Source organism: Camarhynchus parvulus, chromosome 2, assembly GCF_901933205.1.
Source record: "Camarhynchus parvulus chromosome 2, STF_HiC, whole genome shotgun sequence".
In the NCBI taxonomy this organism is placed as follows: Eukaryota; Metazoa; Chordata; class Aves; order Passeriformes; family Thraupidae; genus Camarhynchus; species Camarhynchus parvulus.
Window position 1 is genome coordinate 24,610,675 of NC_044572.1, and position 104,205 is coordinate 24,714,879.

The window sequence follows — 104,205 nt, forward strand, 5'->3', positions numbered from 1 at the left end:
ACCACCACGAGAAGCAAAGTCTCTCTTCTCTGAGACCATTTAGAAGACTGCTGAAAACCTTAAATACACTGCAATTCCAACAGCCATGTTTTTGTAGTTGGGAAGGTGCATGAGAGAACCCACAGAGGACCATGAAGACAACAGCAAAAGCATGTAATGCAAGAGGTGAGATGGCCAGACAGAACCCCCAAAGAGTGGCATGAAGAAAATATCCAGAATAAAGTCCCTGTAACCTGAAGAAAGCACCACTCCAAAGATTAGCAGCTGAGAGTCTGAAGGCAGCTCCAAATAGTGCAAAGGGGAATAAGCACTAAAATCTGTTTCTAAAGATTCTTTTTTTGTTCCTGCTTGCAATGAACTGATTAAGGAAAATAGGGCAAATAGCAAAACATGATCTTGGGTGCAGCTGCTATGTGCCTGCAGCTGTGTGCTGAATTAGTAAAAATTTCATAATTTCCATTATGAAATTTAACCCATTTTTTCTTCACTGAGTAAAACATACTGTAGGTAAATACCTGCATTTACTCATTGGACCATGATGATTCTTAAAATATTATTATTATAAGCACTTTTTTTACCATTTCAAAATAAGTTTGTTGTTGTAAAACCAGTAATTCAATATTTGAAAACAGTAAAGGCTTTCTTTCTTTGTATAGATTAACTACAAGACAGGAAGTTCCTACAAGGACTGAAAAGCTAAAATTTCACCCCTCAGGTTATGCAATTCACTAGAAGGATGCAAAGGTTATTGCTAGGATAGGGAAGTGGAACTTTGTTGCCTGGGGAGAAAAAAAACCCAAAGTACAACTAAAAGAGCACTTGAGTTTAGAAAGGAAACTACGCTTAGCAAACACTGTCTCCTTTTGTTGTCTTCTGATTCCTCCTTTGCTCACTGTGATCTATTCCATGGCATGTCCTTCTAGGCACAGAACACCTTCTTTCTATCAGCTCACTGATAACATCCAAATTACGTGTTTTCAGATCTTTGCTCCCAAAACAGCCTCATTTGGAAATTAAACCTGAAAAAATACATAGTGTTTACCTCACAAATTCCAACCTCATTAGCTGTGGACAGATATTCAGTCTGCTTTGCAGGTTTTCAACTTATCAGAACGTATTGCATGATCAAGTATTTTGCTTATGCTACGTACAATATTGAAGAAACTGTCTTTCAAAGATCATAGCTGCAAAGAAGAGATAAAGGGCAGACAGGGCAGAGAGCCTTAATATTGTCTAGTTTTGGGAATATAAGATGTTGAAAAAACTTCTGGTAAACTGATCTTAATTATTTTTCAGAATACTCTGCCTCCCTATAAGCATTATCTTTGGAGAATTTCATTATCAGCAGCAATACATGTAGAGCATTAGCATAAATTAGCTGCAATAATAGATTAATGTTTACATTTGTAACAAGAAAGAATCTTGCAAGGAAAGGAAAACAACTGAAGTAACTAAGTGAAAGGCAAAATTTGCAGCAAGCCCTAGCTGTACTGAGTCAGAACAGAATTGCTGGGGAAGCTCTGTAGAGCATGGTGGAGAGAAAACTGACGTGTAGTGCTTGGTTGTGACACAACTGTGCAAACCAAAGTACTGCAGCATCCAGACCATTTTCCTCCCTGGCATCTGCAGGACTGATGACCCTCACTTCTTATCAGCTTCTCTTACACCATCCCCCCAGGAAATGGACAGAGATTAAAAGGCTCCTATCAGCTTCAAATTGTATCTCACTTCTGATGTCTCCAGTGCAAATATTCCTTTTTGTATCCATGCAGTTTCCTGTTACAGCAGGCTCAGCTGGCAGCACACTGGGTTCTCTGTAGCATGTGCTTTTGCATTAATATGGCCTAAGTAAGTAAAAACTAGAGGCAAGGAGAACACCATCAAAGGGACCAACACTGAGCAAAAAGAAAATCAAACACTATAGCATGGTTCTAGAAGGGGCAGTTGTAACAGCACAGCCCTGCAGGGAGAAACACTAGCCACTGGCAATTATCTTCAGTATCTGAGTTTATCAGTCTAAAATGTGAATTCTGTGCTACAGACAAATATCCTTTAATACAGGTGAGTGACAAAACAACATTAACAGACAACATATCTACACTACGACCACTCAGGTTTAAGTTGAAGCTTTTGACATGACTTTTGATTCATCTTCTTGTAGGGGTTTCAGAGAGGATCTCCTAGAATCTGCCTTCCTACCACCCTCTTGATGCAGTGTTTTACAGTATTAGAATCATGTATCCAATTGCAATGAGATATTAGCAAGCTTAAATAAAGCTATTAGACATGAAAACAGAAGTAACCCCTAATTCATTTAGCTTTACTTGTGCCTCATTCTGAGCTCATTGGAAATCCACCATTTTACTATAGGGCTCCTCCATGAATCTCAGATGTGTAATGAAGGCAATCTACAGTGCATAAACAAAGAAATTACTGCATGTCTATATTCTAAGGCTGGAATACATTTGTCCTTTCCTGGAAAACATGTGGTTGGATATTACATGAGCAAAATTTCCTACACATGAATCCATGCTTACGTATACACTCCAACTACTTAGGAAATGATGATTCTCATTAAGGCAAATATAACTATCAAAACAAACAAATAGATCATTTGAATATTATTTTGAACACAAGCATTTGAAATACATAAAATAAAGTCCGATAATTATTATCAATATCTTAATGTGTTCAAGCTACAGAAACTGGACCTTCAGGTGAAATGAAACTTTTCCCAAATGCCAATTCTGAAGACACAGTCAAACAGCAGAGCAGTTCTCCAGCATTTTCCCAGGCATTGTGCACCACCTACTGCCTCACATACTAACTACCAGCCCCTGAAGACTGTTTTTCTAGGGCTTTTATTCCCAAATTCACTGTCATTCACAGAATCACAAAATATTCTGAGTTGGAAGGGATCTTCAAGGACCACCTAGTCCAACTCTTATGTAAATGGCCCATAGAGGTAGCAAACCCACAACCACGGTGTTATTGGGACCATGCTCTAAGCAACTGAGCTAATCTCAGGGTTGTATCTGTCAGAATCTTCTGTGCCAAGACTATCCTACAGGCTATTTCTTCAAAACATCAGTATCAGAACTCACCTTACATATGCACTAACATATGAGAAGAACACTCATCCAAACAGGAAAGATCTTGGAGCAAACTCCAGGCTCACTCAGGGAACAAAAATAGAAAATAATGAAATTTACTCTTTTAGTTGTTAGGTTTTGTCAATTTGAAATTATCTTCTCTATATAGCAGTATAAAGGACAGGGTTTTTTCTTCATGAAATCTTTCCTCCATTATGACTGTCAGTTTTTCTGTTTTTCAATTTTATCCAAAGGGATTTACCACTACTTTTTGGTTAAGGTATTTAACATCTCAAGGCGTAAGTCTCTGCTCCCAGTATATCCCAGTACAGTCTCTACAACAGTGTGACAAGAGGAGTCACCCAAAAACAGTCTGATGTAATTTGGAGAAAATGCTTTTCATTACTCTTTCTAGTTAATAATGAGCTACCTTCTCATTTATTTAAATTTTCAGCGTTTAACAGGGAATAAGACTAATTCCTCAGTTTGAAAGAACATCCATTTCTATTATGGCTGTCTGTACCTGCCTCTATACCACATTTGCTTTGCTACAGTCATCTAAAACCTCAGTTCCTACAGAAGCTGCCCATAGCCAAAATTATTTGTTCCCCAGATTCTGCAATGAGATCCAAAGGACCTCTGCTTATTCTTCTCACACCCATGAAGAGCATCTGTCTTACAGTAGACAAAAAGTAGAATTACATTTTACTTCATTTCTCTCACCTACTTTAACTCTCATATGGATACAAGAGACACATTAGGTACAATAGATACAGACAGATACAAGAGGTCCTTTGAACTTTTTCAGTTCCCTATGTGATTGTGGAGTACAGTTTCAAATACTTTATGTCATATTTTTCCTATAACTCTCAGTTAGTACTCTCCAATTTTCTGGAGAGATTAAGAGCTAAGGTTAAGAATTAACCCTGTGCAGGATGAGCTGGTGGTTTGTGCCTACAGTTGACAGTGTCCTTGTCTGGCTCCAGGTGAGAGGACCAAGCCTTTCAACTCCCTCCTCCAGTGGAGGGATGCCCTCAGCCACTTTGGGAGGATGAGCACTTTGATTCTCCTGGAGATTCAGGATCTACAGTCCTACCCCCCACTCACCCCCCTCCCAAGTTAACCATTAAATATGTATTTTGACAAGCACATCCAAGAGTAAACAATATCGCTTCTTATCGCTTTAAGGCAGCATTTCTCTTGCCCTATATACAATATTATCATCTCTACAGCTTTTACTGTTGTCTGTACATCAGGGTCTTATACATCTCTTTGTAATAATAAGACTTGGGTATCCATTCCAGGTATGACACCCTGATAATAAAATTATGGGCCAAGGACACACCTGTGGATTAACTGAGTTTCTCTCACACCTTCTTTCTTGGTCCATAGTAATGTTCTTACATTCTACTTATTCTCTGCTGCAGAAGCTTAGTCTAAAAATCTATTCTCTATGTTAACTCTACATAAATACTGTGGAAATTTCATATGTAACAACTCAGTAGCTGTTTTCTGTGGGCTTTGTGTGAAAACTCCTTTACCTCTTTTCCTCTCACTTGAAAATGCACTGCCCAGACACACTATAGAGACTACTTGAATTGATTTCTACTGACTCCTTCATCTGTTTCTTACTATACTTATGAAGTTTAATAGATTTTTTTTTAAACTCACAGCCTTTTACAACCTGAAACTCTGAAATTTAGGACAGCATGGCTCCTAAAAAAATAAAAGTTTTAAATTAATATTTTATATGATCTGGATCTACTGTGTTGAAAACCAACTGGGATTTGTATTCCATTTCCAAGTTGCTTTGCATGTACCAAGAAAACAGGTCTGTGGAAACAGAGGTCTGTGAGACAAGCGTAGGCTCATAAAACAGAATCATAGAATCATTGAATTTTAAAGGGTGGGAGTGGACCTGAAAGTTCATCTAGTCTTGACCATGCCTGGCAGGAGCTCCTCCCTCTTCACCAGATTGCTCAAGGCCTTATCCAACTTGGCTTTGAACATGGCCAGAGTTGGAGTACCACAATCTTCCTAAGCAATATGTTCCAGTGTGTAACTACCTTCACAGTAGAAAATTTCTTCCTAATATCTAACCTGAATTCTCCCACTTTCAATTTGTACCCATTACTCCTCGTCCTATCACTACGGCTCCTGAAAAAGAGTCCACAAGAAAGATGCTGAAGGATAAGGGGCTCCAGTGGATTCACTGCATATGGATTTGTTCTGGTTTTGGGCTTTAGAGAAAGCCATACACTGTTAGTTAAACCTTTCAGTTCAAGTATTTTTAAAGCATAAGAAAAAACAACACAACAAAGATTTAGATCTACCTGCCAGTCATCTAGCAATTATTAAAGTGTGCTATGCACAGGAGATATAAATCTAGGGGCAAAAAACAACAGCTCTCCTGTAGATTCCAACTCACCAGTTACACAAAATTGCTGGAAATAGCACAACTTTTCAGTTATCTGTTAATTCCTAAATGACAAATCTTTGCTAAGCCTGAGGTGCACAGTCCACAGTCCACGTTGATATTTTGTATATATGTGTTTACATTTCAACATCATAAAATAATACAGATCCTTTACAGCTCACAAACAACACAACAGAGCTCCATACAGACAAACAGATTTGAGAGGATAGGGAACATTGCAATGTTCACATAAAATGAAACTATTTCTATGCAATTTCATTTTGAAATAATGATGCATGGAAATATTTTAGTCTGTTAATCCATTGCTTCATACTTCAGCAAACAAGGGTTTCAGTGAACCTGAGGCTTAAGAGAGAATTCCAAATTTCTAAAATTTCACTGAATGGCTAGGTTTGGAAAGCGCATTAAGATCATCTGGTTCCAAACCCCTGCCATGGCAGAGGAAAAGCAGAAACACGTCCCTGGGTGGGCTTGAACCACCAACCTTTCGGTTAACAGCCGAACGCGCTTACCTATTGCGCCACAGAGACTTCCATGGCACTGAAATCTTCATAAGAAAAAATAATTTCCCTACCCAAAATAAATTTTTGTTCCTAAAATCATCAATTTCAAGTAGCAGGGATTTGGTGCAGAGATGCTAAAAGAGAACATGGTCATCACAGTGCATCTGTATTGCTGGCAGCCAGAAGGAAAGGCTTATAATGCTGCACAAATACAGCAAAGCTTGCACTGTGACTGTGTAGGCTTCCAAAGGCTGCCCTATAAATATAAAGAATTCTGAATTTTAAGAAGGCACAACTGGGAGCACAAGGGAGAACCATGAAAAAGGAAACAATATGAAACAAAGTCTTCATGGAAAGAGAATAACTCAATTTGAAAGCAACCAACAGTGACTGCCATTTTTCCTCAACCAGGAGTCAAGTAAAGAGAGGGGGAGAAATAGAAAAACTTACACCTGCATACCAAAAAAATCATCAAAACCAAACATTCTTAACCCATTACTTTGATGGATACAAAGCTTTGAGGATAAAAATGCAAGCAGCTGAAAGAAACATAATTTGTATTAGTGAGCTGAGCTGGGTCCCAGCCCCTTTCTCAGGACTGTGTAGCTGCACAGCAATGACACTCCCCATGAGGCAAAAAGGTGTGGCCCCCTGACTGTCCTTAATTAAAGGGGACAGATGACTAAAATATTTGCTTTCTGCCCATTTCCCTTCCCTGTCTTCATCTGATCCATCTTTGTTTCAGACCCACAGAAGCCTGAAAGGAAAACACTATTAAGCCTCATGTTATACAACAGCAGATGTATTTATCTCTTAGTGATAAAGCGAAATATGGCCTTTGTACATGTGATTTCAAAATTACTTCACTTAATATCAGTCTGATTTTAGTAAAGACTATTGAGAAACCATTTTTATAACCGTTACAAAATTAGAATTCTCTAAAAGCAGTAATTGCTGATAGAATTTCCAGGATCTTACAGGTTTGAGGGCATATTTCTTTCAGCATTTAGCTACAAATTCAGTACTCAGGCTACACTGGGTGATTGAACAAGTTCACTGAGAAAAAGATTTCTTACACTTTGTTCTCCCTCTTCATTAATGCAATCAAATATTTGCAATAGGTGACTACCATGCATACATATGCCACATGGAAACTTGATTCTTAGGGAAAAATTGATTATCACTATGAGGCTGAAAACCCAGCAATTAAAATGTCTGATGCCATCATTTGGCAGGTACCCAAAAGCTGCCCAGGCAAAAGCTGTATAACTGAAAATACTACACCCCCCAGGAATCCATTTGAAACATAGCTTTGTTTCTGAAATAACAATTTGACCAGAGCAATCTGGCAATGCTGCACCATTTAAATTAAGAAGTGATATGGTTTGGGGTATGGCAGATCCTACTAAAAAAATTAATTAGTCAACACTTAATATGTAAGTTAATGTAGGGAATATTTTACTTATTATATAACAAAGAGAATGTTTCTTATGAACATGTGATCATTTCCCTTACGAATCTTCAAGATTAGAGGTAAGTGAGAATTTTTTTCTGGCTCTGGCGTTTATATTCCTTGCTACATTATCCTCTTATACACAAACTCAGAGGGGAAAATATCACATGAGAATGCCCTACTATTCCTCTGAGAATACTTAAATGTCAGGTCTCTGTTACATCTGATTTTATACTACAGTAGCCACTTCATCTTCTTACATGCTCCCAGTCCTTGTGATTACATTGTGCCTTTGCCTGAGGACAGTAGCTCCAACTTGAGAAGCTACAGATGGCTGTAATACTGAATACAGGAAAAAAGGACATCTCCTGCCAAGTCCGTTTATCAGCAAACTCATATGTGCATGCCAGGTTTGACCCATGCCTCAAAGTTCTCCTTCCATTTATGCTGAACCTGCCAAGAAAGGTCAGGAAGCATTAAAAGAAGAATTACCTCATCTAAATTATATCTGTGTAAATGACATCTGTCCAATTTAAATTTGTTTTCTAAATTGAACAGAAAGTCACCATTCTTCATGGTAAATCATTCACCTTGTTCTAACTTACAAGTAAATTACCACCTTACTTGCTCTCTCAATTCTGCAGAGGGAGGGCATTAGTTTAAAATAGATTGGTTCTCTGTGAGTGAGTGGAATTAGGTGGGATGAACCCCTTCATTCCTGACTGTTATTAGATTGATTCATAGAGGAAATAGAGCAGCCAAAAACCCCAGTAATGACAGCATCAGTCATTAGTGACCATAGAAAACACCACAGCTTCTTATGAAAATAATTAAACCAGTTAACCCAAAGCTACCCCTGTAGAAAAAGCATATTTGAAATTCTTCCAGAGGCATTTTACTTTTAATATTCATACACATTATCCCACATGCACAGCAGTGTCATATCTCCTCTGCCTCTCAAAGGAAACACTTTTCTGTTCTCTGGGTCTTCTCTCTGTGGCTGCTCTAAATGCTCCCCTCCCACTGATGGTCCTTGATGCTTCCAGCAGAGCAAGCAGAAAGCCAATAGGAAGCTGTAGCATTTGCAAACCAAAAGCTGAGGTTTGACTGATCAGAAGGGCTAGCAGCCTTCTGGTTTACTTTCAGCACACTAAGTTGATCAGCCAACAGGAAAATAAAGATGGTGCACAATTTACAAAGCTGCTTCTAGCTAATAATAGTTCATGTCTAGAGTTAGTTTTATAGGGTACTTTGCAATCCCTAATTAGCCTTTTCTATCAAGCCTTTTATACACAGTGGTTTTGGTGTGAATTACTTAGATATATGTCAGGATGCCAAATTCGATTAGCTTATGAAAAACAGGAAGGAACGTGTTAGAAGAGAGACCACATGCATGCAAACCACTTCCTAACTCACAGCACTTAAGCCAAAAGCTTCTGAACGAATGAAGGGGATCTCAATTATCAAACTCCTAAGCAATGTCTCCAAAGAAGCATGGAAGCAAAAGCAGATGTCTTGCTCACACCCATATAAATATTTAATGTACACAGGGGGATTATCTTAATTAAGATACTCAACCTGCAACAGTATCAGCATGTATTGATACAGTCCTAAAATAACACAGTTGAAATCCACACATGGAGTTGTCAGGAATTACTAAAGATCAGTATTAGGTCTTCATGGCAAGTGAGGAATGCCCAGGGACTCCCAGCAGCAGGCAGCAGATCTGAAAGAACCCTCCAAAGGCTGCAGGACAGAATTACTATTTCTAAGGGTTGTAATTTTCTGAGAGATATATAAACAGAAGTATGGTGGTTTGATAGCATTTTAGTTCCTGCTGCTCTTTTAGAGAAAGATTATTTAGCTGAAAATCCCTGAAATTCTCCAGGGACAACCTTGTTGTGGAGACTTGCATCCATTTTTTGCTTTTGAGAATAAAATAATAAATTAAATTTCCCTGCATAAGAATTGTACCCACTCTAACTGAGAAGCTGAGTCAACATCCCAAGAGCTCTGGCAGAACCCCATGCTTTCTGCATCTACACTGCTTATAGTAACAGCAGCAATCTGGGTAAGTTTTGAGGAGCTGCACTCATGGTCATAAATGGACCTTGCAGACTTGCCCCATAGCCCTCAAACTTAACATACTTACATTGCAGAATGAGACAGGCTGAAGTAAATATGTTTTGGTTGGATGAAGTTACTTGTTCATGAACAAATGTTATATAAACAGATGAACAAGAGTATCTGTGGTCCTCAATGACTGCAGGAAAGATATAATTCATAAGACTGTAAAGAATCATTAATGAGCAACAATGCAAAAAGCTACAAAATATTCTAGCTAGAGAATATGTTTAAAAGTGTTTAAGTTGCTTCTTAAAGTGTAAAATGCATGTGAAATTAAGACAAAGAAACTCGAGCACTAACAGGAATATTTTAACAATTTAAACAAACTTTAACAATAAAGTTTGTTCACAGTAAGAAGGCTTTGAAAATTCCTGGCTTTTTGAATGAGGCATGAGAAAAAAATAATGCATCAATGAGAATTTTTCATTCATGGAGTAAAAGAATCCCTACTACAACCAAAACTGGGGAGTTGGTTAGTCCAGATTTTTGTTGTTGTCATTGTTTTAGTTTGGTTTTGCTGATGTTTTTCTGGAAAAACATAACCAAGAAACTACCTGTCTGTATAATTGGTATCATTTTTCTCTCTCTTTCCTTGAGAGAATAAACTTGAGCGCTTTAAAATAGTGAAGTGCTTTTATTATTTAAAAAGAATACTGAAAAAGTTAATGAATCAACAGACAGACTTGAATAGAAAAGAAGTATAGTCTATACATGTTGGCAGATAGTAAAGACATTGGTTGGATAGAAATGGGACATATGGTAACAGCACACATCAGAATAATACTTAGAACTCAAATTTTGTACGTACATAACATTATGTGACAACATACTGTACACATTTCCTAAGTTTTAAATTTGTTTATACAGTTTATATATGGTCACTTTATTTTGTGGAAATATCTTTTCTGTGACGGCCTGCCCTGCTCTGGCCTGCAGGGTTTAGTGGCAGCTTCCCAGCGCCACCACTGAGGAGGGACTGCATTCGGAGCCCAGATTTCCTGCCCAACTCAGGTAGCTAGCTGTGGAGGAGCAGAATTTTCCTCTTGTACATCTTAGCAAGGTTTGATTTCAGCAGTCATTTCATGCGTCCCCCAAACCCAGGTAAATCTGTGGGGGTCAGCCTCTTCTCCCAGGCAAATAGCCATAGGATGAGAGGACAGTGTTAAGATGCACCACAGGAGATTTAGGTTGAATATTGGGAAGAATTTCTGCAGAGAAAAGGGGATTATGGGCTGCCCGGGAGGTGGTGGAGTCACCATCCCTGGAGGTGTTTAGGAACCCTGGAGGTGTTCCTCACCATCCCTGGAGGTGTTTAGGTGTTTCTGCGTGTCTTTCCTTAAACTGCGTGTCTTTCCTTAAACTCAGTGACATGGCCCAGTTGGCAAGGTGGTGCTCGGTCACAGGTTGGACTCGATGATCCCAGAGGTCTTTTCCAACCTATCTGATTGTGGGATTCTGGGATTCTGTGTGTCAGCTTGCTTGTACAGTTACCCGCGTTCAGAGGGAGTGAGCGTCTCCCAGCCTGGAATGGCCATTTCGTTGTCAACAGAAGAGTGACAAGTGTTTAAAAATCGCATTATTTGGAACGAAGCCGTTACTGTCCAGTGCCCGATAGGGACCATGTGGGGCACAGACCCTCGCCCAGCTCCTCATTCACGGAGCACAGTCGCCAGGGGGTCTCCGCCTCGCCGCCGCCCCTCAGCTGCGGGGCGCGGGCCGAGCGCGGGGCGATCCCGTGGAATCCACCGGGAGCCACCGCATCCTCACGGCGCCGCGGGGCGGGGAGGCGAACGCTGGGGCCGCCCGCTGGCGGCTGAGGGGAAGCGGCGGCGCCTCGAGAGGGGCGCCGGCTCCGCCCCGTGGGCCGGGGGGCGTGGGGCTGCTTCGGCCGTGGCGGCAGGGACGGCGGCGGCGGCAGCGGCGGGGTCCGCGTCGGCCGCCGGTGGGGACCCAGTGCTGCCCCGCCGCGCCCGTCCGCCCCATCGCACGCTGTTGTCATGGCGGAGGCCAAGATGGCGGCGCTGGCCTACACCGGGGGCAAGCGGGAGATCAACTACTACTTCAGCGTGAGGAGCGCCAAGGCGCTGGCGCTGGGCGCCGTCCTGCTCCTCACCGCCTGCCACGCCGCCTCCCGCCGCTACCGAGGTGAGGGGGCGGCCGCGGGCGCTCCGCGGGGGGCCGCGGCTGCCGGGCAGGGGAGGCGGAGCCCCGGCCGAGCTCGGGAACCGCGGCCGTGCAGGGAGGGCGGGGGGGTCCTTCCGCCCGGGGCAGCCGCGGCGGGCCGGGGCGGTCTGGGCAGCGTGGCGCGGCGGGTCGCTGGCTGCCGAGGGACGCGACCCTGGGGGACAGCGGGGACCCGGCCTGCGGGGCCCTGCGGGCCCGGCCTGGGGGTCGCCGCAGGCCCCGGCGGTCGGGCGAGGCCCCGCGGAGTGAGGCGGGCGAGCGGGGCCGGCGGGACTGTGGCTATGCGGTGTTTGCCCTGAGAGCTCGCCGCAGCTCCCGGGGCCCGGCCTGCGGCAGGTGAAGCTGCAGGGGTAGAGGGTGACTTCTTCCCTGTCACTTGTTTCCTTACAGTGTGAATAATGGCCAGTTACCTGGCAATTAGCGGTTAAAGTCTTAATTGGTACCAGATCTGGTATATATTGTTTCACTCTTTGAACCATCGCCTCAAACAACGAAACCGGCCGCTTTGGTGGATGGAGCGCAGTAAAGGCTTCACGTGTTGCCGGTGGCCGTGGCCAAGCTCTGGGCACGGAGCGAGCTTGTGTCACTGCGGCCGTGACCGCCGCGCACGGGCGCGCCTCGGGTACGGGGCGCCGGGAGCTCGGCTCGCTCCTCCTCGCTAGGCTTGTTTCGGCCCTGAAGCAGAGAAACTTGGCACGATCCATAAATGCAAATGCAGCCGCTGAAGGATATATTTATTTGTTTCTGTGTCACGCTGAAAAATGCGGTATGTTTTTTGTGGGTAAATGAAAAAGTTGATCTGTAGGGAGATGACCGCGGCTCTGTTTGCTGTAGCACAGCTGGTCTCGTGTTCTAACACTTGGCTGCCAGCATTCATAGGAGACAAGGCTGAGCGAGGCAGTTCATTGTGGAAATGGAAAAATGGGGTAGGGATCTCTGTGTTTACAGTTCCCTAGATTCACCCTCTAGCTGGCATGTCGGTAAGCCTGATAAACTGACTAGTATTATATTGGAAGACTTGGAAGCATTTACTGAATTCTATAGTAGATCAAGGTAATTGAACTTGCCTCTTGTGCTGTGTTCCTTAAGGCACAAAAGAGTCACAAAACTGCACAAAAGGAGGGTGGGAAATTTTTTAAGAGGGATTGCGAGACTAAGCAAATGGGCTGACATATCAAGCAGGTTACAAGGAAAATAAAATATGCATAATTTCAGTATATTCTGTGAGAGTTAATGGGGGGGGGTGAGTCTTAGATTGCAAAATGGTGATAATCTGCTGGCCTTTATGTGAATTGATACAGTCAGTATGAATTTTTACAAATCTTTCAAGTTTCTTCACCGAAGGCTTTTAGTTTCTTGAAGCAATTAAAGGGTAAGGGAAGGGTTTTCCCATAAGTGTTTAAAAGGTAGGAGGACATGGAGTCATAGTGAAAAGAGACTTACCAATTTGGGCTTGTATGAACATTAAATGTTCAAATGAGAAGTTTAGAAAAGGAAGGTGGAAAATTTACAGCAGATGAATTTTTAGGATAGATAAAATCAGAGGTGCTTTAATCAAAGAGATCATTCTGCAAAGCTGCAGCGATATCAAACAGTTGAAATTCAGCAAATGTCACAATACTTTTGACAAGTAATGAAAAAAGTGGAGGTTTTCACTGATAGTGAGCAGCTAAAGCTCGCTGGCACCTCACTCATTCTCAGTGGTGTTGGTCACCCACTCTTAGTAGTGGTATGATCGAACTTGGAAAGTGTGTACAAAAGAGCAACGTAAGGCAAAAGAAAAAAACATCTTCTCCATGACAAATCATAAACTAAAATTCTGTAGCCTGGACAGAAACCAAGTAACTTCTTCATGTTCTCAAATGTCAGGAATTATGGGGGAAGGTAAATGGATTTTTGTTGTGCCAAAACACAAAAAGTATCAACTGACAAATGAAATTGCGTAACACATTTTAAATGATCGTAAGAAAGCACTTTCTTTTACACGTAAGACATTTTGCACCAAGATTTTTATATCAAAATATCCCAGGAAGGGTCATTATGATTTCCAGAGGGTGTTTGATGTAGGGCTGCAAACAGGTGCGAAGTAGCCAGGCTGTGAAAGCCAGGCCATGTCACATAAGTGATTCCTGTGTTTGTTGTGCTTTTATACTTCCCCTTTTGTCTGATTGTCATTTCATGGAAAGGTTTTAGCTAATTTTGACCACAGCCATGCAAGTACATATTATAGATAGGAGTAGCCCAGTGTACTTCCAGTCAAACTTGCCTGTATAAAATTTACTTGTATGGAAAAATGCTGAACTGGGTTTGTGGAAGGTCATTTTTATGTTTAGGAAGACTGTTGTATTTAGGGGTCACCTACATTTTTTACAAAAGAATGTGAATAAAGAGAAAGTACAGGCTGTCTTTAATTTGTGGAGAGTTAAGTGGGTTCAATGTTTACATACTATCCAGTGAAGTTAATGCCTTGTGGTTTTCAGTTATTATATTTCAAAGGTACAGTCCTAAACTGTTTTGGAAATAAGAATTTTTTTTAAATTTCGCATTCTTAAAATCAACAATAGTAGACCCTGTTTAAAACTGCATTTTTTACTTTGAATAATAGAGAACAATTGAATTTCCAGCTCCTTAAGAGTATGTATTTTAGAGAAAGCTTTGTGAAACAGTCTGCTGTGGTCCTGAATGAAGACTTTGAGGTTTCACAATTTCAATTGAATTCCATGATTTTGAGGAATGATAAATTAGAATAATAAACATTAAAAAATTTAGAAAAATTATACACTTTGTATAACTATAATGTTGTGTATCTAAGTGAGCATAAAACTTAATGTGTTGAAAGGATAATTTACACAAAGAGTTTAAAAAGAATGGTCTGTGTTTTGTGTATACAATGACACTTGGAATTCTTTTTCTTTTGGGTTGGTTTTTTGGTTGGGTTTTTTGTTGTTTATTATATTATTTTTGTTGTTTCATTTTTTCTTTTAAGATCTCATTGATGGTTGAGAAGAAGTTGTGGTGTGTTAAAATGAGCATAGTTCTTTGACTGCTATTTCACTTGCTAAATCCAGAGTTGAGCTTTTCTGGAGGCACTGTCTGGTTTGTAACCTCCTCTTTACTTTCTTGGCTGCTGTTTCAGTTTTTTTTTTATTCCCCTGCCTCATCTTCTCTCCTTATTTTCTACAGTTATGTTTAAAGGAAGATATCAAACTTCAGTGATAGCCTGAATGAGTTTCAGGAGTTTTCTAATATTGCTCAGGGCAATAGTAAGATAACCAATACCTGAAGTTGGGAAAGAAGGCATAACCCCCCTTGACATGCAGTATTGTCTCTATGTTTGAAATGTATACAGTGTGTGATGTTTGGAATGTTACTTCAGTGAATGTACTGTAGGATGAAGGATTGATGTCTTTATGGGCAATTATTGTGGTGGGAGTGCCATGGAGTACAGAGGTACTGAGCTTGGACCATGACCTCTATGTAAGGACATCTTGAAAACTTGATTGAGAAAGGAGTGATAGTGGTCTACAAATCATGGCAGATATAAGTCCAGACTGCCTTGTCTCATTGAAGAACCAGGGAGTGCCCCAAGGAAATCTAGTAGAAATCATATTTCAGATAAAGGCAGATGATTCTTCAAGCATCAGCTCTGGATATAGAAAACTCTAGAAGGATTCTGTGGGTGCTAAGAAATTGAAGACTGCATGTCCATTTCAGCAAATCCTTGGATTGAGCATATTTGGGAGAATATTAGGCACGAATATAATGTTTATTTGCCCTCTTCTTATTAATCTCTGAGCATCTGCGTTTTGCCCCTGTTGATGATGGAATACTAGGCTAGACTGACCACTGGTCTGACCATTAATAACTTTCCTGATTTTCTTACACATCTTTCTCAGCAAGTTAATGGATGTCAGAGGGAGTCTGATTAGTGGTGGATATTTTTTTACAAAGTTCACTCTTACATCACTTTCATACATCTAGCTGTCATCATCTACAAAGTGGAGGACTTCATATCAGTAATAACTCTAAACCACCTCATTATCAAACTCATGTTGCTTTTCATTAGATAGTTTTTTTATTATTCCTGACAGTTTCATTTTTTATGCAACTTACTTGAAATAATAGTTTTCAAGTTTGAGAATGAGGGAAATTGTGTTGCTTGAAAACCAAATTATGAGTTGAGCTTAATGAAGTGAAGGTTTCAGAGAAAGTGTTATGTATGGGCAGTGGTACATTGTTACTGCCCAAGCTAGAACTAGTCCCTACCACTTCATTCACAACCATTTCTCTCTTTGTCAGTGCTTGGAAATGCCAAGTATGACAAAAATGTTGGAGAGCAACTTCTCTTGCAGTGAATGGGTTCAGTTGTGTTCAGTTATAAAGCAGCAGAATCTGACACGGAGTTGGGAAGACAACAGTCACTGATTTCATAACTGAGATATTTGAAATTTAACATGACCTGAAACATCAACACCTGTAAAATGATTAATCTTAATTAGCATAAAGTTTATTGACTGGAAGAGATAAGTGCAGTTCAGAATCATCAGCAAATTGATGTGTAAATGTTTGGTTTTTTTTTTTGTGTATTAACCCATATCACCTGTTCTAAGATGACCACATGACCATATGTCTTGCAAACCTTGTAATGAGTTTTATGTTCTATACAAGATGCTGTGCATGGTGATTCTGTGTAGAAGGTTACTTTATTCAACAGTTCTATTCTTTATTTCATATTAATGTATTTGGGATAGTAGATAGCAAAGTGGATTGGCGTCTCTTAAAGGAATGCCATTCTAAGTCACAACTTTTTTCTGACAGCAGAAGTGGGATCACTAACATTTTGTGGCTAGGGGTGGGATTTACAGAACAATATTGTATAATGAGTGAGAAGGCAACTTGCAGAAGCTTGTGTAAGATGTATTTACAATCAGTTAAATTTGTTTACTGCTGTTGATTATTTCAATTTCTGTTTTTCAGATGTTGTCAAAGTATTTTTTATAATGGCAACAGGGCTATGTTTTATATTTCATGTGTTTGAATTCTAATCTTAATATAACATTTCAAAGGTGGTGATACATGTGAGTATCTTCTGTCCAGTGGGAGATTTCTTGGAGAAAAAGTATGGCAACCTCACAGTTGTATGATGCATAAGTATAAAAATAGGTAAGGAAACTCATGTCTTCTGTTCATCTGTAAATAAGCATCATTGTTGTTTGACTGCAGCTGTAGTAATTACTGCAAATGTAGTAATAGTGTAATCTATTGTTCATTTTATATCTGAATCTCTAGGCTTTCAAATATGTACATTTATGAGGAAGAAGTCTTTTCCAAGTACTTTATCTGTGTCTACAGTGTTTACCATGGTTGTATTTCTGTATAAATATACAAATAAATATTGGTGATGGAGGTACTGGCACAAGTTATGGAAAGCCACATGAAGCTGCATATGTCACTCTCAGATTGCTGACCTTACATGTCAAGTTGAAAATAAAACTATCCCAAATAAAATTACCTATGACTTTTTTCACTTCCTAGTAAGAGAACCCTTTTTTTTTTAGAGTTATGCTGTATATTACCCTTTGGAAACAACTGTATTTGTAGCACACATAATAGGAAAACCTGCTTAGTTTTTTGCCTAATCACATTAGCAGGAGAGTTCATTTTCAATTCTAAGTAAATTGCAATAAATTGTTTATTAATTCAGCATGTTAAAAAAAATTATCATGCCTTAGAGCTGGATATAATGTTTAGAATTATCTATATAACTCTGTAGATTTTGAGAATACTTCTTTCTAAGGTATGTATTTTCTGTAATGTTGCTGTTTTGTTTTACAGTGAAGCAAAAAATTGCCTCATAGACAAACACGTTGTATTTATAGGAGATTCTAGAATTCGACAGCTGTTCTATTCATTCATAAAACTGATAAATCCTCAAGTCAAAGAAGAGGGAATTAAGGTGAGATAGCTTGTTTTGGTGATTGATTTTTTGTTTCTTTCTTCCCAATTTACCTCATAATTCTTGTCTGAACTTCAAAAAATCAAATGATACTGTTTGCTGGCCTTGACATATGAAAAGAGAAGCACAGAAAGGTCTTTTGAAGAAGAACAAAATTAGACCAAAATAGTTGTTTGGGTACACATGAGATAATTGCGAATCTGAGTAGAGAACTGGAACTCAGGAGAAAGCTTGCAGCAGCCTGGGAATACATTAATGAAGCTGACTTGTCCCATAGCAATTTATGCTTCGTATTTGGTTTCTGGATGAGCAAAATGATTGCTCCTTTGTGTGTTTTTAAATAGTAGTAATTCATGCCTTCTAATTTGTCATTTAAAATGTCAGTTAAATTGCTGATCTAATCTGTTCATAAAAATCCTTGGGGCAATGACAGATTTCCAGGTCTAACTTGAAGCTGAAACTAAAAATATCTTCAGGTCTTGCCTTCTTTTTGATCACTGATGAAGAGCTGTCTGAATTTTATAATGTTAAGTATGTAAACTGCAGCCAGGTGGAAGGAGGAAGAAAGGATTTAGGTGTATAATTTGTTGAACAAAATGCTGATTTCTTGTGCTCTGTGATACTTCTTGAGCACGTCTTCATAGATGTATGTACATGTGTGATGGAAAAGATGCCTTTCAACAGTACATCAGATTTGTCAATTATTTAGTAATTCTGTCACTTAGAAGTGCAGGGTGGCAGCTTGTCCAGCATGCAGCATGCAATCACTTCCACCTGTCAAAACAAGATGTTTGATTGATCCAAGAACTCTGGTTTTCTTAGTCAATTGGTTAGGTCACTCTTGCTGCCCAAAAGTAATGGTGGGATGATAGAGTGCTGTAATGGATCTTGAGTTGAGAGTATTTTTTGTCAAGTGTTATTGAAATCAAGATCTCAGTTTGAAGAAGAGAAGTACACTTGTTCTTATGGATCAGTACCAAAATTAATATTGTATTTTATAATTTTAAAGGAGTATTGTGAATGCATATCTGACTCCTTCCTTTCTGATTTACAGTTTTCACTCAGAAAATTTAATAATGCATTATAGATTTTATTTCTGCCTCAGACTATTTTCTTTTATTCTTTAATTAAAACTGTATTGGTTGTTTTGTGTAAAGGAGATGGGCAGATGAAAAGGAAGGCTGGAATAAGGCAGTGCAAGGAAAAAAAGAGGAAAAGTCATAAGTTTTTCTTATGTTGGGAGGCTAAATTTAGGAAAACATTTGATACCTTTGTAACAGAGTGAGCAGAAAGCATTTCAGACTTTGTTGGCTAGATTGCTTCCAGGAAAAATAACTGTTTATTTTAGTAGCTTGTTTTATCAAGAAAGCAACATAAATATTTTGTGTGAATACACTGACAAGTTTATACAAGAAAAATCCTCTCCACTGAAGATAAATATTGGGTGAGAGCAAGTTAGCATAGGTATGTAAATATTTTGTTTTCAGTATGAAAGTTTCTCTTACTTTGTTTTTATTGTTTTGGGGTTTTTTGACAGCATGGAAATATCCCGTTTGAAGATAAATCTGCTTCAATTAAAGTGGTAAGTTTTTATCTAGTGTTAAATTGCAAACCATAATCATGTTATTATTTCATACAATATAATTGAAAATGCCATCAGAGCTGAAAAGTTAAAAGAAGGTTAAGACCATCAACATTCTTTATAAATATTTCACAGATGTTTCACAGTGCATCTTAACATACTATATTTTAAGAGAATTTGGCATGGAGTACTTATATTGTGGCTTAGTTTTGGGCATAAGTTCTGGAACCATGTATGATTTTTGTCAGATCTTCCAATTTGGCTTTTCCAAGCATACCTTTTGCCAGGAAGTTTACTCTTTTCATGCTGTAAAAATACATATCTGGGTCTCCCTGGATTGGTAATTGTAATTGCCACTGAGTTTTCTATGCTATTCCAACAAGTATTCCTTCCACTGTTTTTACGTGGAGAAATAAGCACAATGTTTATTACAATGTGGATATTTTTTAAAAGTAAACAAAGTACTTGAGGCTAGTTTTTCTGGGGGGCTTTGTTCTCCTCTGCCCTGGCAATGGAGATGCTGTCGTCAATAGCTTTCTTTGCTTCCCATGACAGCTGTCAGCAGTGCTGGCATTGTGCTAGTCATGTATTTATTTATGCCCTGAAGAAAACTCATTCTCTATTCACCAAAACCAAAGAAGTAGTGTGTTTGCAGAGTTCTCTGAATACGGGTTTTCAATACTTGTTTGTGTACATGGTTAAGGTTTAGGGTACAAAATAACATTTTAGGGTGGTAAGCCTATGGCAATTTAAGCATGTGCTGACCTACTCTGTTGGCCTTCACAGTATGTTCCTGTGTTTGTGCTGTTGCTAGCGCTGGTAAGCTGTGGAGTGGGTTGTTTCAGGAGTCAATTCAGCCAAAAAGTTGCTTTGTAGGATTCCTTTTCAGTCAGGTCTGTTGTGGTTCACCATGTGGTTATCTGAATGCTGGAAAAGATAGGACAGAGCACAAGGCAGGAGGAAAGTGCTGATGCAGCATGATTTGCATTGGGCTAGCCTGGCAGGGTCACATCTTCAAAACTCCTTAACCACAAAGATTTGAGATGGCAGGTCTGGGCTTCTGGGAGATGTCTCATAGTTAATATATTTCCAGTCTGCTGCTTCCTTGTTTTGATGCAGTGTTGCCCTTTGACATTATTGGCATGGTAGCTGAATTTCCATATTCAGACTGGCTGTGACCCAATCATCCAAATGTAGAAAATACTTGACCATCAAAACAGAAAATTACTAGGAACAAGTGGAGAGTTTAATTTTGCCCTTTCTAGTCATCAGGGTAACTCTTCTGACCTTCAGCCACTGTAGAGGACTGCATGATTGTTCACAGGTTCCACAGCCAAATAATGAATTGACAGTGCTCTAGTGAACTACAAAATGTAACAATCCAGAGGAGTGGAAGATGGAAATTTCCTCTCTGCTGATAGTGTTTCAGCATTCTGTTACAAAGTTTCCTCACAATAGTTTCTGCATGTGAAGTCCCTGCGTTTTTCCTTCGATGTGTATTTTTAGACTATTCAGTAGTGCTGTCCTGAGGAGTTACTAAATGCTAGGAAGTCATGGCTTTCCCTGGGAGACATAAAAGCACTAGTCTAGACTGTCCTTCTAGATGAAAGCTGAGCACTGCTCCTGGCATCTAAAAGAATTGTTAGGTTTTGATTTTGTTTGAAAATTATGATTTCATGCTATCAATTATTTTAAGCTTTGAAACAAAGAAAATCTGCTGGTAAGGATGTGGAAAACTGAGCAAAAAGCAAGTTCTAATAAGTTATAGATGTGACCTTATGTGGATTTATTCCTGATTGCAGTAGAAACCCAAGGACATCTCATTTGGCAGACATTAAAAAATACCACTTGGTGAAATTCTGACTCCTGAACTACAAATAAAAATTTGGTTTTTATGAGGGAAAAGTTTTGTGGATTTGTTGGCTTCTTCTCCTCTTTTTTTCTCCTTTGCTTTCTGTTTTCCATGCTGGAGTAAGATATCAGGCTTTTCATGCTAATTATAAAGAAATCACACTCTGAGCCGAATGTTTTTCCTTTAGAATTGAATTGATGGCAATTAGTTTGGTTTTTTGCATTTTTTGGTTTTAGTCTATCTATTGTCTTTTAAGCTTACAGAGTAACTGCCTTTTTTTGACAGGATTTTCTGTGGTATCCAGAAGTTAATGGCTCTATGAGGCAACGTATCAAATCTTGGGCTGAGGTTTGTTTTAAGAGATCTATAATTTGACTTCAGAGTGGTGAAAGGGGGATGTTTACTGATGTATCTGTTTCTGTTTATCTCCTGGTCTTCCAAGGATGGTGTCGCTTAGACCTTAAAAACCCCTAAGAAAACTAGAAAAACCCTACTTCTTAGGAGCAGGTCAATTAATCCTATTAAGAGCTAAAAGAATTTCAGTCTGGTTTGGCATTTTACTTCCTCTGTGGCAGCAATGACTCCACTTTAATGTGACCAAATATTTTGATCCTTATGAGTCCATTTCAACTTGAGATATTCTATGGTTCTATGATTTTGTATATATGTTAATCTGAGCATTTCAGAGTGAAGGGCAAAGGAAATTTGCAAAGTCAAGAATTCTTTGATTTGATTTGTTTTCAATATCTCCCTCAATTAGCATGCTAATTATTTTATGTGTTTCAGTTATGATGCAGGCTGTCATGTTATTCTGTAACTCTGATGACAAGTAATACATTTACAGATTGGCAGCTAATTTTTTCTTGTTTCTTCCTTTGTTGACCTTTCAATAGCCTGGAGTTATTTAGTAGTAGCTCACAGCGATTATTTTGCTATCCTGTTGATCATTCTTGCACAACACTTTCCATCAGGATAGCTGAAGTTATCATTTGGTTTTCTTTTTCTGTGGTTTCTACAAAAATTGAGAGCAGCTGGTTTTCCTTGCTCTACTGGGATAAAACTGGTTCTGAGGTGGTTAGGACTGTTTGCTTCCTTGTGCTCTTCTGTTTGAGTACACTGGCCCTTGTCCTTGTCTTACACAGAACTGTCACATGCCCCTGAGGTGATAATGGTCAGTGCAGCAGCTCCAACAGATGTTTGACAGTGCTGAGACTGAGATAAAAAGTTCAGTAGTGTGATCTACAGTTTGCTTGACCTTAGGAGAAGATGTTTTAAAGAGAGCTTATGCTGCTCAATTGATCAGGATTATAGGTGCTTATTGATACTTCATGCTTTTGTAGATTCTGTAATTCTGTTATGTATCTTGCATGTATCAGGTGTATGTTCTCTGCAATATGTCTGCAATCTACTCTTTTGTAGCCATTAGCTGATGGACAAGTGAGTCACAGTTAATGAAGATATGAGTCTTAATATAATTTAAGAATATTTTAAAACTAATTCCTTTTTTTGTTTGTTTCTTAGGGTTCTGTGGCAAAACCTCATATAATTGTAGTAGGAGCTGCCACGGTAAGTTATACATATATAGAGGATTTTAGTGAAGAAGGAAGTTCTTGTAGGATAACTTTTAATGTTTTCAAGCTGGTTACATGAGCAAGTTGTTAAACACAGTTTGGAGTAAAATATTTATTCTCAGTGAATTTGTTGTTACTAAAAGTACTTTTAAAATATCAGGTATGCTTTATTATACCTGTGTGATGTACAGTACTTGGTTTTTGTCAGCAATACTGGTTAATAAGCATTAATTTGCTTTAACCTAGCTAATAAAGTGGATTTAGTTAAAAGCAGATTATTAATTTTAAAAGTTAAAGTATTTGCATACTAACTGAAGTGTATTCTTAATACACCTTTTTCAGTCACAAAATTCGACTTTTGAGCATGGCCCAATCTGGGATGGTCTCTTTCACCACATATATTTCTTTTATATATATGTATATATATATATGTGTGTGTGTGTGTATGTATGTATATATAGGTAAAAATCATAATTTTACATGGATAATTCAGCAGTTTAAGAGATTGGAGTTCAGGAATCTTGTTGCACTGGAAGATTCCACCACTGATATGCATTGCAGCATCACAGAAAACAGGGCTGACAAGTACCAGAAGAGGTGTCCTGACCCATCAGTTTGCCACCAGGCAGGATGTTTCTACCTATGTTGCACTTGGCAAGAGTCAACCAATTCTTTAAAACTTCCAGGGATGGAATTCAGCAGGCCCCCTTAATTAGTCTGTTCTAGTAACAAAGTCAAATCAAACAAACACTTATCTCATTATTTCCACATTTAATGTCCCTTGCTTCCAAATATTTGGGAATTGGAATTTGGAAAGAATTAGCTAATTTATTTTCATAGGAGCTGAAATGTAAAGGGGGGGAAATATGTTGCATTTAAAACAAAATCCTTCAAAAGCACTTTGTTTTAGAGACAGTTGAGGCACTCTACCAATCTGGAAACTTGTGGGCATGCCCATCTAAGAACGAACTCCCTCACTTGTAAGAGGAGGTCATGTGTGTTTGTAGCCCTCCACACATTTCCTGAGGCATCAAAAATTCTCCTTTTCCTTTAGGTGAACCCCTAAGTTCCCTTCCTCTATAGGATCCACATAAATATTTGAGCTTTAGGAATTGTAGTAAGCCTAGAATATAATTTCTCAGTCTGAGACTGTAGCATTTATTACTAGGATGAGTCATTGTACTCCATATAGAAAATGACATTATATATGGATAATGTTCTGGCATGCAGAAGGTCAGGTTGCAAAGCTGCAGGACTCTTAGCTAAATAATTCCCTTTACTTGTATGTATATATTAGCCCTAGCTTGTTGCCTTTTGTGGACAGCAGGAGATAGAAACTAACAATATGCAGGGCAGGCTCTGCTCTTTTTAACACTAGTATATTTATGCAAAACATTTAATATGATATCTAGAGTTGAGCAAAGATAAACATCCTCTATTTTAAGGGGCTTCCAAAAAAATAAAAGCTTCAAAAATCAAACATATCAGCGACCTCACCATAGCTGACAGTGGTGTGGTATCCTGCCACTAGATTAAACTGGTGCGTGCTCTTGGTGTGTGCTCTTGGACTTTGTTGCATTTTGAAATTTACCTATATCTTTAACTTAGCTCTTGGGTTGGCCATGCTACTTCAGCCTGGACATGTCTGTCTTAAGATGGCAACTGCATAACAGTTTATAAATAGAAGTCCTATAAGCTGGAGGAGCTCCAGCTCATCCAAAAGTCACTTGCTTTCGTATTTTGGGAAAAGGAGCTTCTCTGAGAGTGTTATTACCATGCCCTGCTTCTTAATTCCTCACTTCCTGTTGCATGGAACATGCTCCTTTAACTGTCTGTTAAATACTGTTGGTGTTTCAAATTAAGTATTTAGCTGCTGGGAGAAACTGGTTCTTTTTTTCCGTTGGGAGTTCTCAGAGCAGCTGTATGTTATTTGGCTTCACAAAGTATTAATTTATATTGAATAATATTTTCAGGAAGTGCATTAATCAGTGTACTTGTCTTATGATGAAATTTTTATGTGGCTGTTTAGAGATAAATAGGGTTTGCTACATTTAGGCTAATTGTTATGGTTTTGCTTTTTTTAGTTTTTACTCGGTCAGTAGAGATACAGTAACACTTTAAAAAGAAGCTGCCTCCATTTTTCATACAGTGTGGGAAATAATTGTCAAAAGTTAGGAGGAATTAATGAGTGGCTACAGCATTCTCCCAGGGATTTCTTATAGAAGATTAAACCAGAAATTAAAATGGCTCTTGTTTTTGAGGTTTTTTCCCCTTTGTGGATATCTGCAAAACAGATGGAAATATTGGAACTTGATACCACCATCAAGTTTTGTTTGCATGCATCTCTTGCTGTAGTCAGTCTAGAGGGGAATTGATTGAACTGGCCAAGATTTTTCAATAACAAGAGTGGCTTTGCTACTTCATTGTTGGATAAAGCCAGGAGACTTTGAATTAAAATTAATTTATGAAAAGTCAAATATACACATAAGTTGAATGTTAAATACTCTGTATTTGGATGATGTGATTGAATGTAATTATCTGTCTGGATAGCTGCTTGGTCCAAAAGAATTTTTTTAGCACTTTTGAAAAGAAAACTGAAGAAATCTAGCTGTATTGAAATAATGAAAAATAGCTACAAATGGAGCAAGGGAATCAATTAATTAGGGGTCCTCAGACATACATGTTCTGAATTTATTTCTTTTTTCTCCAGTGGTCTATCAAGATTCACAATGGCAGCAACGAAGCTCTTGCACAATATAAAATCAATATCACTTCAATTGCACCTCTTTTGGAAAAATTAGCAATAAGTAGTGATGTTTACTGGGTCTTACAAGGTAAAGTAATGAACAGTAGGTAACAATTTTTATCCTCACTGTCTGTTAAATCATTATGTTGGAGGCTATGGAAAACATAATCCATACTGCTTACTTGCAGATTGAAAAAGGTGTTGGTTGAGCTTCAGTCTCTCCTTTCTTGCAATCATAACTAAGCTGATACCTAAATAACTCCTGGTAGAGATTTCAAAGCTCTAGCAGGAAAAACCTTTGCCTCATGAACTCTTAATTCTTGGTTAGCTTACTCTCAGACTCAACATGCCAGGTCTGTTCCCCCTGTGCTGTGCTCTGTGCATACCTCCTGGGAGTCCAGAGCACAGGTGCATGCAACAGCAGTATTCCTGTGTTTTTTGTTCAATTGAATTTTCAGGTTATATTAATAATAGAAGAAGTTGAACAAGTGCATCCTCTGTGTGTGTCTAGAATGAATAGACACTCTTGAGAATAGAGAGAATTTAAGTCCCTAGAATGAAACTTGTTTCCCTACGCTGTGATGAGAAATCATGGCTCACAATGAGTTAGTGACATTTTTATTATGGCACCAAGCTTACATTGTTTTGCTTTTCTTTAATAAAACTAAAATATTTCCCTGAAAGTGAGCAATGAGCTCATAGGTGGAATGTTCTCCTGGTTTCTTTGCCACAGGACACAGCATTTTAGATTGTCATCACCTTAGTTACACACACAGGCAGATTTTGAGCCCTGTTAGCAATATACCCAGCTGTACCCTTACAGTCACATCCAAGTTCCTATCAAAGATGGTTCCAGAGGTAAATCTGAATCAGCAGATCAGTTTCCCATTCCTTTCAAAGCCATGGTTATTTATACCAGAAGCAGTTAGCTGTCAGACTTGTCCCACCATGGTACTGCTAAGGACCTTGTCCATTCACATAATCTCTGAGCTCTTTAGTAGCCCAAGTGGGAGGAAAAGCGATCTGTACAGAGTTGTCTAGACATTGGTTATCCAAATATAGGGGTACCTATAGGTACCAAAAGTAAATCAATCTGCATCTCACAGAGTGTGTCACAGCAGGAGCTTTTCACAGGAGCTTAAAGACCTCTGGCTGACCTTTTGATCTAAAACCCCATATCACTTTCTTTTAAGCTTTACATAATTTCTGAAGCCTGTAGGCAATTAAGTCAACCTTTTTCTCTGTAAAACTGAGATTCTGCCATAAGTTAAACTGGAATCAAGAAGAGCAAGTGGAGTACGTTTATGACTTATGAGAAGTGAGGAGCTGTTTTTTTTCCACAGAAGAAAAGAGGGTTTGAGAAAGTTTGGTTTGTTGTTTTTTTCATATGTCTATTCTGCTGTCTGTCTTCTGCCCTTTTTCCTTTGGAGTCTTTTCTTGGGTGATTCCATTGCTGAGAGAAAGCATAAGCAGCTCTGCACTTTAGCATTATCTGCTTTTCCTGGATTCAGAGAAATTAAACAAGCATTCATGTTTGGCCAGAGCTTTCTAACCTACAACTACATATGCATTAATAGGGAATGGTGATAAGAACATTTAGTGATAAACAGCTCTGGTAACTGTAGCAGTCATTTATTCCTTGCTGTACATTTTTTCTGTACAATTAAACAATTGTGACCTGTTAAATGAAAGCAGCCTGTGCAACTTGAGCTAAGGAAACTCGTTGATAAGTCTAAGATTAATGCATTCATTCTTTGTCCTTTGAAATTCAGATCCTGTTTACGAAGATATGCTGAGTGAAAGTCGGAAAATGATCACTAATGAGAAAATAGATGCTTATAATGAAGCAGCTGTTCGTATTCTGAACAGCAGCTCCCGAAATTCCAAAGCTAAAGTTAAAGTGTTCAGTGTATCAAAATTGATAGCACAAGAAACTATCATGAAGTCTGCAGATGGCCTGCATCTCCCTGAATCAAGCAGAGATACAGTAAGTGTTTTTATCACTGGTCAACATTGACAGTATTAATAGTAAAACAAGATCTGAAGTGAATGTTCTGAAACTGCAAACAGTATGGATGTAATGAGGACTGCATTTGTCAGGGAATTTTGTTCAAAAAATTCCAGTGGTTTGGAGTGCAGTCAGTTTTATAGGCATTTTAAAAAATATAATTGCAGAAACATTAGTGCATAACTGTTTTAAAATAGCTGTTAATCCACTAGATCTTTTAGATCCTGAGTGCAAACTTCATGCTTTCATGTATATGAATGAGTTAAGGTGGTAATGACTTGTAAAGCAGTGCTAAGAAGTTAAGTCTTAAATTTCCCCCTATGTGTCCAGAAAATTTGGTTTGGTGAGGAGCATGAAGAAGCTAATAAACACACAGTATGGATCTCCCTGGTTGCATGGAGTGCCTCTGGCTTTATTTCTTCTCTTTTACTAATCAATATGTATATGCATGCAGTGAGCCCCTCTGAGCTTTTCTGCCTGCCCTTTTTGTGAAGGAACTTTCCCATTATGTCACTTTTAGTTCCATTCCTTCGCAGGTTTAAGTTGCTTTAAAGTCCTGGGTGAACTAAATGTCATCTTACCACATGTTTCAGTCTCACTGTCATGTTTTAGAGACTTGCATTATTGTGCCTCTTTAGAACCCAAGCTTGTGAGCTGTTTTTCATTTACAGAAATAATGAGAGAACCCTCCTGTTCTAAGATTAGCCATTTTTGCTTACCTCTAGAAGTTCAAGTATTTTTTGTTTGGAAGAAGTGTTTTGACTGGACTGTTAGATGCAACTGGCTATATGGTGGGACTGGAGGATTTTATTTTTGTAATGATAAGGGAGAATTGCATGTCTGATGTCAGCGCATGATGCAAAAAAATTTCTTTTGATGAAAATGTTAACTTTCTTATTAGAAATTAATTACCAAAACTGCTTATTTTTTTTACAGAATGCAATGATTCTTATGAATGTCTACTGCAATAAAATAATGAAGCCCATTGATGGCTCCTGCTGCCAGCCTCAGCCTCCTCTCACTCTGATACAGAAGATAGCATTCTGTTTCTTTACTTTGTCCATTTTTGGATATTTAATTATCAGCTTAATTCATCGGAATAATTATCGGAAGAACAAATCATGCACTGATTTGGAAAGTGGAGAGGAGAAGAAACCTGCCATCAGCACACCTAACGTTTCTACTTTAGAGATGCTCTTACACTGCTTTTGCAAACTTGGTCTAATCATGACCTATTTTTATCTGTGTGACAGAGCAAACCTTTTCATGAAGGAAAATAAATTTTACACACATTCATCTTTCTTCATACCAATCGTCTATATCTTGGTTTTGGGGGTATTTTATACTGAAAATACCAAAGAGGTAATGATCACCTTGACATCCCACTTAAAATGTTGTTTCCCACTTTGTGTGTAAAATAGCCCATTTCTGAGTATTCAAGGTTAGTGTTTCAAAGTCAGTGTAACTCACCTGCAAAAAATGCTGTCTCAAGCAGTATAATGTCTGCATAGAATTAGATGCAAAGGCTTTTTGAAGCCATATGGATGTCACCACTTCAGTCATTCTCACTCTTCCAAACTGGAATCAGAGCTCAGCTAAAAGAGAATTTAAATCATGTTAAATCTGTGCCCACTAGACAAGACTTTTGCAGTTGAGAGAGACCCATTTACCCGTAAAGTGGTTTATTGTTTGAACTTTTTCTCCTCATTTTGTAGATGTTCCTTGTTCTGTTTGGAATAGCAACACTCTTGTTTTGTTTTGCATTAGACTAAAGTGTTAAATAGAGAACAGACTGATGAATGGAAGGGCTGGATGCAACTTGTTATTTTGATTTACCATATCTCTGGAGCAAGCACTGTAAGTGATTTGAATTTCTTTTGCTTTTAGGGGGAATGCAATTTGGGTATGTTATTTCAAAAGAAAGATAGTGTAAATGGACATTAGAACTGAATAGAATGAGTCAATAATGCTATTGTTTCTGTTGTTTTAAACATGGTATTAGCAGAGTTAGTTTTTCTCTCTAAGTGTAGATTTGACTGATAAAAACATTATATATGTTACTTGACCAGTAAAAAAAATGTGTCCTCTGTGTAGAATATTGCATTAATTTATTTTTAATTGCTAGCAACTTGAAACTGTTGAAGGTGAACTTTCAAAGAGCCCTTCTTAAGTCTCTCATAACTAGTAATAGAATATGGCAAGTGTAGAGCAATAAATAGAAAAAATTGATTTTAACATCAGACATTAGGACACTGAAAGAACTTAGTAAGAAACAGGGCAATGTACCACAGTGTTTCTTTTCTTAGTTAAATCTGATTTAGTGCAATGCAGAAATAGCATAAAAGAGATTGGGCAAAAGGAAAGCCAAAAATATTTACCTGGACATTTATAAAAGGTACTTTATTTTTCTCAACAGTTTTTGCCTGTGTACATGCACATTCGAGTTCTCGTTGCTGCGTATCTGTTTCAAACAGGTTATGGGCACTTCTCATATTTTTGGATAAAAGGGGACTTTGGTGTATACAGAGTGTGTCAGGTAAGAATATCTGCCTACTATTTTTATAAATAAATTTTTCAGATAGCAAAATATCTATAATATATCTGTACTCTCTAAATAATGTGATATCAGATCACTTAACCAAGGTTTAAACTATAAAAATGGCTGTTGTGTCTATGTAATCTGAGCTGTTTAATTGGTAGTGTTTATCTAATACAAACTTAAACCATATAAATGATACTTAAAATGTAAAAAATGGAATTATGTACACTCTAAAATTACAAGACAAGTATTTTCTAGTAAATAGCAATGGAGATTCCATTGCAGGAGCAATTTACAGTATATAGCAATATGTAAGTAATGAGCCAGGTGGGCTTCCAAAGACAGTGTATTGGAGCCTACATTTATTAATAAAGAAAAATATTTTTCACACCATAACAACACTGGACGACATAGTTTTGTGGCTTTCCTCCTAGGTTTTGTAGCGTGTGGCTTTCCTCCTAGGTTTTGCAGCATATGCTGTAGTACTTGAATTTTTTTTCTAATGCATATCTTTTATTGCTATTAGGTCTTACATTGTCCTGTAACACTGGTCATTGTGCTTATTAAATGTACATTTACAGCCTGGTGATGCCATTACCCTGGCTTTAAATTAGCTACCCTAGATAGCTTTTTGGGGGGAGGGGTGAAAGAGACATTAACAGCATCCAGCAACTAGAGCACTTGCTCCCCAGCCTGGGAAATAGTCAGATAGGGTTAACCTTATTTTCATCACAATCTCTACCCAAGCAGGTCAGGGTAGGACAGGTCCAGAACCGCATAATCAGCCTGCAGTCCTGCATTGCCCTGCTGATGTTCCCTGTGCTACTTTATCCGTGTTTCAATGTAAAGTACATAGATATTTTTGTACAGTGCTAAAGGAACATGTCCTTATCTTTCTCAGCTTTGCCTCCCAGTTTACATATCCTCTGTCTTCTCTCCTCTGACACCCCTCAGGTTTTATTTCGTCTCAATTTCTTGGTTGTGGTACTATGCATAGTGATGGACCGACCTTACCAATTCTACTATTTTGTGCCATTAGTCACTGTCTGGTTTATGATCATTTATGCCACCTTAGCTGTATGGCCTCAGATTGTCCAGAAGAAAGCAAATGGTAGGATTTCTTTTTTTCTTTCTGCTATAAAACATGTATGTTATTACAATGATAATCATACAGAAATGACATTGTTAGTAGATCTCAGTCTCTTTGTTAGTCAAAATATGCTAAACAGCTGCTCACAGAAATACAGTTTGTCATAGGTGAACTAGGTCAGTTGAAAAATATAACAGCTGATGACTAAACTCTGCCTCTGGTTACAGTCAGATTAGAATACTTTTTAATAGGTTTTGATCATCAGGAATGTGTTTTACAAGAATTGTGACTTTACTGGATGGAAATGAAAACCATAGGTTGCGCTGTCTGTGCTCACTGGGGCTGGGGCAGTGTCTGTTGGGCACTCAGGGTGCAATGTGAACAGGGAGTGTTTATACTATCTCGTTCTGTGCTGCCAAGGTGTCTGTCCAGCTTGAGCACCAATTCTGCCTTAGCTGGCCAAATAAGAACATGGGGCTTGCTTTCCTAGTATCTTAGATTAAATGAGCTATCAGAAGTATGTCTTGTGGTACAAATATTTTAAATAAAAATGGAAGTGAAATCCCAATTTATGTGTTGTAATTCATTAAAAAGCTGTAAAGCATGTGGTAAATGCTTATTATTTAATTTGCCTAAATTAGAACTAAAACCTTAAGAGCCTTAAATCCTCATTCCCTTTTGATGGAGGAGTATCCCCATTTTATAGCCTGAAGATATGACCATGAAATATACCAAATACATACGAGGAATAGATGCTGCAAAAATACACTTGAGTAGTTTTACAAGCTATCTCAAAGGCAAATATCTTCCTTTTTTTGTTTTTTTTTTTCTACAATGGCACTTCTCTTCCAGAAACAGAGAAATTACTCTCATGTACTTTGGAGCAATAGTGTACTGTGAAACCAGAAAATCTTTCAATGATAGCTTTCAGTTGTTTGTGATCCTCTTTACAGCTGCCAATATGTATGGTTGGAGGGGGAGATGATCTCTGTTGCAATGCTGAGGTTTGGGTAGAGCTTAGTTGACAGCTTTGAGGAGTAGATTCTCAGGCTTGTTTCAACAAGATGCTTATCCTTAATGACCTGCAGTTGAACTTTGGAGTAAAACTGATATCTCAAAGTTTAATAATATTTACTCATTTCACATGACAAAAGGAAGGCATTTTTATGTATATATTTATTTATACTCACCTGGAATAAGGACTGCCTGTGCGGAGTGTTTGGGAAAGCAGAGGTTTTAAAACAGTGTTTCTGTTTGAACACCTAAATTATCTTCTTTATGTATTTTGTCCCAGTCTAAGAAATGAGGCTTAGTTTAGGCTTAAAACTTCATAGATTTTAGGCTGCTGTGAATGTTTATTTTAATGGCTTAAAGTAAAATTTAAATGTAGATAGTGATAAAATATTGCTGGCAATATTTGAACATTTATTTATGAATGGATCTATTACAAAGCATAGCTACACTAAATAATTGGCAGTTATTACTTAATGTGTCCTGGGGTTTGCTGTTGAAAAATTAATGGCAGTATAATGATTAATTTATTTCTTCTTCAGGGAGCTGCATGTGGCACTTTGGTTTACTGCTGAAACTGATTTGCTTACTGACATGTATATATTTTCTGTCATATTCTCAGGTTTGTAAATCTTGGCTATATTTATCCTTAATGACCTAGGAGTATATTATTACCTGTCTCTACTTTTTGATGTGCTCATAACTTGTGTATTTGCTCCAGTATCATAAATGCAGAAGAAAAAAAATGAATCTTTTGATTTCTTCTCATATTTGAATTGGTTTGGGTGCTGGAAAAACCCACAACTGTCTGTCTTACTCATTGGTTTGTTATGTTTGACATATTCTCAATGTACTACTGTGAATGCAGTAGATACAAGGGCCTGTGCTTTGGGTTTGGGGTGGGGTTTTTTCATGTGCTTAGAGTTACTGGGTTTTGCCAGCATGTGGGGATGCATATGGTGATATGGTGATAACAAAGTTCTGTGTCCCTTAGAGACCTAGTGTTGGCTTTGATATCACATCAAAAGATTGGTTCTCAGGCTAAATTAGCAACTCCCTGCACGCTGTAAGTACAGCTGACAGAAGTCAGGGTAGAGTTTGTCTCTCCAGGATCTTACAGGAGGGTTGTGTGGTTTTAATCCCTCACTGGTTTTCAGCCTGTTGAACTGTAGTCTTGGAGTGCATATTCCTTATCACAACCTTAGTGAATCTACTAGTTCATCTTAGTGTACCTATTAGTGGATCTCTCCCTGTGAGGAGCAGTACAAAATGGAAGGTGTGCAAATACCTCAAGGGGAGGCAAAACTCAAACTCTCTCTCCTGTGAAGTTTTTTTCTTTCCTTTTCCTTTATCTTTTCCTTTTCCTTTTCCTAGCTTTTACTAAGGAATCCTGGTTTTTTTTTCTAGTGCCATGTAGCTTGTGAAATAAGGGTAGAATAATATTAAACATGTTATTGGTTTAAATTTAGTAAATACAGTTGACGTCAGTGTTAATGCTTTTTCCATGTTTGTCTTTTACAGGGTGCATTTGAGAAGATATTTTCATTTTGGCCATTGTCCAAGTGTTTTGAACTGAATGGGAATGTCTATGAATGGTGGTTTAGGTGGAAGCTGGATCGCTACGTATGTAACATTTGCATAAATTTTTATTTGTCTTTTAAATTTATGTTTTAATTTGTGGGAAGAGGGTTGTTTTCCTGCCCTCTGGAGAAAACAGGAGTTTGCCCCAGTGTTTAATAAAAGACAAAGCTGCACCCTCTTTAGTATTGCAAATGTCTATCTAAGCCTTGCTTAAAAGATGGAGGTTCATTTATTTGCTTCTGGATTTAAAAAAAAATAAGTATCAAGTATCCTAGATCTGTCTTTTCTCAAAAATTTTACTGTGAAAATTTAACATCTGTAGCACTTCAGGCTGTTGAAAGACAAGGAAAATTACTGCTTTCTTAATAATACTTTTTGGAAGTTGTATCAATTAAGGATATATTTCTTTTAAGGTAACATGGAACATTAAAATCAGCATCTTGGTGCCCAAACCAGACTACTCTTGTACCTGTTTTTAAATTATTTTTCATTGGGAAAGTGCTTTCCTTCCTTCAGTTATTGACTCTGCAATGTGGGGGAATAGAACAGGGAGACATTGGTCTTTTTTCCTTTTCTTCTTGGCAAAGGTGAGTGGAGTTTCTAAGATGGAAGCCTTTAAGTGCTGGACTTACCCTTAATGGGATCAGTGCCACATGTGTCCCCCTGGGGCAGTCTGGGTGGCAGAGCACTGTCACACCCGCGGCTGCCTGGCAGCAGCACACCCTGCCTGGCAGCCCGTGCTCCCTGCTGGCTCCTGTGAGCACTGTGGGCTGGGTGGTGCTGCTGAAGAGCAGAACTCAAAATAAGTACAGAGGACAAGCACTGTGTGGGCCTGAAACGGCCTCATGTTGCCAGCTGATGAGAACTTGGCATAAGATTGTAAAACACTCAGTTGAAGAATTGTGGTTGTGAGAGGGGGAAGCACTTGTCCTGCTTCTTGGATGTTTTCACCTGCCAGTTTGGGAGAAAGCCAAAGATTTGTGGTTTTTCCCCAGAAAAAGCCTTTTCAGTAGTGACGTAGATTGCAGAGGGGATAGTAGATACCTGAAATCTTCTTGAAATTCAATTGTCTTGTCTTTAATGCTCTCTGAAGCATTAGTAGAGGTTCTTTATTTGTAGGTTTTGTGTTGAGTTAAAAATTCAGTTTATGACTATCTTGTGTCATAAAACCAGAAAGTCTGGTTTTGTTTGCTTGAGTAAATCTGGGAAAAGGACCGTTTGTATCATAGCTTTAAAACTAGTTTATCTGGTAGCATTTCTAGTAAGAGTTTATACCTGAAGTACTAGTAAAAGCCATGAAATATAAATTGCATTCTGTTTGTCTTTTACAGGTGGTTTTTCATGGGATGCTGTTTGCTTTTATTTATCTGGCATTGCAGAAACATCAGATGATATCAGAAGGAAAAGGAGATCCTCTTTTCTCCAACAGAGTTTCAAATGTTTTATTATTTATTTCAATAGTGTCCTTTTTCGTAAGTATCTACTATAACCTAGTATAATCAGGTTTGTAAATATATGAAAAATAACTTTTCTGAAGTTGTTGTTTAATCAGTATTATCTAACAAACCTTGAAAAATCAAATCTTTATCTGGAGATATTTTAGCTGGGTTTTTCAGTTCAGCCCTACCTATCTACTCACTTAAAATATTTTCTGTTCAGTCAGATGTAGATGAAAACATCATTACTCTTTCAGTTTATTTCAAAGCATAAAAGAAAATTGGATGATAAAAATAACATGGTAGATAACATAGCTCTTATCTCTACACTTGATTGCTTGTCTGTTTTTGATAAAAAAAGTTTTACTAAGAATTACTCATCAGATAAGTATTCATTAGTTGCAAAGAAGAATTTGAGAGAAACACAAAGGTTAAATCATGTAGGTTTTTTTCTGTTAGTGTCCCATATTTTAGTGAACCTACTAATGATAAAACAATTCAAAATATCATACTCATGTTTCATTTTTATATGTCCATATAATTGCTACACAGACAAAATTTTTAATATCTTTTAGACCTACTCTATTTGGGCTAGTAGCTGTAAAAACAAGACAGAGTGCAATGAGCTACATCCTTCTGTTTCTGTGGTGCAGGTAATTATTAGTCCTTTTTGAGTACTGTGATAGAATCTAGTCTCTTCTTATTTGAGCTTTTTTAAAAATTGTTTGAAAATACATTTGTGCTTTTGCATGGAATGTCAGATATTGAGCTTCATTCCCATGTCTGAAAGTGAAAAAGAGTTTAACAACATTAGTCAGTTTTTCATTGCCTTTAAGCCCTGAAATTGCACACTGTGATTTTGGTTTTGATTTATCTGGATGCCCTTAGTGTAGGTTTCATATGCACCATTTAAGTCCAAACCCAACTTTTGACCATTTGCATAGCAGTGGAAAAGAAGAAAGCTGTGGAAGAGAAGAAAGGTGTAGAAAAGCAGGAGTGTTTGGGAGGTATTAGTGTACGAAGCAACCTATGGAACCCTGTAGTCACTTCCAGACAGAGAAGATGTGGGCCACAGAGCCATTCATGTGGTTTTCTTCAATTTAGATGTTCCTCTTGCTGTGTGCCCTGTCCCACTATACCCCAACTGTCTCATTCTATGCCCTGTTTCTTTTCTCATTATTTTGTCCTGTTCTCTTGAGGGGCAGCAAGAGGGATAATATTAATTTTTAATATTATTTTGTCCATCTTGACACCCTCTCTTTAAAAATTGAGGGTTAACTCAAATTTGTGGCCACCTTTATTTTAGGCTGGCATGGTGTTAGATGTTTTGTGACCATGCCTAGGAGGCATGTAGTAACACCTGTCAGTATCAAGGCCATGATTCTACTGGAGATGTTAATGTGACCTGCTATGCTGTAAGCATTTGTGTACAATATTTTTAGTTTCAATACCTACTTTGTTAAGTAAAAACTGCATGGATTTTTGTTTGGTTTATATTTGTATTGGCTTTTAAAGAAATTTTAATGCATGATGCACTTAGTGCAGTGAAATTGGATACACTTTTTATGTGTGTTTGGCTTGTCATCCACAGTCACTTTCTTTGTTTTACCTTTTTTTTTTTTATTAAACCAAAGATTTTAGCTTTCATCCTCATCAGGAACATTCCCGGATATGTCCGATCTGTGTATAGCTCATTCTTTGCCTGGTTCGGCAAAATTTCTTTAGAGGTAAGTAGAATGACCAGAAGTACAGTGAATTAAAACTTAGGAATGTTAGGTGGTGTTAGGTGGGTATTGTCTAGATTGGACTATAACATAGAGAAAACATTTATTGGCCTACTGAATACCATGCTGTCATGTTTGACCTCTTTTAGCATTATAGCTCTTGTTGCACTTAAGAATCATGGCTGAAATAGCAGTCTCACAGTAGCAAGCTTAATTCTTGTGCTGTTTTAGGGGATGGGGTGATTAAAGCGGTGGGAGTGGAGATTAAATGCTAGAATATGCTGTGAGGTTTATTCAGCTGGAAGATAAAAATTTAGGCCAGTTGAAGAATTTGCATGGATTTTACTTACTAGTGTATGAACACTTCTAAATGTGTTTGCCCTAGAAAGCTTTTTGTGACTAATAAAGAAATGTACCGTTACAAATAAACCCCTTCTTAATGCAAGTGTTACCTTGTTCCATTGAGTGTATATTTTCCAACAGTAGGAATTATCTTCCTTCCCATTTTATTTGCTCTTTAGTGATATTAACTGTGACATTTTATTGTATTACTAAAATATATTTCTTGGAGAAGCTCATTGCAATACCGTGTATACAGGGTACATGATTTTGTGGGTTTTTTAAAGGATCACATTTCACTTTTCCACTTCCTGGTGGGTTTTAGGTGCTGATCAGCTCCACGGAGCTGTGCATTCATCAGCAGGTGAAGCATTCTCTGTTATTTGCAAGCATGTCAGTTCAGAGCCTCAGCAGAGAGACAGTAACTGGGGGAGGCAGATTCTTCCCTGCTCTGATGGGATGTATCCAATGCTCCTCTGGGCTGTATTTGGTTAATGGCCAAGCAAACCCTGTGTGATTTAACAAGCTCATGGTTTTGTTCACTAGCAAAGTCATGTGGAAAACAGCTTTCAACTTAAGTAGTAGTGTATCAGTTGATGCAATAGTAATAATTCTATGGGTTTTGCTAAGTAAAAATATTTACATATATAAGTACTGTTAAACACTATTTTTTTTCTTTTAGCTCTTCATTTGCCAATACCATATTTGGCTGGCAGCAGACACAAAGGGCATCTTGGTGCTTATTCCTGGATATCCAATGTTTAATGTTCTTGTCAGCACTTTCATATTTGTGTGCGTGGCACATGAGATTTCTCAGATCACTAATGATCTAGCACAGATTGTGGTTCCTAAAGATAACTCAACTCTGCTGAAAAGGTTGCTATGCATAGCTGGATTTTTTTCTGGACTACACTTCTTCTCAGCAATGCAAGATCAGTCAAGGCATTAACTTGGAAACTTTCTTCGGGTTTACTTTGTGTCTGCCTGAACAAAACTTCTCAACTGGAGGTACAAGAAGACATTTAAATTAAACGTGTGGAAAATGTATATAGTGGAAATGTACATATTTTGTGTGGAAATAGCCTTCTCAAATAATCTGAGAAACAAGAGTGCACTGTACAGAATTGCATGTGAAAATGAGTCTTTTCTACTGGATGTTTGTTTCTGTTTACATATCTGTTGAAACGAGGCAGGAGGCAGTGCAGTGGTTGAGCAGTATCATGGGCACGTCGTGGGGCTCAGCTGGCGCTGGGCGAGCCCAGGGCCGGGGGCTGCTGTGCTGGCGCTGCTGTTCCAGTGCCCGCCACGCGGAACAGCCGCTGCCTCCTGGGCAAGGAGCGCGCCCCGCGCGGCCGGGAGCCGCTGGAGCCGCGCTGGAACCGCCGCCGAGGCAGCCCGACCACGGCAATGCTTGAGCAAAGTGGTGATTTGCTGGTTAGAAATTAGTGTTGGGGTGGAAATAGTAATACATGTTATATGAAACCCTTGGTATGTGGAAGTAAAAAGTAATCATCAATTCAGTGGTTGAAGATTATATACAAGTTTACATAATACTTTATGAGGGTTTTTTTAGAAATTTAAGATGTGTTCAGCAAATACGGTGAATTCAGAGACAAAATTTTTTTATAAAGAGAATTTGGGAGTTCTTCCTAGAATTCTTTGCTTTTTCATAAATTTTTCACTAATTCATTTAACTGTGTGTAGTTCTGTGTACAATCCCAGTGAACAAACAAATGAAAATTCAAAGACTCAGTTCAAGATAGGAAATTTGTGGAAGACCCTCCAACATTTTCAGTCAGATGAAATCCCATCATATCCACTCCATGAGATCTTAGGGGAACAGTGATCTTTGACCCTCTCCCAGTAGGTGACCTTGAATTAGGTCTCGCTAGGGAACTAATGCCATATTCTATGCTGTAATATCATTTTCATTTAAGAGGATGCAAGTCCATCTGTTGGTGTCATGAGGAGGAGGGATTGAGTGGTCGACTTTGTTGCATGAAGATGGTTGAGTCTCAGAATTACAAGTGAAATGAGATTGGAGCTGTCTGGAGAAAACTTTTTTCCCATCCTTTTCAGGAGTGCCCAATCTTTCTTACTAATTTTTTCCTTTAGCGAAAACCTTAAAATTGAAAGAAACAGTCCTTCAGTGTGGCAGTGGCAAGCTGTTGTTTACATTCTACTAATCAGTGAAGTTATGGACATTTCTTGGTTGGTTGTGGGTTTTGTTCAAGTAATAGTTTGACTTCTGGTTGCTTTTTCATTTTACTCTTCTTCTGATTATTTGTTAGCAGTCAAAAACATGAGAGCAATATTATTTTCCAAGCATATGTGCAATTATGTATGATAACGAACAACATGAATCCTAATTTGTACCGTATATACTGTCACATGCATGTTTTTGTTCTTATCCCAGGTAAAACATTGAATTCAATCTTGCAGCCATGAATGAATGCAAAACAAATTTATGAAAATAATTACTTCAATTTTTATTTTTTTGTGTGTGGTGTAGAACAGTTTCTTTTAAAGAATGAGCAGTCATTCATCACAAAAACCAAAAAAGAAATCATTCGCTTCCCCCAAATTCAGCAGTTTTACTAAGTCTGCCAGCTGTTTTCAAGATACTGAAAAGATACTCAGCTGTGTGCATATTTACTTCCAGTGCTTGGGAATTTACCTTCATTGATCAATACATTTGAGTGACTGAAGGAAAGAGTGTAGGTGGACACCATAGTGGGGGATAGCAAGCATAACCTTCATCTATGCCAGTATTATGAGCAACAGGGAACTGTGAGCTTGAGGGATAATTTTTGTTTTGTTCTTCACGACATAACTATTGTAGATATAACTCTATTTATCTGTTGTACAGACTTGGTTAAAAGATTTATTTTTAATGTTTGAAATAATGCACTTGTTTACTATTACTGTATGTGGGATAAATATATTTTCTTTTCAGGTTTATGTAAAAATATGAAGTAATTTAAACATTAAATAAAAGTGCTGTGGATGCTTATTTTTGTAATGGGACCAGCATCATTTAAGTAAAAACTCTCTATTGCTCCGATGAAATTCCAGCATCAGCAGCCAGAGCCAGCCTGGAGCTCAGGGGCTCTCAGCAGAACCCTGCAGTGGAGGCATCAGATACCTTTCCCTGCCAGGAACTCTGCAGCAGAGCTCTGCAGGAAAGCAGAGGAACTGACTTGGCTTTTCTTTGGTGTGGCAACATGAAGAAACCAAGCCCATCTTGAAGACTTGCTTGAGTTACGGAATTTAGATTCTACTTGAGCTACTTAAATCCCACTCTCAGTAGAAGGGGCTCCTTAAGCAAAGGAAGTACCAGTCTCTTTTATCTTGTAACCAATGACAAGACACAAGGAGATGGCTTAAAGTTGTGTCAGGAGGTTCCGGTTGGATATCAGAAAAGGTTCTTCACCCAGAGAGTGGTTGAACAGGCTCCCCAGGGAAGTAGTCACAGCACAAAAGCTGCCAGAGTCCCAGGAGTGTTTGGACAATGCTCTCAGGCACTTGGTGTGACCCTTGGGGATAGTCCTGTGCAGGGCTGGGAGCTGAACTCAATGATCTTGATGAGTCCCTTTCCTAACTCAGCATATTCTGTGATTCTGTTCTCGAAAGCTCCTGATTTTATAGTCAGGGAGATACACAGTTCAGTGTCCACTTTAGATATTAAGTGCAGCAAATCCTCTCCCTGCTGTCCAGTTAGGGCATCTGTTTAGGCATTGTCCCCAGCTAAACAAACCCTGAACCATTAGCTCTGCCCCAGGTCTCAGATCTGACAGTGCAGTATTGTGGCTGGAACATTAAAAGTAACAATGTTGTTCAGGCACCCTTTTGTAAAATAATCAGGCAACAACTTCACTACTTCGTGTTTTCCATTTTATTAGATTATACATTTCATGATGTACAAAGAGATGTGTAGGGCTTTCTGTTTAATTTGGTTGCAACTTAATACAATATCCATTCATATTGCCATCATATAATGTTAAAAGAGGCTGTGAATTTACTGTCTTAATTATTACTAATTCTTTAGCCATTAAGTGTCTTTAACCAGCTTTATAAATCTATGTTTCAGAGTAATTGTTTTAATAATTAAAAATAAATAATTTGTTATTAAACTTACCTCAGATAAATGAAGATTTCGATCATAAAATAGTTCAGGTATTCTTAATACCCAAGTGACCTACATCATTAGATTCTTTCCAAAATAGGTGGAGCCTGCACTGCTACAAACGAATTCTTTGTGCATGTATGTAACAGTTTATTTCCTTAAATATATTGACACTGTTACATGAATACAAATAAGGTGGGAGCAGCTCAACTGGTAGATCCATTGATTGTCATGTCATCCTGGAGTTATAAGAAATTACTATAATCCACACCCAGAATTATTTACAAACTTTAATCTTACATTGCATTAAAAATCATTATTTAAAATCCATTCCATTCATTTTGGTTTCAAAACACTGACAGCTGATACATCTGAAAATAGTAGTATAAACGAATAGAAGCCAAATGCTGATTGTACTTGAATTTTTTTTACAGCTTGGGTAAGAGATGAAAATGTTTAATTTACTATAAACCTTAGTGTGCAGTTTAGTGATTTGTTTTTCATTGATAACCATCCAAGCTGCTGGAAAGAAAGGGGGGTGTCTCTGAGGAGGCTGATTTACTGGTGAAGTCTCTTTCCTGGTATCTTTTGGATGAGGTAGGAAGGCATGATGGATGCCACTCAAAAAGTGAGTAGGAATGGCTCTTAATTCCACCTGTTTTAGGAACTGCCTTTAGTTTCTCAGCTTGAATGCCTGTAGCTTGAGCTACCTCACCTGGTCCAACAGCCACCAGCAGGATTTGCTGCCATGTGCTGTGGGCTGAGCTGAGCATGCAGAACAGCTTTGTAAACTGATACTGAAGGTTTGACAATGTACAGGTAGGTACCACATACTGAGCACTGCTTATCTACTTTGCTGCCACAGTGATCATAGCTGGTGCTCAAAATCAGTCTAAAAAGCAGCACAGGATTTGTTCTATCTGCTGAAATCCTGCATTCAGGTCTGAGCCCACAAACACATCATTGATGCTTAATAATTAATGTAAATTAAGGTTCTGTGTTTTGACAGAACTGGGTCATAACTGTAAAAAGAAAAAAACAAAGACAAACAAACCAAAAACCACAAAACCAAGAGCAACTACTTTGGTCTTTTTACAAAATGACCTCATTGTACAGATTCCTTTTATTCTCTGTCTTAAATTCCAAAATTACACAAATTTCTCTTAGCAGAGACTTCAGGAACCTCAGCTAAGGAAATGTAGCCAGCACTTGGCAATTTTAAAGCAGACGCAGTTTTCTGCTTACAATGCAATGTCCTGATGAGCATACAGCTTCTGAAAGAGAAAATATTACAGAAAAAAGACAAAGCATAAGTGTCAGATTAAAACAATGCCATGCTTTGAGGTAAAACCCCAAGAACTCTTGGTGTCAGCTGTTACAGCTGCAGACCCTGAAGTCCTGTGTGATGTCCTTAAATTAAGGATTTAAAGAAGCATCAGAAATTCATTTAAAAGCTGGTGAAAAGTGTCAGTAGATGAATTATAGTTGTCTATTGAAAAACATGGAAACCCCAGTTCAAATCCTTTTAGCAAAGTCTATATATTATTAAGCTTCAGCTGCATGGACAAATGCCTCTGAAAGAAACCACTTCCCAGCAAAGTATGCCTTTAATGAAGTCCTTTTCAAGATGTGAAAATATTATTCCTGGTTTACTGGATACATAATTCTCCCACAACAGTTTGTGCTCCGAAAAGAAAAAAACGTGGAGGACATAAAAAATAAACAGCACTGGGGCTCTTTATTGTGAATACCACAAAAAAATTGAAAGAGTGTTTTTAATGAGTTAGTCTGGGTTTACTGTACCAAATTAAACCCTTTCTTATTTGCAGACATTAATTTTGGCCTACAATAGCTTGTAACAGTTTCTTCTAACATAATCAGGTGAATGAATGGACAGATTTTAAATGCTTTATTGCTTACAAGTTTTGAAATAGTGTAAATATCTGTTAAAAGAACAGAAACCCAATTTTTATCATGAAAAGTTTTAGTTATTTTCTCTGGGGGGTTATTTCTTTATTTACTTTCCAAAAATAACTTTGCTCATTATATTTGGTAATCTCTAAAAAATTAATACCTAATATATGTGCAATACTATTTCTGAGCCTCATCATGTTGCACAAGTTTTCATGCTTGTACACTACTTCTTTTCCTGTGCAAATATTAGGCATTTATATCATCCCATTAACAGTCTGAAATCCTTTGAAGTTTTGATTTCCCTGTTAAAACTTTCAGGAGAGATCACAAGACAGAATAAAGCTTGATATTTATTAATACATACATACATACATACATACATATATATATATATATATATACACACATACATACATATATATATATATATATATATATATATATATATGCATTAAAGATTACTTCCTGAATGTAACAAATATAAAAAGTTATCAGTGTTTACAAATTGTCAAAAATGTCCAAAGTACAAAAGGATACAGTACATCAGTTATATGGAAGTGATTGTACTCCTGGCACTGAAAGCATCATACTGTGGGCATGCACAATATACACCAGAAAAACTCATGCATCAACCAGAACAAATAAGGAAGTGAGACAATTTGCTGCCTTCTTTGATTACAAATTCATTGCTTCTGTTAGTTTTCTTTCCTCAGGAATACCATTTACCTGCAAAGAGATGAGAATTTATATAATCCATCAGTGGGACATGCTGCTTCAGCAGTACTGAACTGTCAACTATGAGCACAGCACATAAATAGTATTTATTATTCCTTTATCAACAACCACATTGGAGAAACACTGCAAGTACAACCTGGATCAAAAGACAACGTATACATGACAAAGCATTCTTCTGGGAAGGGAGAGGGCTGGGAAAAGATTGTTAAACTGAAATTTATCTTCATACTTGGGATCTAACAGACTTCAGAGGGAGGCTGAGGCACAAAACAGAAAAGGTGGTACATTATGTACATGCAATATTTAGTCTTTTGTATATAGGAATACCCTACAAGCTTTTTTATCCAAGCACCTTAAACAATCCTTTTGAATTCTGCCTGTTGATAGAGAGACAATTATAAAACCTAATGCATCTGTTCATCCTGGAGACCAGTAGCAATTTTCATCACTGTAATAAACATTAGATGTGAGTGGTCACCTCTCACACAATCCTTTCCCATTTAACTTTTAACTTTGTGAAATAGTCAAGTATTATGTCAGCTATTGAGTCTGCCTTTTTATATAAGGTTAAAATAAAACTATTCCTTACTGGAGATTCAGATAGTTCCTGAAGTGGACAACAGTTGTTATCCATGGTCTGCTCTTCAAATTACTAAATATGGTCTACTGAAGATTTAAAATAGAAATTTCTTATTCACAACTGTGACTGACAGCATGTTAAATTCCCTGAGTATATTACTGTGAGTTTTCTATAGGAAAGGAAGAAAATTTAACTATTAATGTCTCATTCTATAGGTATTTGGTCTTAGGTGTTCTATTTCTCTAAATTTCTTACTTGAGTCGATCAATAAAATCAATTGCTAAGTTTGTACTCACGCTACTAAAAAACTCTTAGTAGCAGCTGAATTTTGTTTTAAATCATGACTTTCTAAAATTCTAACATTCTGGCAACAGGAGTTGTGGGTATCCTTTCAGAAAAGCTGCAAAAGGCACGTGCCAGCATGGCATGGAAGTGCTTGCAGGGTCACCTGCACATCTGAGCTACAAAGCAAGATGTAATTATAAACGAAGGGAGGAGGAGGAAATGCCCTCTGTCCCAAATTCATTCCACCATCTGCCCCCCCTGGATTTCTGAGAGCTTGTCACAGGCAGCATCTGTGATGAATATGAAAGAACAGTTGCATTCTACAGAAATAATGTATTGCAGAAAATACAGACACAGGAGAATTTTTAAGATCTAATTTTAGGGCAGTTTTTCAGTGCTACTCAAAAGTGACCGACCTGTGCTAGCTTGTATTTCATACCTTTGCAAAAATGCCTCATTGCTGTCACTGTACAGTATTACCAGGTGATTTTGCATCTTATTTGCTGCAGACAGACTGGAATTCTTGAAATGAAGCAGTCATAGCAGAAGAGCAGCACTTGTGTGACACTTTTATTCTGCCTTCTAAACTGTGTGAGTGAGAAACGCTGTACTAAATGTCAACACAAACCAGTGCTGGAGGCTCTGGATCAAGGCTTTGACTGCCAGGGTCATCCACCATTTCCAGCATATGTACAATGAAGAACACGAACAGCAAAGCTACCAGAACTGCTATCAGACTTTTTATACCTGTGTTTCTAATTTACACATAACAAAACCCACATGGAGAGAAACATCTATTATATACTTGCCTCAAATCTTTGAAATGTTGTCATACGAAATTCTCCTTTAATCCCCGAAAGCAGTAATGAAGAAGAAGGATTTTCAATGAAAAGAGTTGCTTATGTAACTCCTAAGTTAAAACAAATCTGCTTGGAGCTGTTGTTCCCATATTATGTTCAAAACATATGAATCTCTCTAGAGTTTTGATTTTGATACCTCTTTGAATATTTAAAAATTACACTTGGCCTCTACTTTTTGCCTCTGTGGTCCTTAATCCCTCTCACATGGCTATGGCTGTAGGTTTTTATCAAACCTGAGATGCTAAGTAGAGAGGACAGTAAGCCTTAGTCTGATGGGTCATTCCTGACCTCAGTCAGTACACCAGCATTTGTGAGAATGATACAAAAGTGGTGACTATGACACAGGAAACCTGAAGCATGGATGTGCCTCACCACAGATTCCCGAGTATCAACACTTTGTCTAGTAACTGCAGTAAAAAGCTCCTTCTTCAAAGCTTAACTAATATTGGTGGGAATTAGAAATTTACATTTACTATCAAGTGCCAAAATCCGAACCATGTAACTGCATTTGGGAATCTGGCTGTAGTTTTATGTAACAGAAAATTATTTATATGAGGTTTCTAAGTTAGCTGAACCAAATTCCAGCCTCTCATGCAGAATCCTAACATAGCATTTCTCCCTTGTTTAATCAATCCCATGCCAAAATTTTCACTGATGTATCAAAAAAAAAATCTAGAATGACAATTCTGTACTACTTTACTTTATTTGAAAATTATTTCCACTGTCCACAGACTGTATACATTTTGACTAGTGTTTTCTCCACACTGGTCACTTAATAATTACAGTATTTTCTAAATACTGACCTGCACTCTGCTGCTGTGGAATCTGAGTCTGATGTGGCAGGTTCCTATAAAAAACCATTTAATATCTTTAATGCTTCCATACAAAGTCTGAAGTGTATTATGATGAACACTCAGTATTTACACTTCATTTTTTTTTGCTTATGAAGCAATAATCTATTTTCACTATGCAAATACAGATGTCCAAAGGTTAGCCACGACCACGAAATAGAAACACTCAGTGCTAAAGTAGTTCTTATTATTTCACTTGTCAGCCACATTCAAAGGCTCAGACTTGATGAAATGCCAGAGGCAACAAGAGTCACCATGGGTTTCTGAAGTTCAGCAAAGTTTGGTTTCTGTGAGTGAATATTCCATATTCCATGAATACAGCAAAGGTGACAGCATTTGCAACATAGTTATTGGCTGTGGAATGAATGGTCAGCCACTTCTACGTGTCAGACCAGCTCACTTTCCAAGGCAAAGTTGCATTTCTGTGCCCTGCTTAAGTGTCTATTTTAACAGCTATCAGATAGAGGTGTTTTTACAGAAAGGAATTAAAGGGTACAATCTAGGTGAAACAGATAAAACCCTACGTACAACTCAAGAAAGCTTTTGGTACAGGATTTGGCACCCCAGTCATAAAAACTGCTATTCTGAATAGAGAAGAAGCTGTAAAAGATGGGGCAGAGCACTTTGCAGCACTTGTACAAGGAATAATTTATACAGCTGTCCTTTCTGGAGAATTTAGCTTCTGGGACAGGGAGAAGAAAACACTCCTGCAGCATGGATCTACATTGTGAAGGGAATTTAGGACAAGCATAAAAAATTAGGGCTGAGTTAGAGCTGGCACAGGACCAGTGCCACTGGGGCCATGCAGGCCTGCCAGCAGAGGAGGCACCAGCTGGAGCTGGTGTTACAGCACAGCACTGGAAAACTCCAGCCATTCCTGATCACTGCCTCAGATCTACTCAGCCCCAGGCACCTCAACCAAACCTTTCCAGAAATGCCTCTTTGCTAAACCTCTATGGAGTTATCTGAATTAGAACATGTGCAATCATTGGTCTGCCTCACTAGTTTCACTAAGTTACTGATAAATGACCTCTAAGGAACAGGAATTAATTCTTTTTCTGGTTTCTGTCTTGGAAAGTGAGTGACAACAATGGAAATGGGAGAGAGCTATGAGCATTTTTCTTGGCAAGCCTGAATTTATTATCTGTGTAACGGAGTATGTTCTTCTGTTCAATGTCAACGTTTCAAACACAAACCATGTGTGACAGGTACATGACTAACCACTTACAAAGTCTGGATTTTCTGGTATAAAACTACCACAGATTTGGTGGTTAGTTTTACACCAGACACCCCAAAGGGTGTCTAAAATAGAACAGTTTTAATTGAATCCTCTGTCAAAGTAGTCTTTCTCCAAAACATGCAGAAATCTAACTGTTCCATGCCAAGCTTCTTGCAAGCCTGCAGCCTCTTGCCAGCCATTTAATCTTATAACAGAAGGCCTTTCTTCCTGCTGGAAATGCAAACATCAGAGCAATCTTGAACTGGAGAGTCATTACTGAATCCTCCCACAATGAACACATTTCAGAGGACAAGCACAGGGGTCTACAGTGAGTCACGCAGGGCATTACGAGCCAGAGCTGAGTGTGCACACTTACTGCTGTGTCTGCATCAGGGGCATGCTGGTGTTGTCGTAGCTGTCCGTGTGCAGGGGCGGGACGATCTCGCCTGTCACAGGGTGGAACACGGGCAGCGTGGAGAGCGGCCACGCGATCTCCCTGTTCTTGGACATGTCACGGAGCTCTTTGGTGGATTTCTGTATAGCACTGTGGTGCACCAGCTGGATGCTGTGTCACAAGGAAATAAAATAGTGAATACATACTTTAAGTGCTTTATCAAAACAGAGAGAAGTTTGCAATTATTATTATTATTATTATTAAAGTACAAGGAGTTTGATGCATGCTAAAGACTACAGTGCAATAATTACAACCTTCACAAATTAATAAATAGTTGATTTATTTAATTTTTTAAGACAGTAATTATTCCATTAGATTTTTCTGTCTGAGTAGATATTTTTCATAGGATTCAAGACTGTGCAGTTTGTGGCTGATGTTCCATTTATTTGCTGCAATTTGGTTTAATTTTAATTTTGGTTAACTCCTGATTCTTGTGGTAGATTCATAAAAGCTTGTAAATTAATTTTAAAACACTCCATATTATAGGTGCTGGATACCTTCCAGGATATTTATTTTCCTGTTCACTGCCTTTAAGAGACAGGCTGGAAAGTCCAATAACCAGGAGTATTAATTGCATATTAACATATTTATTCTAACAGTACTATTTTATTTTGAATTACAGTCTTTAATTTCAAACCCTTTTTATTCTGGTCTTCTATCCTTGCCAAGACTCTGATTTAAAAGCAGCTTTCACATTTATGAATTAAACCATGAATTAGAGAGAATGAAAGAAGATTATGACACATATGTATGAAGCATGAAGAGCTACTGAGAATGAAAATTAAATGGTAAAAGAAAAATAACAGGAAAGAAGACACTTACTCTGGTGTTTGCATGTTTCTCTTTTCCCTAAAAACAAAACAAAATTTATGAATTAAATAATAGCATTGATAGTTGGAACATTAATCTATCTGATGATGAAAACAGTACATGATGGAGAAATGCTGACAAGGTTATTGCTAAACGCAACTTGGCAGCATTTGCAACGGGGTTTATGAAGAGGCCTTGATGGATGCACGCAGAGAGATGTGATAGTGGTGACAGACACACACAGACACACACACAGGGAACTGAAAAATGCAGGTTAAAGAACAAGCTTCTGGCTAAAAGAAATTCTGTGACAAAATGAAGTTGTAGTTTGTGTAAGAAATGGCAGAAATCACGTTACTTGCTGCTTTCCTTTTATGTGTTTTTCTTTGATAATATGTCTAAATTCAGTTAATCCCCTTAACCAGGTTTATGTTATAAAAGTTAGCATTTTAGAAATTACTTAATATTCTCCTGAACCAATGATCCTTTATTAGTATTTTATTTGCTGGAGGCATTTTGGAGAGCTGTGCACATGTGGAGATTTTGGGAGTTTTGTGCATATGTTGAGTATTCTTAACCCTTTCTAGAACAACTAAAGGCCCTACATCCACTTGCTTGGAAATCAGTGCATGTGCTTAAGTGTCAAATAGTTCAGTTTTACAAGCAGATACCTTTTGGCCTGTATTAAATGTTTATAATGAACTGAATGGAGATATTCTAACAAATAACCTTCTATGCATTATAATCTTAGAAAAATCAAGAGTTACTTATTGGCATGTTCAAGTACTCACACTCCTTCCCGTCGGCAGCACATGATATAGGCAAGTATTAGAAAAAGCACTAGTGCTATTGCCGAGGGCACTGCCAGTGTAATTAGGAAATCCGAGTAATAGTCTCTGCTTTTCAGTGTATCAGAAGGTGGCTTGTATTCTCCACCATCAGGCAATATTCCCTCTCCACGAATCACTTCCTGAAAGGTGGAAACTTGTTTCGTATTGTCAACCTAATACCCAGAAAAAAAAGAAGAAAAAGAAGACTATTAAATAACAAAGGAACATAATGTAAAAACAGGCAGGTATTTAACTAACCATAACATATAAAAAGATCTACATTACTTATTTTACAAATTCTAGACAATTTAATCAAACCACTTTTTTTTAAATAATAGAAGATTACATTTTTTGAAGCTTCTGATCAGTGTGATAAGTAATGTTATAATACTACTACTCTCTTTTGTGCCTAGCAGAGATACCGTGTCTTTTACAGATTAATTTTAGGCATATCTCACACAAACAGTATTTGATTACAGATTTGGTAAACATCTTTAGTGCAAACTAATTAACTGATTCTAATTTCTTTTTGATAAATTAATCCATTTCTTACTAGTCTTCCCAAATGACAATACTGTCCTCTCTTGTATAAAGGTGGCAAAAAATGAAGAGTCACATACCTACAGTGTTCTTCCTCCTCCTTCTTCTTCATATCACACTTTACATCCAGTGCTCAAAAATCAAGAGCCATCAACTGAGCTGACAAGGACAGGTCATTGTCTCCCTCACACAAATTCAATTAGCCTCCAAAAGCTGCATTCCTGGTCACAATTTTTGTGTGTGTTTGTCTGTACCCAATGATCCTAGAAATACAAACCTGTTTTGCTGCTAAATTTCCTATTGCTTTTGATTGCCATTCCCAGATGACTTAATTTTCTGCATCCATTTTTTTGTTATCTTCAGTTAGATGTTACTGTCAGATTTTATCAGTGCTAGCTTTAAGATCATTAATCTCCAGATCATTAATACAAATAAAATATATTTGCTTACATGCTTGACCTTTTGTCTGACTTTTTGTTGAGAAATCTTGCAAATGATGGTCACTTCTTTATCACTTACAATTGAAGTCATAAAAAGCTGTATTACAGCTTATGCAGTGGGTCAAGACATTTTTATGAAATTCCAGAAATCCTGCTGAGCCTCCAACGTGTGCATGCACACACACACACATATATATGTGTTTGTTTAACAAAAATTGATGCATTCTCTGCTCATTAATTCCAGAGTATCTTCTGTGTTGGGTACACTGAGTTCCACCTGGCTGCTTAGCTGAATCTCAAACCCTAACAATGAACAAAAAATATGTTTTTATTGATGTGACTGACAGAGGTCCACACACAGTGTGAGAACAAGCTTTCAGAGTGCAGCTTCAAGTGGAGCATTTATTACATTGCCCATCCTTGCAGAATGTGGGACCTCCAAACTTACATCCACTCTTTGACTGGGTGCTAACTGCCAACACCACCTCATAAACAGTGGGAGGATGAGGATATGATGGCTCTGTTTTCTACCACTTGTTTAAACTGTGGATATGGGAAACAGAGCTCAACTCCCTCCCAGCCCATAGATCTGGGGAGAATTCCTGTCTCTCAGCTTGCCTTGTGAAAAGCAGACTGATTAGATAGAGGGAAGCTTGGCTGCCTTTTCCCTCTGATGCAGCAGGTTACAGCAGAAATGCTGCTGGCAACAGAAAACACCCCTAAGACAGTTTAAATTCAGTTACTGTGGCACACAGCCGAAACAAGGGCTGAATTCCAGAAGGCTGTGTTATAGCTGCTGCAGAAAATAACACTTCTCTGAAAGCCTGTTCCTGTTACACATCCCTGGGTGATCTCTGCTTCTCTCAAACCAGCATGACAATGCTGCTTCATGATTAGTTTATAAGCCACTGCCACTATCAGGCATTTTTTTCTGAAGAAGTATTCCTAACCAGCTTCTTTTCCTTCTGCATGGGCACAGCTGACTGTTCTTGCATTAGTGCACTATCCCTCTGCTGCTTATTTTAAAATTCATCCTTTTTTTCCAACACTGTTTCTCCAATTTCTCAAGACCTTCCTGTCCTTCAATGCACCTGCAGATCCTTTCACATTCATGGGAAACTACACATTTATTTTAATAAGCACATTCCATCATTCAGCTATTAATGAGGAATAGCCAGGAATTATTATTAATTCTGCTATGATTATGGCTACCAACCAGCTCTTCCTAGCTTCACCTAGGCCATGTTCCTGAGCTTGCTTGTGAGACAGTACCAAAAAACATTACCAAAAAGGAATGACATTTGCTACTCCACCTTGGTTCTACTTCTTCCTTGTAGAAGGAAATTGAAGACTTGACATAGTTTGTTCTTGCCAAAGACCAGCTGCCTTCTGCTATTTTTCAGGTGCTGCTAAGTATTACTGTGTACACATGGGCCTTTTAAAATTTCTCAACAGAAAGCCAATAAAAGCAAGTAATCTGGTTATTCTTTTGAAACAAGTATTTGCCAACCTTCTAGAACCTTTCCTAATTTACAGTGTATAGGTAGAAAAGACTGGAAGTTATCCAATCAGTTTTGTGTATGAATGCCTTTCATTATACTCAGTAAGTTTTTTCAATCCAGTGTTTAATATCTCCCTTTCAGCTTCCTCCTGGGTAATGTCTGAAGCAGCTCAACAACAATCTAAGTTTATTTTATATACCTCCACCATCATTGTTCAGATTTATCTGCAACACCTCTTCCAATACTGTATTATTTCTTGATTTTCCTTACAGGAACTAAAAAAAAAGCAACCTTAAAAAGCCTCTCTGGGAATTATTCTCCTTTCATGGCAAATAGTCTAGTGTTTGGTTATCATTTTCTTGCATTTGACTGAGAAGAATGTTCCTATTTATTATTTAAGTAGTCAGCATTACTTTCATTCCTTTTTCTATTTAATTTTGAACATAAAATATGTTTTAGACATTTTTCAGAAACAGTTTTTTAACAGCATAGTATTAATTGGTCAGTGTAGAATCAGAATCTGAGAAAACATGTATGCATGCACACACATTTTAGAGAAGTTTAACTAGCAGCATTCTGAATTAATGAACTACACCTCTCATTACTTTTACTTTTTTAAGCCCTGGAGTTCTCTGGCCATTTATAGAATTCACTGCTAGTGAAAACAAATACAGTGGTTTCACTGGGGCTCAACTCTTAACAGAATTTAGCCTACATAGCAAAAACCTTTCACAATCTTAAGAGTGAAGAAAATATCAATCACAATGAAGTGGAATTGACAATGCTGTCTGACCAGACTGGCATAACTCTTACCTGTACTTCTACAAACATCACTTTTATGCAATAATAAAATAACTCACCAGAGAGATTTTACACCAGTCAATATGGAATTGAGTACGAAATTTTTTATCACAGGTGATTACAGGCTCCATTTCTTGACTGCACCTCAGCTGATTTTGTGGATTTTCTACTTCTCGTAAACACGAAGAGAAAGGAACATCTGCCCCAACCATCACATACACACTGCAGAAAGAGATGAGTGACAGACCAGCAGGATGTCTCACAAATCCCCAAAGGACAATGACATACTCTTCCAAATATTATTGCTGTACATAGTAACATTCAGCTGTTATTTAAAGATTGAAATTACTTTTTAAAATAATTTTCCTTCATAGTATACTTTTATCTCTTTAAGCATACAAGCAACAGACTGAAATCAAAACAACTTTCCTAGCTGCTTATTACAACATATTCTGGTTTACTTGTTAATGTAAATGTTTCAATACCATCACTTGTGCCAATTTCTATGAAGTCAAAAAGCTCCAAGTGTGGCTTCCTCATGTAAGTAAATCAGTACTTTTTTTGAAAATTGTATTAAAATACATAATTTTGTTTTAAGGAAATCTTTAATCTTACTCATCATAGATTTTTTAGAGAGTTTCTTCCCATGCTTTCAAAATAAACTCACAATGACTAGTTATTGCTAAACCTAATACAGATATGAACATGCTAACCCCTAGCTGCTTCTGAAACATTCCATACTGGAGCTATGCTTGGCCAAGAAAATTTGCTTCAGAATACTGAAAGCTGAAGGCAAACCTAATACTTGATTTAGCATCACCATACATAAAATAAGACCTGCTGCACTGATTGTATTATTCATTGTCATATTTAGGTATATGGAATTCTGCTATAAAATACAGTCTGCTGCACCATGTTATAATGTACCAATGGATTCTGAAACAGAAATTAGGTCCCAGTTGCCACTTGTTACAATAGGCATTATCTAACTAAATATTTGAAGTGTAGACATTTGTATTAAGTGACTCTGCTATTATTCTGGCTAGTACAGAAGTCACTTCTCTAAATATACTCAAAAACTTCAGAGATACAAAAGGGCTCTGAAAAAGCCAGTATTTTCTGCACACATCTCATATTTTGACCCTTCATCCCTTTCTTAGATACTATTTGACTCCAAAAGATCAAAAATGATCTAAAAATAACTAGGCATCTTCACTTTCACCAGGGAAAAGCACTGTCAGAACCATATTTGAAAAAACTGAATCCTTACTGGTTTCCCATTAAATACTGTTCAGAACAGTATTTATGGTTACAAATCAAACATGGAACCAGTCCATTCCAGCAGTTTGCACTCAGTAACCTGAGCTCCCCAGACACCTTACGACTTTCAGAAGAAAGTCAACAGTGCTCTTGAATCACTACACCTTGAATCACTAACTCACTTAGTGAGAACAGCTAAAAATTACAGTTACATGCAAACTGCTCTCAGAAATTGAAGTGTCTCTGCTCTATCATAACTTGCTCCAAAATTTTGAGTTTAATGAATTGGGACTGGCTAAAAGCTTGAAAAGCATGCCAAGTGACTGCTCAGAACTGGGATTACAAAAAAACCATATTTACTACCAACTTGTTCATAATTAATGGAATTTATTAGTATTCCTTGGATTACAACATCCGTATATAGGAACTGTACCCCGTCGTAGTGGTATCTAACACAATAAATACATAACTGGGGCTCAAAACTTCAGTAAACTTCTCATATCTAATTCCAAAACATAAAACAGCAGTTGCAAAGTATCTAGAAAACTTGAAAAAATATTAGGCTTCTGAGTAACAAAAGAAAAAAAAGTGAAGGAAAAAACATCACACTGACACATGCTTACCCCTCTTTCATGTCATTAATGGGAAGTGGAACTCTCCCTCCCCTGTCAAGGGCTGAAGTAATGTTTATGGCATTCAAGCGTTCTGGCTGCCATACATTTTTCACTGCTCCAAGGAAGTCCCCCAGAACTTCACTCGCCAGCATTTCTTCTACATTCATATTCCTTATGAAGAATTCCGCTTGATACGGTAAAGGAAAATCTACTCGTGATGAAAAAGAGTGTTGCATTAAACAAAGGCTCCATAAATCCAAAAATAAATCTTCAAAATATCTGGAGTAATGATTAATCTAATACTACATTAAGATTGATTCACCTTTCCAAAAATCTTGTGTTTGAATTAGCTAATTTTGAACCTACTGTGTTTATGTTAAATTCAATAGAGAGTACCATTAGCTGCTACTTGAGCTGAAAATCTTCAGTTATTTATAAAACAACAGGGAAGAAGCAGACTAGAGGAAAAGAGTCTCAGTTGCTAAAACTTCATTAAACATATATAATTATATTCATGCTAATTTGGGGGTCAAAACCAATCTGCAGCAACAATAGATTCTGGGTCATGACACTCCAGAAGGTAAATGTGATAGATAACTAATTTTAAGGTCCAAATGTCCATATATGCCATAACCTGCTGTTTTCTGACTCTGCCTATACAATTGCTCGTTGCATAAGGTACACACAGAATTAAGGAAACTAAACAACATGCAGAAAAAGAGTGCAATCCTTCATGTAAGGTCCCTTTGGAAAGACAACGGAAATTTCAAATTAGAAGCTTAATGAAAGACAAAGATCCAAACATTTTACTGTGAGTGAAAAAAACCAGTCTTGAATGACAGAAATAATCTGGATTAAAAAATCAAAATGAATTAAAGCAGGAAAAATTCTCTTACTTCTCCCCTGTGCCTCTGTGTTTAGTTTGAACACCAGACAACTATTTTACAGTGTTTTTCTTCAAAAGCAGGAGCCCATAAGAGGGTTTTTCTGATTCAGTTAAAAATCAAACCAGCTATATTCTGTACATACCTTCTGCTGACATAATATTAATGATCAAATTGTGTCTCGCTGTTTCGAAGGTACGCCTGTTATACGCAGTGATCTAGAGTGAAAAGATTACAAAACAATGCAAAAATGAAAATTATATAAATGAAACATCAGTGAAAGTTAAATTGAAAACTTAGAAATACTTATCAGTTTTTGAGTACTTTGTCTCCTTATTTTGAAATCTATGAACATTCATTCACTAATATAAAATTTGAAAGGTAAGGTCAATTTATTTAATGCAGCACTACCTTCAAGTCAGGATATTGGAATTTTCTTGGCCAGTCTAGAGCCAAATAAAATTAATGAACATGTGAAAATAATATATTTTGGTCCTAGAAATAGAAGTGTTCTGCCATACACGTGTATTCTTTCTCTTTTGTTATCTTTAAGAACCACCATAAGGACAGATTGGTTTCTCCGTTTCCCCACACAGCCTCCAATCCCCACCTCCATCAATACTCTAAGATCTAAATTCATCAATAGCTCCTAGGAAATAAACTACATGGAGAGGACTTTTGAAGGAAAAAGTGTTGTGATGCCAGGAATTCTCATCTTTGGGACTGCTATTTAGTTTTAGCTCTGGTCCCAGTGAAGTCTCACTCCATGAATGGATTCAGAATAATCCTCCAGTACAAGTAGTTTTAAAAAAAATCCTGTCCTAGAATCTGTAAATGTAGGGGAAGTGAAAACTAGAAGGTAGATGCAACATTTCTGACTCCAATATTTTGAAACATACATCTTCATGAATAAAATAAGCAAGGATACTAATAAAAAAGTTAAAATATCTAGTATACCTGAAATGCATGCAAGTGGTTACTTCTCAGTGGTGACTGAGAAGTACTCCAAGGTTGTACTAAGATTAAGTGATCATTCATAAGAAATACAGAACAAGGCTGGCTATCAGTATAATTATGTACTATCTTCTCTACCTTTTTTATCCCTGCAAGGTGATAAATCTTTCATGAAATAAACTGAAAAAACCTAATTTTCTTTCTAATTTTAGACTTTAGTTCACTCATTTCAAGAGCAAAAGAGAGGCAGAGGAGTGACAATAGTGACAGAACTATGTTGCTTCTCAGCAAACAGAGCCACAAAGCACTGTGACACTGGTAAATAAATTCTCAAAAGTAACCAACGTTGCACTTCTTTTAAAGGATTTGAATGAAAAGGAAAAATGCTGTGGAGTATCTACTGCAGGTTTGTTTAAGGGGAGAGGGAAAAGCTTACCCAACACAATCAGATCTCATTTAACGTTACAATTTCATTATAAAATTAACAGAAAATAAATTTGAGATTTCTCTAGTCCGAATTCTGTTAATTTTTCAAAGGTTTTCTTCAACATCAGCTGAAGCACTAGTACCCAGAAAATCAAACCCCTGGTCATCCAAGCTCTGTACAGGAGCAGGGCAGTGCCCACTGTAAGCCTGCACTCCAGCAGTGGGAGCTGCCAGCGTAGCCCACACACCACAGGCAGGCGTGGCAGAGATTGCCTCTGTCCTGAATATTCATTCAGACACAAACTGTCCTGGCACAGCTTTCAAAGGAGCTCGAGCTCAGAATGTTACCTGCTCTACTCTCCCTGCATTATGCAGTGTTGTGCATAATGCTAGGCTCTCCTCATCATGAGGTCTCCAGTTAAGTGAGCTCCCCATGACATCCCCTCAGGAATTATAACATGATGGAAGTTCTATTCAGGCCAGGAATATGCAATCACTCCTGTCAGAGGGCACTAGGAAGAGGATCAAATGCCATCTGCCCTCCTCACACACCACAGAATTAATTCAAAAACCACATCTAAGACTGAACTGCAAGGAATTAATTTGTATGCTAGGCAAGATTTACTTCAAATATGGCTTGGGGTCATGCTTAGAATGGAGGTCTTGATATAGATCCTAGAATCTAAAAGCACATGCCATTTAAAAAGTGGCAATTTCAAATAATGGTTTCCTCTAAGTAAAACTAAGCAAAGCCTGCAAGAACTTCTGCACATGATCAATTCTCAGATGGTATTAGTCCTGCTGAAATCAAAACAGAATCATGGGTACAAAATTAAACATGGGTGAAACTATCTGCAGTATAACATAACATTCGGAGCTATCATTCCTGAGGAAGAAAAACTACATTAAATGCAATTTAGGGAAAAAAAAAAACCTCATCAAGGGTTTAAGACAAATATACTGCTGAAGCAGCAAAATGGCTGGAGCAAGTTATTGTGCAGATTTCTTAACACTGTGAATCACACGGTGCCTGACTCAGTCTGCTGTCTACGAAATACATGGTAGAAAATATTGTCCCTTTTCCCTTTTGAATTGCTGCTCAATGAATAATTAGTGTTTTAAAATATTTTAATAGCTAACTCTCAAAAATACAGTTTTGTCATTGTTACACTCATATGAATTAAATTCACAGAAGTGCTAACTAAAATAAGTAATAATATCAATAAACATGAATAATGAACAGGGGGATATTTGATGAAAAATAATTGAAAAAAACCACAAACCAATCAAACCAAAAACCTCAATGAAACAAACAAAAACAAACAAGAAAAAAAAACCCTACAACTGCTTAGTAACGGAACACTTTCATCTACTGGGGAAAAGTCTGACCCATATTTAGGCTGAATGTTACAAAGTTATGATTCAGTTATTCTTCAAGTACAGTTGCTCACAAAGTTTTTTTTTGCTCTGCATTTGGAATAAAACTTTAACATGAAATAGCAATTAACTCTTCAAAAACAAGGGGGAACTTGTTGACAGTTCTGAACCTTACATTCTAAATCAAAATACATGTTTTTGAACTTTTGAAAGCAAATACCTCAATGATGGTTGGCTTGCCCACATTTTCCACAGTTGGTGAGCCATACAGCACTCCATCACTGTACGGTGTCCTTTGGATATAGCGCAGCCATCCAGGTCTGTCAGGGTAACCCATTAAATTGGTATTGAATGTTATAGGATCATTACTTATTTCACCTAGATAAGAGAAATTATATTAGAATATTTACAAGAAAATGTTAAATGCTTTTATTTTAATTTTTCAACTAGGAAGTCATATTCTGCTTTCACTTGTTTTCTGAACCTTTCTAAGAATTAAAAAATAAAAAAAAATTGCTAACCTTTACCATATCAGAAATAAGTGAACTTTTACTTAGCAGTTCTAGGTATTAACAAATTCATACCTGGAAAGTGTAACCAACTGCAGACATAATGTGCAGGTACTTCCTAGAGTTTTCGCTAACTGTATGCTTATGTTCAGTAACTAGTGGGTCTGGTTTTTGGAGCACAGCTCCACCTCAAATTGAAGCATCTAACCTTCTTACAGGCAAAAGCACAAAGGTTTCAGTCCTTTAATTTCCCCTCCCAACTTACTTTTATTGATGGATCCAGGTACTCAATGTACTGTAAAGAGTGGCTCCATAATCAATAATGCCTGAAAGCTTCTGTTAGCATTAGGATACACATACACATGTCTTTGGCACCCACAGCCTGGCAATCATTTTAATTTAGAGATCAAATTAATTCAAAAAAGGATCAGACATTCCTGTGAACTGGAGCCACTGATGGCTACTAAATATAGTGGTCCAGCTGTAAAAGCTCCTCAAGTCAAACCAGTACCTTGATTTTACTGGTGCTCTTACAGAAGTCTGGATTTTACTTCAGCTTATTTTATCTTTTGTAAATAAAATCAGGCCTGAACAGTACCAAATCCTCACCACCAAGGCAGTGTCCAGCTGAGGCACAGAACTCAAGTCAAATCCATTCTGAGCCTGCACAGACACCTCTGCCCTGCACTCCAACTTGGCTCTGTATTATAGGACAGGTGATAAAAGAAGATATCAGCCAGGCTGGCCCAGAAAGCAGAAACTGAGCCCAGTGAAGAATGAACAGCTCTCATCTCCTCCAGAGAGGGACAAAGAGACTGAGATGTGTTGCCCAAGGCTAACTAGTCTTCAGGTACACATTTCCACATCTGGTTGAGCAAAATGAACCAGAACCAGACCAAACCAGTACTTGGGTGTAACATAACTCCCCTCACAATTCTCTCAGGACATACCAGTAATCTAATCTATTGCAGTCAGAATCACAGAATTTAGAATTACAGATTATTCTGAGTTGGTAGGAGCCCACAAGGATCAGAGTCCAACTCTTAAGTGAATGGCACATACAGCTTGAACACAACCTGCCATTACTAGAACCCTACTCTAAACAAATTCCCAGCACCACAAGTGGTTTGAGGAAAATTCTGAAACCAACCTGTGAGACATTCTGGTTTGCTCTTCCTTTATCAAGGTAGGCCATGGCAATGATCCAGCTCAGCAGACAAAAATAAGAGTACCATGACAACACCTGACCTCACAGTGAATTTCTGACATAATCACAATTGTCTGTGGGAACAGACAATTTTCAAAGGATCTGAATCCAGACTCCTATTGCCTTGGAATCACATGAATGTCAAGAGGCAGCAGCTGTAAAACAATCCTTCATTAGCAAAATTTCCAATCTCCTTCCACCTATGCGCCAAAACTGAGAGAAAACTGGAACAGAGGCAAACTTCACTCTGCCAGTCACCATGGCATAAATGAAGGCTCAGGTATCTGTGTCAGGAAAAACACCCATTTTTACAAAGAGATGAAATTTTAAAAACATTTGGGTTTACTCATGTTTACTCAAAATTTAACCAATGCTAACAGAAGCTTATTTTTTCTTTAAAGTGAGTCTTAGTAACAGCACTCCTGCATCAATTCAAAAGTTTATTAATGAAACAGGCTTTGCTTATGTGTGCACTGTACATAGGTTTTTCCTATTTTCCTGTTATAGGAAAATAGTCATATTTATATAAACTGGATACATTTATTCCTTTTCACTGTTGATAAGCATGTGTGGCTGAATGTTCTCTCTCTTCCCACCCCTACCAGACTGCTTGCACAAATTCTAACCTGTGGTGACCAGTCTTTTAGCTTTAGTGTACGGCAAAACCATACTCACACAGCTCCTTCTCTAAAACCAATCTGCTTATTAACATTAAACTGTTCCTAAATACAGGAAGAAGGCTGAAGCTAAAGGACAATTTTTAAAAATGAAAGAAAACAGTATTGTGAAGTCTCATATTTGATTTAATCTTGTATTTTATCTTATATTTACTATATGCTTTCAAATTCCTCCTTCATATAGCCTGATACATACTATGTCTCCAACAGTGACCAGATAAATAGCATTTTTAACAGACATAAATTTCCACAATTTCGTATTTAATGCAAAAGTGATGAAACACTTCTTAATATCAGATATATATAATGGATTACTACAACTTCCCAAATTAAGTACATTTTTTTGCAATATACAATTATATGCATTTTTTCCCAATCACAAATTGGAATATTTTAGAAGCATAGGACTACATATTTTATTTCATTTGAAGATATTTCAATAGAAACTAAAACCTGTCTTGTTTATCTTACATGTTGAACCACAAAGTATGCTAAATAGACTTCAATTTTTTAAAACAATATTTTTTCTGTGTCTGCATATAATATGGAAGATGTTAGCATCTCATACCAGGCTTTGGGTAAGGAGGAAATTCCCCCTTAAAGTACTCTCTCTCCAAAACATGAACAAACAGAACTCCAGCAGAAGGGTATACATTCCGATCAGAGTGCACCTTAGACAGAATTGTGTACACTGAAAAGCAGAAGGAGAGATAAGAGACAGAAAAAAGGCAAAAATGAGACATGCTCTAGGTAACTTCATGCATTTCAACAGCAATGCAGGCATCTGGGAGAAGGAAAGCAACAAATATTAGGCACCTGTTAATAAGATTTTTAAAAGGTTACATAGATTTAAGAAGAGAACACAGAGCGAACCCTCTCTTTGCCCAACAGGATCCTTTCCAAGACTGCAATAAACATAACTGCCTATGTCAAGATTTCAAAATTTGCATAAGCTCTTTATTTTTATAGTAATTTAAAAAAATGAGGAAGGCTATTGTAATTTTACAGTTGGTTTATTTTTAACATAACGTTAATAACAGTACATTAAATGAATTACACAATCATGTTTTCCTGATATTTTACATAGAGAAAGCAACAGAGGAATACAGAGGTCCCTTACCAACGGAGAGTTGTCATTCCCCACTGAACAGAAATGGCAGATTTTTCACTTCTTGTGCAGAAAAGGACATAGCAATTCACTTCAGCTGATTTCTATGAGTTCTTACAGCTAGACTTTCTCAGACCACCAGGGTAAAATAATCTCAAACTTTGGTTAGAGAGCTCTTTACTGAAGATGTTGGACTTGTATTGAAGGATAAAACAAAAGGAAAGGGTATTTACAGGTCAGTCAGGTGAAACTGATTCCAAACAAAAAAAAAGCGAAGCCATGTTTTATGGGACTGAGAATCAAAAACTTAAAGAAAATTCAGAACAATCACCATATATAAAAGCAATAAGGTGGCTTTTATTTAGTACAAAATTTGCTGACAAGGGCATAGCTTTTTAGGTATAACACATTTGATGCAGAACTACATACACATTTTAATGAATTAGAAGAATGAAGAAATCATTACAATAAATTAGATGGATAAGAAGCCACTTTATCAACAAGTTTCGAAATGTAAGTATAAACAGTGAATGCTAATTTAATAGGTGTTTCTCAAGGTGCCTTAATAAGATTGATTGTAGCTTATATTACTAATTTTTTTACTACTGAATTTTAATTTAATGCCGTGAAAGAACTGATCACTGCTAACAGATTTTGTCAGTGAGATGAAGATTACAAACGTAGTAGATAAAGATGGTAAGCCACAGACAACCACACACAGCTACCAGCCTTGCTTGCCAAGCTAGAAGAAACTTCACGAGGAATCACATCTCCAAAAGCAAATTATAGGCCATACAGCCTGGAAGTGCTGTCACTCGGAAGACAGACTCCAAAAGACACTTCAGAGTCATTCTAACAAACTGATAGGAATAAACTTGTAGGTCCCAGAGGTGCTAATTTCAACCTTGGATCAATAAGTAGGACACACATGAAATGTGGATAAAGCTCATGTAATTCTTCAGTGCTGGTGTAATTTTTTAATCCTGGTATAATTTCTCCAGCCTTATAATTATACCAACTTTCTTACTTGAGATCTGCTTAAAAAGGCACCATTAATTAGGCATTAATCACAGGCATTCCAGCCCTCTCACCACGTACTCTGAGTGGAATCTCTCTCACCTAATTTTAGATGCCTACAGAAACAACATCCACCACTAAGTTAGTTAGGCTCCTTTTATAGTCAGTGGAGAAGAAACAGATGCTTCTAGGGGTTGATTTATTTCATTTCTTCTGTAAAGTGAGATGAATCATGTCCTAGATTCCAGGCTACACTGACTATATCTCCATGGACTGCAGAGGCATCTGAGAGGAGATGCAGACATCTATAATGTAGACCTCCACATTTAATTACATACTCCTCACTCTTCAAGCTTAATATTGCAGAATGTATAGCTCTGGATATACTACTGATCACATTCCACAGAATCTGCTTTTTTGAAAACCACTTTTAACACAATACTGAACAGAGTACCTTTCTAATTATTTCATCTTAGTGACAAAATTAAAATGATCCTGAAATTTGAACTATTACAATTCTGTGTGGTTACCAAAACAGTTAGTGTCATTTTCATTATGTAGACTTACGTACAGTAATATCATTGATTTACTTACTTAAAATTAGTAAATTATTATCCAAAAAACTTCTGCACTCAATTCTGTGAATGAGCCATAAACAGCACAAGGAAGTTAACTAATTTCCCTTAAAATATTTTCAAGAAAAGCTGAAAAAGTAACATCAATAGAACAGAAGAGCTGAAAAAAATATGGTGGCCGGCTGAAGGTGCATCAAACACCTAGAAAAGATAATGTTTCCATTTCTGATGCTTTTCCTCTACAATGAAAATCCATTTAAAACAGGAAGAAGAGTGAAAAAGAAATGTGCATTTTTTTCTCAGTAAGCAATTCTTTCAGGAATAAACAAGCATAATAGAATCAACAGTTACTGAAAAAAACCATATAATATTTATTTTGTCTACTATAGGAAACCTATAACCACCACTAAATGCCTGCCCATTCCTAGCAATGAGACATTCCCTGCTGCTGAAATAAGTACACCAGCAAGGATTTGATGCAGATATAAAACACTGATCTTGGTGGAAGTCTAGAAACATCTCTCAAAAGGAAAAATCCCACAAACTTGTTCTATCTTGTAATGACAAACGCATCATAATGACACAAGAACGGTCAGAAGTTCTTGCCCTCCTTGACAGAGATGCCCTCCATGTTTTCCCCCCAAGAAGTTTCTTTAAAACCAGAAGGAAAATTATGAGTCTTCAATCTACTACAGCTATCACTAGTTTTTCAATAATGAAACAAGTGAAATGCTACTTTCTTCACGAGCTTCTAAAACCCATGATTTTCATGAGACTGAGACTGGAGATGAACGTGTAATCATCACCTTGGGTGATCCAGGGACGAAACTGAATACACTTAACAAATAGATACTAATCTAATACAGCAGACTACCAGCTGTGAATTGTCTGGGCAAATTCCCTGTGGTAGATAAAAGTCTCAGGGACTGTGAAAAGCTTCTGTAAAACTAATCATGGGAAATTAAAAATCTTCATTAGGATCACATCAGATCCCTGCTAGAATTGGCTACCTTGACAGCACTGCTTTCCTCTTTCTTGTTTCCAGATCAGTTGGAGGTCTTCCTGTAGATCCCAAGATCTCCTTAGAGGTCTTGAACACAGGCAGAGCCAGGAATCCAGACAGGATTTTATCAGCCTGCAGCCCAGAGCCTGTTACCAGAAACAGAAAACTCCCATCTCCAGAAATTTCAGAATTTTCACCATGTTGGTTGCAGCCTGTATGTTGATGATCCTTAGGAAACAATTCATCTGGAAGTGTTTTGGGTTTTTTTTTCCTAGAAATTTCAATTGGTTCTCTCTCCACTGATATTTAGCAGATGAAGAACAATTCCAGAAATAACTTGATTTGGAGACCAATCCAGATTGCCTGCCTAGATGAGCAATCAGTGCAAAGCTTCTTCTCAGCTAGTGTGCACTAGCTACAGTATTTGATGTGTACTTGCATAAATGACATAAAATAGTATTTTTACATCTTTTTACATTCATGTGTGAGAAAACTTTTTAAAATTGTTACAGAGAAGTTATTGTATTAAGCAAACTGCAGAGGTATCTTCAAGCAACCAGCCATGATAAGAAAATGTGTGCAGTATTAGGAATAAACACAGCCATTATTTCAAGCAAAGCTACAGGAACGGGAAAAGTCAGGGAAGACTAACAAGAACACTCAGGTCTGTGAATATTTGAAGATTGAAGAAATGTAAAGTTTTCCAAATTACTTACCTTAAAATAGCACCCTACTCCTAAAACAAGGACATGACTGGAAAAGCAAGAGTAATATTAAAAGCAGGTTTGCTTGAACCAACAGGGTATTTAAATTTACAACCTAAACTCACCATTCTTCTGAACAGCCTTTATTCTGCTGATAACATAACTGTGGGCTCGCTTAGTCGTCCAGTTAACAGTTCCATTATTGCCATCAGCAGAGCTTAGCAAAATAGCTTTTCACAATAAAACAAATGCAAAAAAAAATTAGTCAGATCAACAGACTGCCACAAACAATCTGATCAGATGGGATCAGACACCTTCTACATCATGTTTTGGTTTTAGTCAAAGTTTAGGAACCACAGGTGAAAAAACAGAGGTATTTGGTTTGAGTATATAAATATACAATAATCTTTCTGACAATAATCTTTTTGACACCCATTTTTCCAAATAAGCTAAGTCTACACTAAATACTTAAACCTCTGCAGACACTTCTGCTGACATAATTGTACTGATAACAGAGATGAAGAAGAGCATTCTCTAATATACATACTTACAAACAAAACCTCACATACAGGCAAAAATATATAAAGCAGCTTTCACTGGAGTGGTATATTTTGGTCAAAGTAGGAAAATTAAAGTAAGTAAGCTTTGCTTTTATAATGATGCTTATATAAAGACACATGAGGCTGACTGCCTTGCAGGCATAACCAATAATCCATTTTGAAAAGAGAACCCATTAAAAATGGTTGCCTACATCTCACACACCTAGAACACAGCCTGAAATCAGCTGGATACAGGCAGCTGAAGGTGGAAGTTTTAAATGTAGTGAGGAGCAAATGATTACTGGAGACAGAAAGCAGCTGTGGAGCTGACAGAAAGATTCCATCTCACCAGCAGCAGAGGAGCCTGAGAAAGCTCCCTCCTCACTTCCCACTTTTTGTTCCTGCTCTTCTGTGATGAATAATAGGTATGCCAGCTGTACAGCTACATGCCAGCTGAAAGTGCAGAGGGAAGGAACTGCAGTCAGATGCTAGGAAAGGGAAAGTGACATAATGAGTAGGTATTTTTGTTTTGAAATAGTTTGGGAGTAAGAACTCATGTCAAACCCTAGATCAAAGATGGTTTTGGATGAGCATCTTAATATCCTTGTAAAAACAGCAATACCAGAAACATCAAGGAGCAGTACCTGTGTACAGATACACCAGTCTGCAGGAAGAAATGAACACTTATGGGAAAACATGCACAGTACATGAAAGAAGCCTAAACATCTGTGGAAACTTCTGACCTGCTACACCAGGCAGCTGTTAAATTAGTGATAAGACATTCTTCAAACAGAATTCAGGAGGCCAAACAGATCTGGCTTAAGCAGTAATAAAGATACACCACGCTCAATCTACACATGTAAGACAAATATCTATTATTGATAATTTACACAAACCTTCTAAAACTGAATTGAGGATGAAGTGTAATTAAAAAATTAATTGAAATGCACTTTTAATTTTACTTGTTTATTAAATTTAATAATTTGATTAATGCAATAATTGCCATACCAACACAATAACATTTCTAACAACTTTTGCCCTGCTGAACTGATCTGCATATATTGCAAGTCTTAATATAATAACATCCTAGGGACTATGAAATTTAGTACTGCATAGGAGTTTGCATAAATTTTAGTAATTATTGAAAAACTCAAGAAATTCCTAAAAAGATCACATAAAGTTGCTCCATTATTCCAAAAGGATGAGCTGGGCAATCAGAGGTTTGTCAGCTACAAACCAGCACCAGTACCAGACAAACAATTAATACAAGATTAGATAACTGAGTTATTAAATGGAGAATAGTATTAGACCTGTCAAAATTATTATACTTATCACAGTCCTTATTTAATCCTCATTAAGGACTTCATGTATCTTTTTTGACACTTTTGGTGAGTCCACAAGTTTTCCTGATAAAGACAGCAATAATAATATTACCCTTAGCTATACAGCTTATCATTTAACACTTCAATTGAAAAGTAGATACTAAATCATTTTAGCACATTTAAATGCAATTTAAAAAACTCAAAAGAAATAAAGACAAGTTCCACAATGTGTTTTTCAATATAAATGGTCAGTTAGTGTCTTCCATTTGGGTTCCAAGTTGTGCTAGGTTTGACTGTGTGGATTGAAGAAACCACCTGTCTACCTCTCCATGCTATGTGCATTTCACAGGGGAACTGGAAAAGCAACCAGCATGCCTGTTTTCAGATCCTAGCGTTTATAGTGTGATGTTTTCATATGCATCACTACTGGATTGATTTCAAATGATAGATGTGAAAAGCAAGAGAATAGGGCTGCTAAAAATTTAATCTGTTATATGAGTTTTCTGTTGGGTCTCACAAAGTTTTGACATTAGCCTTATGTAACTGGGGTGGAGGGAAGAGAGGCAGGATAGAGACAAAGATGGGGAGGGAGACAAAGATTGACTTGTATCAAATATACTGATAGAATTTGCAGGTAAAAACAAAGGTCAGGAGACTGACAAATAATAGAGATGACAGAACAGTCTGCATTGTCTGTAAAAAGGTGAACAGTGATGTGCAGTTCAATAGAATAAAATGTAACTGCACAGCAGGAACAAAGACATCAGCATGCCAAACACATACTGTGAGCACACAATTCGGGGATGCTCAGCTTGGGTAAGAACCTAGAGATGTAAGTCAGGTTGAACAGAGCTTTCACCAGAACACTGGCTAGAACAGCTGACATGTAAACAGCAACATCAAGGAGGAACAGGCAGACTTTATTTTTGTACTTGACACAGATATGATCACTGTTCAAATGCTCTGTCTAGCAGAGCCTTCAAGGAGCAACTGACAACATGAGGAAGGCTCCGGGAAGATCAGAATATTATTAAAAGATGACAAAAGAGACCTTATACTACAGAATACAGGGATTCAAACTATGCATTTTATCAAAGAGACAGTTTAGAATTAATTTAATCAGCCTTGTACTCACGATGAAAAGAATGTTAATAGTGTCAGGCTCTTCAGTCTGTTACACATGTTGCCACACTTGCTGGAGAAGCCACCACTGCCTTCAACAGCAGGAGCAATTCATAGCCCTGTGCCTGGGACTTGAATATGCCCAGGTGAAGCATATCACAGTTGTTTCTTCTCCAATTATGTTTTCTTTAAACTATACTTTCATTATAATTGTGTTGGTTATAAATAAAAATCACATTTATATTAATTTATACTCTTTTTTTCCCTTTTAAAATATATTTGCATAATATTTAACAACTGAATATTTGAGTGGATACCCACAAAAATTTCTGACCACACAACAATCAGAAAAGGACAAAAGTATCATGGACCAAATTCACCTTCCCCATTCCTTTATTGCACTCTGAGCTCCAAACAGTGTTCTGCACCTCTACCTATTCCTTCTTTGAAGTAGGATCTCAAGCCACTTCCCCTCTCTCCTACCCCTCCACCTTCCCCTGGGACCTGACAAAAACACATGCTTGCTACTTTGATACCACAGACCAGGGCCTCTGGTCATGCTTACACGGCCCCTCACTCTCTCACAGCACAAACCTGCTGCAAAAAGCTACCCTTGCATTCCTCTACTGCATATCCCATCTGGCTCAGTCCTCCTTCCTCTGAATCTGAGCTGGAAGTGCAGATTCATACACAGCACATTTTTCTGAAGGACTGCTGAGAACCACACAGCAGAACAATTAGAAACTGACACCATAAGTTGAAGTGAAATATCTGTGAAGAGAGAACCACCTGCAAGGTGCATAGCCCACAGCTGAAATCAGAGCTTGTAGCCAGGCAGTTACTGAGGATCCACTGGTGTCCACACCGGATACTTGCCCAGCTGGTCACATCATCCATTAAAGGAGGTAGAAGTTGCAGCACCCACCTACCCTCCCTTCTCTTCCAACTTCCACGCACTGTCCTCTTGCCAACTAGCTAGTACGTGGCAGAAATTTACTATTAATTAGAAGGGATTTTCTCAGTGGAAATTTACATTGAAACTGGATATGTTCTAACCCTCTTCAACAACAGGAATTTGTAAGAAACAGGAATTAATTTGTATTAGTTCTCCATTGCAGATTGCTCAGGTCCCTCTACATTCAAGTTGTTTGAAAGTCCAAATCAACCCCAGGAATGTTTCTCGGCTCTATTCTTATTAATCTTTGTTCAGTAGGCAATGGTTTTCCATCTGTTCCTGTGCTATCCACTGATTACTGTAACATCTGAACATTTCTCCCAAATCATTCAAGTAAAGTAACCGAATAAAGCATTTATCAGTCTCACTGTTAAACTTCATCATTTGCATTCATGGGAATGCTACAAATTAACTACTTGGAGAACAAAACCCTCATGATTTATTAACAGTAGCATTTACCCACCACCATTCTCCCTCCTACTGCAGGCCTGACAAGAGAACCAAATTAGGTTAGCATTTCCACGAAGGTGAGGAAAACATTGTCAGTTCCTGTGGTTCCAGCCCAACCAGATATGAACTATCAGGGTATCCCTGAAATTGCATTCCAAATTTCAGAGGTGGCAATTGTTCTGAAAGACTAAGGAATTCAGAAAAGTCATTGATTTCAATATGCTAAGATTTCTGTTTACTCAGTAGGTTGTTCTTTCTAACTTCTCATTTTCATAGCTTGGACTGTCACTAAAATAACCTACATTTAAAAGACTTTTTGGCTGTTCGTGTTGCAATTGTAACAACATTTAGATACAGATTCAAATTCCTATGGAAGTAATCAAAATTAGCAACTCTCTTCTTTCATCTAGAAGTTTGCCAAGGAAGACACTCTACACTCATAGTGACTAGTGTAAATTTATCACTCTCTATTCAGGAAGAATTCAAAAGCTCTTCAGATACTGAAAAAAACAGATACTCTTGTCTAGGCTTTAAAAAATTTTTTCTTTGATTGGAAATAATCTTTCTTCTAAAGAAAAGGTTGTACTTCAGTGACTGCAATTCCTGAAGTATTTTAATGAACCTCCAACCAAATATAAAAACATTAAGGAGCAAAAATAAGCCTCTCTACACATTGAACAGTTACATCTTCTGCTATAAAGCTGACTTCTTATTGTCTGGCTTTAGGACCTCCAAGATGTCTCTGAGTACTGCCTATAAATAATGTGTTTCTGTAATGAAAAGCATATTAATGGAACAGCTACCTTTCCCCCTCCTGCAATTACTTATTCAAGTAAGTACCTATTGACAGTAGATTGTATTGACCTGGCTCAGATTAGTACTACAGGCAGCATCTTCACAGGCAGGCAGACATCCAGAGGCTCTCTGAAGGAAACCTGCTTCTCTGCCCTTATGCTTGCACCACAACAGGAACAAGGGCAGGTGTGCTGTGGTGTTAGCTTGAGAACACCAGACCATCTGTGAGATGTTCTGCCTCCTTGCACAGGGCGTGGCTTAGCAGACGAGTGTTGCCAACAGCACTTCTGCTGTCAACAGCAGGGCAAGGGCAGGGATCGGGTTCAGCCTCCTGGATCCCCGCCCCAGGCAGTGATTTCACAGCTGTTCTAAATGGGCATGTCTGCAGCCCTGCTCAAAAGGGGCATTTCCAGCACATTCCTCATCACCCAGCACACACCAGTGGAAACAATCCCATACCAGTCCTGGACAGTTCATACGCTTCAGTGAACTATTCCTGTGAGTCGACTAGTTTTGAGCCAGGTGACCCAATCCACAGCATCACTGTACTAGTTATTTGTCACCAGGGAAAGCAGCAAATAATCCCTAGCTGTGCAAGGGCTGGAGAATGCTTTCTGGCAGCAGTGCAGCCTTATGACAAATTAATGTGACCACATAACCACAGCTTGCAAAGTGAGAACTAATGAGCATCTTCTGCATTTTGACCCCTTTATAGGGAAAGGAGAATACAACTCCATTTCTCTACAACAAATGAAACAGGGGGTCCAGGGACAACATGGGCACTGACAACTAATTCTAAGTGCAGAAATACAGGGCAAAACCACTGGCCACAGTCACTCAAAAAAAGTTTTGACAACCACTCTCTCTGTAGATACTCAATATGGGGGCAACTCATTGCTCTGCCAAACTAATATGACAGACAGCTCTACTACTGTAACAGAGCAAACTTCTAGGAAGTCTGTTACTATAAAGCTAGAGTCAAAGAACACTTAACTAGTTCTAGTTGAAATGCTTAATCCCATATATCACTTCTCACAACGAAGTCCCATGTTTTCCTAGCAGTGGAGCATCATCAGCTTGCATTTGGGAGTCAATACCTTCAATTTGAGTACTATACTAGACCCCTAGGAGCAACTGAAATCACTCTTACAACCTTTAAAGTCTTAATTCTTGTGAAATTCCCAGATGATGAAATAATGTTTTGCCTCAAGGAAGATAGGGAGAAGTGAGAGGCAGACAACCCTTCTGACTTCTGACTGCAGTTATCCCCCTCCAGAAAGCCTTTTTTTCACACATTTTTAAGAAATGCAGAAAGCATAAGTCAACTTTCTTCTGTAGATCAAGGGCTACAACACAAATGGGAAAAATTAATCCATATTAGGAGGAGAACAAAATTAATCAGATTAACAAACTTAATCCATATGAGGAGAACAAAAAGAAATCTATTTACAAGTCCTGTGCTACTTCTCACATGCCATTTTATCTGTCAGAAGTCTCTTGCCTTGTTAAATAATGCTGCAGTACTGTAGAGTTTACAGGATTCAAAAAAAATAGATTTTCATGCTGGGCAATGCATCTTGGAGCCAGCAGACGAGACTTCTTTGCTTAGGGACAATGGAGTGGAGCTCAGGCGAGTTCCTGGGACAGCTTGATTCAGATCAGGAACATACTACAAATCTCCACCTTGCCAAAGAATAAATTTTATATAGATATCTCTTAAAAGAATGTAACTGAACTAAAGTTCATGCCTCCTTTTTTACATCAGTTTCAAACCACATATTCTTCTGTTTTAACTAATGAAATCTCACTGACCCAACCTTAGAAAGGTGGAAGTGGAAAAGTTATCATGAAAAAACCTTAAGACTTCTTACCATGTGGCCTGGAAAGGACTTGTGGATTAAGCTCACAACTCAGTTTCTAGAAGGTCATTTAGTTGACCTTTGTAAAATACATTATTTCAGTTGATACTGAAAGCTTATTTTCCATTGTCCTAGTTCTTCCTTGGTTGCTATCCCACAATCAGTCATGGAGGGGAAGGCAGAAAAGGTAGGAAAAATTTCCATGTAAGGGAAAAGCAGTGTCTTGCATCTAACAAATGAAGTTTTATCCTCACATTGAACAACTTCACACTTAAGTTCTCACCACATCTTTATTCTATCCAGTGCCTCATGTCGATTCTGCTGCTAGTAACCTATGACTAGTCATAAGTAAAAGAACTACTAGGAGATTCAAGAGGATTCAGAGCAGACTGCTTGCAGATAACACACCACTGACCTTTCAGAACTCAAAATAACCCAAATAGATTTCTTGCTGTTAACTTACTCTTGGTGTAACAAGTCTCACAAAGGCAGTCCTGTGGCTGGACTGCTATTAACTGTTGGCTGTTTGATGTATTTTACTGTGAAGAACCTGCAGGTGAAAAACCTGCATGAAAGCTATTATTTAGCTTTTAGGGACCAGGATCAAGACTTTTTCTGAATTCCTAATTCTGGCTCGGCTGGACTAAGCGGTCAAGATGGGAAGTAACGGAGAAGAAGGGGAACACAAAAGACACCCCCGTACACACAGCAGCCTGTCTCTCGCGTCAGGCACAGGTCGAGGGACCGCAGGAGCGCAGCGGGCCCGGCCCAGCGGCTCTGAGCCAGGCCTGGCTCCCGCGCCCTCCGGCACTCCCGCTCCGGCCTCACCCACCGCCTCCGGGCTCCCTCAGCCCGGCCCCCGCCGCGCCCGCCGTGCCGGGAGGAGCTGTGGCGGTCCCGGGGCGGGGGCGCGCAGGCCGCCATCCCCGCGCCGCCTGTGGAGCGTCCTCCGGGAGCCGCCGGAGCCGCGGCACGGGGAGATGCTGGGACAGGCCGACCCCCGCACTGACAGGGGCCACGGAGCAGCGGGAATGGGGCGCGCAGCCAGCCGCAGCCGGAGGGCGAGGCGGGGGGGCGGTTCTGCCGGGAGGGGACGCGAAGCCCGAGCAGAGGCAGCGCCGCGGCGCAGGCCGGCCGCTGCCGGTGGGGCCCGCCACCGCTCGCCGCGGGGAGACGCGCCGTGACCGACCTGTCAGCAGGAGCGTGGTGAGGGCGCTGTGCGGCCACGGCCCCGCCGCGCAGCACCGCATCGCTCCCCGCTCCTCCGCCTGCTGCTGCCGACACCACCGCCGCCGCATCCTCTACGCCACCAAGTACCGCTACTCCTGCCGCCGCTGCCGCCGCCTCGCCCCGCGGCGGCCGCAGCATCCTCCCCTTCCCGCCCCGCTCCTCCCCGCCCCGCCCCGGCCGCCGTCTCCAGGCAGCGCGGCCGGGAAATGCCGGGCATGCCGGGAGGAGCCGTTCGCCGCCATAGCGGGGTGGGCGCGGGGAGCGGAGCTGCTCGGTGCGGGCTCCGCAGGGAGCGGGCTCTGCGGGACGAGGTTCCCCTCAGGGCGGGGGCAGAGCGGCTGTGGCACCGGCGGAGGGGGGGCTGCCCGGCCGCCCTGTGGTGCAGATGTGGCGGGACGAAGCCGCGGTGCCCCGGGTGGAGGGGCACGGCGTAGGCTGAGGTGCCTTGCCCAGCCCAGCCTTGTCCCGCGCCCTCCCTTGGAGAGCCGGCAGGGGAGGGCGGCATCCCACGCCCCGCAGGCTTGCCTGGTGCACAGGAGTGTGCTGTGCTCTTGGAAAACGTCGTGGCGAAACCTCGCAACAGCAGTTTTGAGCACCTTACCCTGTCATACTGGAGGGGTTCCACCAGAGGGTCAAAAAGATGATTATGGGTTTGGAGCATCTCTTATAAGGAGGGACTGCAGGAGCTGGGACTCTTCAGTCTGGAGAAGACTGAGGGGAATCTCATCAATGCATATAAATATCTCAAAGGCAGGTGCCAAGAGGATGGTGCCAGGCTCTTTCCAGTGGTACCCAACAACAGGATGAGGAGCCATAGCCATAAATTAAAACATAATAAGTTCTACCTCAACACGAGGAAGAACTTTACACTGAGGGCAACAAAGCACTGAACAGGCTGCACAAGGAGGTTATGGACTCTCTCTCTCTGGAGACATTCAGAACCCACCTAGACACATTCCTGTGTGATCTGCCATAGGTGACTTTGCCTTGGCAGGGGGTTGGACTGGATCATCTCCAGAGATCTCTTCCAATATTAACAATTCTGTGATTCTATGACACCAGCAGTAGGGCACCTGGATGGCTTGCCTAGTGCACACAGATATGGCATGCTCTTGGAGGACATCACAGCAAAAGCCCTTGTAACTGCAGTTGCAACTTACCCTATTTTAAGCCTATATCCTTACTCCACACGAAGCTGGTTTGTTTTTTCCAGTGTTCAGCAGCTGTTCCTGCAGCTGGTGGAGTTGTGAGTGAAGTGTCTGGAGGGGTTGGTTGGGGTCCCAGCTCCAGGCTGATCTGTGTGTGGAGGCTTGCATCCAATTTCCTATTGGGTCTGACCATTCCATGCTGTTTCACTTCCATTGTCTGCATTATGCTTTCTGGACTCATTACTGATTTTTGACTGTCATTTAATATCTGTGGCATAGCTCAAAAGCTATGGCAGTCTTTGCTGAGCTGCAAAAGCAAATCTCCCCATGGAGGATGAAAGAATATTGTCAAATGTAGTTTTGGCAATGGTATTTTGAGAGTAGGTGTATGTATATGTCATATATAACTGCTTAAGACACAGTGCTATGTAAATACTGCATTTTCTTCTGGGGAGCTACTCTCTCTCAGCTTTCTGAATGATTCATATAGGAGTAGTCCCTGTACTAGAACTACATACTCCACAATGAAAGCACCATCTCAACAAATAGATCCATTTTTACTTTTATTTTCTCATTCTAGTGAACTGTCATGTTTGCTGTTTGAAAATTGCAGTAAGTCTTCCATTATCCATGAAAATAACCTTCCTTTATTTTGCATAGAGAATTTTGATTTCTTGTGAAATTTCATAAGCATTTCCACTCTAGCAAGCCAAACGTATTTGCAAAAAAGTAATAATAATTGTATGCTTTTGAGATTTGAACGAAAGAAATATAATCTGTCTTACTCAAATTGTATTGACCTTATTGAACTCTTTATAAGTCGGGGAAAAAAGACAACTGTAGAAGACTTTACCCTATCCATCTTTAGTCTTGTTACAGCTCTAAATTTCCATTAATCCATCTCATGAAGGAGAACTTTACATAGCAAGAGGCTCTTCAGTATAAATATTCTGCCTGATATTAAGATGCAAAATAGTCTGGTGTTTTAGTCAGCCAGCTCATTATCCTAGATAAAGGACTTTTTTTCTTCTCATTCCACAGAGACTTTCAGAATATATTTAAATTTTAATTTGACTACAAAGATATTTAAGAGCAGAAATCATACTCCTTCGCTTACCTGTGCTTAGAAGTACTGTTCTGTTTCGTGACACTTTTTGATTTTGAGTAGGCTTATTTCCTCTCTGAAATTAATGTGATTTTTTTGCTCATTCCCTTATGTAAGTATAGAAAGCCATACAGATGCAGCTGTTCCATAAGAATCTTGGAGAGCCAGCTCATGCTATGATGGTAATGTTTAGACTAACAAGTCTATATAATATACTGGTAGCTTTCCAACAATAACTTTTATGCTAGTGAAGTGTCTGATTTTTGTAAACATCTGTACTGTCATTAGCTTATTAATTACCATTTTCTTTCCAAGTATTGCATGTTGAAATGCACCATAAAAGAGTCAACATCATTTTAATGTAGTAGCAGCACTGTAATAGTGTTCAGTGCTTTGCCACCTTTGCCGAGAAAGAAGTGTCCATTTATCTAAAACGTGTTTTTGAGATGTCCTGCCTGGGAAGAAAAGGTCATGGACGTGGAAAGAAGTGCCACAGAAGCCTGCCTTGTCCCACTGCTTCCTTCCTGGCAGCATTTGTGTGTGTGGGGTATCTCTGTTGGTTTTTTAAGTGTATCTTGAGGCTGACATTCCAAAGCACACATCACTGACCCAGCCCTGCAAGACAGACTGACTCACCTGGGAAACTTCAGCTAATGCAGTGCGCTAAAGAATCCTACCCTTGCATTCCTAAAATGAAGTGATATGAACACAGCAGCTGGTTTAAATCAGCCACCAGTGATTTGATATTGATCAGAAATACTCCCTCTGTAAGTATTTCTTTCTCCTGTAATTTAACAGACTGCCTGTATTGAAACTAATTGAAAAGGAATGGTGATGAGACATTTTTACAGCAATTGTTCTGTATTCCATATTTAGTGCATTTACTTTGGCAAGGACAAGAGCTGGCTTCTAGCACTACAATAGTTTTTAGCTAAAGCTTTTTAATTCCAGAGTATATACCCGTTATTTTTCAGGGATGCAAAAGTAACAATTACTGTTTCCCCATGCATTTTGCAGACTTCAAAGGTTTGTTTTGTTGTTCAGACACATTAGGAGGCTGATTTCATGCAGAAGGAATACAACCTAATCCATTTGCCTCTTTCTTTTAGAGCACAGGTTCTTGGAGCTTGATCTTTATAGGTACTGAATGCTTGCAAGTGTTTGGTGTTTCTGGAGATCAGCCCACCTAAATAAAAGGAGAAAGGGCAGTCTTTTTTTTTTACTGGTTTTTTACACATTCTTGTGAGAAAAATATTTTATATTGTTTGTATTTTTGCATTGAAAAATATTGTTGTATAGCTTTCAGTAAGGCTAGCAACTACTATACCAAGTCATTATGTAAGTCATAAACAGAGCAATTGCAATACTTGTTCCAGTTTGCAAGTCCTGAGGAGTTTATAATACCACCTTTCATTACATTCCAAGGATTCTTATTTCCATTTGTACTTCTGTCTTTCTAATGTTTACTGGAAGCCTTTTGGCATGTTAATGTAGTAATTTGTGACTACAGTACACTATTTGTTTTCATGCAGTGTTTAACTAAATATTTTATATGCAGCACTGCTACAGGATACTACATACAACAAAAAATTCTTTAAAAATTAGGGGATTTAAGAATTTTGGTATTATGTCAACTGCACCCAACAGATGCTTATTGAAAGCACATTATTCAAAACTTCTAGAGTTGAATGGAAGTAGATTTATGAGCTGTGTTTTTAGCTGCTTTAGCTGTGTTTTTAGCTGTATTTTACCTTCTATTAGAATTTTAAAGTGTAAAGAGGAGCTCAAAAGATCAAACTATATAATATAGTAGTTATCTCTAGAATCTGGAGTGTATTTTGGAAAATATCATGTGTTTGGAGAAAGAAGGTTGTATCCAAATAAAGGAATGATAAACAGGAACAAATTTTAAAAAATAAGAATTTGGAAGAAACAAGAAGTGCCCTGTAAGTTAAAACAGCCCACAAGCGTCTTCAGTTTGCTGAAGCAACACTTGTATAGCCAGCAGCCCTATGTGACAGTAACTTTGGCCTTATTTTAGAGGTTATAGTTTCACATGTTAATGTAATTCTTCTGGCTTTTAAGACATGCTCTACTGCATCTAAAATACTGGTTCTTGTCAACATTGTAGCAAGCTTTACACCTTTATATGTACAAACAGCCCATATTTGCCCCTCTCTCCCTCTTCAGGGCACTGTCAGGTAACAATGAATAAAATAATATTGAGGTGTGCTTTTCTTTTATGAAAAGCTTCCATTTCAAACATACTTGCTGCTGGGTGCTCACTGATGGCTCACACTATAGATTTTAAAAAAAAGTACTGACTGTGGTTTTCATCACAATTTTTTCTGTGGTCCAAGCTTTTAGGGAGCATATTTGTTTAAAGCATTAATATTGGTATCTGGGATTCAAACTGCTATTCTAGAAAAATACAAAAATAGCTAGACAGTGGTAAGTTTGATTTTTCTTTTCTTGCTCTGTATTGGGAAAAGCTGCATTCTGTAAAATGGCACAGAGAATAAACACTATACATATAATGCTTTATCATAGGGAGAAAAATAGTACCAGAAACATCATCTGACTTTCTTTGAATGTCTGTCTGTAGTACTCAGATTAGTAGGCTTCTTAGTCCAGTATAAGTAGGACAAAATTAATGTTTTCCTCTTCTTTTCTGTGAGCTCTGCCATTCCCTAACTGCTAGGTTTGGTTTAATTTCTTGTAAATTCTCCATAGAGAAGTTAGTTTGATGACTAAATTAGTTAAAAATTCTATTATTGTGTCTTCATTGTTCAGCAATTCTTACAAAAATTCCTTGTTTCAGCCTTTTTAGTAATCCTCAGCAAGACGAATCTCCCCCACCTGGGAAGGTAAATGTGAGTGTCTGTTCAAAAGCATTTGTGAAATACAATTATCAAAGTTAATGGCTGAAAAATGAGAGCTTCTAAATTCTGCTAACATGTGTCCTACCAAAGCTATGCACCTTTTGTGGATAATGTAACTGAGATACTCTGTACTTCAGAGGTCTTCTGTGTGGAAACAGGAGAATATTTATAGCTTGAATTAACTTCTTGTTGTTGTTTTTTTCTTTTTAACAGAGCATAGGCCCTGGAGTGCAGCTGCATGATGATGCACTCCCTGGCTACACAGAAATAGCTCAAAAAGAATTATTAGAGAAAACAATGGGCTAGATGAGCACACTGGCAAATGCAGAGTGAGTAAATCCTAATCTCTGGCAAAGATGTCCATCTCTTCTCCCTTGACCAAATAATTTATGACAAAATTTACTGGAAAGGGCTGGCATTATCCTAGAACCAGTATTTGTAGTGAGAGCAACTTACTGCCTGTGAGATGTAACTAGATTGAATGTTCTTGTTAGGGGTTTCTTGTGCATCCTCATAGGTGAGACTGTGTATGTCTGTGAACTTAAGTCTTCTGTTATGTTTGGTGCAATAAATCAAAGTTGTGTTTGGGAGAAGTAGTTCCCATGTCAAGATGGTATCTATGAATAATTTGGGGAATGGACCACACCTAGCAGGAACTCCTGCAAATGCCAAACCTTGGATGTCAGTTGGCCAGGTTACATAACACATAGATCCAGCTTCATTAGGGATTCTCAGCCCAAAGAAGTGGAAACATGAACAAGGTGTAGTTCCTTCTAGGGGATTAGTCAACACCCAGAGCTTAAGGCAGCATCTTTGAAAAAAACAAGTTAATCATATGTCTAGATGATGAATAAAGGAGGGTGTTGGATTTTTACCTAGAGTAAGCTCTTGCCAAGAGTGTGGGCGTTGCAGAAACATCTCAAAGGAGCAGAGCAAAGTTTGCAACAGGTGTGTTATATGCAGATTTAAGAAAACAGTTTGATGAAAAATAGGATATTTTCAGCCTGAAGGCACGAAATTTCAAAGGGATGTTAGGAGGAAGGGCCAAGGTTCACACAGAACAAAGAACAAGCTTTTTCTCTGTTCCAGAACAAGCTTTGCTTGGAGGAAAAGTGAAATACTTGTATGTTTTCTTTTAAATAAGTATCATGTGCTCTCCAATGTGTTTATGTGAGGTATTACCTTATATGGAGAAATCCAGGCTGAAAGTGGCTCTTTGAGAGTAGCAGTTAAGAAAGACTAAAAAAATAAAGAGCATGCCACAGAGTACAATAACCAGATTTACATCCAGAAGAACTGGAGGCTGGAAGGGTGGAATGCAGCTGTAGTTTCAGGATTGTTGAATGTGATTCTGTCTAAACTGGGATCTGAAGGCGTGCCTTATCTAAACATATCAGAACTAGTCTTGAGTAGTGTGGAGTTCGTACAGACAATCTTAGCCTAGTTTTTTGTCTCGTATGGATGTGATTTTGTGAGATGTGTATTGACTGAGAGCGAGAAATATTATCACTTTTTCCCCAGATAGCAAGTACCAAAGGGGACAGATGTTTTCAGTTTTCAGAAAAAAATGCCACATATAAACAAGGTTTTGCTCAGGTGGCTGTTGTTTAACTGCCATGTCCTCACACATGGAGTGCCTAGGTCTTTTGGCAAGCAAGACGTGTTTTGTTTAGGAGAAGCTAATCCTGTATCACTGTGTTTTGGCTTTCAAATCAACTATCTAACAGCTGCCAGATGTCTCAGTTTATGAAATATTACAGATCCTCAGGGGAGAAATGTAACAGAGAATTACTGAATTGCAGTGTTTAATCTGGAGAGGTGGAGGACCAGCCAGCTAAAGGCAGGTGATCAGAGAAACTAGAAATTAATCTGGGAAGGAACAGCCCAGAGAGGGTCTTGCCCTTTGTGACTCTCATTAACTTTAGAAGGAATTGAGAATTTGGCACCCTGGAAAATTAGATAATTTTAAATTTGGGTGCCCAAAGAGTTAATGCATTAGTCTTTTTCTGAGCATTCACGTTTCAAGATTTTCACTTACCAGTCTTGGACAGATTTTTAATTTTCTCTCGGTAAGGTATCTGATGATAGTAAATCATGTGAATGTTAAAATATCCAAGGTAGATGAAGAGTGTAGTTATTGCAGTAGACTGTAAATAGTGCTTTTATCTCATGAATGAAGGTGGGCAGTACCACTGTGAACTGGGAATGCTGTTAAATGTATCCCTGTAATTACAGGGAGGTGGAGAAGGAAGGGGTAATGTGGAAGTCAGAAGTCCTGTGAGCCTCACCTTTAGAAGGTGCTTGTGCAGTACTGAAAATTTGGCAAAACTTTCCCTAATTGTCAGATTTCTGGGTCTAGTCCCATGCTGCTGGCATGTTCTGCTTCAGATCAGTAGAATTCAAAATTCTTCTTTTCAGCTTCTTTTGCAGTAGGAGAAGGAAGGTGATTTCTGACTCTTCTAGGTTTGTTCCTTTGTTTGTCATGTGGAAATAAACTACAGCTATCTGGCAACCCACTATTTTTGCTTTCATGCAGAGTGTTTGGATTATGTGAACCTATATTATTATACACAATTTTTCTGAATTTTTTAATGCAAAAAGCTGAGTATTGTAAGTTCTTACAAACACATCAGGTCAATAAATCTGACCACAAAACATCATTAGTACCTGACAGTTCTGGTTTCACAAGTCTTGCAAAAAATAAGCCCCATAATGTTTCCTCAGGTTTTTATAATAATGTTTTTAAGCATTCATAAATTATCTTTCAATAAATCCTAGCTGTCTTTTGATTTGAAGTAGCTGGAAAGAGATGGAATTTAAGTGCAGCATTATTACAGATTTTTAAGTCAAATTGTGGTTTTGATCTGTAGTTTTCTTAGGTATATATATAATTGTTGGCAAATCTGCATTTTAAATATAATTGAGTTTCATTGCTCTGATGTGTTTTTCTGCAAAATGAAAATCTTCATCTGTGCCATTTTCTCCTGCAAACAAAATTCTATGTCAAATACAGACTGTAGATATAAAACTCCTTGATTTGATATTATAGATTGTATCTGCTGGCATTCTGAAAGTTTTCATGTTTTAACCAGTTAGACCTCCATTTCTCCTAGCAACTCTGAATTATTTTGAAGATTTATTTCAAATCTTTGTTTACCATGTGTGTATCTTCCATCTGATTAGAACTTTTATCTTTAAACCTCTCAGTTTCTTTTCTTCAAATGTTTAAAATGCAACCTTAATCTATGCATACAATTTTACTACAGACAATTTTACAGGTTAAAAATAATTTTCCAATTTTTAATTGGTCCTTTGCCTATCTCTTCCTTCTTTAACTCTGCAAGATTGTGTATGCATTGTATTTCCTTACGTGTATTAAATGTACCCTGCTCTCTGCAAAATGTTCCTGCAGAAATGGAAATGTTCCTTGCTCCTTTGAGTATAGATTAGTGGAAATTGCAGAGCAGTGTTGAGACCTCTCTGCTTGTCTGTGTGCAGTCTCTCATGCTCTCTCTTTCCCCATGATATAACTTGGCTGCTGAGAGGAGTGAGTTGTATGCCCAGAACAATGGCAGGAGGGATTAGTGTCCAGGTTTGGGGGATTCGCCTGACTTGTTTGTCATTTTCATCCTTTCTGTGATATATTTATTCCCTTTTGGTATCTTCTTGTGGATTCATGCTGTCACTCTGGTTAGTTAGGCCTAAAGGGGAAACTCAGGGAAGAAAAGTCTCAGGCAGCTTGTGTATGCCAAGACAAAAGTGTTTATTTACCTTACTGAAGGTGACAGTTCTGTTTATCTTTAGGAGAAAAGATTTTAACCAGCAGACTTGTAATAACCTTGCTAATGAAGTAATGAACTGTACACAACCAGTGGAATATTCTGGAACTCAAGAAAAGTACATTGTGAATACATAATTTTATAAAGGTTAAACCACTCCAAATTATCTATCTGGAGAACAAATTTGAGCATTTTCCCTGAAAAAGTAACATTCCATTTTCAGCATGTGCCATCCCTTGAGTTGTAAAATTGTTGCCACCAGACAAGCTAATGATACAAGTCCTTTTGTTTAATTAGAGGTTTGTTGATTGGCTTTTATTTGAGGGAGAGAGAGGGAGGGTAGTTTGTATTTTTGGCAGGAAGGGAATGGCAGGGAGTTATTTTGCTTTTACAAGGAATAGATGTCCTATATTATATGAACTGAAGGCATGTGTGTTCTCAGCAAAGTGTCAGAACAAAGACAAAACCTCTGCATGAGAGAACTTACTGTGTAGGAGGATCTGTATGTAGCAGATCAGCTGCATTAAGGTAGAAATTACAGTATTTAATTCCCTGTGAAGCTGTAATGTGAGCCTGTCGCACATGCAGTGTAGAAGGCTGTGTGCAAAAGTTCTTGTTTGACTCAGGAATACTCAAACCCAACTTTCCTTGGGGGAAAAAAATACCCAAAGGACATATGTAGAATAATGATTTATATGGTAGTGATATATTCTGGAAGGAGACAATGGAAATTGGTTTCAGGGGATAGGATTTGGCTTGGCATGAATAGAGTCAGTTTGGAAGTGCCAATACAATTGAATATGAGATTGAAAGAAAAACATGAAATATCAGAAAGAACAGGATAAGCACAACTGGAAATATTTGCTTGCTAGGATGAAGGAAACTAGTAAGGTAATTCAATTCGTGGTTTGTAAGAGAAGATGCTTTTGTGAAAGGATTTGTAGCAATTGTGGGAGTACCAAGCAGGAATTAGAAAAGGCAACAGAGAAGCTAGCAGTGGTTTAGGAACTTCAGAAAATAGGCAGTCAGAACTCAGGCAAAGGTTTCCCCCACAGGAAGTCAGAGAAAGAACTTGCTTGTTTTTCAATGACATATTATAAAGGGGGAATCAACAGGGCTTGGCAAAATAACCAGAGAGGTGGGAGAGAAGAATAGCTACAAAATGATAGATGTGTTGTTCTGACAAACAGGAGGACGCTGGAGCTGTGAAAGCACAGAAGAGTGGTTTTGAATGGGGCAGCTGCTGTGAGATTATAATAGTGTCAAGTACTAAGTATAGTTGAACAGACCTGAATATTCCCATTGAAATTTCCACACTGAAGATCCTGGTATTTACATAGGTGTAACTGCAAATTATGGCTTTTAATTGGCATTTCTGTGCCTTTCCTGTTTATGTTTTTGCAACAGGTACAAACAATTTGACAATCATGTAACAAAAGTTGGCTTGTAGGGAACAAACACATATTTTTTCATGTGTGCAGGAAGTATAGCAGATATGTTTAAGTGTAACAAGACAGGCCCTGGCTTGCAATAAGAGCTCACATGATCAAATTCCTGTTTGACTGACTTCAAGTGTTGGTCATGCAACTGTCACAGTATAGCTGAGTTTTGTCTTAAAGCTTTAAATATTGGGACAGGAACATTCATGGAACATAGCAGATTCTCTCTCCATAAGATCTGAGTGATTCACAGACTCCTGTAATTGCTAAAGAAAGAAAAGCAAGGAAGTTATGTTTAGTTTTACTTCAACTGCCTACTTTGAGTTCAACTAGCCATTATTCATGAGAATATTTGGTATTATACAGAACTCAAGTCCTACAAGGAGCAGCTGAGGGAGCTGGGGGTGTTTAGCCTGGAGAAGCCCCAGGGGGAATTTACTGCTCTCTACAACTACCTGGAAGGTTATTTAGCCAGCTGAGGGCTGACCTCCTATTCCAAGTGTCAAGGGATAGGATAAGAGGGAATGGCCTCAGGTTGTGCCAGGAGAGGTTTAGATTGGATATTAGGAAAAATTTCTTCACTGAAAGAGTTGCCAAACATTGGTACAGGCTGCCCGGGAAAGTGGCTGAGTCACCATCCCTGCGGGTATTTGAAAGATGTGTAAATGTGGTGCTTGAGGACATAGCTTAGCGCTGGACGTGCCAGTGCTGGGTTAAGGGTTAGACTTGATGAAGTTAAAGGTCTCTTCAAGCCTAAGCAATCCTATGATTCTTCAATTTTTACCAGAGAGGAAAGATTTTTATATCACCTCCTTTTTAATGTCTGTAACTTGAACTCTGTCTTAAACATTTTAGCAAAGCTTTGGCTTTAGGAGTTCTCAGCAAGAAAAGCAACATAAATTATATTCAAAATTAGATTCTCTAGAATAATTCTGAGAATTATGCTGCCAGCTAAGTTGTCCTTTGATTTTAAAATGCCATTAAATCTTGAATTGATATCTCGGTTAAGAAGCCTGTTTAATCTGTTTTTTTCTCCCTTCCACATTTTTATGAGAAATTAGACTCTCTTGTAACTACTTAAATGTAAAGATAACTAAAACTATATAGTGAGTAAAATCATGCTTAGATATGAGTTAAAGCTGCTGAAACCAAACCTAAGTCCTGCCTGCCTCTTTTTGCCTCCTGCACCCTTCCAAAAATGATAAGATCTAATGCTTGCCAATCCTGTAGTTGCATTACTATAAACTTAAAAAGCACAGCAAGGTCCAAAATTAATATGTCTCCTTTACTAGCCCTGTAGATGACTGCTACATATGCACAAAGTAGTTTTTGCACTGTTCCTTCTGAAATTCAAATGCAATTTAAAATATTTCCAGCCCATGACCAAGATTTTGCACATTATTAAATGAACGAGTTCTTGTTGGCAATCATCACAGATAGTTCTTTTTTCTGAAAGAATAGTAAACACTTGTTCTCTCTCTGCATGACTGAATTTCACAACAAAGGAAAAAAGTTCTCTCAATCTCTCTTACCCAAAATTAGCTTCAGATTGTGTAGAAGACTGTACAGCCTTGGTCAGCTTGCTGGGGAACAAAACTCATTTTTTCAGTGACATTTTGTAACTTAAGTTATATTGCAAAGGCAGGAATTAATTGCTTGGCTGTTAATCGCAGACTGCTGGAGTTCAGCATTTTCTGTATCACGGCAGTTATCCATTGTTACTTTTAACAAGTGTTTTCCTCACCCAAACAGAAGTGTCAGAATACTGAATGCCATTTACAGAAGCACTTAATTACCAGAACTGTTGCAGTTAGTCTAGCACTACTTTCAGAGTCCTCAACACAACTTTAGGTAATTGGTGTTACTTCAATTTTATCTAAATTGCAAAGCATTGAAGGATATTTCAGACACGCCTAATCCAGATTTTAAGCAAGTTTAACTGAAACTGGAACAACTCAGTTGAGTGGCTTTTTGTGTTTCATAGCAGCTTTACAGACTGTGATGAGAAAAACAGTTGTTTTCTCAAAAAGCAGTATCAGTGCACAAAGTAGATTAACACTGGAATCTCCTCTCAGCTTCTGCAAAGAAAAATAGCAACTAGTAAGGCACAATACTTTAACTAAATCATATGGATGATGTGTTATAAGAGATCTTGTATTACTCTCTGACATTCTGGGGGAGAAACAAAAGATGAGATTTTGTTCAGGCCATCTAAGTAAACATTTTCAAAGCTACTTTTTTACTGATGAGTGTGTAGATTTAGTCTAGTCAAAAGAATGCCTTTTTGCATGAACTCAGCTGCTGAATTTTACGTCTCTATGCTCACTTACTAATAAATAGAGAGAGAGGCAGGATCACACCAAGCTGAGACAAGTCTCCTGAGGTGAGAAGAATGCCTTTCTGATGGTCCTTATCTGTTTTTCCATGAGGTCTCTGACAGTTAAATGGCTTAACTTAAGTGAAATTAATGTCTTCCACAATGAAAACCTTATTGACCAAGTATCTAAACATGAAAGTGATAGATAATGTACTCTCTTAAATTTACATCAACAGATCAATTTTTTACTGCTTGCTTTTATGATGGTATCTAGGAACACTAGGTATGCATAAGGTGCTTGAGGCTGCATATTTGCAGAATAAAAAGCCAGTCCCAACTCTCAGAGTTTACACTAAATATAAAACAACATGACAGAAGAATGCAGAAAACAGAAAGAGCAAAAAGGGTAGTGAGAGTGCCTGGGTCAGTAGTAATCACCACCCATCAACAATCCAGTAACTGAGAGTTTTGCAGTCTTTGTAACAAGAGCACTACCATGTGACTTGGAGGTTGATGGGATTGTAACTGTGAGGATGTTTCAGAGGAGAGCCTTTGAGGGAAAAGGATCATGGAGACGTATTTATGGGAAGAAAATACATGGTCATTGTGAACTGATGAGAAGTTTAGACCTTAGTTTAGAGCAGGGTTCCAGTGTTTGGCCACCCTCACTGTCAAAAAGTGTTTTCTTATGTGTAGGTGGAATTTCTTATATTTTAATATGTGTCTATTGCTTTTATTCTGTTACAGGGAACTACTGAAGAGAGCCTGGCTCCATCTTCTTTACATACTCCATCCAATATTTGTACACACTGACAAGAGGGCCCTGAGCTTTCTGTTCTCCAGTGTGTTCTCCAAGAACAGCCCCAGCTCTCCCAGCCTCTTTTATGTGTTTCAGTCACTCAGTCATCTTATGGCACTTCACTGGAATTCTTCCAGTTTATTGTTTATGTCAGACTGTGGGGGCCAGATCTTGACTCAGTACTCCAGGAGTGTTTTATCAGTGCTGAGTGGAGGGAGGGGGGGGCCTGTCAACCTGTTGGCAACATTTTTCTTAATATAGCCCAGAAGGATGCTGGCCATCTTTGCCAACACCCTACAAAGTTTGTCTTTACAGAAGCCAGAGAGTTGAAGTAAGAATATAGTGAACTTTTGATGGTATAGTCCCCATGTCATTTATAATCCAGTTTTCTCAGTCACCAGCTGTATGAGGCATATCGACCATGAGGTATTGGAAAGAAAAGTTGCTTTATACAGATGCTATTCCATCACTAGAGTGGCGTGTATGACTTTTGTAAATAAAAATTTCATTAGGCTCAAGAGCAGCTCCTGTTGAAGCTGAGGATATGAACTGAATCTCGTGATTCTGGTAAACAGCTTAATCTTCTGACATTTTCTGGATCCTTGAGCTGGCAAGGAAGCATCTTGGCCAAGAGAGGAATACAGGCTGCCTCTTGTCCTGTCTCCTGCACACTGGATGAAGGAGAGCGGAGATGGCATCTTCTAGGAGAACAACCCAAGCTGCTTGATATGGGGAGGCTGGAGTGCAGAGTGGGACATGGAAGGGAAGGAGTAAGTAACTCCATACCAGAAGGGAGATGGGAAAGCTCCTGTGTAAACCCTAGGCCAGCTCTCATCAAGGGTGAGGAGGAAGACACTTTAAATGAGCATAGGGACAAGGCAGGGGAACTGGGTGGAGGTTAAAATAGAAAGCCATATGCTCCCTTCAAATGTAGACTCAGTGTCATTTCCATGGAAGATGGAGGTAGATTTGGGGGTCTTTCACACTGACCTGTGTAGAATCATTATTAAACTTATCTAGGTGATGTGAGAACTGATGGCAAGCATGGAAATTTCTTCTGAAGTTGGATGCTACTAGTGATTCAAACACCCTGAGGTAAAGACTTTTTAGCAGTATAGACAATTTGTCTGATCCAAAATTTTGTTCTACTACTACTGCTGTTTCCTGACCTCATGAAATGGCACTGCATGGGAGCTACACAATTCACATGTAATTCCAAAAGATGGCAACCTTAGACTTCCAAACTGGGGCCTCTGCTAAACAGCTCTACAGCTCCTAACAGTTCACAGTGGTGAATATTTGAAATTTCTGTTGTCCCAGACTGAGTTTATTTTTATCCATCTATTCTATTTTTCATATATGTCTACATATAAGACAAAATATATGTGATTCAGTTGAAAAATGGGCAACTTCTAAAATTAATTTCTGTACCTGAAGGAAGGGGAGGTTAGGAAACCTTAGATCTACAATCTCTGTTTCAGACTGTGACTTTGATTATATACAGGAGTGAGGCTCTGCTATCAATCTGTGCCGGAGCTCCTGTGGCATAATGACAAAGCAGAGGCAGATTGACAAAAAATGAAAAAGGAACTATTTAATCTGATGAACTTTAGTATACTTGCTCTTGTTTTACAGAATTATTAAGGCTTTATTCGCACAGACTACTAGTCTTGCCCATATCAGTGTACTTTTAATGGCAATCACTACCATTGTGAAACTCTGCATAACTCTGGGTAGATACACTCTTGGGACAAGATAAGGCAAATTGCCTTCATACTACCTTCATTCTCATACCTTAAAAGATTCATCCTTTCTCTTGGTTAGTACTTATTTTCTGACTTGATCTTTGTGTCCAGTTCCTGCCTTTTTTGTGGTTCTGTGTTCACCATGAATCTTACTTATGAATAGTTAATGACAGAAACTTCACAGAGAAATTAATCAAGTCAGTTATTTTAGAAAATTTTATTAAATCATGTAGTTACAACTGAAGCTGCATTGACAAAACCAAAAAAATCTGATGCAGAAGTCTAAATTATGTGGTTTTATGACAAATGTTGCTTTTTCATTAGAGGATCATTGCTGGATGGAAAATCAAGCATCTTGCTTATTTTCCAAAAGTCGTGTTTGGAAACCATCAGCTTAGAAAAATCTATCTTGGTTTGGCTTAAAGCCAGATTTTGAAATATCAGCTTTCATGAAGCAGAAATGTCTTTCTTCAAGCAGCCCTAGCAGCAGGGTCAGAATCTGAGCCCCACTCCATTTTATGCAAAGCTTTTCACTTTTGCAGTCGTTCATCCCTCCCCAGTCCAGGGATAAAAAATTCTATCTTTTTTTGGTTGTGCCGGTTCCTTATGATTTTTCCTTCCTTAGTTATCCTGTGCTGCTGTGAAGGGATAAGTATTGGCCCATGCTCTTACTGTCGTTCCTTCACATATGTAGCAGAACTGGGAGAGAATTTTCAAGGCAATTTTGCTGCTTTTATGCAGAAAGCTTGTGATTTTAGCATTGCCCACAAGGCTATTTTCCTCCCACAATGTTGGTTGATCATTCTATTTTAACCAACTCAATATTCCAATAGTATTGTATCATGTTCATATTACTCTTCTTGGTTATGTTTATTGCTTGCATAGGTAAGATTTCAGACAGGGATCTTATTTCTACAAGGTTTATTCTGTGCTACAACTCTCATTACTGAATGCCTGAGCACCTCAATGTTCACTACATTTATCCTTGCCAACCCAGTGGAATATAAAGCTTGTTTTTATCTATTTTTAACAAAGGGAAAACAGTGGTTTGTAGAGACCAGAATTTCATATAACCTTCAAAGGGGAGGAATAGCAGGCTCCTGTGCATAATTTCTAGGTGTTTGTCCCCCTAATTACCTCTGTTAAACAGTTGGGGTGATGGATGTTGCATATGGGGAAGAGTGATCAGAAAGCGTCGGCATTCTCGGCAGGAAGCTGCTCTGAGCCAATTAGCAAGAACAGGGATGTTTCAGGACGTCCACCTCCTTCTGCAGCTTTGGCATTTCACTCTCTGTGGCACCTCCGTCCTTTGGCACACACTGCCTCTCCTGCCAGAGCATGCAAGCTCTGAGCTTTGGTACATTTACTTTATCCTTCTATGTCTTTTATTTAAAAGAAAAAAACCAAACCAGCACACAAACCTCTACCAAACCCATGGTGGTTTCCCTCTTCCTCACATCCCTTATACAGGAATCAGTAGTATAAGCACTGAGAAGGCTTACTGCTCACTTGGGCATGTTGAAGTTGCATCTCCCAGATCCTGGGGGAATGCCCAAGCTCACAGGCTGCCTGGAAGGCAGGAGCTAGGGAGGGAGCTGTGCTGCAGGGCTGTGTGACTAAGCTGGGAGTCCTGGGGCCTGGAGGAGCATGACTTGTGACTTGGCTCTCCTGGCAGGGAGGGGAGCAGAGTCCCACCTTCCAGAGTTGTTTTTGCATTTTAAACACAACTCCAAAACAAGTCAAAGGGGTCCAGTCTGTATTTTTGTTATTCAGGTGACAGCCCAAACTACTCAGTGATGAACATGTACTCTCTTTCCTGTCTTCTGCTCCCCTCCCTCTCTGCTGTGTCTGCCCTCCATTCAAGCATGTTTTTAAGGCAGAAGAGAGGTGGTGAGAGGAGCCTCCTTATGCTGCAGAGGCCTTTAACCCAGGTGTTTCACATTTTCTTCCAGTGAGTGCTCTAACCAGCAGGACACTGGATGAAAATAAACTCTTGCAACATTTTTGTCCTCTCTGGCTGTGTTTTAAATGAAAATGTTTACCTGTTCATTTTGTGAAGTACTCCGAGCTCCCGCTGTAGGCTAGGTGTGTTGGGAGTACAGGTATTGCCTCCTTAGGGGCCAGTGTCACCTGGGGTTTTTGGGTCCTCAGTTAGAGTAGGCACTCAGTTAGAGTGACACAACTGCCAAGATGTTTCGTTTTCAGCTTGTAAAGAAGCAAATTTTTTAGAAAACTTCCAGGTTTAACTGAGAGGTGCCCTTTGGAGTAAGCACTTGTAGATGCCTGGTTTATGGTTTTGGAATTGCTGTACAATTATATAGGTGAATCAGTTATCTGTTGAATGTAGTCTTAACTGAGTAGGGCCCCATGTTAGTGTCCTTCCTCCTTTTCCTGTCTCTTTGCCTATTCTATTTCCAAAGCTTAAAAAAATATATAGAAGAGTTACTCATCATAATTTCTGTAATACTTTACCTGATAGTCATGTCTCTGTAATATTGCTCACCATTACGACTTCTTTCTAACATCCATCTTGTTTTAAATCTGTGTAACTTCTTTCTACAGAACACAATTAGATTCAATTATAAGTATACGGTTTTTTAGGAAATATTGTCATTATTGAATCTACTGCTTTAATTCATCTTATAAAATTTTGTGTTTAAGTCAAACCTTTTTTTCCTCCCATTTTTTTACTGTAACCTTTTACCTCTGTATTTTTCTATTGAAGATGGAGGGCCAGTTTAATTCTTGCTCCATCAAATTAATTTATAGTAGAGGTACAGTGAAACAGCATCACTGTTTCAAGGGAGATGGAGGATATAACTCTCACAGCAGAAATTTATCCATAAATTTAGCTAGAGCTTCTCTCAGAAAACATTTTTGGACTAATTTCAGCCCAACAGTATACTCTTTATTTTATGCTGATCACATTGGTCTTTGTTCAGATAAAATATGCTTCTTTATTCCAATATGTTTTTTCCCTAAGAAACCTCATGAACTAAAAATCAACATGGTAAAATACTCATTAATACTTTATTATTTGGCAAAAGTGAAACTAGTGGGTGATTTGCTGTCAAAGGTCTGGACAAAAATTGAAAATTACTTAAGATTTTCCCCTTCAGAAACCTAATTCTCTCCATAATTATTGTTATTTCTGCTGCATACAAAGCCCCTCTCAAACTTCACTGGGGATAGTTTCCATGGGAACCAGAGAGCGAGAACTGATGAGTCTTGAAACAGTCAAATAATAATCTTCCTTTTTACCAGTGGGCAAAGATTTACTTCTCACTGTTTAATGGAAGGCACTAGAGCTTATGTTTTGAATGAGGGGGGAAAAAAGATAAGGGAAAGGAGACCAAGTCTGTTTTGTCTACCTGAAGGGTTCATTCTTGCTGCATTAGAAGGGAAAATCACTATGTTTTCCTTGCAGGGTTGTATTCCTTGCATTCTGCTTGCAGACTCCTGAATGATAGACAGGGAAACTCTCTGTAGTGGTCATGAGAAGGTGAGTTAATTACATATGTGGCAGAGGTACAGTCACATCATGAATGCAGAATTTTAGAGGCTGTTGAATGATCCTGAAGAAAACATCCCTGGGGAAGGCTTTCCAGGAGCTGGCATTGACCTGTCTCCAGAACTGAGCTGTGCTGGTTTTTGCACACTGTTGAGTGCCCTCTTACCATGCCTGAGTATTAGCTACTATGGGGGCTGTTTATTGCAATTTCATGGGAGGGAGAAGAGTCCCTCAAGTGTGCTGTGAGGTAATGAATAAAGTCACTCTGGAGTCTAGTGAGGTGCTCTGCTAAACTGGCCATTATTTGGTTGCCACAGTTATAGTCATTGAAATTATTTTCCTGAAATACTGAGAAGAGAAGGGAACACTGCATTTGATTCTTGTGAGAAAAAAGTGTGGAAAACATAGAGAAATGTCTACCCTCTTTTAGATCTGTGATATTGTTATGAAAGATGACCTCCAAAAGGAGAAGAAAGCAGGTTCTACAAATCTTGCAGCCAAGTTGCAGTTCTCTAAAATTGCTGATGCACAGAAAAGACCAGAAGTGTTTCCTTACAGAGAATTAAATTTGGCCAATAAGCAAAGTTTTAATATAGCACAATTTAAACTTGAATTATAGGAGAGTAGATGTCAGGGTATGTTTTTTAAAAATGTACCTTATCTTAAAATAATTTTTGTATTCTTTACCATCATTTGTTTTTCCAGTGGTTTGGGGGCTATCTTTGTGAAGATTTGAGTATTTAATATAGGCCTTTGTGTAATTATTTTGATTTCCATTTCACAAACATAAAGAGAGAAAAAGGAAAAGTGCACATAGATTATCATCACAGTGCTTGGAAGTTTTATTTTCTCTTTTGCAATTAGTTGAAATAATAGAACCTGAGAGAGAAAATTGTTATTTTTGTATTGTGTAATATATCAGAAATAGATGTGATTAATGATCTAATCCAGCGATTAAATCAAGAAATTCTATTTCTGTCTCTTACCAGTAATTACTGTGTTAGAAACACTGATGGCAGTTATTGCATTGAAAAATGAGGACTCGAATTCTAAAATGTTTTTTCTTAGCTTGTGCGTGAAGCTAAGATAAAACAAGATGTTTGCATTAATTAAAAAAAAAGAAAATTATTTTTTACAATAAAGATGTATTTTGGTGGGCTTCTGAGATAAAACCCCAGGTATACTACTGGTAATATTGAAGAATACAGGAGGAGGATGGGGTGGCAGATGAAGCACAGTTATGCTCTGGTTTTGGGTCACTTTATTTTGGCCCCCTTAGCCATGCACAGAGAGACCCTGCAAGCAAGAGCTGTGCAGTTTAAATGTGCAAAGTAGTGTTCAATTTGTTCTTGAATTCTAATATCAGATTTCTTATTGCATGAAGACTGTTTCATGTTTTTAATGCCTAGAAAAGTTCATTCACTTCTTACTGCTTGTGTTTACCCAGTTCTATGCCTGCCTCAACTTTGAGGAGAGAAGAACATCACAAAAATTCTTTATTCCTGTGACCAGGTGATATAATTGAAGTTAGGCTGGGAAAGAGACTGCTCCTTCTCTTTCCTACAGTCTGTAAAACAGGTGTTTTGTGGATGAGGTGTGTAACAGGCCAACAAAGATAGTATTGGTAGGCTCCTTAACGCTGTTCGCTACTGTTCTGAGCTGGATCCCCAGCTGCTGGCCACAGACAGTGGGCAAGATGATTATTAGAGGAGAAACTGAAGACTATTACCACTGATGAATCATAAATTTCAATCACTTATTCTTCTGGAGAAAAAGCCATCAGGGCTGCTGCTTTTTTGGAAGGTCTGGGTGGTGTGGTGAGGAAGAATGTGATGATATTCATCTGGGAAAGCAGAAATGGTGGCAGTTCCCAAACATCTGATAGGAGACAGTGGAACAAAGGACAGGGCTGACACAAGTGCCATTTCATCACAGCATGCCCCAATCCAACAGCACTGTTTCCTGGGAGATGGAACAACACTGTGTGCCTATTAATCATGAGATCAGCTCTCTGCTGTTCTCACAAGTCCTCCAAAACCTGTCTAACTCAAGTGGGCGAGGATCAGCCCGTCCATGACAAACGACTGTGGCTTTATCCTACATACTCTATATTATCAAAAATGTTATGTCTGCTCTGAACAAAATGTCCAAGTATGATAAATGTGGGCAATATTCCAAGAAAGTGGGCTTGTCTTCGTGAGAAAATTGTACTTAAAATCAAACTTTAAGTTAATTCATTGTAATCAGCCTAATCTACAGACCCGCATGAGACAGTCATTTTTTGTAAATTTTGCTGTCACGCTCACTGAAATGAATGCTTTGTGCAGATTAGTGTGCTGCTAACTAAATTGCTTTGAAACCTCATCAAATTTACTGTGACTTTCTCCTGTAGCTATGGTTATATGCTGTGGTCTTCTTTATATTGAGCCCATTCAGTTCTCTCTGTTATTATAAAAATGTAGGTGCTTTAGGAAAGCTTTCAGCGAAGCAACAGGGATCTTCTCCCGTCCCAGGAGAGCCTGCATTTCTAGAGGTTGCAGAAGGACTTGTGTAGTCCTGACTGTGAAAAGTACAGCCATACTCTCCTCAAACTGCATAAGGTAGGCCTCACTGTTGGAATTAATCTAAGTTTGATATGGTAAAAGCCAGAGTTCATGATTTAGCTATTCATTGTTGAGAATCTTGGTAGAACAATGCTAATGGATAATTCACTCTTTTGTAAAGCATAGAATTCCAGCAGAAGGCAAAACTGTCAGATCTACATTGTTTTTCTTACACAGCCAAGGAGAAAATGAAAGTTTTCTTGGTAAGTAAGCTTTTCATTGAAGAAATACAAGCATCAAATACTTTAGAATCACTAAAAATCTGTCCACTGTGTGCTTATTCTCTAATATTATGCTTGATCATCAGTGATCTACATTTTATCGTGTTTAACTGCATTATGAGATGAAAAGCTTAAAGGCACTTTTAAAATGTACGTTAGGTTAGAAAAAGCACTGTTCAGAATGTCACAAGAGTCATTTAAAAGAAGATTGTTACTGTGACATTCATGTCTAGCATCAATGTGCTGGGGTAAGTTTTTGTCTGCAAGGATAACGGTAGTAATTTTAAATTAAAAAAGAAAGAAAAATCTGATTCCCAGGGAAGGGCAGAAGCATGAAAGCAGAATTATTTTAGTGACCCAGTGAGAAAATTCTGCCAGCAAAGTCTTTTGTTACTTGTTTGTATAGTCTTGTGTAAACCAAAAATATTTTGTTTATTTAAAAGATGCAATATATGTTTTATGTTGTCTCTTCTAATTATGTATGTTGAATGTATTTTACTTTTCAGAAACCTTCGAGGCAATTATTTGATATTTTGGCAAGAAGTAACTTAATGACCATTAAGTAGTCCTCCAAACAAGATGTATCTTTTTCTTCAAGTTGTTAAATTTATGAAAGGTAAACCTAAAAGTGTACATAAGTATGGTTAAGTGAGAGACAAAAAGAGTGTGCTACATGTCAAAATAGCTTCTCTTCTACTTTTACAATTGTGGGGAGCAGCTCAAGAATTACAACCCATTTATCATTATATTCATCTACTGCTTGAACTGCTAGGCAGATATTCCAACATATATGACATAGCCTAGGATTATTTTTACTACATAAGCATCATCCTGTTTGTGTCTGAAATAATATCAGGTATTCCCTTTACCATACCACTTATTGAGTTAAACTTACTGAAGTCGCTTTTTTTTTAACAAAAGAAAGGGCTGCTAGATCAGAAGATCCTACAGCAACTGGCAAGGAATTTGTTCAGGACCAAGTAAAAAGCAGCACCCAAGAAACAGCTATAATTCAATATGCTGGAAACATAACCTTCCCCAGGACTGATCTGTTCCTGATTTCACTGAAATTAAAGGCTGTCTTCTGCTCAGTTTTTGTAGCAGAGGAGTTAGGCTCACAAGAACTGGGTGATACACGAGTTAGGCTGTTGCAGCGTGACTCAAGCAATGCTGACTTAGGCTAAAAGAGGATCTACTCTAATAAGCAGGGTTATGTTTTTGTCCTTGGTAACATGACTGTGACTTACACAGCAATCTGACAGGGATTTACACTGTGCTCTTTTCTAGAGGCAAAACTTTCCCACAATGTATTTGGTTTGCATGGCAAGGTTTTGGTAGCAGAGGGCTACAATTGTGACTTCAATGTGAAGCTGATAGAAGCTTCTCCTGTATTGGACAGAGCCAATGCCAACTGGATCCAGGATAGACTCAACACTGGCCAAGGCTGAGCCCATCACTTGTGGTGGTAGACCCTCTGGGATAACACAGTTAAGAAGGGAGTAAAAATTATTGGTGGAAGCAATTCCAGCCAGATAAGACAGGAGTGAGAATCTGGAGAGAAAAATCCCTGCTGACAGCAAGACCAGAGAAGAATGAGGGAGAGGAGGTGCATCAGGCACTGGAGCAGATTCATTCCCCTGCAGCCCATGGTGAGGCAGCTGTTCCCCTGCAGCCCATGCAGATCCACAGTGGAGCAGAGATCCACCTGCAGACTGTGGGGCACCCCGTGCCAGAGCAGGTGGATGGCCAAAGGAGGCTGTGACCTTGTGGGAAGCCCATGCTGGTGCAGGTTCCTGGCAGGACCTGTGGCCCCAAGGAGAGAGGAGCCCACACTGGAGCAGTTTTACTAGCAGGGAAATCCCATGGAGGTTCCACACTGGAGCAGGCTGCTCCTGAGTGACTGCACCCTGTGGAAGGGGTGCACTCTGGAGCTGGGAAAGGGTGTCAGGAGTCCTTTCCCAGAGGAGGAAGGAGTGTCAGAGACAATGTGTGATTAACTGACCACAAACCCCATCCCCTGTCCCACTGTGCTGAGGGGGAAGGATGTAGATAATTCAGGAGTCAAGTTGAACCCAGGAAGAAGGGAAGGGTGGGGGAAGGTCTTCTAAGATTTCTTTTTTTCATTAATCTACTTGGATTAGATTGGTAATAAATTAAACTTATTTCCCCAAGTTGAATCTGTTTTGCCCATGACTGTATCTGCTGAGTGATCTCTCCTTGCCCTTATTCCAACCCACAAGGCTTTTTTCATATTGTCTCTCCTCTGTGCAGCTGAGGAGGGGAGGGATAGAGTGGCTTTGTGGGACAGCTTGTGTCCAGCCAGGGTCAATCACCAGCAATCCCACACAAGCTCTCAAAAGACTGAATTTGGGGCAGTATTTTGGGACACTTGCACCACTATGTCTCAGGCCTTCCTGACCTCTCAAAACTGGCTCCAGGGAACAATGCTCTGCTTGCTTACCCTCCCTCAGTGGCTCTATGTACTTAACCCTTGCCTGTGTGCATGGGTAAAGAGAACAATACTGGGAGCTATGCTCTGCCTTGTTTGGGCAAGCAAAGCTACAGACTCTGTAGTCAAGGGGGATGGAGTTGGCCTTCTCCTTGTTTTCTGTATCTAAACATGGCATTCTAACGTGGGAGGTGCAGAAACCTTTTGCATGCTGCTCTCCGCTCTGTAACCATGTAGAGAACAGACCACAGCTTGTGCTGTGGGATAGGATTATGCCACAGGAAGGGCTTAGTAGTTGTCTTTCCCCTGTGTGTTTATTATGGACTGTGATTGACTCAGCTAAGAAGCAGGGGAAAAGGAGAGTGTCTACATCTACCCCTTGTGAAGAAGGTTATGTCTCCTGGTTTGTCATTTATGGTGGGGTTCAGTGTACTGTAGCGATCTACATGGCCACAACCCCCCGGCAGAACTCCTGATTTTGGTCTATAACCTTTTCATTCAGTAAGTTTGAAAAGAGTTTAAAAAGTATGTAGACTTTTGATCTGGACTTCATTAAATTTGTTTGTACAGGCTTGGCTAAACAGTGAAATAAGAACATAAAAATAAGCATCATCACAACAATTTCCTACTGCCTGGTATTGGTTAAATATACACAACCAGTTTTCAAAGTGTACATAGAAACAATTATGGCATAGTTCAATATTTAAGACTTCTGCTTTTTGCTTTTTTTTTTAGGAAATACTACCTCACTTTACCTTATACATGTAATTCTGCACATATTTGAAATTACAGAATCAATTACACCTACATAAAGTACATAAAATAAATAAACAGAAGAACTCCCTTCTCAAAACGCAACACAGAACAAGTGCTACTTCATGAGACATGAACAACTTTCTAATTAACATGAATTACTGCTATTAGAACATTTTAAGGCAGTATAACCTGCAACAATTACTCTTTAAAAACAGTCTGGTTTGTGAAGAGTTATGCTCAGCCCTCAAAAGGCAAAAAGTTAAATAAACATTGTCATAATCATGTCCAAGATTAGTATGTTAATTAAAAAATAGAGTTCTTTTCTGGAGCATCTATTTTTCTTCTCCAATTTTGAGCCTTCCATGAAAAACACAGAGTGCTCTGTATGCCTCCTCTTTAAAATTTCTTGCGTTACAGATGAATCAGTTAGTGAAAAATTTATGATTCATTCTAGAAAAAAATTTCTTGTACTTCCCCACCTATGTGGCCCGAGGGTCATACCCCTACTGACTTATGTCCTAGCAAGCTTTCTCATTTCACCAGCAAGAAGTTCTTAATTTTCTTTTTGATATTGCATCCACGAGGATCTTGTTATTGAGTTATTGCTGAAATGGAAGGCATGATCAGACTCAGGATTTCTGGCATTGCAGTCTGACTACAAGCACAGCTGGTAAGTATCATGGTTAATCACATATTCTGTGGTACAAAGTATTACATGGAGTTTTAGTCTGAGAAATACTGTGTATCTTAGTAATGGTATTAATTGCAGATGGTTGGATATTTAATTTCAAATTTATGCTTTTCAAGCTCAATACAAATGAAAGGAAAAAGGCAAAATACAAGGCTACATGGTCAGTGATTTCCATCAGTGCTGAATCAGATGGTTTACATCTACGAAGACAGTTTGACAAGGAAGGAGAAAAAAGAAAAGTGGGCAGGAGGCTGATTTTCTCAACGAGCAATGTAGCAGAAGTCATTGCTTGCAATTAGATGTTTTCATAGAGCAAAGCCTTCAGTGAAAGAAGGCAGTAAAAAATAAAGGTCTCAACTCTGGGATTCTGAATTCTTGAACTTCCTGCTGGTATTGTTTGCTAGACTTCAGAGGACAAGGGCAGAAAGAGTGCTATGTATAAATGGGGAAAATAGTACAGACAATTTTTCTAAAACTTACCTGTATGATCAGGCCCATAAAATTAAGGGGGTGAGGGAAGCTGATTAGTTGCACTGAGATCCTAAAGTGACTTGTCCAGCCTGTCTTTTGATCATAATAGAGTTTTTTCTTTTTTCTTTAGTAACTTGAGAGCTTGAGGCTTTACTTACCCTTTTGTATCACTACTGCATCCCAGTTTTACTCAGCATACTAAAAGAAAGGTCTAAGTGACAATATATACATTTATATTTCCATAAAATATTTTTTCCTTCTTTTGCCTTGCCCCCCACACTGTTCAATATATTTCCCAATTTTTGTTCTATTGACAACATGTAGTTCTGCTGACTATTTATTGAGCTTACTATTATAGCAGTACTGAATGCAAGCTTCAGCAAATCTGTTAAAAATGTAAATGAGAAGTTTTGGGGCATTTAAAAGTAGTAGGACATGCTCTGGACAACAATCAGAAGGCCTGCCTAAAAATAAGTATTTTAGCCTTATGCATGTATTGTCCATATTTCTACCTTTACAGTACAGATTCAAAGTCCTAAACTTAACTATCAAACAAGCCAGTGCTTTCTGCAGTTTGGGAGGTTTGCAGACATTTCCTTTTCTAGTAATCAGGATACTTCAGTATAGTCAGAAGGACATTTGCCATTCTCTTTAGTGATTCACAGTGTAAATGAGCAGCCTCTAATTTTTAAACATAATGAATTCAAGAAAGGCATAGCATAATTTGATGATTTAAGAATCTTCAGCCTGATTTAAAAAAGCAGGATTTGGTGTCTTGATACAATATAAATTTGTAGTAGTTAAGGCAGCAGAATTTCATTCAGTGTTTTCTCTTTGCAGTGGAAAAGAATTTTTCTGGTAAGTTGTTTCAGTTGTCCTTTTAAACTTAAAACAGGTAATACACTAGTGTGTCCCGTGTTCTGATACGTAGATGATTTTTATATTGACAAGTCATGAGAAGTTTTCTCTTAACAAATGATCCATTCATGATAATGCCACCATCTGCTGTCCAGAAAGGATGAAGAGCAATGAAAACAAAAAATAGCAAAATCTCAAATTAACTTACTAGGTGCAGACTCTCTCCAGCAATCCACAAATCTTCAGGCATCTGGCGCAGACTTGGCAGCTTTGTAATTGTGGGAAGTGAAAAATGATACTTAAATGATACTTAAACTTATGCCTAGCAATCTCTTGTTTTTTAGAAAGATAGTGAAATAGTAATGTGGGACCCATTTGCAGGCATGCATCTATGTATAGCTTCAGCTGGCCTCCCCAAAGCACTTAAACTGCTGAGAACACCATGCATGGGCGAACTGTAGTGTTAGTGAATTTGGGATTTATTAAACTCCCACTCTCTCAGCTGTTTCGGAAAATTTGGTGCACTGTGTTCTTTTTCCTTCTCAGAATGGCATTGAGTATAACCAGTAGTAGCACCATAAGTTTCTACTACCTCATACTATATTAAATATCCACTTTCTTCATTTCCTTGCACAGAAATAATGAAAGAATTTCTTTTTCTAATGAGATCAGTCTCTTCACTGCCTGTATATGCTCTTCTAGAGCAGTTGTGCAAAGATAACTGAGTAAGTTCTCAAGTATAAGGTACAAGGAAAATGTTCTCTTGTCCTCCCCCTCTCCGAGCCCAGTTGCTTGCCTGTTGTTTCTGGATTCCTAGTGAGTCCTCTGCATGGTCTGGGAGGAGCACTGCCATGCAAGCTAATCATTCCCTTGTTCTCTGCCTGAGCTGCTTCCTTCCTTTTTTTTAAAAACTTATTTTCCTGTTCCAATTACGGGACAAGCTGAGTTACTGAAATATATTGTAAAACTGTTCACCTACAGCTGGGGTCATTTGGGACTGATTAGATACAACCTACATGAACCAAAGCCAGTGATTTCATGCCTGATAGGCATCAGAGTCAAGGCGCTGGTGGAGCCCACAAAGATGCCTATATAGAGGTGTGGGCACATGCAGCTAACTTCTCTTTTGTTTCTGTCATTTTATTCCCTATCTGAAAATTCCACCACATCCAAAATAAATAAATAATAAGGGTCAAGTACTTTTGCTCCTCATGCAGTCTTTATGACTTCCCTCTCAGATCTGACAGGTTGTTGGCAGTTTTGTACTCGCCTGTATTTCCCTTCTGCCTCTCCCTCCTCACATCTATTCCTAAATGTGATTTTTATTTCACACTGCATGATGTGAAACTAATGCAGACTGCTGGGTAGAAGGTCTAAACTAGTTTAGACCTGTAATCTGTAATCTCAATTCCCTTCATTCACCCTTCAGTCCAGTCCTCCCCCCCACCCCTTCTTTACAGCCATTTTTCTTAGATGACAAGATAGTGCTTAGAAGAGAGGTTGGGCATTTGTAACGAGGTCTATTATGTAGAGTGATGCCACATACCACAGAGGAAAAACTAGTAACATGACCTCACTACACAGAATTTTCCCATAAATTGTATTTATGTAAAGTCCTTGGTAAAACAGTTGAAATCCTGCATCCTATTTCTTCTTGATTCTGCATCTCCTCTCATTCACTTGATGTATTTTGGCATATTTGCTTCTACTGAGCTATGAGGCATCTTGCTTGCAGTACTTGCTTTTGCTGTCCAGACATCAGCACATTACAATATTTATGTCCAAACCCTACTATCAGCTTATTTACTAAGTGATCTTGTTATTCTGCTAAAGTGTGCATGATTCTACACCTGAATGAATGGAAACACCCACCCTTAAAAGGGGGCACTGGAACAATCCCTCAGGCCCAAGTGCCATTCAACAGATGCACCCCTGAGCTCTTAGGTCTCTGTCATTTCACAGTTAAGATACAAATGACCAAATCAGATATTATTTGTTAAGTGAAAATGGATGGGCAGGTTGTATGTAAATATACCCTGCCTTGGTGGCAAGAGTTCTGTTTGCCTCTGGTTTCAACAGAACCTTTTCCTCCTGGTGACCAGGATCCATTACCGAAACCCACCATGCAGGTCTAGGCAAACACTTGCCAATACAGGTTACAGCTTCTCAGGGGCTGCTTCCCTTCTGAGAGTGTCCATCTACTTTGTTCTTACCAGCAATTTGTGTTGCATCAGAGCATTCTTAACCGAACACAGCTTTCCAGAATGCAGCCCTTTTCTCCAAGGACGTGAAGTGGAGCTTCCAAAAAGTGGAAGCTTTCATTTTTTAGCTATCTTGTATGGATTTAGCTATTGACTTGACAGTGAAATGACAAGAGGTTTCCCTTGTCTAAAGATGCATAATGTACTTGCAGAGCTAACGGAACATAATCCTGCAGAGCAATAAAGAAACCCAGTATTTTTCCCACCTTTTTCCCCCGCATTTCCCCCTTGGTGTCTCCCGGAGGCTCGGACCGCGCAGTGCCGGGGGTGGCACCGCCCCTTTCAGCCGACGGGAGGCGCCAAAGAGCCGCTGGTCAGCGCCGCGTTTGGGCCCGGGTGTGAGAGCCTCGGGTTTCTGTAAAACATCCCCCAAAGTTCGGTGTCTGACCCGCTATCAGCACCTGGGCTCCTGGGCTTGCTTTTCTGTTACCTTCGCGGCTTGATGGCTCTGCCTGTGCAAAACTGGCTCCCTTATAGCAGCTATTGCTGGGCGGTTTTGTCCTGGGCAATGGCCCAGACCCTTCAAAAGCTTTTCTGTTGTGTGTCGTGCAATTGCTTGTTCTGTTTCATGCAAATGTTTATGTAATCCTTTCTCTCTATAATGCTATACTGATTACCAGGAGTTTTTCTTCTTTTCTTAAATATGGCACAGTCAAATTTGTTGACTTTGATTCATTAATTCCTATGTTTTGTGTTTCAACCGGATGGCAGTGTTCTCATTTTTCTTTTCAATAGTGATCCCTTCTTGATTTCTCTTTCTCTTACTCCAGTGCTTTAGTGTTGGCACAGAATTAATGTAACCTCTACTTCTACAGTGACTGCAGCACTGTGATATTGTTTCTATGCTTTGGCAAAGAACAGAGCTTTTCCAAAATAATTGAATATTTTTGGCTGGCCTATGTTCATTATCTGATACCATACAGAACACAATAATCAAGTATTTTATGCTTTTATACACTAAATTAAATTGACTACCAAATCTAGCTTTAAGAGGGAACTTTCACTTGATGGTGCGTTAGCAAGATAGTACCTGTAAGGTAAAGGGAGAAGAGAATCAAAGTACATGACAGGTAACCAAGGCATGGGAAACAAAATTTGGGGTTACATTCTATAAGTGACAGATAGCTGTTTTGAGATAAACAGCTGTTTTCTCATTTTTATTTATTTAAATTACTAGATTTTTGTAAAAGAAAAAGGAGAAACAAATTACACTAATACAATTGTAACAAGCCTATGTTCGTGTTACCAAGAGGGTGTGGAACACAGGCTACTAAAATGTGAGCTCAAATAGAGGCATAAGCATCAGCTTCAGGGTGGAGCAACCCAGACAAATTTTTCCGACTTGGCAATAGATTGCACGCTACAAAGCAGCAGTGTTGTGCTCTATTTTGTGAACTCTGAGCTC

At 38.6% G+C, this 104,205-nt stretch overlaps 2 protein-coding genes and 1 non-coding gene across 10 annotated transcripts; 1 reads left to right on the forward strand and 2 right to left on the reverse strand.

The window, feature by feature from the left end:
• Positions 1-5,985: 5,985 nt before the first annotated feature.
• On the reverse strand, positions 5,986-6,059 carry TRNAN-GUU. The gene has a single exon. It is a non-coding gene; the product is annotated as a tRNA-Asn (tRNA).
• A 5,446-nt stretch (positions 6,060-11,505) lies between these two features.
• Positions 11,506-40,244, forward strand: CASD1 (CAS1 domain containing 1). Its single transcript, XM_030944226.1, has 18 exons — positions 11,506-11,757; positions 16,863-16,959; positions 17,632-17,752; positions 19,290-19,334; positions 21,472-21,534; positions 22,708-22,752; positions 25,468-25,591; positions 27,276-27,490; positions 28,448-28,873; positions 29,279-29,368; positions 29,928-30,047; positions 31,005-31,161; positions 32,694-32,773; positions 33,673-33,774; positions 35,064-35,204; positions 35,744-35,821; positions 36,803-36,895; positions 37,914-40,244. Exons 1-18 carry the CDS (start codon positions 11,610-11,612, stop codon positions 38,178-38,180), a joined length of 2,412 nt encoding a protein of 803 aa, XP_030800086.1. The 5' UTR covers positions 11,506-11,609; the 3' UTR covers positions 38,181-40,244.
• Positions 40,245-40,642: 398 nt separating this feature from the next.
• On the reverse strand, positions 40,643-73,905 carry SGCE (sarcoglycan epsilon). Of its 8 annotated transcripts, none has more exons than XM_030944228.1 (12): positions 73,725-73,905; positions 61,655-61,777; positions 58,914-59,071; positions 56,082-56,154; positions 55,062-55,260; positions 53,238-53,400; positions 49,857-50,068; positions 49,078-49,104; positions 48,178-48,366; positions 46,535-46,578; positions 45,681-45,715; positions 40,643-43,997 (listed from the first exon to the last, which is right to left on the reverse strand). In XM_030944228.1, the coding sequence occupies exons 1-12, from the start codon at positions 73,831-73,833 to the stop codon at positions 43,947-43,949; spliced, it is 1,383 nt and encodes a 460-aa protein (XP_030800088.1). In that variant the 5' UTR covers positions 73,834-73,905; the 3' UTR covers positions 40,643-43,946. The 8 variants fall into 8 exon arrangements, with proteins under 8 accessions (XP_030800088.1, XP_030800089.1, XP_030800093.1 ...); XM_030944229.1 differs by lacking the exon at positions 61,655-61,777 and adding an exon at positions 65,619-65,723; XM_030944235.1 differs by lacking the exon at positions 45,681-45,715 and adding an exon at positions 65,619-65,723 and having other exon boundaries at positions 40,646-42,631.
• Positions 73,906-104,205: the final 30,300 nt, after the last annotated feature.

Bases quoted from the DNA above. Each gene is read 5' to 3' on its own strand.
- CASD1 (XM_030944226.1), top strand. From the start codon at position 11,610: ATGGCGGAGGCCAAGATGGCGGCGCTGGCCTACACCGGGGGCAAGCGG. The intron at 11,758-16,862 runs GTGAGGGGGCGG...AACATTTCAAAG, and splicing joins CGCCTCCCGCCGCTACCGAG to GTGGTGATACATGTGAGTAT. The intron at 32,774-33,672 runs GTTTGTAAATCT...TGTCTTTTACAG, and splicing joins ATTTTCTGTCATATTCTCAG to GGTGCATTTGAGAAGATATT.
- SGCE (XM_030944235.1), bottom strand. From the start codon at position 73,833: ATGCGGCGGCGGTGGTGTCGGCAGCAGCAGGCGGAGGAGCGGGGAGCG. The intron at 56,155-58,913 runs GTATTTGCTTTC...TTTTCACTCTAG, and splicing joins GCAAGCCAACCATCATTGAG to ATCACTGCGTATAACAGGCG. The intron at 50,069-53,237 runs GTGAGTTATTTT...TCTGGGTATTAG, and splicing joins ACTGGTGTAAAATCTCTCTG to GTTGACAATACGAAACAAGT.